The following is a 140,805-nucleotide window of genomic DNA, read 5'->3' on the forward strand; positions in this document are numbered from 1 at the left end:
AAACGCTTGGATTAGGGTTAAAAACTCGGATCCCGACCGCGAGTCGACTCCTGTAAGTCGCGAGTCGACTCGACCTCGAGTCGACTCCTCTAGTGCTGTCATTGACCTCGAGTCGACTCCCGACTATATGTGAGTCGACTCCCCCTATGCTGCAATCGACCACGAGTCGACTCCCGTCAATGTGCGAGTCGATTCCCCCGTATGAGTCGACTCTGAAACTTACTCGAGTCGTCTCGAACTCTGGCACGCACCTAAAAATCATGCTATCTTCGTACCAAAAGAGGGACAATCACTAAGTTATGATCTGATTTGATGATCATAGATGAGAAACTCTATTTTTAGCACAATCTAATCATCAAAATCAATGAACTAGAAGAGAACATCCCTAGGATGGATCAATCACTCCTAATCCTCTCCTTAGCACACTAAATCTCTCTTCACTCAAGGGTTTTGTGAAGATATCAGCTAATTGATCATCTGTGCAAACAAATTGAAGTGTCACATCACTATTCAGTACATGATCTCTTATGAAGTGATGTCTTATCTCAATATGTTTGGTTCTTGAATGCTGAATTGAATTTTTAGTTAGATTAATGGCAATTGTATTATCACAATTAATGGAAATTTTATCTTGTTTAATGCCATAATCTTTCAATTGTTGTTTGATCCACATGATTTGAGCACAACAACTCCCGGCAGCTACATACTCAGCTTCAGCAGTAGATAATGCAACCGAGTTTTGTTTCTTGCTAAACCATGAGATTAAGTTTTCTCCTAGGAATTGACATGACCCGCTGGTGCTTTTTCTATCAAGTTTACATCCAGCAAAGTCTGAATCTGTGTATCCTATTAAGTTCAGGCTAGATTCTTTAGAATACCATAGACCTATATTTTTTGTTCCTATTAGGTATTTAAAGATTCTCTTGACTGCAATTAGATGAGATTTCTTAGGATTAGACTGATATCTAGCACACATGCATACACTAAACATGATATCAGGTCTACTTGCAGTGAGATACAATAAAGATCCTATCATACCTCTATATAACTTTTGATCTACAGATTTACCTGATTCATCTTGGTCTAATTTGCATGATGAGCTCATGGGTGTGCTGATTGACTTGTTTCCCTCCATATCAAACTTCTTAAGCATCTCCTTGATGTATTTGGCTTGATTGATGAAAATGCCTTCTTTAGATTGTTTGATTTGAAGCCCGAGAAAATAGTTCAGCTCTCCCATCATGCTCATCTCAAACTCACTCTGCATCAAGTCAGCAAATTCCTCGCAGAGGCGATTGTTAGTAGCACCGAAAATAATATCATCAACATAAATCTGCACTAATAATATATCTTTGTTTTTCTTCTTTAGAAACAATGTTGTGTCTACATTTCCCCTAGAGAACTCATGTTCTAGTAAGAATTTGCTAAGCCTTTCATACCATGCTCTAGGTGCTTGTTTCAAACCATAAAGTGCTTTGTTCAGTTTATACACATGATTAGGGTATTGATGATTTTCAAAACCAGGAGGCTGTTCTACATACACCTCCTCATTAATATACCCATTTAAAAATGCACTTTTTACATCCATTTGAAATAATTTGAAATCCTTAGAGCATGCAAATGCTAATAATAATCTAATTGCCTCAAGTCTAGCTACAGGAGCAAAGGTTTCATCAAAATCTATACCTTCTTCTTGATTATATCCCTTTGCTACTAGTCTAGCCTTATTCCTTATTACAATTCCATTTTCATCAAGTTTGTTTTTATATATCCATTTGGTACCTATAATTGAATATTCAGAAGGTCGTTCAACTAGATTCCATACCTTGTTTCTAGTAAATTGGTTTAATTCCTCTTGCATTGCATTAATCCAATTTACATCTTTTTCAGCTTCTTCTATGTGTTTGGGCTCAAAATGTGAGACAAAAGCTAGATGATTATTTAAGTTCCTAAGGGAAGCTCTAGTCCTAACAGGTTGAGATGGATCATCTAAAATTAATTCCTTAGGATGCCCGTGAGCAAACCTCTAAGCCTTAGTCAGCCCATGATCCACCATAGCCTCTTGGCTTGATGATGCATTTCCAATTAATTTTTGTTCATCATCTTGTAATGTCATCTCATCAATCTTTTCTTCAAGAATTTCAGCATCATCATCAAGATTAACTCTCTTGCTAGAAGAGATATAACTAGAATCATCAAAAACAACATGTATGGATTCTTCTATAACTAGGGTTCTTTTATTAAAGACTCTATAGGCTTTACTAGTTGTAGAGTACCCCAAGAATATACCCTCATCAGATTTAGAGTCAAATTTTCCTAGATTATCTTTTCCATTATTATAAACAAAACACCTACATCCAAAGACATGAAAATAGTTCACTTTTGGTTTTCTGTTTTTCCAAAGTTCATAAGGTGTTTTCTTTATAATGGGTCTCAATAAAACTCTATTTAATATATGACATGAGGTATTGATGGCTTCTCCCCAAAAGTACTTAGGGAGGTTACTTTCACATAACATGGTTCTAGCCATTTCCTCTAGAGTTCTATTTTTCCTTTCCACAACTCCATTTTGTTGTGGTGTCCTAGGTGCAGAAAAATTATGAGTTATCCCCTTTTTACTACAAAACTCATCAAATAAATAATTTTCAAATTCGGTTCCATGGTCACTTCTAATAGCTATGACTGAAGTATCTCTAGCATTTGTTACTTCCTTATGAAATTTCTTAAAAACTGAAAATGCTTGATCCTTATGAGCTAAGAACATGACCCAAGTGTATCTAGAATAATCATCTACAATAACTAGATCATATTTATTTCCACCTAGACTTGTGGTTCTAGTTGGTCCGAATAGATCCATGTGTAGTAGTTCTAGAGGTCTAGAGGTAGAGACACAAGTTATAGATTTAAAGGAGTTCCTTGATTGTTTGCCAAATTGACATGCTTCACATATTTTATTCTTTTCAAACTTTAGTTTTGGCAAACCTATCATGGAATCTCTTTTAACTAGTTTTGATATTGTGTCCATGCTTGCATGACCTAACTTACGGTGCCATAACCAACTAGCATCATTATCCTTAGTTTCATTAACAACTAAACATGGGTTATGTTTGGCAAGATCCTCAAGGTCTACAACATACACATTCCCACGTCTTATTCCTTTAAAAACTAAACTATTGTCACTTGAGTTGGTTATGATGCATAGTGATGGTATGAACAAAACATCAAAACCTCTATCACACAATTGACTAATGCTAAGTAAATTATGCTTAAGACCATCAACATATCGAACATTATCAATAAAGGTTGAAGGGGTAATTTGTACTTTACCTATACCAATGATGTGACCTTGGTTATTGTCTCCAAACGTCACAGTACCTCCCTTCTTAGCTTCAAGGGTGAAGAATTGATCCTTGTCACCCGTCATGTGTCTTGAGCAGCCACTATCCAAGTACCAACAATTTTTGTTGTCCTTGGCTGCAAGACACTCCTACACAAGCAAATCATACAGTTTTAGGTACCCAAGTTTTCTTGGGTCCTTCATGGTTAGTAATGTTGGTTCCTTTTGGAACCCAAACTCTTTTAATTTTTCTTTTGGTTTTTCCTTTTCTATAATCACATACATTTGCTTTGTGTCCTAATGTTCCACAGCAAAAACATGTTATTTTCTTAGTTTTGTTTTCTCCTGCTTTAACAAAGAAATTACTAAGAAGTTTTTGCCTATTGTTAGGTTTATACCCTAAACCAGCTCTATTGAATACAGCTCGTTGACTATTAAGTATCATCTCTAATTTTTCTGAGCTATATGTAAATTGTTCTACAAAAGGCTTGTATTTTTCAAGTTCTAGTGTCAATTTTTGTTTTTCTGTTTTTAGATCATTTAGTTCTTTTGTGAGACTCTCATTTAAGATATGTTTATTGTTTTTAAGTTCTAATATTTCTTTGTTCAGCCTTTCATTATCTTTAGTTAAGGTATTATTCTTTTGTATCAAGATTTGGTTGCTTGTCTTAAGTTCTGCATTTTCTTTAATAAGAACATCTTTATCCTTAACTAATGTATCATACTTACGGAGATGAGTTTGGTTAGTTACTTTTAATTCTTTGTTTTTAAGGTTTATTGTCTTATATTCATCCATTAATTCATTGAAAGCATCATATAATTCATCGAAAGTAAAATCTAAATGTGTTCCGGATATTACCTCATTGTCGTTAGCCATAAAACAAATGTTGGCCTTTTCTTCTTGTTCCTCATCCGATGATGATGAAGATGTATCGGAGTCCGATAGGGTGGAGACGAGGACTTTCTTTTTCTTGTGCTTGCTCCCCTTCTTCAGCAAAGGACACTCAGCTCTGAAGTGCCCCGGCTTCTTACACTCATAACAACCGATCTCCTCATTTTCCCTTTTCTTACCTTTATCCTTGTAATAGGAACTTGAGGGGCCTCTCCTTTGATGTGAGGATTTCTTCCGGTTGATGAATCTTCTGAATTTTCTTACAAGGAGAGCCTCATCATCATCTCCCTCATTATCTTCCTCTTCACTGCTACTGCTGCAAGACAAGTCTTTGTTAGTAGAAACCGATTTCAATGCTATTACATTTTTCTTGTGAGAGGACTCCTCTTCATTGTGTTGTTTCATGGTGAGCTCGTGCGTCATTAGAGATCCAAGAAGCTCCTCAAGTGGAAGCTTGTTCAAGTCCTTGGCTTCTTGGATTGCTGTCACTTTGGCTTCCCAAGACCTTGGTAGACAGCGAAGAATCTTCCTGACAAGCTCACTGTTAGTATAATTTTTGCCAAGGCTTTTTAGGCCATTGACAATGTCAGTAAATCTAGTGAACATGCAAGTGATTGTTTCATTAGAATCCATCTTAAATAGTTCATACTTGTGAACCAATATATTTATTTTGGATTCTTTGACTTGATTCGTGCCCTCATGGGTCACTTCAAGTCTATCCCAAATCTCTTTTGCAGAATTGCAAGTAGAGACCCTACTGAATTCATTTCTATCCAATGCACAGTAAAGCACATTCATTGCTTTGGCATTGAGTTGTGCCTTCCTAAAGTCATTGTCATCCCAATCTTTTTCAAGTTTGGGTACAGTGACACCCTCTACATAGATGGACGGGATGTATGGTCCATTTAATATAATGGTCCACATCTCATAGTCTTGGGCTTGAATAAATATTCTCATCCTAGCCTTCCAATATGAGTAGTCGGATCCATTAAAGAATGGGGGTCTTTGGGTAGACTGGCCCTCAATGTGGGAAGATCCAAATGGGGTTGTCATTTTGATCTTTTACTCTTTGGGTAAAAGAGTTCCGGCTCTGATACCACTTGTTGCCCAGATAGACAACCCAAGAGGGGGGGGGTGAATTGGGTTTTAAAATAATTTTGACAATTAAATGGTTTGTGAGATACTAATTAATCCTTTTTGCAAGTTGATTAATTAGATGCTATGTGCAGTGAATGAAACGAAAGTAAGAGAGACAAATGCAATCACAAACACAATGATTTTATAGTGGTTCGGAGCTAACCCTTGCTCCTACGTCCACTCCCCAAGCCTCACTTGGGAATTCACTATAACCCCTCGGATTACAGCCGGTTGTTTTACAAGCTCACAACCCAACTTGTTGTTTTACGAGGTCACAACGAACTCGGTCGGTTTTTCCAGGCTCACCGACTAGAACCACCCCGATTGTTTTCCCGGGATCACAATCGAACCCTTACACCGTTGGTTTCAACCTAGGCTCACCAACAAACCTATATACCCTTGATTCAATCCCCTGATTGAATCAAGTAAGACCAAATGGAAAGAACAAAGACAAACAGAAAAATAGAGCTTCTAAAAAGCAGATATACAGCGATATAAATAAGAGAAAGTTAAGAGCCCTCAAACACGTTTGAGTTGGAGTAGAGAAGGGCTTCTTGAACTTTGGGTCTCCTCTTGAATGTCTGGAAGACTTGAAGGCAGGAGGAGACTTCTTTTTATGCTGGGAAGAGTTGGTTGAATGGAGTTAATGGCGCTCTTCCTTCTTTTCCGTTGAAAATCAGTTTGCAGATGAAGGATTCTTGTTTTCTTTGAGTGAAATGTTACTTCTCTACTTTGCTACAGTCCTCTATGGCTATTTAAGCCATTCCCCACGGAAACTAGCCGTTAGACTCACTTTACTAGCCGTTCTGCACACTCTGCACATCCTGACAATGTGTCCGTTGGGGTCGGAGTCGACTCGCGCGATCTGGAGTCGACTTGGCTGTAGCAGGAGTCGACTCATGCTTTTCTGGAGTCGGCTCGGCAACTGTTCCGGATTTGAATTAAAGTGAGCTTCTCGACTGGGAGTCGACTCGCCTTAACCCGGAGTCGACTCGCCAAAACCCGGAGCTGACCTGGCAATGTTGGAGTCGGCTCATCCCATGGAATCCATAGAGCTATTCTTCAACTTGGCTCACTCGAGTCGACTCGGAAATTCTGGGAGTCAACTCGGCGCTCAGAGCCCGAACTCCCGATCTTCTGTCTTTTGGCTCGTGCAGTCTTGGAGTCGACTCGAACTGTTCCGGAGTCGACTCGGCTCTCAGTATCCGAGAAACAGCTTTCTGTCTTTTTGGAGTAGCGCTGCCTTGGAGTCGACTCGAACTGTCTTGGAGTCGACTCGCGTCTCAGAGACAGCAATTCTGTCTTCTGTCTTTTTGGGGTCGCGCTGTCTCGGAGTCGACTCGGGCTTTGCGGGAGTCGACTCGGATCTCAGTGTCCGAAAACTGCTCTCTGACTTTTGCCTTGTATAGCACTGAGAGTCGACTCTCGCTTTCTTTGGAGTCGACCTGCCAACCATCGGAGTCGACTCGCGTTTCTCAGGAGTCGACTCGGCTCTCAGGGTCGAGAATTGCTCTCTGACTTTTTGTCTGTAACTCCCTGGAGTCGACTCATACTACTCAGGAGTCGACTCGGCAAACATCAGAGTCGACTCGCGCTCTTCAGGAGTCGACTCGCCGACAGGTTTTGAATTGAGTCTTTCTGTTCATCTGTCTGTTCTCAGTCGGAGTCGACTCATAACGTTCCGGAGTCGACTCGAGCCTGTGCCAGTGCTTCTGATACACCTGGAGTCGACTCGTAATATCCCGGAGTCGACTCGAGTCTCAGACTTTGGTTCAACTTGACTTCTTAACTTATCCAAAATATCTTGAACCAAGTCTAGACGCACTTAACCATAAATTTATAAGATTTTCACTGAAACACTAGATTGAATTCATTAGTAAACATAAGATATACTCAAATGCTTTGATCTCATCAAAATCAAATAGGGTTATGATCAATCACTCCACAATGATAATTAGTTTATTGAATATGATTGTTATATCTGTTTTATACTTAGTCAAACGGAGTAGGCATGTTTTATACTTAGCAAATCTTTTTTTATATATATGATGTATTAGTTTATGAAATTTGAAATAGGACTGTGTAAATTATGAATTTGTTTCATATGTATGTACTCTCAGCACGACTATAATCTGGCCTCATCAATGCGATTATTTGTTGGCTCTGTTGACCTGTAATTTAAAAAACTAGTTTCGATACCGAACCACTGGTGAATAGAATAGTGGTATTTGGAGTTTGGACATTGAACTATCGATGGTTAAGAATAGTGATATTTGACACTTTCTGCATTTTGATCTATGCTACTGGGTTACGTGACCATACCCTGATGTTGGGGTTTCTAGTATCAGTTTATAAAAATAATAGTAAACTTTAAAAGAGAATATGTATTATTTAAAAATTAATTTATTTCTAGTCAATATCTTATTCTTTAACTAATTATTTATTTGGCTTGCTTAGATCTTACTTTGGGGTATTATATAGCTTATTGGGCTAGTATAATTTATTATATTTTTTCTCTATTGTTTAGATCCAGATTCATCATTGCTTAGGACTTGAGAGAGCGCACTAAATTCTGAAGATATTCTCATGTTTTTTAGAATTCTAATCAGACTATTTAGACTAGTTAGAATATTTTATTTGATTTGAATAAATAATTAAGTATATGATAAGTTATATCACTTCAGAATAATTGGTCATAAAAATTATTTGTACAAAATTTTGATTAAACTAATTTTTAAGAATTATTATTTTGATATGATATATAGCCGACTATATATGCTTGTACGGTCGTCGTGCAACTGTTAAGCTTTGGCTCGGGGGCGCTGCCCCACCCGCTCTTTTCGGGGACGGAGCGAGGACGGGAACGGGCAGCACGCGCTTGACCTGAAGTCGAGAAGGCTAGATGAGTTGTGGCCGTTCGTAACAGCGGGCCGGGAGGATGGGGGGCGATGATCCGCGCATAAACCCGACGGCGGGGGGCCGCCGAGCCTGGCGGGACTGGGTGGCCGGGCAGGGAGGAGAGGGACGTGCTGAGGGACAAGGGGGAAGGAGTATCACGAGGCTTTGAAGATTAGTGGGTGGGGAGGGGAGATGGAGTTTTTTGAGGCGGGTAGCCATGTTTTTTTTCTCAACAAGCCAGGGTCTGACAAGGCTTTGGACCTGTTTTCTTTTTTGGAGCTGGTGGAGCGGCGGGTAGCCTTCATCAAGCGTGAGTAGGGGGTGGAATCCAGATGAAGACGACGAAAACTGTGTTTGTTATCTGAAAAAGAAGAAAACAGACACCCTCGGCTTGTTGAAAAAATAATGATTTACTGCCAAAAAATAAATAAAAAGTTTCTTATAAATATAAAAATTTTAGAAATATCGAAATTTTCTAAATATTTATCTGTATGTGAAAAAATAAAATCTTTTTAGATAATTTTTCATAGTGGCTCGACCTAGCTTGATTTAAAATCAAATTAATTTTAAATTTATTTTATTTTTTCTGATTCTCTGGTTATTATTTGAGATTCGCTTATATTTCTATGGATTCTTCTTTTAGTATAACCTCTCTTGTACGATTCTCTGGAGAGAAGGATGCCTTGTGATTTTTTCTGTACTCTCTTTAGTAGGCGTAGCTCACATTTTAGATTAATCATATTAAATCTTAGCGTATACCATGCTAACTTTATCTTCGATTATTTTTTATTATTTTATTTAGATATTCCTAAGATGGTAAAAATAACTCTGCGTCGTTGATTTCCAGACAAAAATCCAAGCACACTTAAATATGTTCTACAATTCTAAGGAGTCCAGGTAGGTTCTCATTATGCCCTTACTTCAACCTAGAATTCTCACATTCCCAATATAAGCAGTGTTGTTAGTTGAGGGTGGAACTTAAAAAAACAAAAAGCCCGAGATTATTTTTTTTTTGATTTATAGTTTTGGACCTGAGCTCTACTTGATAGCTGAACTAAAATTGAGCTCAAATTATCCCAAGTCAAGTAGGCAAACTTAGCCTGCTTACACCTCTAAATATTGCCACTAGAATATAATCCACATAATATTAGTATAAAACATGACACATCATTTAATAACTCCTGATTTAAATTAGGACTTATAATCTATAATCTAATCCTGTTGTAATCATCCCTTTGCAGTTTAGATATTTTAAATCATGATATAGCTATCACATGGCTCAATCAAATTTAGATGGCTTGCATTTTATATTGATAACTCAAAGAGCACCATTCATTGTATCATATCTGCATAGGCAGGAATAGTCTCATAGTTGGAACATAGTATTAAGTAAGGACGGCAAAGAAAAGGAATGATCATATTAATCTTTGCATGGGCTGGATTTGAGAAGGAATATTCAAAATTGGATAATAAAAGTTTTGACTGAGTTTTAAATAAGTCAAAAACTCCTTTTAATGAAAGATTGAATGACATGGCTTTGATTGAATGAATTCCATATGGTATATAAGATAACATGCTATGTATTTGGCGTATGCCATGTAAGTAGGGGTGCAAATGGGTCGGATTGGGTCGGGTCCTGGGTGACCCCGATCCGACCCGATTTTTTGTTCGGGTCCTAATTTTGGATCCAGACCCGATCCGGTTGAAGATCAGGTCGGGTCGGGTCGGATCCGAGTCGGGTTCGGATCGGGTCCGGATCCGAGTCGGGTCGGATTCGGGTCTGAATTGGATCCAATTTTTTTTATGCTTATGGGAAAGAATTTGGACAAATCTAATTTGGTCATATCATAATTATGAGGTGCTGGACTACTGGATGACCCATGACTTGAAAGACTTGCAGTTGACCTCCAGTCAGAACAGAGGGTACCCCTGACTTACTAAGTAAGTCGGTCTACAAGCCAAATTTCATATCACACTATTTTTTGTCCATATGACTGATTGGATGGAACTTGGTGTCTCCCAGCTCCCCTCTCACGAGGACTAAAAAAATCCCAGACCTTCTTCCAAAATCCAATTCCATTGCAGAAAACTGGCACATGGCATAGAAATAACCAGTGATTCTTAATACTAGCTTTTTATTTCATCTAGGAACCAAGTCAGGAATATGGATTGAAGACGTCTGACCGTATGTTAGGTCCGCTAACGATCAGGATTGTGCATGGTGTTTATTGCTGTGGCTCCACCGCTAACGCTGGCCAATTGCCAACGCCACGTGCCAGTCATGACCGAGCATGTCAACGAAGATACACCGTATCTGCATGTTTATTGTTCTAGAAGATTTCCCAAGATATCGCATGCCAAAGAGAGCATCGCTTGCCAAAAAAACATTGGATATCAAAATATTAATCGCCATGCATCCCCTCGTATCTGGCGACTTTATCGCCCATCTTATTTTTAGACAAGAGACTGATACTAATCCGCCAAGGGAAGTCCCATCCATCTCATCTCTCGCCCTCTTGCGGTCTCCACCGATCGAGATCTTCCAACCCAAGCAATGGATCCTAGCGGGGGCGAAATCGCAGTGGAAATCCTCCCCTTCATCCGAACCTACAAGGACGGCCGCGTCGAACGCCTTCTCCCCACCGACTTCGTACCTCCCTCACTCGATCCCACCAGCGGCCTCACCTCCAAGGACGTCATGATCGATCGCGAGACCAACGTATCCGCCCGCCTCTACCTCCCCGACCTCGCCTCCCTCCACCCTTCTCAGAAGCTCCCCATCCTCGTCTATTTCCACGGCGGCGGCTTCTGCATCGGGAGCCCCTTCTGGACCCAGTACCACAACCATCTTAACTCCCTCGTCGCCAGAGCCAATGTGGTCGCCGTGTCGGTCGACTACCGGCTGGCGCCGGAAAACCCCATCCCGGCGGCCTACGAGGACTCGTGGCGCGCGCTCCAATGGGTGGTGTCCCACTCAGAGGGGGCCGGGCCCGAGCCCTGGCTCGCCGAGCACGGGGACTTTTCGCGCGTGTTCTTGGCCGGCGACAGCGCCGGCGCCAACATCGTCCACAACATTGTGATGGGGGCGAAGGCGAGGATCGAGGGGGTGGTGCTGTTGCACCCGTTCTTCTGGGGATCGGAGCGGATGGGGTGCGAGAAGAACCGAGACGACAAGCCGTTGCTTGACCCGGTGACAACGGACCTTATGTGGTCGCTCGTGTGCCCGGGCGCGGCCGGGAGCGACGACCCGCGGTTGAACCCGATGGCGAAAGGGGCGCCGAGCCTGGCGGGGCTGGGATGCGGGCGGGTGCTGGTGGTCGTGGCGGAGAGGGATCTGTTGAGGGATAGGGGGAGAGCGTATTACGAGGCTTTGAAGGGGAGTGGGTGGGGAGGGATGGTGGAGCTGTTTGAGACGAAAGGCGAGGATCACGTCTTCCATCTGTTCGAGCCTGCGTGTGAGAAGGCTTTGGAGTTGTTCCAGCGTTTGGCTGGTTTCATCAGGGGTGAGTAGTGGAAGGTGCTGATATATGCTTGGATGATGATCAGTTAAAAGAGGTGCCTTCTGCAAGGAATAAAAGCAAATATCCTACGCTTATTTCTAATAAGTAATAACATGATCATCTCTTAATTATCTTTATTGCTTATTATTATATTAAATTTATTTCATATACTTTTTTATCTAAGTAGTTTTTAACCATTTATTTATTAATTTTGAGAGGGAGGGGCTGCTTTTCAATCATCTGGTTTAGATTTTTGAGAGTACAAATCCAAAAATAGAATATAGAAACTTTTATCGTCAAAAAGAGGGTTGTGACAACCAGAGAGAGAGAGTGAGAAAATTTTTTGGATAGGAATAGCTCATACCATGTCAGGCAAAAATTACCACCATATAAAATAATAAAAGAAAGCAAAGAAGCCGAATCTGGACGCCGCCCTTCGATGCTGGGTCAAGAGCCCTTCAAGCCCTCCGATGCCACATGATCTATCCTTATCTCGACGCAAATACCTTCTCCTACCGCTACCACCAACTCCTCGCCAACCCTGCGCTCAAAGCCACCTTTTTCGTCCTCTCCTGCTTCCTGCCACTCTACCTCGCCGAGATTAAGACCGCTCACGTCGACTCCGCCACAGGCCTCTGCCTCACATTCTCTGATCTCCACTGATCCAACCTCGCTGGCACCCTCCACCATGCCTCGGCATCCAGAAGAAGAGACTCCATAATCTACCCTGCTATCGTCCTCAGCTTCCTCACCGCAGGCACGGTCATCACCATTGCTAACCACCTTCACATCGCTGCCGAAGTCACCAGGCAAGCCCACGACTTCAGTGCCAAGCTCGCTATCGCCTCCCCAGGGGAGGGCCACAAGACCATCACCACCGACCTCCCCACCATAATTGTAATACCTGGGCCCAAAAATCAACTGGGCCCAATTACTTCTGTTTGCGCCCATATTTGAACATTGGGCCGTGACATCTAATAGGCTAATCGGGCCCATGGTTGGCAGCCCGTTTGATGGCTGCCACCTCCGGCTTTATGCATGGATTTGACTAGGGCCAGGTGGGGATCAGAGGAAGGCCCAGGTGTTAGGTACTTCACAGGGGAAAGCTGGGGGTGACACCTCACCCTAGCTAAAAGAGCCTTACCGCTCTCCTTCCTCCCCAAGGACTTTCTAGGACGATGGCTGAAACACCGGAGCAGGAGGCACCGCAGTTCATCCCCGGAAGCTAGGTAAGCCCCCCCTGCTTTCTCTCCCCCGGATTCATTCGGGACAACAAAGAAACAAAGAAAGAAGGGAGGAAGGGGACTGCTGGCAGGCCGAGGGCCACCGGCGACGGCCACCGGCTTCGGCCGCGATCCCCGTCGGCGCGGGCGTCGGCTGCTGGCAGGCCAAGGGCGCGGCCGTGGGCTCAGCCGCAGGCACGGCTGAGGACGCCGCGAGTCCGGCCGTGGCCCGGACCTCCCAAACTCCCCTTCTTCCTTCACAAGAGAAGAATAGAGAGAGGAAGAGAGACGGTTTGGGAGCGAGAGAGAGAGAATACGGGAGGTTGGTGAAGGGAGGTTGAAGAAAAGAAGAAGAATGAAAGAAAGAAAGGAAGAAGAAAAAGAAGAGAGGAAGAGGGGACTCATCCTCGTCGTCGTGTGCGGCGGCCGCCGGCTTCGGCCGCGAGCACCGTCGTCACAGGCTCGGCCGGGGACGCCGCGGGGCCTGGCCGCGGACGCCGCCGGTCATGGCCCGGCCCCCTTCCGCTCGCCGTCCCCCTTTTCCGCTCGCCGTCCTTCCTTCGTCGGAGAAGAGAGGAAGGGGAGATCGGGATGAAAGAGAAGAAGGGAGGAGAAGAAGCTTCGGGAAGGAGAAGAAAAGAAAAAAAAAAGAGAAGAGAAGAAAAGGAAAGGAAAAGGGAAAGAAAAAGAAAAAGAAAAGAAAAAAGAAGGAAAAGAAAAGAAAAAAAAAATAAAATGGGTTTAGCCAAATTTGACTAACCCAAGCCCAATTAGACTGGGCTAAGTCTAAATCCGAGCTCAATCAGATTGGGCTAAGTTTGGACGAGCCTAAACTATAAATTGGGTTAAATCCGAGCTAATTTAAGTTAAATTGAAATGGATCCGAACCCAATTAAGCTGAGTTGGTCTCAGCAGACCTAATTGATTGTGAATCAGGCCCAATTCAAGCCCAATTCAACTGACAGAAGGTCGAATTGACCTTGGGCTAATCCTGACTCAGGCCCAAATGAGCCACATTGACCAAATCAGAAGGCCCAATTGGCTGGACCCAATTATAAACGAGGCCCAATCCTTTAATTAAAAACCCAATCAACCCATGTGGACCCAATCTGGTTTTAAATCGAATCCCAAAGGCTTCAAATTGGACTTGGGCTAAATCCTTGGATGGGATCCAAGCAAGTAAGTTCATAGTATGATGAACTAAAAAATTTTATAATAAATGAATGGGGAATAATGAAATCTCTATGATGTTGTTTTAGGTGATTAAGGATTTGTCACCCGAACTTGAGAAATTTGGAAAGCGAATTGAGGTAAGTAATCTACTTTAATCTTATTACGGATCATATGAGTACCATGTTTGTTAAGTTTTTAAAGTGTTATTCATGCATGATATGTTATGATGGATAAGTAACTTGCCTGATTTCATAAACTATGGCCATGTATGCACCATGATTATGCTGATATTTTAATCATGCATGCAAGTTAGTATAACGAAATACTATCTAGACAAGAGGCACTATAATGGGCTCAAAGATGCTACTGATTGAATGCAACTGTGCTGGCCTTGCTAGTGGCCGAGAATGACTAAGCTGGCCTTGCTAGTGGCCGATAATGACTAAGCTGGCCCCGCTAGTGGCCGAATGGACTTCGCAGTAGCATCCGAGAGAATGGACCACGGCATGCCGGGGGCACGATTTCATGTGCATGTTTTATGAAAATTCTGTTTGACTGAAAATACTGCTTTGTTTTCCCAGCATACATATTTTGCCATGATAAATTGTGAGTTAATATGCATGTCAGCTTCTCAAACCCTGCATAAACATAGTTATCATTATGTTTGATCCGGTAAGATTAGGTATGATTACTTACTGAGCTGTGTAGCTCATATCCATTATTTACATTTTTTTTCAGATCCTCACCATTGAAAGCTGCCAGAGACACTTTAATTTTGTATCGGGGCTTCTTTCTTTTGGGGTAAAGCAAGTATACTTTTGTGTACATAAACTACATAGAAGCTCTATATTTGGGTACTGACCAGCATGTTGTACTAAGAATGCTTTCATATGAAAAGATTTGGTTGGTTTGACTACCCTGTTACCCATGTATGAGGCTGCGTGCTATTGTGGGCGGTAGTCGGCAATAGCACGGCCGTATCACGGATCCGGATCCGGGGCGTGACATTCTTATGGTATCAGAGCAATAGGTTAATCATGAGTAAAAATTTCAAATTTTAATAAGGGCAGGGGTAGTTAAATCTCATTTAGTGAAATTCCGTATAATTGAAAAGAAAGAAAAGATTTTATTGGTTGCATCATCGGTCAGTCACGAAAATTGCTTGACATAAATATTTTGATAGATGACAATGAGCAACAAAAAGAAAGAAGTTAAGGCTAATACAAAATCATTCTCGGGGCATGATTATGACAGGTATGGTATTAGAATTCAAAATTTAAGACTACTAAGAATTTTGGTGTTTTGAATCAGAATGCTAGCAAGCCATGCCAAAATAAGAATAAATTATTTTGGAGATTTCTCGATGGAATAATTTGTATTTTGGATTATGATTAAATTAGATTTTGACTGATATTAAGTGGAGTACGAGCCATGGAATGTTAAAGTACATTGTGATTATTTGTGTATCAGTATATAGGTGATTTTGAAAGTTTAACTTGATACTGGGTACTGTGGATAATACTTCTAGTTTGAAGTTAATTATTTTGACGGCAAGATAGGGTTCATTCATAAGTTGTTTAAGGTTTGGACAAGGAAAGGTTTTATATTCTTCGAGAATGAAATTTGTATAATAATTATGCATGGAACTATTATATAAAAAGAAAGTAAATTTGAGAATGAGATTTAAGAGTTCTCCTTTGTTTACTTGGAATGTAAAATATTAGATCTTTTCAAATTACAATGCAAGATTGGTATTTTGATTGGAAGTCATTTAGTAAATTCTGAGATAATTTCCAATCTTGAAGAATATTTTTGGCTCATTTTATACGAATGAAGTTGCTGAAAATGTAAAATTTGTTTAAAGCATTGTCACCTATTTAGGGGGATCTTATGTTGGGATACCCTTTCTTTGCTCGTTCATGAAAAGGTAAAAGAAGTTCTAGCTAAGTAACATTCGATCAAGATGGAGGAAAGATTTGAAGTGCAAATACACATGAGGGATTAAATAGTTCTATTGGTAAACAAATAGTATGGCGATCAAAAGTTATTAATGAATTCAAAAACAAAAAATGATGTTTTGAATCAGAGTGCGCAACGAAAACATAGTGGGCAGAATTAGTTCTCTAAGTTGGTCTGAAGTATTATTCCATTGATTCGGAAAGTTGTAATAATAAAAGATTTGATCTGTTTTCTTGTGTAGTAGAATTTTTCTTGATAAATAAAAAGAAGAATGTTTGGATTTTTGGATATCACTGTGCTTATCTTAGGTTCTTCAATTTTATGTCGTGCCAAGAAATTCTTAGCATCTTTTGACATGAATTTATGGATCATCGATTTTGATCTTGGATCTAGAATATGTTGGTATGGACCTCCTCCCTCCTAAATTCGAAGCTTGAATTTTTAAATTAATATCCATCCTTTATCCGATTGAAAGAAATTGAGGAAGTCAATTGACTTTGATGAATATCTATCAAGGGTGGATTGAAGTTGTTTATGATCTAATCTTGTGATAGATCGGATAATCGAGAGCAGTTGATATCTTGACAAAAAAAAAATCGATGTTCTTATTCAAAATTGAGATGTAGATTTTTGTGTATAAATTTAGATCACCTATCAAAAGAAACAAATCTGAAAATGTTAGACCTTATTCTTTTGATAAGATCTAATGATGAAACTGTATTGATGAATATAATTATTGAAAAATTTGAATTAGAATTCTAATGGAGAAAAGTGTTGTTGATTCTCTGAATAATCTGGAGATAGCTATATAATTTCACTAGTGAGTTTTTCTATTGTTGGCAATTTCTGGGAGATTTTGAGCATCTTAAATTTAGTATTAACGGATTGATGGTTCCTTGATTGGGCTTAGACCTGGAATGGCCCCTACACCTAGCTATGACATTTTCAATCTATCTCTTCGAAAAGGGTTTGAGGTTTTGCTAGGATAAAGGTTGATCATTAAATTGTAGGCAAGGTTAAGAGAAGAAAAAGGATAATAGATTATGAAAAGTATTTGATGCTAATGGTCTCACCTATTTCTGTTAAGCCGATTACGATCTTTGTGTAGATTTAATCGAGAGCAATTAATTTCTTGGGCCAAGGATTATAGCATTTAAAATCTAAAGTGGGAAGATTAGTCTTCTTTTGGAAGAGATCAAAAGAACTCCTATATCATATATGGAAGTTTTGAGATGCCATGATTTTGCCAAAATCTTATGAGCAAGCATTTTAAGAGGGAGACTAACTGAGATCTCGAGGATGACTCGATGTTGAATACTTTTAAAGCCTGAACCTTAAGGTATGACTAATTTTGAGGACGAAATTTATTTAAGGAGGGAAGAATGTAATACCTGGGCCCAAAAATCAACTGGGCCCAATTACTTCTTTTTGCGCCCATATTTGAACATTGGGCCATGACATCTAATAGGCTAATCGGGCCCATGGTTGTCAGCCCGTTTGATGGCTGCCACCTCCTGCTTTATGCATGGATTTGACTAGGGCCAGGTGGGGATCAGAGGAAGGCTCAGGTGTTAGGTCCTTCACAGGGGAAAGCTGGGGGTGACACCTCACCCTAGCTAAAAGAGCCTTACCGCTCTCCTTCCTCCCCAAGGACTTTCTAGGACGATGGCTGAAATACCGGAGCAGGAGGCACCGCAGTTCATCCCCGGAAGCTAGGTAAGCCCCCTGCCTTCTCTCCCCCGGATTCATTCGGGACAACAAAGAAACAAAGAAAGAAGGGAGGAAGGGGACTGCTGGCAGGCCGAGGGCCACCGGCTTCGGCCGCGATCCCCGTCGGTGCGGGCGTCGGCTGCTGGCAGGCCAAGGGCGCGGCCGTGGGCTCAGCCGCAGGCACGGCTGAGGACGCCGCGAGTCCGGCCGTGGCCCAGACCTCCCAAACTCCCCTTCTTCCTTCACAAGAGAAGAATAGAGAGAGGAAGAGAGAGGGTTTGGGAGCGAGAGAGAGAATATGGGAGGTTGGTGAAGGGAGGTTGAAGAAAAGAAGAAGAATGAAAGAAAGAAAGGAAGAAGAAAAAGAAGAGAGGAAGAGGGGACTCATCCTCGTCGTCGTGTGCGGCGGCCGCCGGCTTCGGCCGCGAGCATCGTCGTCACAGGCTCGGCCGGGGACGCCACGGGGCCTGGCCGCGGACGCCGCCGGTCATGGCCCGGCCCCCTTCCGCTCGCCGTCCCCCTTTCCGCTCGCCGTCCTCCCTTTGTCGGAGAAGAGAGGAAGGAGGGATCGGGATGAAAGAGAAGAAGGGAGGAGAAGAAGCTTCGGGAAGGAGAAGAAAAGAAAAAAAAAAAGAGAAGAGAAGAAAAGGAAAGTAAAAGGGAAAGAAAAAGAAAAAGAAAAGAAAAAGAAGGAAAAGAGAAGAAAAAAAAATGAAATGGGTTTAGCCAAATTTGACTAACCCAAGCCCAATTAGACTGGGCTAAGTCTAAATCCGAGCTCAATTAGATTGGGCTAAGTTTGGACGAGCCTAAACTATAAATTGGGTTAAATAAATCCGAGCTAATTTAAGTTAAATTGAAATGGGTCCGAACCCAATTAAGCTGAGTTGGTCTCAGCAGACCTAATTGATTGTGAATCAGGCCCAATTCAAGCCCAATTCAACTGACAGAAGGTCGAATTGACCTTGGGCTAATCCTGACTCAGGCCCAAATGAGCCATATTGACCAAATCAGAGGGCCCAATTGGCTGGACCCAATTATAAACGAGGCCCAATCCTTTAATTAAAAATCCAATCAACCCATGTGGACCCAATCTGGTTTTAAATTGAACCCCAAAGGCTTCAAATTGGACTTGGGCTAAATCCTTGGATGGGATCCAAGCAAGTAAGTTCATAGTATGATGAACTAAGAAATTTTATAATAAATGAATGGGGAATAATGAAATCTCTATGATGTTGTTTTGGGTGATTAAGGATTTGTCACCCGAACTTGAGAAATTTGGAAAGCGAATTGAGGTACGTAATCTACTTTAATCTTATTACGGATCATATGAGTACTATGTTTGTTAAGTTTTTAAAGTGTTATTCATGCATGATATGTTATGATGGATAAGTAACTTGCCTGATCTCATAAACTATGGCCATGTATGCACCATGATTATGCTGATATTTTAATCATGCATGCAAGTTAGTATGACGAAATACTATCTAGCCAAGAGGCACTATAATGGGCTCAAAGATGCTACTGATCGAATGCAACTGAGCTGGCCTTGCTAGTGGCCGAGAATGACTAAGCTGGCCTTGCTAGTGGCCGATAATGACTAAGCTGGCCCCGCTAGTGGCCGAATGGACTTCGCAGTAGCATCCGAGAGAATGGACCACGGCATGCCGAGGGCACGGTTTCATGTGCATGTTTTATGAAAATTCTGTTTGACTGAAAATACTGCTTTGTTTTTCCAGCATACATATTTTGCCATGATAAATTGTGAGATAATATGCATGTCAGCTTCTCAAACCCTGCATAAACATAGTTATCATTATGTTTGATCCGGTAAGATTAGGTATGATTACTTACTGAGCTGTGTAGCTCATATCCGTTATTTATATTTTTTTTTCAGATCCTCACCACTGAAAGCTGCCAGAGACACTTTAATTTTGTATCAGGGCTTCTTTCTTTTGGAATAAAGCAAGTATACTTTTGTGTACATAAACTACATAGAAGCTCTATATTTGGGTACTGACCAGCATGTTGTACTAAGAATGCTTTCATATGAAAAGATTTGGTTGGTTTGACTACCCTGTTACCCATGTATGAGGCTGCGTGCTATTGTGGGCGGTAGTCGGCAATAGCACGGCCGTGTCACGGATCCGGATCCGGGACGTGACAATAATCACCACCCGCTCAGTGTGGGACGAGTCTGGCATGGGCTAGCTGCTATTGGTAGAGGAGCTGATGGAGTGCTTCTTTTAACCACATCGCCAAACCTTGATTTTATTCTTTTTAGAAAATACTACAATATCCCTCATTATGTTCTAAAAATAATTAAAAAAAATTAAAAAAAGAAGTAAAGAGATAAAAATCAAATAAACTAAAAATAAATAAAAGGATATATCATAATATATAGTCATGGGTAGATATCCTTGAACCTATGGTTAAACAAAATCAAAAGCAAATGAGAGGCTATGACCATCAATATAATTTTTTTTACCAAGATCACTACCGAGAAAAGTGATATTAACATTCATTTGATGTATATCCTTATTATGTATAGAGGCTATGACCATCATTGTTCTTATTAGAGTTAGTCTTGTTGTAGGTGAATACACATTAAAGTAATCAAGCGCTTCATTTTGACTATATCCTTTGTCCATCCATCTGGCCTCATATTTATCTATAATACTGTCAAGCTTCAATTTCTTTTCTTATTACCCACTTATAGCCTATGGTTTTAGTATAAGAAGGAACAATGAATTAATAGCCACTTAAGACCCACTTGAGTTACCATTGAAAAACAATGAATTTATTTGTTGTGGTATTGGTGAAGAAATAAGCAAGGTGTACCAAAAATGCTATCATAAGGACCGTGTCTTCCCCACTAGGATTGTAGTCTCAAATTTGTAGATGAATATTTGGAAAACCAACCTTCGGAACACAATGCCTGACTAATCTGTTTTCTTTAAATCTACATACTTCGAGAAAAATGAACTAAGTTAACCCTTTATAGCTAAAAGAATACAAGAAAACCATTACAAGACATGAAAGAATGGATTCTATCCTCTTTTCTTATTTTATCAAATTTAGATGACATCTCAAAGGTTATTATTTAAGAGACATGCATGTTTTTTAAATAAATTAGAATTCTTCATAATTGTTGAGTATTGAAGTGCAGTGGCTTAAAACGATTTGATAACCACCAACAAAAACGAGCGATATTTACTGGCAACAGAGTCTTCTTTCTGTTTTTGTTTCTTATTTTTTCCCCTGATCCGTGCTCGTTTTGTTCGATGAGCTAAAGCCGTCCTTGAAATGTGCAAACACCAGAAAGTGGCGGACGCAAGGAACGACGCTGGAGTCTAAATTTGCGGGACCAATCTTAATTTATTTCCCCTAGTCCAACGATGGATAGCAAGAAACACTGAACCGAATAAAGTTGTTCTGGTAAATTTGTGGAAGGTAAGGTGTTCTTTCAAAGATAGAGGCAGTTTGATCTTATTGGGTGTACCCGTTTTCGTCGGATATGATACTTTCGTATTAGCAAAAAAAAAAAAAAAAAAAAAAAAAAAAAAACTTGGCGACTCATATATAGATATAAATAACCCATCGAAGGAGGAGATTCCAACTAGACCCATCTTCTTGTTTCTTCCTAGCTCCCATCCCAACCCAAACCCAAACCCTTCAAACTCGATGGATACCAGCAAGGAAATCGCTGTCCAGCAAGGAGGAGATTGTAATCTGTTATTTGTAGGTGAATACTTGGAAAACCTACCTTCGTAATAGAATGCCTGACTGTAATTTTTTTTTCTTTAAATCTACGTACTTAGAGAAAAATGAACCTATTTAACCCTTTATAGCTAAAAGAATACAAGAAAAGCATCACAAGACATGAAAGAATGGATTCTATTCTCTTTTCTTATTTTATCAGATTTAGATGACATCTCAAAGGTTATTATTTAAGAGACATGTATTTTAAATAAATTAGAATTTTTTATAGTTGTGGAGTATTGAAGTGCAGTGGCTTAAAACGATTTGATAACCACCCAATATAACTACCGACAGCAACCGCCCCATCTCGCCAAAAGAACCCCCCAAGAAAATTAACGAGCGGTATTCACTGCTCTCTATTACCCTCGCAAGAAGTGTTGGTATATTTTATATCATTTATGAAGTTTACGTATTTAATGGTTCATGTATTTGGGGAGATAAAAGGGTTTAGGGAGATGAAAGGTTTATGTATCTAGGGAGATGAAGGGTTCATGCATTTAGAGAGATGAAGGGTTTATGTATTTGAGGAAATGAAGAGTTCACGAGGAGATGAATGAAAATTACTCTCAGTTCCGAACTATATAAATCCTTCCCCCCCCCCCCCCCCCTCATTCCAAATATATATGATATCATTTTATTTTACTTACAAAAATACTTTGAGAGAGTTCTTGGCAAAGAAGAGTGTTTATTTAGTAGAGCTTTGGGCTTGACTACTTGTGCAACAAGTCATAATATTTTCTATTGTACCGGATTTTAGGCTTTGCCAATCATAGAGAATTTGAATCTTTTTAAAAAGAGTAAGATTTCCGTACAATCTTCTTAAAGAGAGTAAGACTTCCGTGCAATCTTCTTAAAGAGAGTAAGATTTACGTGCCTCAGTATAATTGGTCTCGTCTTCCCAGTATTTCCCCAACAAGAAGTCTTTCTCTCTGTTGTTGTCTCTTATTTCCTATTTTTTTCCGCCGATCGCTGCTTGTTTTGAGCCATAGCCGTCGTTGAAATGTGCAGACACCAGAACGTTGTGCACGCAAGGAAGGACGCTAGAGTCTAAATTTGTGGGACCAACCTTAATTTCCCCCAGCCCGACGGCAAAACACTGACAATGGTCGAGAACGATGGATGATAAGGAACACTGGAGCGGACGAGGATTTTTGTGGTTGGTGAGGTGTTCTTTTGAGGCGGTTCACACCAAGACAATAGCTCTTTTGTAAGGTTGTGGGGGAGGAGGGATTCGAACCTCCGACACCGTGGTTCGTAGCCACGTGCTCTAATCCTCTGAACTACAGACCCTACTCCATCTCTTGTCAAGATGGATATTCCATAATAATTGCACATGATAACTCTCTGATCCGTCTACTGTTAACAGATTGGTATTGCTTAGTAATAATATTCCACTTATAATCCTGTGGAAGTATCGACGTAATTTCATAGAGTCATTCGGTCTGAATGCTACATGAAGAACAAAAGCTAGATGATGGAACGGGGAGACCTAGGGTGTAGAAGATCATAACATGAGTGATTCGGCAGATTTTGATTCCTATATATCCACTCATGTGGTACTTTATCATATGATTCATATAAGATCCATCTATCTAGATATCATCATATACATCTAGAAAGCCGTATGCTTTGGAAGAAGCTCATCCTCTTTATGATAAATTATCCGCTTGCCCCGAAATGACCCGCCTGATTAGGGAAATCCCAATTCAGTGGGCCTTTCGATACAATCAAATAGATTGCCACAAGGGCGCCATATTTTAGGAGCCCAAACTATGTGATTGAATAAATCCTCCTCTATCTGTTGCGGGTCGACGGCTCCTTCCCCTTCTTCAAACTCTGATTCGTATTTTTCATATAGAAATCTCTGATCAACGATAGAACAAGATCTATTTTGCATCATATCTAACTGATTTCTTGGTTCAGACTGAAGAGGTAATGTTATATGTTTTTTTTACCGACGCACAAAAAAAAAATATTTTGTTACAAATGAACAAGATATTGAGGAATTGTTCATATGTAAGATCATAATTATTGATACGGGTCTTTTCCACATAAAAAGGGAATCTTTTGTTACAATAGAACCAGAAGTGATGTGGATCATTCAGGAATCGAAGTCGATTTGCTTTATAAAAAAAAGATATCAATATAATTTTGTATTTTTTTATCTTCCTGTAAATCTCTGGAATAATTTTTTGTTTGTGCGAACCAAAAGGATCGGTGACTTTGGGTTGTACCAACTACCAAGTCTGAAACCAAGTGGATTTATTTTTTGGAATCAAAAAGAAAAAAAACATTGGTTCGATCCTTTTAATTTCAGGCGACTCATTGATATAAATAACCGATCGAAGGAGAAGAATCCAACTATGTTTCTTCGTAGCTAACTAGCTACCATCCCTACCCAAACCCAAACCCTTCAAACTCGATGGATCCCAACAAGGAAATCGCTGTCGAGCTCCTCCCCCTCCTTCGAACCTACAAGGACGGCCGCATCGAACGCCTCTTCGGCACCGACTTAGTCCCACCCTCCCTCGACCCTTCCACCGGCGTCACCTCCGAAGACGTCGTCATCGACCCCGACACGAACCTATCCGCCCGTCTCTTCCTCCCCGACCTCTCCTCCCTCGGCCCTTCCCAGAAGCTCCCCGTCCTCGTTTACTACCATGGCGGCGGCTTCTGCTCCCTAAGCCCCTTCTCGGCCCTCTACCACAACTTCGTCAACTCCCTCGTGGTCGAAGCCAAGGTGATCGCCGTGTCGGTGGACTACCGTCTGGCGCCGGACCACCCGCTACCGGCGGCCTACGAGGACGCGGCGCGCGCGCTCCAGTGGGTGGCGTCCCACGCCGAGGGGCCTGGGCCCGTGCCCTGGCTCGCCGAGCGGGTGGAATTCTCGCGCGTGTTCTTGGGCGGCGACAGCGCCGGCGCGAACATTGCTCACAACATGGCGATGCGGGCGGAGGCGAAGATCGAAGGATTGGTGCTGATACACCCGCACTTCTGGGGGTCGGATCGGATGGGCTGCGAGAAGGACCGGGTTGACAAGCCGTTTCTGGAGGCGGAGATGCTCGACCGGCTGTGGCCTTTCGCGTGGGGGAGCGCGGTGGAGAGCGACGACCCGCAGATAAACCCAATGGCGGAGGGAGCGCCGAGCCTGGCGGGGCTGGGGTGTGGGAGGGTGCTGGTGGTCACGGCGGAGAGGGATGTGCTGAGGGACAGGGGAAGGGCGTATTGCAAGGCGTTGAGGGGGAGTGGGTGGAGAGGGGTGGTGGAGCTGCTGGAGACCGAGGCGGAGGACCACGTGTTTCATCTGCTCAATCCTGGTTGCGACAAGGCGCTGGAGATGATGACGCGGTTGGCCGGTTTCCTTCGTGGGTAGCGGGTTGGCGACGATACGAATACGATCATAAATGGGCTCGGGCTAGGTTCTGGGCCTCGGCTCGAGAAAGTTCGTTTCATGCCCAAGTAAGCAACAGGTATCGAACCCAAGATGTTGTAATGGTTGTGTATAACCAAATAAGAAGAATTTGGTTCAATCGTCGTTGCCTTATAGGCTGTTATTACTCAAAGTCATGATAATTAGATGTCTACCAATTTTTGGGATGCATCATCTGCAAAATCAAACTCATAACCATCAATTACTATGGATGAAAAATGAAAAAATGTTGGGGTGAAAAGCTATGAAAAATAAAAGGAAACATTTTAATTGTGAATTTTCTCTTGCAAAACAACTCTTCCAAAAAATGATACAGGAACAAGACAGATGTACATGCAGGCATTGGTAGAATACCACCAAATGGGAAATATTATTTGTTACGGGGGAACTTAGCCACCATGCCCCACGTGACCGGCACGCGCGCCCAGGAAGACTACGGCAGCCCCTTGATCCAGCAATCCGACCCCGAGTCGGACATCTTCGGCTCCGCAGCCCGACCCCGAGTCGGCTGCCCCTTGATCCAGCAATTCGACCCCGAGTCGGACATCTTCGCCTCCGCAGCCCGACCCCGAGTCGGCTGCCCTTTGATCCAGCAATCCGACCCCGAGTCGGATATCCTCGGCTCCGCAGCCCGACCCCGAGTCGGCTGCCCTTTGATCCAGCGCTCCGACCCCGAGTCGGACGTCCTCGGCTCCGCAGCCCGACCCCGAGTCGGCTGCCCTTTGATCCAGCGCTCCGACCCCGAGTCGGACGTCCTCGGCTCCGCAGCCCGACCCCGAGTCGGCTGCCCTTTGATCCAGCAATCCGACCCCGAGTCGGATATCCTCGGCTCCGCAGCCCGACCCCGAGTCGGCTGCCCTTTGATCCAGCGCTCCGACCCCGAGTCGGACGTCCTCGGCTCCGCAGCCCGACCCCGAGTCGGCTGCCCTTTGATCCAGCGCTCCGACCCCGAGTCGGACGTCCTCGGCTCCGCAGCCCGACCCCGAGTCGGCTGCCCTTTGATCCAGCAATCCGACCCCGAGTCGGATATCCTCGGCTCCGCAGCCCGACCCCGAGTCGGCTGCCCTTTGATCCAGCAATCCGACCCCGAGTCGGATATCCTCGGCTCCGCAGCCCGACCCCGAGTCGGCTGCCCCTTGATCCAGCGCTCCGACCCCGAGTCGGAGATCTCTTGATAACGACAGGCTATTCCCCAGAGGCACGCCGCGGCCTCCTGCTCCACTACTCCCTGCAACGGCTGTATCCGATGCTGCTCCACGATCTCCTGCATCAGCCGTACAAAGCGGAGCCCCACTATGCCCTGACGTGGCCGTACCCGGTGCTGCTCCACGACGCCCTGTAACGGCCATGTCAGTGGCCACACCATCGTGCCCCACGATAACGAACCCCCCTGAGAGACCCCCCAGCCAGGTATATATGCGGCTGGGGGGAGAAAGGGGGGAGGTGAGCAATATCTCCCAGAGCACTCTCTTACTTGCGATTATCACCTCTCCTCCTCCTCCAATCTCCTCTGACTTGACCGTCGGAGGGCCATCACCACCCTGGTGGTGGTGCAAGGCTTGTTTGCAGGTTTCTTGGCGGAAGGTGGAGCGCAACCAACACCAACCAAGACAACTCAGACGGAATTCCGTTCACACCGCAGTGCCAATCGTTCACGGTTTGGACCACCAGCAACAGTTGGCGCTAGAGGAAGGGACGAATCTTAGAACGATCGTAATGGCACGGCGAGGTGGTCGTGGAGCTTCCAATGCTTCCGGTCGCGGAGCCTCTCGCGCCTCCGGCCGGGAGGCTGCTGCGTCCCCAACGCACTCTCAGCAGCACTCCACCGCCCCTTCTCCCATTCAGACGGTCGAAGCTGCCCAGTTCGACCAGCTAGCCCAGCAGGTTCGCACCCTCGCGGAGGCAGTGCAGAATCTGCAGGGCGTGATCTCTCGGGTGCCGCAACGGGCTCAGGAGCCGCTGCCCCCCGAGCACTCGCCTCTTCCTCACAACCCGCGCTCCTTCCTCTCCCATGGAGAGGAGCGCCGGCGCGAGGAGGATTCTCGAGTGCGGTCCATTCTGCCAGGACCTTCTCATCGGAGCTGTGCGGGGTACGAGAGGCGGACCCGGGCGCGTTCTCAGACACCCCAGTCCTCGAGGGGCCCGCACTCCAGTCGGTCCCCCTCGCGCCGCTCCTTGTCCCCCACCCACCGGTCGCGCTCCCTGGACCGGCGGGTGGACGATCTCCACAGACAACTCCAGGTCCTGAAGGGTCACTCCAAAGATCCCTTCGCTGACTTGGAGATCTCCTCCCAGCCGGCGTTTGCCTCGAGGATCCTGCGGACCCCGAACCCGCCGGGGTTCAAAATGCCGGCGATCGAACCCTACGACGGGGCGGCGGACCCGCGGGACCACGTGGAGAGTTTCAGGACTCTTATGCTCCTCCATGGAGCATCGGATCCGCTCCTCTGCAAGGCCTTCCCGGCGACCCTCCGTGGCCCGGCAAGGGCATGGTTCGCCGGCCTGGAGGCTAACTCCATCCAGTCCTTCGACCAGTTCACCCGCTTCTTCATCAGCCATTTCGCCGTCAGTAGCAGGCGGCGACTGGTCTCCGACTCCCTCTTTGATGTCCGGCAAAACGAGGGAGAAAGCCTGCGGGATTATCTCACCCGCTTCAACAAGGCTACACTGGAGGTCCGGAACCTGAGCCAGGAAGTGGCTCTCTCAGCCCTGAAGCGTGGCTTCCGGAAGGGCAGACTCACCTTCTCCCTGGACAAACGCCTGCCGCGGAGCTTCCCGGAGCTGTTATCTCGGGCAAACCAGTATGCAGACGCCGAGGAGGCAGCCTCCCACCGGAACAAGGAGGCCGCCGAGGCCCCTCTAAAGCCCGGGAAGAAAAGGCGAAAAGAGGCACCCCAGAGGAGGAGCCCGACGCCTCAACGCCGGCGCAGAAGCCCGTCACCAGCAAGAAACCACGGCGCCACACGCCCTCGTTCTCCGCACCGACGCTTCAACCGGTATACCCCACTCCTGGCCCCCCGGGCCCAGATCCTCATGGAGGTCAAGGGGCGGGAGGACCTCCCGGTCCCGAGGCAGATGAAGAAGATCCCTGGGAGGAGGCCTTCTCGGGCGTACTGTGAGTACCACCGAGACCACGGCCACGATACCGAAGACTGCTTCCAGCTTCGGGACGAGATCGAGGCTCTCATTCGCCGAGGGCGTCTCGGTCGATATATAAACGACCGACGTCCCCCGGCAGACCCGCGTCCGGCCGACCCGGCCCCTCAGGAGCCTCGGGAGCAGAATCGACCCGTTGCGGGAGTGATCCACACCATCACTGGGGGCTGCTCTCGGCCCGTGAGGAACGCAGGGGGCTCGGCGGAAGCATCAGGAGTGGCCGTCGCGAAGAGGCAGCGGGTCGGAAATGTAATCACTTTTTGTGATGAAGATGTAAAGGGGGTTCAGACTCCCCACGATGACGCCATGGTGATCTCTCTCACTATGGCGAACTATGATGTAAGGCGTGTTCTTGTGGATAGTGGAAGCTCGGCTCCGGTTAGTGGAATTCCTCCGAGCCAATGCTGATGTGTTTGCCTGGTCGGCGGCCGATGTACCTGAGATCGACCCGGAGGTCATTTCTCACGCCCTCAACGTCGACCCGACCCACCGACCAGTAAAGCAAAAGAAGAGACACTGTGCCCCGGATCGGATCCGGGTGGTCGACCAGGAGGTAGACAAACTCTTGGAGGCAGGTTTCATAAGGAAAGTGAGCTACCCCGAGTGGCTGGCAAACGTCGTACTTGTCCGGAAGGCGAGCGGGAAGTGGAGGATGTGCGTCGACTACACCGACCTGAACAAGGCGTGCCCCAAGGATAGCTTTCCGCTCCCGCGAATAGACCAACTGGTCGACGCGACTTCCGGATATCAGCTGCTGTCTTTCATGGACGCCTTCTCCGGCTACAACCAAATAATGATGGCTCCACAGGACGAGGAGAAAACGGCCTTCATAACAGACAGGGGGTTGTACTGTTACAAGGTAATGCCCTTCGGTCTGAAGAACGCTGGCGCTACTTACCAGCGCCTCGTCAATAAAATCTTCAAGGAGCAGATCGGCCGGAACATGGAGGTGTACGTGGACGATATGCTGGTAAAGAGCCGCCATGCGGATCAGCACATTGCGGATCTGGAGGAGACCTTCGCCACCTTGCGGAAGTTTCGTATGAAGCTAAACCCAGCGAAGTGCGCCTTTGGTGCTTCGGCCGGGAGGTTCCTCGGCTTCATTGTCAACCAGCGGGGGATCGAGGCCAACCCGGACAAAATCAAGGCCATCCAAGATATGTCCCCTCCGACCAAAGTGAAGGAGGTTCAGGAGCTCGCTGGGAGGGTCGCCGCGCTCGGACGATTTGTGGCAAAATCGGCCGAACGCTGCCAACCGTTCTTCAAGGTGTTGAAGCGCCCGAAAGACTTCCTCTGGACGGCTGAATGTCAAGTGGCGTTCGACCAGCTCAAGGAGTACATAGCGTCTCCTCCCCTGCTGTCCAAGCCGCAAGAGGGGGAGATGCTCTACCTTTACCTGGCGGTCTCCCCAACCGCATCAGCGCAGTACTGGTTCGGAAAGAGGCAAAACTTCAGAAGCCCGTGTACTACACCAGCCGAGTCCTCCGGGATGCCGAGACGCGGTACACGAAGGCTGAAAAGATCGCCTTCGCGCTGCTGACTGCGACCAGGAGGCTTCGCCCCTATTTCCAGGCTCATTCTGTCACCCTTTTGACCGATCAACCACTGCGGCAGATCCTCAGCAATCCTGAGAATGCGGGACGGCTGGTGAAGTGGACAGTAGAACTTGGTGAGTTCGACATCCGCTACCAGCCCCGGCCCGCCATCAAGGCCCAGGTGCTCGCGGACTTTCTCGCTGAGTGCACTGTGCAGGAGGCGGAACCTAGGCCGCCGGAAACACCCAGCCTCGACCTCCCGATCTGGACGCTCCACATTGACGGGTCGTCGAACCCTGAAGGTGGAGGGGCTGGGCTGGTCCTTACCAATCCCGATGGAGTGATAGCCGAGTATGCCTTGAGGTTCGGATTTCCAGTGACCAACAATGAGGCGGAGTACGAGGCCCTAGTCACGGGACTCAAACTCGCCAAGGAGCTCGGCATCCGGCGTCTGAAGGTCTTCACCGACTCCCAGCTGGTGGTCGGGCAGGTTCGAGGAGAGTTCGAGGCACGGAGCCCGACCATGCAGAGCTACGTCCGGAAGGTGCAAGCACTCATTCCCGACCTCGGCAGTATTGACATTCAGCAGGTCCCAAGGAGCGAAAATGCTAGGGCCGACAGGTTGTCCCGCTTGGTGGGCGCTGAGGCACACAACCTGTCAAGGGCGATATACCTGGAGACCCTAGATGCCCCGAGTATCGGCGAGGCTGAAGCGGTGATGGCAATTGATCCGGAACCATCTTGGATGGACCCGCTTGTAGCTTACCTCGCCGAAGGGATCCTCCCCGAAGATGAAGATCAAGCTCGGCGACTTGTTATGAAGTCCGCCCACTACGTACTCTACGAAGGGAGGCTGTATCGGACCTCGTTCACCGCCCCCCTCTTAAGGTGCCTCCGCCCTTCGGAAGCGGCTTACGCCCTCGGCGAAGTCCACGAAGGCATCTGCGGATCGCACCTGGGGGCTAGGTCCCTGGCACATAAGATCATGAGGCAAGGCTACTATTGGCCGACCTTATTGGAAGACTCAAAGGATCACGTACGGAAATGCGACGCCTGCCAGCGCCACGCCAACATCCAGAGAGTCCCCTCTGTTCCCTTGGCGCCAATCACCGCCCCCTGGCCCTTTGCACAGTGGGGAATGGATATCCTCGGACCATTCCCCATCGCTTCGGCCCAGCGGAAATTTTTGATTGTCGCCATCGACTACTTCACCAAGTGGGTGGAGGCAGAGCCACTGGCCACCATCACGGAGGCGCAAGTCCGGAAGTTCGTAAAGAAGAACATCATTGTCTGATTTGGGGTACCTCGGGTCCTCATCTCGGATAACGGTCGACAGTTTGATAACAAGCATTTCCGAGACTTCTGCGAGGAGTTCGGGATCGAACATCGGTTCACGTCCGTGTCGCATCCCCAAACCAACGGCGAGGCCGAGGTCACAAATCGGACAATCCTCCAAGGTATCAAAGCGCGGATCGGACGGACGGGGCAAGCTTGGGTCGAGGAACTCGAGAATGTCCTTTGGGCGTATCGGACCACGCATCGGACTCCTACCGGGGAGACGCCTTTCAGCCTAACCTATGGCACGGAAGCCGTTGTCCCCGTAGAGCTCGGACTTCCCTCACCTCGGGTAGCCGCACACCGATCCGAGGCCAACTCGGAGCAACTCCGAGGGAACCTGGATCTCTTGGAAGAAGCAAGGGAAATGGCGCAGGTTCGGATGGCAATGTATCAGCGGAGGGTGGCCCGATATTACAACTCCAAAGTCCGACCGAAGCTTTTCAGAATTGGAGATCTGGTGCTGAGGCGAGCTAAGGCATCTCAACCTACGGAAGGTGGGAAGCTAGCGCCGAATTGGGAAGGCCCGTATAAAGTTCGTTGGGTAAACCGACCTGGCTCCTACCAGTTGGAAGCCCTAGATGGCCGAGAAATTCCAAGGGGCTGGAATTCCGCTAACCTGCGGATGTATTACCAGTAGAACAACAAGGCCAGAAAGACAATTTGAAAAGGTGCAACACTTTTCATTTCAATAATTTCTGGTTACAATGGCGTGCTCGTGTGATTACAAGGAATTCCCAGAGGGGAATTAGGGAGTAAAGAAAGCAAAGAAGAGGTGGAGAATCCGTGGAGCTGAGGACCGAGGATCCCAAACCCTCAACCCAAAGCAGCTGCAATCCCACCGGAAGTGGGTGCTTCTAACCGGAGGCGCCATCCAGCACCTCACCAAAAAAAAAACGAGGAGCCGCCGCAGAAGAAGCTCCCGCTGCCCCCAGGGGAACGCCGCCTCCAAAGGATATTCCCATCCTCCCCAGTGGTAGGAAAGAGAAGGAATACGAGGGGGAAGAGCATATGGAGGCGCGGTCCCGGACTGAGCGTCTGGTGCAGAGCTCGATCGGGAGGCTGAACTTCAAGGAGGGGAGATGTGATCCCGGATGAAACGCCTAGAGCGGAGTTCCGCCGGGAAGACCCTCCTTGTTGATCCCAGATGAAACGGCTAGTTGGCTGAAGTCGCAAGGGGAGCGTCCCCCCTTTCCTTCAACAGGAGTCTCTCAGTCATATGCCAAGGAGGAGGTCCGCGATCCATGGCAACCTGAACAGCTCCGGCTTGGCAAACTCCATCGTACCTGCACCTGTATTTATAGCCAAACTGCGGCCCCCTGGTCGTTCCGATGCGGGTGGCTCCAATAAATGCAGGCGCATTGAAACCGGAGCCGTTCCGGCTCCCGAGGCGTATCTCCCCGCGATTTCCTAAGCGTCATTCTCCTTAAACCGCATTCTTTGTGCAGGACAATCCGGGTGTCATGTACCCCTAGGTCCACATATCTCCGCTCGCGCCCAGGCCGTATCCTCCTCGAAGAACCCGCGTATCGCGGCCGCTCAACTAACACTCCTCGCAAGCAGCAGCTGGCGATCCGATTTCCCAGGTAACGCATTAATTAGCGTTTAATGCCCTTCTCGTGTTCCCCCAGGCAACGCTTAGAGAAAAGGAGAAACATGATCGCGGCTGGCCACGGAGAAACCCCGTCAGGCAGCGAGCGACAAGCGCACGACCAGCGAGCGGAATTTCCCGAGGCTCGGCCCTCGGATGCCTGGCTAGCCCGATGATCATCCCGGGAGCAGACTAGCCGGAAGCCCCGACCGGTCGCCTCGGCTTGCGCCAGCCTTGGTCGACCAACGAGTGGAATGTCCCGAGGCTCGGCCCTCGGATGCCTGGCTAGCCCGATGATCATCCCGGGAGCAGACTAGCCGGAAGCCCCGACCGGTCGCCTCGGCTTGCGCCAGCCTTGGCCGACCAACGAGTGGAATGTCCCGAGGCTCGGCCCTCGGATGCCTGGCTAGCCCGATGATCATCCCGGGAGCAGACTAGCCGGAAGCCCCGACCGGTCGCCTCGGCTTGCGCCAGCCTTGGCCGACCAACGAGCGGAATTTCCTGAGGCTTGACAACCCTCGGATGCCTGGCTAGCCCGATGATCATCCCGGAAGCAGACTAGCCGGAAGCCCCGACCGGTCGCCTCGGCTTGCGCCAGCCTTGGCCGACCAACGAGCGGAATGACCCGAGGCTCGGCCCTCGGATGCCAGGCTAACCCGATGATCATCCCGGGAGCAGACTAGCCTGAAGCCCCGACCGGTCGCCTCGGCTCGCGCCAGCCTTGGCCGACCAACGAGTGGAATTTCCTGAGGCTTGACAACCCTCGGATGCCAGGCTAACCCGACGATCATCCCGGGAGCAGACTAGCCTGAAGTCCCGACCGGTCGCCTCGGCTTGCGCCAGCCTTGGCCGACCAACGAGCGGAATTTCCTGAGGCTTGACGGCCCTCGGATGCCTGGCTAGCCCGATGATCATCCCGGGAGCAGACTAGCCGGAAGCCCCGACCGGTCGCCTCGGCTTGCGCCAGCCTTGGCCGACCAACGAGTGGAAGGTCCCGAGGCTCGGCCCTCGGATGCCAGGCTAATCCGATGACCATCCCGGGAGCAGACTAGCCTGAAGCCCCGACCAGTTGCCTCGGCATGCGCCAGCCTTGGTCGACCAACGAGTGGAATTTCCTGAGGCCTAACCCTCGGATGCCTGGCTTGGCGCCGGAAGAATTTCCTGAGGCCTAACCCTCGGATGCCTGGCTTAGCGCCGGAAGAATTCCCCGAGGCCTAACCCTCGGATGCCTGGCTTAGCGCCGGAAGAATTTCCTGAGGCCCAACCCTCGGATGCCTGGCTTAGCGCCGGAAGAGTTTCCTGAGGCCTAACCCTCGGATGCCTGGCTTAGCGCCGGAAGAATTTCCTGAGGCCTAACCCTCGGATGCCTGGCTTAGCGCCGGAAGAGTTTCCTGAGGCCTAACCCTCGGATGCCTGGCTTAGCGCCGGAAGAATTTCCCGAGGCCTAACCCTCGGATGCCTGGCTTAGCGCCGGAAGAATTTCCCGAGGCCCAACCCTCGGATGCCTGGCTTAGCGCCGGAAGAGTTTCCTGAGGCCTAACCCTCGGATGCCTGGCCTAGCGCCGGAAGAATTTCGGGAGCCAGGAGTCAGCAAGACGCTACCGAGAGTTAAAAGAAAAAGAAGGACGAAGGCGAGATGAAGAAACATTCGACTTGCATTAATTTTCATTGTTTCAAGGCCGAGGCCCATACAATTTGGCAAAACCCCGGTATACAAAAAAAAAGAGAGAAGACAACGAAAGGTACAAGAGGTCAGCTTGGAGGAACTCCCGGGTCGGGAACGTCGGGCTCGTCCGCAGGAGGTAGGGAAGCAGCAGGAGAACCAGCAGGCAATGGCGCCGGAGAGGAGTCGAGAAGGGAAATCTCGCTCAGGTCAACTTCGGGGTACTTAGCCGATACCCTTGCCAGGCCCTCCTCGAAGCCTAAGATAAAGGCTTCGGCCCCCGCGTCCGACGCGTCACGGACAAACTCGTCGGACTGACGATAGGTCTGTACTGCCTCCGACATATCATGAGCGAACTCGGCGGACTGGCGATAAGCCTCGACCGCCTGACGCCCGATTTCCGCACTCCTCTCGGCCAGCGCCGCCTCTGCCCGCTCCATAATCTGGGCTTTCGCCTCCAAGACCTTCGCCACAATCCGGCCTTCCGCCTCGGTGGAGACCCTCAGCAGCTCAGCCCGAGCCTCCTTGTGCTTCGCTTCGGCAGCAATGCGAGCAGCCTCAGCCTCCGTCAGGCGCGAATGAAGCTCCTGATCGCTCGCACGGGACTTCTCCAAGGCCGACTCCAATTCGCCCAGCTTAGCTTCAAGAGACCGTATTCGGTTGCGGGCGTCGTCGGCTGACCGCTGGGCCTTCTCCCACCTCTCCCGGTAGTCGGCAGCCTTCCGGGACTGCTTCTCGGCCCGCTCATCCGCCTTCTTGACCTCGCCCTCGAGACCCGAGGCAACCTTGAGCTGCTCCTGAGCCTCCAACAGTTGCTTCTCGAGGGCAGCAAAGCCGAGTGCCCGCTCTTCGGCCTCCCGGAGCCTCGCCTCGAAGTCCCCGGTCGTCCTGCCTGCCACAGCCTGGCCTCCCTTTTCCACTGCTTTCAGCCGGTCCTCGGCCTTCGCCAGAAGCCCCGCCTGTTCCTTGTAGCACTCCTCCAGACGGATCATGTACTGGGCGAGCTAAGAAATAGGAAAAATAAGGGACTCAGGCGGAGAACAACAGAGCCAATAAATGGTGAAAAGCGGCCAGAAGAACACTCACCGACATGAGACAGACACAGCTGGCAGCCCCAACGTCAGAGACCTCCAACTCCCGGACCCGCCGACGGTCCTTCTCCAGCAGCACTGTTTCGATGAGATTTCGGGCGCCATCGGTAGTGAAGGCAGACCCCGATTTCTCCCCAGAGCCGGACGGTGGTTCTGCAGCCTTACCCCTATCCATCACCTGGGGAAGAGTCCGGCCGATCGCGCTCGGGGCGGGGGTCACCCCAGGAATTGATAGGGTCCCGCTCGGTCGGGGCCTCGGCGCGTCCCTCCTCGAGTCATCAGGAGCCGACCGAGTCGAAGGCCGGGTCGGGGACCGATCACGCCCGACCCGTCCGTCTCGGGCAGGCTCGGATGATACCTCCGGAGTAGCGGCAATCTTACCACCGGAGGGCTGATACAGCGTCAGCTGCCGGTCCGTGCCCACGACGTCTCCCTGATCGGTGGGCCCGGACTCGTCGGTCGGCGTCGGAGGCACCTCCTTACGGGACTTCTTCGCCGGTGGGGCCCCGCTCGGAAGAGCTCGTTTCCTCCTCTGGGCTGCTTCCAGCAGGGACGCCCTACCAACAGCCTTTGTCTTCACCGACCGCATGACGTCGTCGATCTCTGCAAAAAGGACGGGATAGTCGGAGACGGAGAAACCAAAGGAAAGAACGGGACGAAAGAAGGGAAAAAGTCAAGAAAGAATCGGTGGCGGACTCACGGTCGGTGGGGACCGAGCTCAGACCGACATTCACCAAAGTATCCTCGGAAATAAGGCGGGCCACCGGGGGGAGCTGGCCCTCGGCAACCAACCCCTTCAAGGCGGCCAAGCCATCGGACTCCTCCCTTGACAGTCTCGATAGGCCGATCGGAGACTTCATCGGGGTCTCCCAGGTCGCCCTGATTTCCCAAGAGGGATCTGCATCAACAAAAAAGAAGCGCTCCTTCCATTTGTGAATGGAGGTAGGAGCCTCCTTGACAAGGCCGCATCCTCGCCGCGCTGCGAAGCACCACCACCCTTTGTCCTGGGGGTGGCCGCTCAGGCTGTAGAACTCCCAAAAAACATTCAGGGTGGCGGGGATCTCGTGCATACGGCAGAGAACCTGGAAGACCGTCAGGGCCCGCCACGAGTTCGGCACCAGTTGCGTCGGTGCCACTCTTAAACTCCGTAGCACCTGCATGACCAAGTCCGAAGGGGGAAAGCGGAACCCGGCCTGGAGAATGCCCTCATTGATGGCGATCTTCCCTGGAGGAGGATGGGACATCCTCTCCTCAGGCCCCGGGAGCGTGGCGTTGCAGGCCTCGGGAAGGTGGTACCGAGCCACGAGTCTGTCTAAGTCTGTGGCGACCAGCTCCGACTTAATTTGGTCTGCTCTCACTTCGCCCATTCCTAATGGCCAATAAACCTACGGTCAGGACGGGGACAGGAAGGGGGGAAAGACCGGAGCGACTGGAGTACACTAGTATAAGAGGGGAAAGTATGGAGAGCCCTAAGTAGAAGAATGGGGAAAACTCACCGGAAAAGAGGTAAGAACGGCTCCGAGAGCGCCAAAGGAGAAACAAGTGAACAGTCCGACGGCAGCAACAGCAGCGCAAAGGGGAAACTTGAAAATATCTGTAAAGAAGAAGACGGACGGGGAAAGGCCCCCGATTAAATGGGCGGAAAGGCCAGTGACGCCTCGATGACGCCAGAGGACGCCTGGCTGCCGAAGGGTCGCTCGCGCCCCAAAGGCGAATCGACACCATTAAGGAAGGATGTCCGCCGAAATCCTCAGACTGCCAGGTCAGCAATAACCGCCATACGCCATAAAAAGGGCGGGGAGCTCGAAGCGCGCGCGCCTCTCCGAGGAACGGCGGCAATCCCGAAACATCACTCCCTTCACCTGTTCCCCTTCTGGTTCCAGGCTCGGAAGTGGGGGGCTACTGTTACGGGGGAAATAAGCCGCCATGCCCCACGTGACCGGCACGCGCGCCCAGGAAGACTACGGCTGCCCTTTGATCCAGCAATCCGACCCCGAGTCGGATATCCTCGGCTCCGCAGCCCGACCCCGAGTCGGCTGCCCTTTGATCCAGCAATCCGACCCCGAGTCGGATATCCTCGGCTCCGCAGCCCGACCCCGAGTCGGCTGCCCTTTGATCCAGCAATCCGACCCCGAGTCGGATATCCTCGGCTCCGCAGCCCGACCCCGAGTCGGCTGCCCTTTGATCCAGCGCTCCGACCCCGAGTCGGACGTCCTCGGCTCCGCAGCCCGACCCCGAGTCGGCTGCCCTTTGATCCAGCGCTCCGACCCCGAGTCGGACGTCCTCGGCTCCGCAGCCCGACCCCGAGTCGGCTGCCCTTTGATCCAGCAATCCGACCCCGAGTCGGATATCCTCGGCTCCGCAGCCCGACCCCGAGTCGGCTGCCCTTTGATCCAGCGCTCCGACCCCGAGTCGGACGTCCTCGGCTCCGCAGCCCGACCCCGAGTCGGCTGCCCTTTGATCCAGCGCTCCGACCCCGAGTCGGACGTCCTCGGCTCCGCAGCCCGACCCCGAGTCGGCTGCCCTTTGATCCAGCAATCCGACCCCGAGTCGGATATCCTCGGCTCCGCAGCCCGACCCCGAGTCGGCTGCCCTTTGATCCAGCAATCCGACCCCGAGTCGGATATCCTCGGCTCCGCAGCCCGACCCCGAGTCGGCTGCCCCTTGATCCAGCGCTCCGACCCCGAGTCGGAGATCTCTTGATAACGACAGGCTATTCCCCAGAGGCACGCCGCGGCCTCCTGCTCCACTACTCCCTGCAACGGCTGTATCCGATGCTGCTCCACGATCTCCTGCATCAGCCGTACAAAGCGGAGCCCCACTATGCCCTGATGTGGCCGTACCCGGTGCTGCTCCACGACGCCCTGTAACGGCCATGTCAGTGGCCACACCATCGTGCCCCACGATAACGAACCCCCCTGAGAGACCCCCCAGCCAGGTATATATGCGGCTGGGGGGAGAAAGGGGGGAGGTGAGCAATATCTCCCAGAGCACTCTCTTACTTGCGATTATCACCTCTCCTCCTCCTCCAATCTCCTCTGACTTGACCGTCGGAGGGCCATCACCACCCTGGTGGTGGTGCAAGGCTTGTTTGCAGGTTTCTTGGCGGAAGGTGGAGCGCAACCAACACCAACCAAGACAACTCAGACGGAACCCCGTTCACACCGCAGTGCCAATCGTTCACGGTTTGGACCACCAGCAACACTAATAAACCCAAATAATATAAAATCATTTCAAAATAAAATCAAACTGGCTGGACCATCCTCTTGTGGCGACAGTAGACCTAAATGACGGGTGATCTGGCACTGGTGTCCGCGTCAACTCTCTCTGGGTGGAAAGAAATCGACCTCGATGAACGCGGCTCGGTGTAGCTCTGGTAGTACTCCAATAGGTTCGGATCAAGCGGCTGAAGCTCCTCGCGTGTAAGCCAAGTAGAATCGAACGCTCCTGACCAACGAACCAAGAAGCACTGGATACCTCCATCACTAGTAAAAATTGGCTCCACGGAGGGCGACGATCAGAGTGTGGCAAGCCGGCTCGCCAAATGGCGCGAATCTAGTCTGATCACAGCAACTCGGCCGGTCTGACTGGCCTGCGAACTAGAAAGAGGCGAAGAAACAGGCCTGGAGGCTGTAGGCCTGCAGATGAAGTGTTTTGGGAACTCTGTGGGCTGGTGTGACAATGGATATGTCGGGTCTACAGGCTATAGGAGGGAGGAAAGGGCTGGATGGCTAGTGCAGTTGGGCTTGTGGATTGGGCTTGGAAGTGGGCGGGCCTGATGACCTGGGCCCGTAAGAAGCAAGGAAGGGTTGGCGGGGGGAAGAATCTGCTGTGGTGTGAAGAGGGTTTCGATGCCGAAACCCTTGAGCAAGCAAGGAGGGAAGGGAGGGGCGATTGGGGAAGACGAAGGAGGGTGGACGACGACGTGGAAGATGGGTTGTGTGCGGCGGAAGTGGAAGATGAAGGGGGCGGGGCACACCGATGGAAACGGCGATGGTGGTATGCGATGGGGACGAAACCGTGGAGAGGAGAGGGAAGAGGGTTTGGGGGAACGGCACCGTGAAGAGCGATCGAGGTGCTCGCTCACGGGATGTCTGGGATCGAGGGAAGGAGGGGCTCGGCGGCGGCCTGATGAGTAACAGGGGGGAGGTGGTGGTGCGCGGTGGGTCGTCACTGAACCCTTGAAGAGAGAGGGGGCCAGGGGGGAGGTGACGGCTTGGTGCAGCAGCGAAGGTGGAGGCAAAGGCACGGGCGAAGGTGGCAGCGGTGCTAGGCCAAGAAACAGCGGTGAAGGCAGAGATCGGCATGGGGAGGTAGCAGTGGATGGCGACGGCGGCGGGTGGGGCGACACTGTGGGCGGTCACAGAGGGGAGGCAGGAGACGGCGAGGTGGAAGCGGTGACGGTCGAAGTGGCGCTACGAGGGCGGCGGCGATGGTGAAGGAAGGGAGGCCGCAGATAGAGGGAGAAGATGAATAGGTACACTTTTTTTTTCTTTTTTTCTTTTTTCCTTTTCTTTTCTTTTTTTGAATCTGATATGATTCGGATTATCGGGCTCGACCCGCTCCGATAACCCACAATCGGTCCACGTGCGTGACTTAAGGGTCACGTGCACTTTCTTTTTTGTTTTCAACCCGACTGGATTCAGGTTAGCAGGGAATCCGCTCTGGTAACCTACTTCTGGTCCGGCTCCTTCGTGGGGCTTTGAGGGGAAGGGTTTGCAGGTTGTTACCTATTTTCGTGGATCGTGGAGCGTGGTAGCGGCCAGGCAAAGGATCGAGGGAGGCGACCAGAGGTGGTGTTGGAGTTCTTCCTCGACTCCGGATGAAAGGCGACGGCAACGCGGGGTAGCAGGGCGGCGTCGGGTCACTCGGGATCGGGCATGCTCTGCTTCTCATGTCTGCTCGCCAACTTGTCTTCCTCATGCGCCGTCGGATGAAGGGGAACACATAGGGGAGAGGGGTTTGTGTTTTTGGTTTGAAAGATGAGCAGGGATCCATTTCTTGGCTTGGAGAGAAGATACCTCAAAGACAACGTCCTTCGCGTCTCCCCAAGGAGGAGTCTGACCGAGGTCTGGATCTCGCATGAAGTTTGAACCCCCACGTGAAGGGTAAGACCCACGATAGTCGAAGATCTGGGGACTGGAGTAACAGCGGCCACAAAATTGGGGAGCTTTGGCGACGGAGGCAAATTTCTTGGCTTTGATACCAAAGCTGATGCAGGACAGCGGAAAAAAGAGGGAGAAAGAGAGAAGAAGGAGAGGAGAGGGAAGAGAAAAGGAAGAAGAGAAGAGGAAAAAGAGGGGGAAAGAACTAGGCTTCACACCTAGCCCTAGCTCAAGGCTTTACACCAAGGCTAAAGAAGAGAATCAAAAATCTTTATTCATCATAACATAATCCTAAACGATGTACGGTCCCCATATTTATAAACCCAAAAAATGCAAAAGACCTCCTAAAAGAAACTAGCCTCACAAAAGACCTTCAAAATAAGCCCTAAAAGCTATCAAATAACAAAATACCCTAATAAGCCTAAATAACATAAAATCACTCCAAAATAAAATTAATTTGGCTGGACCATCCTCTTGTGGCGACTGTAGACTCGAATGGCGGATGATCTGGTACTGGCGTCCGCACCAACTCTCTTCGGGTGGGAAGAAGTTGACCTCGACAAACGCGGCTCAATATAGCTCTGGTAGTACTCCAATAGGTTTGGGTCAAGCGATTGAAGCTCCTCTCGTGTGAGCTAAGTAGAATCGGACGCTCCTCGTGGACGAACCAAGAAGCACGAGATATCTCCATCACTGGTAAAAACTGGCCCGGCAAAGGGTGACGATCAGAGTGCGGCAAGCCAGCTCGCCAAATAGCTCGAATCTAGTCTGATCACAGCAACTCGGCCGGTCTGACTAGCCTGCAAACTAGAAAGAGGCGAAGAAACATGCCTGGAGGTTGTGGGCCTGCAGATGAAGTATTTTGGGGCTCTATGGGCCAATGTGATGGTTTATCTGTCGGGCCCGCGGACTGCAGGAGGGAGGAAAGGACTGGATGACTAGTGCAGTTGGGCTTGTGGATTGGGCTTGGAAGTGGGCGGGCCTGATGACCTGGCCCATAAGAAGTGGAAGATGAAGGGGGCGGGGCGCACCGATGGAAACGGCGATGGTGGTATGCGGTGGGGACGAAACCGTGGAGAGGAAAGGGAAGAGGGTTTGAGGGAACGACACCGTGAAGAGCGGTCGAGGTGCTCGCTCACGGGATGTCGGGGACCGAGGGGCGGAGGGGCTCGGCGGCGGCCTGATGAATAACAGGGGGGAGGTGGTGGTGCACGGTGGGTCGTCACCGAACCCTTGAAGAGAGAGGGGGCTGGGGGAAAACGGAGGCGACGGCCAGGTGCAGCGGCGAAGGTGGAGGCGGCGGCGGTGCTAGGCCGAGAAACGGCGGTGAAGGCAGAGATCGGCGAGGGGAGGTAGCAGTGGATGGCGATGGCGGCGGGTGGGGCGGCGCTGCAGGCGGTCGCAGAGGGGAGGCGGGAGACGGCAAGGCGGAAGCGGTGACGGGCGGAGCGGCGCTACGAGGGCGGCGGTGACGGCGAAAGAGGGGAGGCTGCAGACAGAGGGAGAAGATGAACGTACACACTTTTTTTTTTTTTTTTTTGGGATTTGATAGGATTCGAGTTATCGAGCTCGACCCACTCCGATAACCCGCAACCGGTTCACGTGCGTGACTTAACGGTCACATGCACTTTTTTTTTCTTTCTTTCTTTTTTTCCAACTTGACTGGATTCGGGTTAGCGGGGAATCTGCTCCGATAACCCGCTTCTGATCCGGCTCCTTCATGGGTTTTGCGGGGAAGGGTTTGCAAGTTGTTATCTGTTTCCATGGATCGCATAGCGTGGTAATGGCCGGGCAAAGGATTGTAGGTGGAAATGGGACGGCCGTGGTCAAGGGAGGCGACCGAAGGTGGTGTTGGAGTTCTTCCTCGACTCCGAATGATGGGTGATGGCATTGCGGGGCAGGAGGGTGGCATCGGGTCACTCGAGATCGGGCGTGCTCCGCTTCTCATGTCTGCTCGCCAGCTTGTCTTCGTCATGCGCCGTCGGATGAAGGGGAACACACAGGGGAAAAGGGTTTGGGTTTTTGGTTTGAAAGATGAGCAGGGACCATTTCTTGGCTTGAAGAGAAGATACCTCGAAGATAGCATCCTTCGCGTCTCCCCCAAAAAGAAGGAGTCTGACCAAGGTCTGGATCTCGCGTGAAGTTTGAACCCCCACGTGAAGGGCAAGACCCACGACAGTCGAAGATTTGGGGACTGGAGAAACAATGGCCACAATATCGGAAAGCTTTGGTGACGGAGGCAAAGCTCTTGGTTTTGATACCAAAGCTGATGCAGGACAGCAAGGGGAAAAGAGGGAGAAAGAGAGAGGAAGAAGAGAAGAGGAAGAAGAGAGGAAGAGAAGTAGGCTTCGCACCTAGCCCTAGCTCAAGGCTTCACACCAAGGCTAAAGAAGAAAATCACAAATCTTTATTCATCATAGCATAACCCTAAATGATGTATAGTTTACATATTTATAGACCCAGAAAATGCAAAAATCCCCCTAAAAGAAACTAGTCTCACAAAAGATCCTCAAAATAAGTCCTAAAGGCTGTCAAATAACAAAATACCCTAATAAGCCCGAATAACATAACATCACTCCAAAATAAAATCGAACTGGCTGGACCATCCTCTTGTGGTGACTATAGACCCGTATGGCGGGTGATCTGGCACTGGTGTCCGCACCATATCCTGTTCTACATTTCTTCGCATGTTTCGAGCATCGCCACCATAAAACCGTCGGAACCAACTGTCTTCGGCTGAGCTCCAGTGGCTACCACCACCCTTGGTAAACCCTTCACCTCCTCCATGTGGTTATCTAGCGAGCAAACCCTAAACCGAGCCCCATTCCTCTATTTTTGGGCCAAAACGAGACTTTCTTCTCGATCTTGCTACCTCCGCTGGCTGCCGTTGCAGTCGTTGCTGTCTTCACTGCCGACTCCACCGTGACTGACCGCCAGATATCTGCCACCCACTGTCGGACATTTTTCTCTCCTTTTCCCTCTCCTCTCTTCCTTCTTTTCTCACTCTTCCTTCTCGTCTTCTTTTTCTTAGTTCTCATTTTTCTTCCCATTTTTAGTTTTATTTATTTATTTATTAATCCCTATGTATATAAATTTTGTTCTTTCCTAGTTGTTAATTTCTCTTCCTGACACATGGGCTAGATATAGTGATGATTTATGCCACTATGACAGACCAAACCCAGACCCCTGATTGAACATGGATTTAGACTGTCTCTTTTATAACATTATCAAAATCAAACCCAAAATCAATTAATCTAATCTGATTTGTCCCGGCTGAACATTATGAAATTTTCTCTAGATGATCATGATCTAAGATTGCTTACGCCTCAATCTGAATGAGGAAATGTTGCTTCTAATATCTTAGGTTTGATATAGCTATTTGTCTACCTATCTTTCCTGTATTCATCTTATGATCAATCAGTACTTTTCAGTATCTGCACTGGAAATTGATTACAGAACCACTAATGGAGTTGAATTTGGTGAGACTAAACCATACAGATTAATATGCTTTTTGGGAAGGATACCTCCTAGGACTAGATTGCATATGCAAGAATCAAAAAAGGTACAACAAGAGATGGTTCATTTGTTGGACATATTTTTATGTTGGAAAAATGTCACTTTGATGATTTTTAGCCTTATACTTTTGCATGATGTCTTGGAATAACAAGGATTAAGCAAACTCCTTTATTGTTTGACACATGGCCCATTTGCTTTTGTTAATTTAGACTAGTTAACAATTTAATAGTATCTCAAATACTAATTCATGACTAGTAGGCCCTTCTCTTTCCCAAGTTGGATCGACTAGGAGTTCATCACCTATGCTGGGTTTAGCGTTCATCAAGGTTTCTCAAAACTTGATGTGATGCTTTGATCCATGGACTCGACCCCACAGAGAGGATAAATCTTGCTAATTAAGCTATTCTTTTGAGATTATTATTATGTAATGATACTAAGGAGATTATTGAAATGGATTTGTAGTTGATTGTTTCTGAATGACACTTTGGACATTCTTTAAAGAAGTTGAGTGAAATCTATTTTTGGTAACTTGACTGTGGACTAATGGTGGTGGATCCCATGAGTGGTAATGTGGATGTCTGGAAGTTGTTCGATTGTAATCCCTTCATCTTGCAAAAATGTGATAGTTATTTGTGATATCAGCAGGCTGGATTCAATTAGAGTGGCATGCATCCCCTTTTCCTTTTTTGATGCACTCTCAAACTGAACTTTGACAAATGGCCTTTTTGGTTCTCTGGACCCTATAGAATGGTTGGGGTGGTAACCGTCCATGATGACATGATACTCTTGGCAAGGTAGCTTGCATTCCATGCCATCAAGCCAATGTTTCATGATCTCTCTGGCAATCCAGTCTTCTTGCATAGGATGGTATTTTCACAGGAACTAGTGTGGAGGCTGTAACACTGATATTAGTTGCTGGATTGAATTGCTAAAATGGGAGAAAAACCCACTATATAATGTTGGTTCCTATTCAGTGTAGTAGAGCTCTTAGATTTTGCCTAATGATGGTGTGTTTGATGTTGAGCTTTATCTTCTCGTATTATGTATGCTTTTAAGTCTTGTTATTTTGGGTTTGTTGTAAAGGTTTCATAACATTATATTGAAGATTTTCTTTTATAGGGTGCAATTTTTGCATACTGAAATATTTAGCTTGACTTTTCTGAAATATATGCAAATCATTTTCCTCTCTTTATGTGTGGATCACATCCTTTCTGAGCATTAACCTGGATTGCTAAAGTTTTTCTTCCTCTGTCCCCCCATCTCCCCACCCCCACCCCCCACCCCCCAACAAAAAAAAAAACACAAAAATATAGGCATTGGTCCATATGGTTGTGCAATCAAATTTTAGAACTCCTGAAAGAATATGTAATTAACTGTATGATTGTTCCGTATTGTTCCTTGTATTTCAGCCCCGGGTATTAAGCTTGGCATTAAGAAAGCTTGTTGGTTGTTGCCTACTGTAATTTCCAGGACATGATTTCATTTGAAAAAAAGGGTTTTCAGTTGCAGAATTTAGGCATATTCAGATATCTAATTTAGGCATTTGTCTGTTGTTTATTGATCTGTTGGGGCAATTTATAATTACTTCCGAGGACTAGCTTAACTTGTATTCTCTGTTTTTCTGTCTGTGATAATTTGATATTCTGTTGTTCGAGCCATTGTTTCTTTCTTTCCATTATTCAAAAAGGAAAGCTGAAAGTAGTTGGACTATTTTTTTACAACATAGGACTTTATTCAAAAAGTTAATAGCTACAAATGATGAAATGAACAATCAATAATAACAACCTGTGGATGGGCAAAACGCATTAAACGGTTAAATGTAGTAGCACCTCCCCAGACTGCCTATGAACTGGTGCCAAGTATGTCCCAGGAGGACACCATCGGACAAAACTCTCTGTCCAACTCAAAAGTTTGATTAGCAATTTTGCATCTTAAAAAACTAAATGAATTATTTTTTAATAAATTTTTAAAGTATTTTGCACTTATTAAAAAATTATTTTTTTATTATTTTTTAAAAAAAGCCTCTTTTGGTGAGTCGAATCTTAGGCCCCTAAATGCATTGGACCGCCCCTGACATATATAAATTCAAATTTCAAATACGTATAATTGTTTTGTATATTAAAATATATAATGCAATAAAATATATTGGGATGGAGGAGAAATTTGTATCTTGCTAGCCCGTTATACCAATCTAGAAAATTTATTTTTGTTGTTTTCCTCCAATATCCCATTTACTCTATAATTGTAAGAAAATGGTACTATAATTATTTTACTCTTTTGTTTTCAGTAGTATCAGCTAAGATTGTTAGGCACCATATTTATGCAGGTTCTTTAAGCTTGGGGGTCTTAAAAATAAATTCATATGACTATAGGCTGGGGCTGACACTTAATTATTCATTGGGTGTGTTCTTATACTCAAAATCGGCATGAATGAGGCTCTCACGTTCCCACATGGCAACTCATCCATTAATGAGACGGTTGACCCAAATGTCAGGCTCTCAGGTCCGATTCGATTGAAAATCGGATCGAGTTGGATCCATACCTATAATTTTTGGCCCAATAAACTATTCGAATCAGATTGGACTAGTCTGAGTCGGATCGGATCGGTGTGGATTAGATATTACCATTTTTTTTTTGGAAAGAATTTGGGTAAATCTAATTTGGTCATATCATAATTATGAGGTGCTGGGTGACCACCTCCAGTCAGAACAGATGACCCATGGCTTCTGCCGGTCTATAAGCCAAATTTCATATCACAGTATTTTTTATCTATATGACTGATTGGACGGGACTTGGTGTCTCCCTGCTCCCCTCTTAGGACTCAGGAGGACAAAAAAATCCCATTGCAGAAATCCAATTCTATTGCAGAAAACTGGCACATGACCCATATTTAGTTCAGTGTTCCCTCACTTGGTGTCTTCTTCTTCTTCTTCTGGCACAAGAACATATCTGAGATATCTCCCATGCATTAAAGAAACCATCTTGGGTCTGCTTCTCTGGCTTTCTTGCTGCTATACCTGTCCCGAGTTAAACCAAAAACTTGAGAGCTCGGCGTTTGGGTTTCCTTCTGTTTTGCTCTGTCGTTTGAAGCCAAATCGATAGCTCATTCTCTTCTCCAACTTCTCTTCCAAACCTCGTCGACAGGATGATCACAGCTGCCGATCTCTACCACGTCCTCACGGCGGTAGTCCCGCTCTACGTCGCCATGTTCCTGGCCTATGGCTCTGTCAAATGGTGGAGGATATTCAGCCCCGACCAGTGCTCCGGCATCAACCGCTTCGTCGCGCTCTTCGCCGTCCCCCTCCTCTCATTCCATTTCATCTCCACCAACAACCCATACGCCATGAACCACCGCTTCATCGCTGGTCACGGTCGACCCGACTCGGAGGACGGCGAAGAGAGGATGACGAATGGCGATAGGGATTCGGGAGAAGAAAAACCCAGCGCTGTGATTTCAATTTATACCGCTCCATTTCGGGTTCGGGTCGGTTCGGGTCGGAATCGGGTCCAGATTTAGTAAACCCGAAATAGACCCAAAAAAAAAAAAAATAATGAGTCGGGTCGGGTCGGGTCCAGATTCAATAAAACTAGACCCGACTCAAAAAATGGTCCGGTCCAATTTTAGAACCCAATCCGGATCCGCAAATCTTACAATTCGGATCGCGGTCTATGCGGGTCGGATCGGGTCGGGTCACGGGTCGACCCGACCCATTTGCAGTCTTAATTAACAGCGTAAAAGCTGCGGGCGTGAGAGGGAGAGCGACAGCTCGGGAAGCAATGGCGGCGTCTTTGTTCCGGCGAGCTTCCTCCCACCTGGCGCTTCTTCCTCGTCCTTTCCTTCCCTCCGTCTCTCTCGAGAATCCCTTCGCCCAGGCCCCTCCTGCAGCGGCTCCCTCCCTTCCCCACTTCTCCTTCGGCGCCTCCATGGAGCTCATGGCCGTCCCCAAGAAAAAGGTATGCCCTGCTATACTTCTTGTGCTTTGGGTTCCCTTCTAATTATCCTTCTCCCCTGAAGTGCTGCTTTGTATAATATTGGAATTGAATGGATTGTTGTCTTTTTGTTGATCTCGTATACCACCTTGCCTTCCAGGTATTTGTTGAATTGCTTTGCGCCAACATAAGCTATGGACACTGCTATTATTTCATAGGTTTCAAGAATTACTAGGCTGGGGATTTTAACAACTTGGGCATGCAAGTACTAGAGCTCCCAGCTTATTGATGATAAAACCTGTAGTGAATTGTTCTCCGACAAATTGTAAACTCTAGTATTCTCTTAAAATTGTAGCTTTTGCTGTATGTCTGTAGCTACTATTAGTATACTCTGTACTCCTTTACTTCTACCTGTTTTGTTTTGCCTATTGCTGCATGCCTGAATAAATTATTTATTTGTTGCTCAACTTCTGATTTTTATTTATCGAATTACTTTTATAGTTTAGTCGTTATATCTTGAATTTTGGTTGTACTTCTTCCTTTTAGTATAGGATATTGGCTGTCTTTCTGCATGGGTGTTCGCTAGTAACTTGCATGCCTTTTTCCAGCAACAGTGCAGGTTTCTGGAATTCTTGTGCATATGAAAGAATTTGTAGAATGACCAGAGATTGATAACAAAGAATATTATATTGCAGGTTTCCCGCCATAAGAAGGGATTAAGGAATGGACCGAAGGCTCTGAAACCTGTTCCGGTTATTGTCCGATGCAAGTAAGAGTTCTGCTTCTCTATATTCTGTGACCTACCTTATACAGAACATGGTTCAATCATTTTGATTTGAACTGCACCTCCAACTTTGCAATAGTAAATCCTATCCATGGTAACATATACGGTTAAGAATTCCATCTTTAATTGGAACAAAGGATGCTCAAATTTTGTTTTCACAAGTTCTAAGGTGATCTGTAGTTGTATTTTTACTAACGATTTTTCAAGTTTTCAACCATTCTGGGAACATTACTGATTGAAAGTTGCACAGACCATTTACAATTTTACATTGTATTTTTTCTAGTGCTTTTAAGAACTAACATTCTCGTGCTACATTGTATCTTAGATTGTCACTAAATGATGTGTCATATTTTTACGTGTTTGCTAGTATATTTTATCTGACTTATCTCAGTTTTCTATTTTTAATGTTTTTTCTTGTAATTTAATTATATTGGTATTATTTGTATCTTAAATATTCTGTGAGACTGAGACCATAGAAATTGTTACTATAACTATCCAAGTCTCAATCTGAGTTTGGATTGAAACTGAATTTCTGGACTATAACCCACATTATGATATTTGAATTTAAATTATTGGATGATAAAGCCTTTTTGTTTAAGAAGTGCTTAATTCTGTTGGAAAAATGTGTTGAGCCTTACTTTTGAGTGTCATATAACCAAGTATCTAAGTACCGCTTACCATCCTGTGGTGGCCTTATTATGCCAACTTTGAGTACCAACATGCAATGATACACAACACATTTAGAAAACAGAAAATGACATATTATTGTACAACATTTGAGCATTTCCCTCTTTTTAATCTAGGCCATTTTTATTTCAATCTATTACATGGAAGACCTCTTTTAAATACACTGTCATTATTGCAACCCATCTGCATTAACCTAAGACCTCGCTCCGGAAGGTATTATTTGGATTTCTTGGCCCTACATAGGTATCCAAAAGCTTAACAATGTGTAACTTATGTGGGATTAAATATATGTTTGCAAGGGTCTCTTGCATACTCCCCCATTGAAGCCTTTACGTCCTCTCTAGGTTAAGAGTCCAAATTCTATCAATTCAAATCAGAATACAATGATTGGCCCGTGATCAACATCAAATGGGCCCATACTGTAATATCCCCTAGTCCACATGGGTTAGGGACCGGTTTACTCTGATACCATTTGTAATAATACAGAATTTCACTGAAAAAAGGCTAACTAAAAAGTATTATTTGGGTTTCTTGTTCCTGTATAAGTACCCAAGATCTCTCCAGTGTATAACTAATAAGAGACTAAATACACACCTGCACGAGTTCTTACACCATCTTGACAAACTTGTCCTCTAGGCCATTTTTATTGTATTCTAGTACAAAGAAGACTTGTTTTGAATATGCTATCATTATTTAGGTCCATCTTAACAAACATATTGTCCTAGTTCATATTTCTGGGCAAAATGCTTGTTGCTTATGGGCCCTAGATATGTTGGAAGTCATATTGAAGGACGTCACTATAGAAACTAATAGTAACAACTATGCAGGATCCAAAAAGAGTGACAAACATAGAAAAACTCAAACTAATGCGAGAATGTCTTTGGAGATGTATATGTTCTCCGCCATTGGTGCCTGTCAAAAAATAAGCATGCATGTTTCTTGTAGATCCTGATTTTGGAAAACCCACATCTACTAGGTTCTCAGGCAAGGTAAAACATAAAACCACCATGTATGAACAGAAAAAGAGAAAAAAAATGGATGCAAGGAAAAGAAAACCCATCACTTCATTAAAGAATACAAACATATGAGAATGTGCCATATGTATCAAAAAAGAGAGAGATTGAATGCAAGGAAGTCATGCTTCTTGGAAGATGTTAAGGTAAAGAAAAAAAGAAAAGAAAGAAGAAAACCAAAACATTGTTTTTCCTTTCTGAATCTAGGTTTAACTCTTTATTTGACGTTGTAGTGGCTGACAACTGATTGGTGGAACTTCAGAATATGAAACATGTAAAGATCTGAGCAAAGAGAAGGCACCTCCATGCTGCCCCAAACAAAAAAGACACGTTTTTGGGACTACCGGGCTTAAGTAACATATTTGGGTTGTGTTGCAGTACGGGTGACTTCTTACTGATATAAAATAATATACAGAGCATATATGACATGTCAGGACCTTCTGTGCAGAGAGGTATGTGGAAGCCCACTATATTCCAGGTCCACATATCACAACTCCTTTTTATGGACAATATGAAAATATCTGATTGTCTACACAAGCTCTGAATGTCTAAGAAATGCTTGGTAAAGAAATAAAAACCCAGTGTTACTCTGCAAATGCTAAAGAAACCTAAAGCCTGCAATTGATAGGATAGATCACGTTGGATTTGTGAGTTCTTTCATTTATACTATAAGAACATTATATAATTTAGGCCCTATTTGGGGGAGCTGTTGGCAGTAAAGCTGTTGGAAGTAGAGCTGTCTGAAGTAGAACTTTTATAAAAGGCTATTTGCTATTTGGTAACTATATTTCTAAAGTGTTGTGGTACTTTAACATGTGTTTGGTAAATAAATTGAGAAAGTGTTTTTGTATGACAAAATTACCATAAAGGACATTGCATAGTATTATACAACAGAGCATAATAAAACATAACATATATTAATACATAAATATACGATATAGTATAATATTACTGTAATGTAAAATAATATTATTATAATATAGTAATATGACATTGTATAGCATAGCATAATAGTAATATAATTATTAGAGTAAATTAATTTTTCATAATATAACATAATATTAAATTATTTAACATAACATATTAATGTATTATGCTATAATGTAATATATATTATATTTATAGTATAATGCAATAATAAAGGTATAAAATATTATAATTATTAGTATAAATTAATTTTTCATAATATAACATAATATTAAATTATTTAAATAAAATATTGATATATTATGATATAATGTAATATAATATAATATTTATAGTATAATACAATAATAAAGGTATAAAATATTATAATTATTAGTATAAATTAATTTTTCATAATATAACATAATATTAAATTATTTAACATAACATATTAATGTATTATGATATAATGTAATATAATATTATATTTGTAGTATAATACAACAATAAATGTATAAAATATTATAATTATTAGTATAAGTTAATTTTTCACCCTTCTAATGACCATTTATCTCTTTAACAGATTATCTGTTTAATTTGTTATTTATTATTTATTTATGCATTTATTTATTTATTATTTTATTCATTGAAATATATTTATTTATTATTTTATTTACTTATTCATTCATTCATTCTGGTAGAGCAGAGGACTGAAAATCCTCGTGTCACCAGTTCAAATCTGGTTCCTGGCTCACATCTTTCTTCTTCTTCATCGGAGGATTCTGTGTCACTCCTGAGGTTTAGCCTTGACCGGACGACTTCTTTTTAAATTTGTTTCATTTCATTTATATAAATATTTATTTAGACATTTATTTATTTATTTATTTATTCTTTTCTTTTCTTTTCTTCTCTTTTTGTTTTCCTTTTCTTCTTTTTTTTCCTTTTCTTTTTCTTTTCTTTTTTTTTCTCTTTTTCTCCTTCCTTCCTCTCCCCCCTTCTCCTTTCTTCTCCTCCCGCGCAGCTGGCGGCGCCGAAAGGGGGCCAGGCCGCGGCGGCCGTGGGACGGGGCCAGGCCATGGCCGGCGGCGCCTGCGGCAATCTCGGCGGCCGCGGCTGACCCTCTGCGAAGTGTTCTCGACGGCGCCGACAAGGAGCCGGGCCGTGGTGGACGTAGGAGGGGGGCAGGTCATGGCCGGCGGCGGCCACAGAAAGCGGGAGGGCGCCTCCTTCTTCTTCCTCTTCTTCGGCACCTCCCCACTGTGGGGGCGGAGACATCCGCGGCGACCGACCTCCTTCTTTGGCACCTTCCCATCCGTGACGGGGACATCGTGGCCGACAGCGGCCGCGGAAAGGGGGAGACCGAGACCCTTCTTCCTCTTCTTCGGTACCTCCCCACCGTGGGGGCGGGAGCATGGGGGGCGGCAGCAGGGAAGAGGGAGGGGGTGGGTGGGAGACGAGCAGACGGTGAGATGAGCATTTTGGGTAGTTTTTTTTTTAAATGGAGGTATTTTTGGTCAAAAATAGAGCTCCAAAACAGCGTTTTCGGAAAGCTCCAAAATGGAGCTTCTGCCAAAAAGCTGTTTTCAGCTTTCCGAAAAAGCTGAAACAGCTTTCCGAAATTTTTACCAAACATCATTTTTTATCTAAAAGTGCTTTTGGAGGGCTTCAAAAGCTCCCCTAAACGGAGCCTTAGATCCTAGTTATATCACTAGTCACTTTATATTCATAATTATTGATGTTTTGATTTTCTGCAAGACATACTCAGATATAAATTTATGTTTTCTATTTTTTTAAAAAAAAATTGGCCGTGTTTTCGGAGCGATCATGCTCAGTGTGCCTCCAATATTTTCTACTTCAATCAAGGCGGTTTTAGACTATTACATCTTGTGAAGCCTAAGAAGTCATTTCATGACTTTTAAATGCCATAGAGACTCCTTAACTCACTTTCACATCAAATACTTTGACTTGAGAACTAAGACTTCATATATGTGGTCACCTGAAACTCAGATATGATGATTAGACCACCAAACTAGAAATTCCTCTCTTTTCTATCTTGTGGATTGGATCATTTCTTAAGGGTGCCACTATGTGCTATATACAGGACCTTCATTTTAAAGAATCCCTGTCTTGATGTATCGGCACTCTGTATTTAAAACCACTATTCTCTAAAAGTAAGGGAACTAGAATGGAGGAAGACTTCCATAGTACTCTGGAGGTCATCTAGGAAAGACCGAGGGACCTAACTGACCAATGGGGCCAATAGGACAGAGCAGTGGTTCAAATGAGATACCAGCAGTGTTCTGCAACAGTAGAAACTGAAGCAAAAAAGCAGTTGAATCTGGTGAGAATTCTGCAGGCAAACCGGAGAGAAACAGAATCCATATATGTGAATGTAACAGTTTCAGCAAAGTTGTTAACTTTTATAGAGTTTTTCATCTTTATTAAACTAACAAGTCTTACATCTAACTGCCACAAGTTATTATGGATGATGTTTATACATATTCTAGATCTTCTTGGACAGTGGTTGAAATTATCCTTTGTTAATTAACTGGTGCTGAATTGGATTATGAAGTTTATTTTATGTACCTTACAGGAGTTGCGGTCGAGTTAAGCTGCCTCACTTCTACTGCTGCAGTGGGGAGAGAGGGAGCAGTGGTCCCTCCAGTTGATAAAACAATTCTTCGTAATGATAAAAAGTAGCATGCTCGATGAAATCTGAGAATTTTGACATTATCAAAACTAATATTGGAAATTTATTTTCTTGTAGCAGACAGGATATGGATGGAAGGCTTGGCATGTTACCAATAGTCCTCTTAAGCACAACTCTGCTTCAGGTTCAGAGTTGCTTCCATTAGTCATATGGATGTTCATGTGCAAATTTCTGAATTTCCATATGAAGGGAAGATGCTCACAGTCTCTGGCATGTTTATTATTAGTGATCATGTTTTGTGTTTCAATTTCATTTCCTGCTGTACTTGGTATAGGAATGGATGGCTGTTTATCTTTGTTGTCCTCAACTTTGCTTTTCTGTTGATTATTGATATCCTGGACTGTTATGACCTCCTGTTCTTTTTTCCATGGCTAAGCAACTTCTAGTTAGATGTCTTGTGAAAGAAAGGATGTAGTTCCATTCATTCAACACATGGGTAACTGTATGATCTCATGGAGCAAAGATGACCTCCGTGCTATGTGTTGCATGGTGAAGTGATCTTCCAATTCTGGCAGCAAAGACAACTGTTACCATTGTATACTAATAATCGGATTAAGTTGTGTTTGCAATTAAGTGAAAGCTGAATAAAGATTGATTGGGAGGTAGCCCACAAGAAGTAGATGTATTGTTTAAGAGGTTTCTGGAGAGAATGCTTGAGGCTTTTAGCTGAATCAAGATTTAGGATGTCAGTTTTTTAAGTAGCTTGGGATATGGGACCATGCTTGAGAGACAGTAGTTATAATTCTAAACGAGCTTATACAAATTAAATGCACTTTAAAAATTAGGGGTTTTTTATATTTAAAATATAACAGCAAAAGTTTTTTTGAAACATGATTCCATCAATCAAAGGATTGCAGTCGATATTCCTTGGGCCCCTCTCATCTTTGTTATTAGCAGAAAGAAAAAATTAATAGAGCTAAACCTGCTGGATCGAATCCCTTTTCAAATGATGTCAGCTACTAGATTTCAGATTCATACTCAGGTTCCTTCGCTTTTGTTTCTTGGAAGACTACTTTGTTCTTGTTCCTAAAGTGAGCAATCCCTCAAAGGTCTCGCACTTCAGGCCTAAAAGCCTGATTTCTACGCTGTATAAACTTATTGCGAAGATTATTGTCAGCATATTGAAACCTTATCTGCCTATTACTATTGCCCCAGAGCAAACAGATTTTGTTGCATCACGATCTATTTTTGATCATATTTAACTGGCACAGGAAGTTATTCGCACTCTGGAAACTCTCTCCTTCAAATGCTCTTATGGCCTTCAAGCTAGATACGGAGAGGGATTACAATCGTATGAGATGAGATTTTACAGAGGATGCCATGCATCATTTTGGTTTTCATTGAAATGGATTATATGGATTGAAGGGTGTTTTTTTCCTACCTTAATAGTGTGATGGTTAATACTTTAACATTTGGTATGTAGGTAATAATTGTTGATAATTGATAAATAGTTAGTGAACTGCTAAATAAAAAACACTTCATACCCATGATTACAAGCTTTAACCTCAAGCAAAACAAAGCTTCTAAGCTTGCTCACAAGTGACAGATTTTCTGCAGAATTATATTGTACTACAAATTCATCTATAATATTTTTATCTTTCTATTACTTCTTCTGGCATTTAAAATTTTTAATATAATTACTGAACTAATTGTTGTGCACTGCATGGCTTTAGAACTTTCCAATGCTAGCCTTTATTCCACAATCACTACAGCGAGCATACTGAATATTCACCTTCAGTTTTTTTTTCCCCTTTCTGGTAAGGTTAAGCCTGTGCTCTTGACAAAGTACCAAAGCAAAAGGTAACCATTTCATAGAGAGAGTCTCGTTATGAAAGGACTTTGTGAAGCATGCTGACCCACTGCATGTAAAATTTCAAGAGTGGCTGTTGACCAATTGCTGCATGATGACCAATCCCATTTTACCTTTTTGTGCTATAAATTCTATATAACTAGCTAAGCAGATTATCCTATTACCTGTTCATTAGTTTCAATCAGAGCCTCATTTTTATTCTCATTTGAATTGAAATTGCATTTTATGTACTTTATTTTTGTTTTAATGATTTTTTAGGACCTTATTGTCCAATAGTTTACTCAGGATTTAGCATTTAATTTTGTCTTGGTCAAATCAATTAAAACTTGGTTAGTGTTGAAGCTATCACGTTTGTGAACTGTTTAGTGTTGAAGCTATCACGTTTGTGAACTGTTTTTGTCATCCGGACTTGGTCTCTGTTCATATTTAGCCCAAATTCGGAGACTGTCAAGCAAGCAAAAAGTCGATATATTTTGAATCCGATTTATAGACTCAATGGATCTCATGAAAAATCTTTTACTTGAACATGGAGCTGGAACTAATCCAATCATTGGATCAATAGGGTCTGGATTAAAATATACGCCGAAATCATCTAATGTATTCAAGTTCCGGCTAAGAGGAATCGAAAACTCAATCTAATAAGACAACATTTAACTCCAACCTAAGTCGGGGCTTATCCAGCTTGACCCAATCCTAACCAGAATCCATAATTTCTAATCAGGAAGGCTTTCTTGAGCTCCAATACAACCTAAGGAGGCGTTTGGTATGAGGTGATCGTCCCAGGATCAAGGATGATGTGGGTGGAGGTAATGAGATCACCGCGTTTGATTGCACCATGGTGATCCTATATGGCGGTGATCCTAAGTCACCTCCATTCCTCAAATCACCGCCCAACTCGGTGATGGGATACCCATCCTTGAGGTCGTGAATTCAAAGATCACCCCATGACAGTGATCTTGGATTGAAAATTAAAGACAAAAATACCTCTTAATTTAGCAGAAAAATATCAATATACTATCAATATATTATGTCAATATTATATATATAATATAATATAATATAATATAATATTATGTTGATATTATATATTATATTAATGATATATATTTATATTATAATATATTCCTAATCATATTATTATCCTATTATTATTGAAGAATAATTTTAAATTATAGTTGAAATATATTATTATATTTTATATTTATATAATGAAAATATTTAATATATTACTCCTATTTACCTTATTTTCCTAATCAAAATAATTATTAGTATAAAAAAATCTATTGTAAGTATAAATAAAAATATTAATTCTATAATGAAAAATAACATATTTTTGTAAGATTAATAATTTATAGGAGTAATAAATATATTTTTATAGAACATATTAATAATTAATATATTGATAAATATATTAATATTTTATTATAATATATTTTATATGATTAATAAATATATAATAAGGGTTACTAAAAGTAGAATATGTGACAAAATTATGGAGCTATTATAAGAATTAGCATATTGACTTACATTTTTTATTTATGAGAATTAAAAATATATAAAAAATCCATCTAAGATATATCAAGGATATTTGTGGTATTATATAGTCGGTGATCTTGGATCCTCGTACTATACCAAACAAGTTACTCATGGATATCCAGAGATTTTTAATCACTGGACCATAGCCTACTAAACACATTGATCTTAGATCACTGGGGATTAAATCATCTAGTATTCGAATCACTGGAGATCTTAAATCACCGTGGTGATCCTATTGGGGTTACCAAACGCCCCCTAACTACAATCACAGCACTGTTAATAATCCGAAATAAAGCCCGCCAATCCGTTGAACACAGCCCAAGCCCAAGCACAGCTTGGATCAGGCGAGTTCTAGCTGACCCAGCCCACCGTGCATGGGTTCGCGTCGCAGGAGCCAGCGGCGTATTTCTTTTCCGCATCTCCTCCCCGATATCCTCCGCCCCATGCCCACACGTTCTCAGCGGCGTCGCATCTCCTCTCCGATCTCCTCCGCCCCATATCCACCGCCTCCCGATTCCATCCGACCACAGGAGTGGAGAAGGAGAAAAGAAAAGAAAGGAGAGCGTCCAATCTTTTTCTTTTTGTCCTTCTGTGAATCAGGACGAGATGGGGCTGGGAATTAGAGGAGGAGGAGGATCGGCGGGTCTCCGCTTGGCGCTGGCCCTGGCGGTGGCCTCTCTTTTCGCCTTTCCCACCGGATCCCTCCGCTTCGACTTCCAATCGGGCAAACCCAAGTGCATCTCCGAGGACATCAAGCTCCACGCCATGGCCGTCGGCAAGTACAACATCGTCAACCCCGACGACTCCAGCCCCCTTCCCGACTCCCACCGCGTCACCGTCCGGGTATAATAACTAACCCTAGTTCCCATCTTTCCTCAATCCCAGATCCTATATTCTATTATGATCCGACCTATTTTCCCCGTTTTAATTCTATTATGTTTTTTATTATTTGGAATTTATTCAGATTTCGTCGCCCCATGGGAATAGCATCCACTCCGCGGATAAAGTGGAGGCTGGGAATTTTGCTTTCACTGCGATGGAGGCTGGGGATTACTTGGCGTGTTTTTGGACGCCCGACCACAAGCCGCCGACCACGGTGACGCTCGAGTTCGACTTGAGGACGGGCGTTGCCGCCAAAGACTGGACAAGTATTGCTAGGAAGGGGCACCTTGATGTAAGCAACTCATTTGATGTTTTGACAATTTTATCGGCTGGAATTATATGATTTGCCAATGATTATGTATTCTCTTGGATATATGTATTGCTTTATAATCTGTTATCTGACAAAAATGTTCATGGTTGGAATTTAGTTATTAGTTGCGGGATCTTGTCATGCTATTGAATAGTTATTTTAAATTAAGATACCCCCTCATCTGCACACACGTCCGTGATTGCAAGCGTGTGCGCACACACCCACATACACAAAAGAGCATAGAAAACGACAATGTCTTAAATAGACGGAGAAGAAGATAGAAGTCACCTGATTTCCTCCTCTAGTTCAGTGAAGCTGTTTTAATATTATGCTGGCATGTAACTATGGTGTACAGTGTGATACGCTGATAATGGATTGTGCCACAATCAAAGAAGTGTGATGAGATGATGCCAGTTTGGCTTCCCATTCCTTGCCCTTGTTGTTTACCGAGGGATGTTGTTAGTGGTTTGGATCTTTATCCATATTATTTCCATAGGAAGTATAATGTGGAAAATTCCATAGTTATTTGGAGTACTCATATAGGCCTATATGGTTTTATGTCTTTGATCCATGTATGCCTTTGTTTTATCATGGTAAATCCACAGTTTCTTTTTCTGTGGTTCTGTGTGCTAGCTAGCTACTGCTGATAAGTGTCAAAATTATAAGATGAACATATCATTGAAGTCAAAATGGATTATTTTAATGGGCCAATGATGGTCAGAATTAGGTTAGGTAGCATTGTAAGCTTAGTCATTGGGATGGTGATATTGCAAGATTTCTTGCATATGAATCTTAGATAAATGATAAGTATTTTGGAGTCCTCATCTATTTTCATTTTCTTGGAAGACTTTTTACAGGCAAAACTCATGTTCTATTTTGACAATGAAGTTTCTTTTAGTAGATGAATATGATCTCTTAAATCATCTAGAAAAACATGGTTGTTTGGCATGATCATAGAAGATGTCTTCCTTGACTGCCTAGACAATCTATCTAGAAGGGGCTGCTAGGCATTTGCCTTAACTTTATATTGTGGATGCTTTTCATATTATTGGTACCATCTACCTTTATAGTAGTTGGGGTGAAAATTTGTTTGACAAACTCTAGTTTTATGTCTGGTTCTATTCCATGTAGAGCATGCTGATTTCTTGTAGGGATTGAAATCAACATGAGAATAGTTTTCAAGCAAATCCATTTCCCTAATGAACTTGTTCTAACAAACTTGGAGAGGGTGGGGTGATGTTTGAATTAGAGCGTGATGGATTGGTCTAACATAATTCAACTTAAATTTGACCTATTGTCATAAAATTTAGATTTGAATTTGCCCAATTTAATTCACCATTGTAATTAGCTGAGTTCGTCAAGTGTGATGACCTTTAATCTACAAGATAAGATCTACGATAGGTGGAGAGCTGAAATAAATCTTAGATCTCAAAAGTTCTATGAAATCCAAATTTATTATTTAAGCAAAAAATAAAGTAGTGGAATAAGTTTGTTCTCTTAGAGGTGTAGATATACATGATCTTAGGTGAAATAGAGAATAGAAGAGAGAGACAAAGAAGAGATAGCTAGGAAGAAAGTAACAATAATATTCATTGTTATCACTAAAAGTGGTTGTATTCTCTTCTTATTGCCTTTTTAACCTATAACATAATGAGACTTACTAAATAGCAAGGGCTCAAGTTCCGGCAGGTTGTCCTGTGGACACTAGGATGATGGGGTACCATTCTGTGTGACTATCCTGCCAAATTCCATTCAGCAAATCTTATCTTAGGACATCCTATTCTCCAGATATTTGGACAGGGCAGAACGGTGGCTCATCCTATTCCATGGAAAAATTGAGACAGTCCTATCCTACAAGATTTAAAATCTTGCTAAATTGAACTCTTCAGCTAACTAAGATGCTTCAAGATTATTCTCTCTAAGAAAAATAAAGAAAAAAGAAATGGATAAGACTTATAAATATTTCTTGACAAAATGTAGGACTTGTTAGAGTAGCAAATTCATATCTCTATGAGACCCCACATAGGAAAATATCAAAATCTATTCAAAACACAAAAGCAAGCAAAGGGCACCTAATAGATTTCCTATATTCAAGCAGGCGAGCAAAGACCCTATACAGTTATGTAGCTGCTGAATTCTTTGAAGCAAATTAGTTTTTAAAGTCCCCATCCAACAATTAATTGGCTAATAGTCCTTAACCCTATCTCTAGTTTATTAGATGAAGATAAAGCAATAAAAAAATGGCATTAGTCTCTACTCAAGCAAAAGATTTATGGTAAAAGTTTCTAAAAATATGTTTATATTTACGAAGTCTTTGATAAAAAAGCCAAATGTCTCCATATATCAAATTGAACTTTATGTACCAATTTTTTTCCTCTAGGGTCTTGTTAAATTTGCCTTCAATTCAAATCCAGAGTTCCAATATAAATAATGTTTGGTTTCTAATTCCTTTATTCTACGAATATCATATTAAAGTGATCTACAAATTTCAAATAAAACTTCTCTCTCCTTGTTTTAGGTAGCATCAGCTTTTACTCCCCTTTGATTGATAGCACCTCTTTCTTTCATTATTTAACTTGGAGAAAATGAGACTTATAGAGGCTGCTGCATCATTTACAAAAATGCTGCCAATAGTTGCGTACATTGACATTGCACTTATTCCTTTTGTACAAAAGGAAACATGGTTTAACTACATCATTTATCTAAAATAAAGAATATGCAAAGAGGTTATGACATAGGATGGTGCAAAGGATTTTTGAAATAGCAATTTTTGGAAGCTAGTATTGCTTTCATGTTAGGAAGGGCATCATGGAGGGTTATTTTCATGTTCTAGCAATTACTAAACAGTTAAGGATAAGGTGGAAATAAAAGCATGATATCATATTGACTGGTTGAAGTATATGATAGTGTCATTTAAGATATGTCTAAGCAAAAAGACAGTTTCGTATCATGTGGCATTACCAGTAACTTCTAATATGCAGCAGGCTACCCTAAGGTTTAGTGATGCAGCAAGCATGGAATTTTAGCAAGAACAGAAGACATTATATTAAAGAGGGCGTAAAACTAAATTAGGAAATAGGAATGAAATGATTCTGGGTTCAAGAGCTCAAGGAATTCTCGGATCTATATTATTTTCGTAAGACGGCAACAAAAGTGCTTACAAAGGCTCTTAATAGACCTTTTATATCAGGTCTCTAATAACCCTAGCGTCACAACCCTTCATTACATAAGTTTTTATTATCCTATATAAAAGGTCTATTAAGAGTCTTTGTAAGTTCTTTTTTTGCCTTCTAATGAAAATAATACAGATCTAAGAATTCCTTGGGATCTTGAACCTAGATTCCTTTCATTCCTAATTCAGTTTTATGCTTTCTTTGCTGTAATTTCTCTTGTTCTTGCTAGAATTCCATTCTTGCTAGGTCAAATTGGTATCAAAGCCAAGGCTTGATGTGAAAGAGGTAGAGGTGGTCGAGGAAATCAGGGACAATAAAGAGATATGGCTGAGATGAGACATATGATTGAAGATTTGTTGCGGACTGTGCAAGCCCTTCAATGAGGAGAAGGTGTAAAAGCCAGTATATAGACTCCGGAAGGTGACCATGAACCCTTAGACATATTGGAAGATAGCACCATGGATGAAGATTTAGAAGAAGAGGAAAATCCCTTCCGTGATACTGGACCTACTATCAAGCAATACAAGGTAGATGTGAGGAGAGGTTAGTACGTGCACTTGCTTTGAATGGAGGAGTCAATTTAGAAGTTTCTGGTTATACTGGAAAAATGCACCAGGGGCATTTTGGACTAGGAAGCTAGCTTAGAGACTTATTTTGGGTGGAAACCCATGGCTGAAGATTAAAAAGTGTTGTCTATGAAGCTTGAATTGAAGGGTGCTACACTTCAGTGGTAGAAGAGGGTTGAAGAACAACGTGCCAAACAAGGAAGGCCAAAAAGTTCGCACATGGGAATGCAAGAAATCGAAGCTGCATAATTTTTGCCAGCTAATTACATGGAGTTGTATGAGCAATTCCACTCATTAAAACGAAGAGGCATGACCGTTGAGGAAATGCACTTTCAAATTCAACAATCTCTCTATTTGGGTTGGTTTAAACGAGTCTGAAGAGCAAGTAACATCTCATTATCTTGCTAGATTAAATAAATCCGTTAGAGATGAGATGGTAGTGGTTTGTTTGTTCAACCTAGAGGATGCTCGACAATATACCTTAATGGTAGAAAGGCGAGTATGGCATACAGAGATGGCCTTTGTTGGAAAGGATTGAGGGTGCAATACAGAGGAATTCAAGTTTTGTAAAGACTGTTTTAGAGACAAAAAACTCCACAGATGGGCAAAAAGTTGTTGTATCGAGCCAAAAGGGTAGCAGGTATGTTGCTAACGTTGACTAGGGTGAGAAGGGAAAAGAAATAGCGAAATACGGCGCACAAAACACTTTTGGTTCAAGTTTCACCAAGACAAATAGCAAGTTGCAATTATGTTATTTCTCTAGTCAGGAGAAAAAGACCCACTTCCTATGCATGCCCATAGAGAAGGGTGAACTTGGTAGAATTTGAGGAGGAAGAAGCAGCTTTTCCGCATCTAATTTTTAATGAGTACCATTATGAAGTAGATGATGTTGACATTTATCCGGTAGAAGGCAAAAATCTTTGATAGTGCGTCGTATGATGGTATTGCCTAGAGATGAGAAAGAAGATTGGAGAAGGCATGATATTTTTCGCACTCTTGTTCTTTATGGTAGCAAGGCATGCAATGTCATTCTTGATTAAGGTAATAGTGAGAACCTTGTTATAAAAGATGTTATGGAAAAGTTGAATGCTGCCTGCCTATTTGAAAAGTATTCCAACCCCTACAAGATTGCATGATTTGGAAAGGAAATGAGATACCAGTTACTCCCTAAATGCTTAGTTAAATTCACAATGGGTGGCAATATTGAAGATGAGGTTATGTGCGACATAGTGCCTATGGATGCATGTTGCGTTTTGTTGGCCAGGGCATGGTCGTATGATAAGGATATGATCCATTATGGTCGACTCAACATTTATTTATTTTGCAGAGGAAAATAAGAACTATATTTTGCATCCTCTTAGGGAAGAAGTCTCTAATACCCCTAAGGGTAGCAAGGTTAGTGGAGTTTTGACTACTGAGAAGTTTGAAGTTGCAAGCAAAGAATAGGAAATTATATATGCACTAGTTGGTAAAAGTCTAGAAGATGAGCAGCCTTTAGAATTTGGTGATTATGCATCGGAAATTCAGCAGCTATTGGGGGACTTAAGGGAGCTAATTGGTAACGATTTGCCTACAGGGTTGCCACCATTAAGGAGTATCCAACATGGCATTGATTTGATCCTGGGGGAGAAAAGCTTTACCAAACCTGCAGCTTATAGAATACCACCGCTACAGCATGCTGAAATCCAAAAGCAAGTAGAGGACTTAATTGCAAGGGGTTGGTGAGTGAATGCAAGAATCCTTGTGCTGTTCCAACCTTGCTTACATCCAAAAAGGATGGCTCATGGAGAATATGTGTGGACAACCATGCCATAAACAAATTAACATCAAGTATCAATTTCCTATATGTTGGTTTGAAGACAAGCTTGATAAATTTGTTGGGTCCAAGGTATTCTCTAAAATAGATTTGAGGAGTGGGAATCATCAAATTAGAATGAGGAGTGGCGATGAATGAAAAACTGCCTTCAAAACATAGGATGGACTTTATGAATAGCTGGTGATGCAGTCTGAATTGTGAAATACACCCATCACCTTTATGCAAGTTAAGATAGAGGTACTTAAACCTTTCTCAGGATCATTTGTAGCTGTGTACTTTGATGGCATATTCATTTATAGTTCAGCATTTGATTCATTTACGCCAAGTTATGGAGGTTCTTTACAAGGAGCAGCTCTATATCAATTTGAAGAAATGCTCTTTCTTGTTCGATGAGGTGGTGTTTCTTAGCTTCATTTTGTCAGCAGATAGCTTGAAACTGGATCCTGAGAAAGCGTGAGCTATAAAAGAGTGGCCTACGCCACAATCCAAGGGAGATGTTTATGGTTTCCATGGGCTGGCATCTTTTTTACAGGAGGTTTATAAGGAATTTCATCAGTTGTTATGCTATTTATCATAGAGTAGATTGACCTCTTGCAAAATCCCTTGTGTAACATCACATGTTTACAAGCCATGCCCTTGTGTTATTACTTATTTCTAGTTCAACAGAACAAAGTATCAAGAGATTGAGAAGCTAAAGTAGAACACTTATAATATGATGGTTACAACCATTAAACTAATGACAAAAAAAGTGAACTAGAACTTATCTTTGGTCTGTTCATGGCTGTGCCAAAGACCTTGGGTCATATGATTTTGCTGCTGGTAGGTTATGAGGTATATTGGTCTCCATGAAATGGTTAATTGGATAAAAATAAAAGATTACTTCCAACACTTCGAGTTTTATTTGGGATACACATAAGTTAAGATGCCCACTTTATCTATCTCTTTTGATTAGTTTATTTAAATAATGGTGCTTACTAAGCTCAAGTGGATTTTTTGTTTAAAGAGTTCCGAAGAGTTTGGATAGTATAAAGAGAAGGAGAAGAGAAGGTATTAATATTGTACTGATATAGAAGTCCATGATATGGTACTTCAATTTGGAGTGTGTGATCCAGATTTGACACACCAAATGATGGGCTTAGCTTATGAATCAATTAATACATATTTAGCTTAATTCTCACTTAAGGGAGATAGGTTAAAGAAAATGAGCATGTTTATTGTTCTTTATCATCCAATTATAAGGGAAAGAAATAAGAGGTGATTATGAATTGGAAGAGGAGAAATGTCCCACAGTGGAGTTAAAGAATTGGAGAGTCAGAAAAAATGTGGAGGAATTCCTCATTTTTAGTTGTACAAAGTTACAAGAGATGTCCTCTTTGCTGAAAGCTGCTCAATCTTTTTACATTACCTTTTCAATATTTATGCTCTATGGCCTACAGTATCTTTGATGGGAGAAGGCTTTGTTGATGATGATGACATAAAGTTGTTGAATTGATTTTGTGAAAGGTAATATGTTTGATGAAGTTGAACATTTATCTCAATTCTTTTACATTACCTTTTCAATAATTTTGCTCTATTGGCCTACCACATTTTTGATGGGAGATGGCTTTGTTGATGATGATGACAATAAATTTGTTTGAGTTGATTTTGTGAAAGGTAAGTTGTTTGATGAAGTTGGACATTTATCAATCCTTAACCAAGAAAATGAGCATGCAAAATGATCTTTTTAAATTCTTTATCCTAGATGCCATATGGTGTTCAAATCATCATACAATTTCATCTTTTCTCATATTCCTGAGAAGGGGCTGGGCCATAGAAGTTGCTCTTTCCTTGTTATTCTGTATCTGTCAGCATTTTGGTCCTGATATGTTACATGATGTGAACAACATAAAAATATTGTCATTCATTTTTATGTGGATGAAAATTTTTGGTTTCCCCCCTCCTTAACTTTCCATATCTCTAATCGTCAGGTACTTGAATTCCTTAAGCTTCTTGAACAATGAATGCTTTCTTTCAAAACATGGTTTTTCATTTATGAGTTTTGTCTGTTTGACCTTTACCTGGAAGATGGTTTACAGGATGTAAAAACTGCCTCTTGTCCCTGGAAGAGAAAACTATTTCTTTATTGTGCAACGGGGAAAGCCTAATCCATAGATTCAGTTTGTTGCAAGCTGGCACCGGAATTTGCTCTAATCTGTCTGTGTTATGATTTCTTTTGTAGCGCGTAGAGCTGGAGTTGTTGCAACTGAGGGATACTGTTCAGTCGATCCATGATGATATGTTCTATCTTCGTTTAAGGTAATACATATGATATTTAAACATCTCTTCAATTTGAGAAAAAGATTCTTTATTAGAGTGAAAATTTTACAAAGCTAACTGAAGCAAATGGGGGGCTATTATCAAGTCTATGCAGGACAGATCTGAGTCAGTGCAGATTATCTGTCCAGATGTGAACCAGGATGTTCTGTTGAATTTTTATGAATCAACCCTAAAACTACCCTTCCCTCTTATTTTGTCTCTAAGAGAATGGTGGTCTATGGTGAATGGTTCCTTTCTTTTTTGATTTCAGAAGTAATTATCTCTTGATTTCGAAAGTAATTATCTCTTGCGAGCAGCTTTCAATCTGTTACATTATATAAAGTTTGGCTAATTAATTCCGACTTTAAAATGCTAAAGGAACTGAAAAGTTTTGTTGGTTTCATCATCTTTAGACCACTTTCCCACTAGGTTGCGAAGCCTTCATCAAATATTGAGTAGCCTTGCTTGTCATTAGCATGCATTGAATTTTTGTTTCCTGATAATGTTTCAGTGAGGAAGCAATGCAGGGAATGAACAGAACGACAAATTCTAGGATGGCATGGCTAAGTTTTCTTTCACTTGCTGTATGTTTATCAGTGGCGGGCTTGCAGTTATGGCATCTAAAGACCTTCTTTGAGAGAAAGAAGCTGCTTTAATCCTATTTTGATCACATTATGTACCAATTCATCATTGTTGTATCAGGTTGGGAGAAACTCCTGAAGGAATTTGTCTTTTTAAAAGTGGGCCTGAGAACTGCATGCATTTAACTTGCCGCATGTAGTCTTACTTATTTGGACTGAAAGATATATTCAATCGAACCTTGGTTGCTAACTTTGCTGACTTAGCATGCCTTCCGTTAACATCTGATCTACTTTCACTTGTGTCATGCAGCCTGTTCACATTTTCCAATTAATTACAGGAAATGCAAGAAGATGAGGCCTTGTAAGTGATCGAGTGCCTGATTTCGGGCATGTGTTGTTTTATGAGTTAGGACAGCAGATGAGAGAAACGTGTAATGGTTTTTGTTTCTTGGAAACCTTTCTAGCTTTACTCCTCTAGTTCCATCCACAGTAACTTCTGATGTGATCACATAAAAAACATACTCGGAGGGTTTCCCCGATGGTGACTAGAGACCCATAATTATGGTTTCAAAATTAAGAACATTTGTTGTTGTAACAAGCAGATAATTGGTGTGTTTCATATAATTGGCTGCTGTTATAATTGCCCTCAAGCCAACCATGAGTTGATTCTTAAGACAACATCCTTGTTGGTTAAATCCTTTTCTTTGTATGTCCCAATCTTTTTGTTTCTCCAGCATGTTCCAATTCCTCAAGCTGTTTCTGGACCTCTTTTTTTTTTTTTTTTTTCTTCCTACCAGAAAAAAAACAAGGATAAAAGAGGTTCAGGAACAGGGGTGGAGCTGTTCAGCTTTGAAGTTTAAGCTAAGAACTTTCCAGTTTATAACCAGGCAGGTGGAACCACTAACATAAGTTGAATAATTTCATTACCTGCAGTGTGTGTCAGGGTATGGTGCATTCAAGCACAAAAAATTGTGCATGGTTGGATCAAAACCTTAAGATATTCTTGCAACTATGATACTGTGAAAGCCTTAAAAACTAGCATAGGAGCCTGACTTCAAGGGCCTCATGCACCATGCACATGAAAGCCACATTTGCATTTCAATTTTTTTCTTTATTTTGGAGTCTCGGTTGCAATTTTTTGTCCTTTCTTTCCTTGTGTTCATCTTATCGATCCTTCATTTTAAACATGCTCAACAGACTGCTGTTGTTCCATGCTCTTGATTTTGCATTCTCACATGGTGCCATTTCTTTTTTTTGGTTAAAATGCCTAGTCCAGAGTCAAAATAATCTCAATGCTTGTCGAGGGCAACAAAATTGATCTTCACCGTACAACATCATAGTAATATAATTTATATAACTTAGGGCCTGTGCGTTATTTTTGTTGATTTTGTGTTTTCATTACTCTACCAATTTAGCGAAATATCATACACTGCTTGGTGGTGTTTAAGATAGTGTTTGTGCAAAATTTCTATTATTCCTGATATGTCTATACTTTTTATTGAAAGCCCTAAAAAATTTTATAATTTTTTTTTAAAAAAATAAAAAGTTTCATCGTACATGCGCTCAGCCCAATTCATTTATTTTTTGGATTTTTGGAACTGAAAAATAGTAACAAGCAGCCCCACGATCTATTCTTTTTTAAAAAAAAGGAAAAAAAATATTGTCCTGTTTGGAACCACATTCGTCCCCAAACACATGAATATATCTTTCAATAAATTTATTACTTGAACTAGTAGCATTATATTTTAGCACAGGCTACTTCAGTAATTAAGAAAATCCCTTATTTTAGCCATTTTGAAGGCCATCTTGTTATATTCATGCAACCGGACAATTCATGTGATTCTTAAAGAATTTAACATGGCTCAAACTAATCAATGTACAGGACGGAAAAATTATTAAAACCTTTTCTAAACTAGCACTTCCTCAACAATATTCATAACTCTACTTCATTTCTAGGAATGTAGGATGGTGGCATCTCTTCATCCTAACAAATGTCAAACGAACAAGGCTAAAACTCAAGAAGAGAACATGCGTATGGTCCAGCCACAAAGATTGCGCGATACTGAAGCAAAAGTTGTACCTCTTCAACTTTTTTTAGCTTTCCATCCAAATCCATGATCACTGCAAGGCGAATCTCTCTCTCTCTCTCTCTCTCTCTCTCTCTCTCTCTCTCTATTTGTTGTGGAGGATGGAGTCGGCTCGGCATTCAAGTGAGGACTCGGCCAGTGGCATAGATTCGCTATGATTCAAGGACGTCGTGAAGCCGCGGCAAAAGTTTCCACTTCGTATTCTCATCAACCCATCTTTATCTTTAGCACCAGCGACAAAGAGAATCTGTCAGTGGGAGAGAGAAATGGCGGTGGAATTTAATCACAAGTGAAACAGAAAACTCCGACCGAGAACAACGGACGAGCGCAACAAACCAACGAGAGAGAAAGAAGAAGCGGCGGCGATGTCGCGTCGGGTGCTGAGGGTGGCGGCGGACGGGCGCGGGGACTTCCGAACCGTCCAGGAGGCGATCGATGCAGTGCCGCAGTCGAACCGGGTGCGGACGGTGATCCAGGTGGCGCCGGGGTTCTACCGGGAGGCGGTGTACGTGCCCAAGACCAAGAACCTCATCACCCTCGCCGCCTCCCAGCCCGAGACCACCATCCTCTCCTGGGACAACACCGCCACCCGCATCAACCACCACCAGGTCTAACCTCTTACCACCATCTGTTTATTTCCATCCGAAAAATTCTCTGGGCTTCGGATCGCCAACCATTAGCCTACCTTCTTCTCTTAGTCATCTCGTGTGATCGGCACGGGGACCTTCGGATGTGGGAGCACCATTGTCGAAGGAGAAGACTTCATTGCCGAGAATATCACCTTCGAGAATTCTGCCCCCCAGGTACCAACCGCTGCCCCCTTTTGCTCCCTGGCCTCGGCTTGTCTTCTTGAATTGTACTCACCGGCATCGCGTGCTGATACTCCTACGCAGGGTTCGGGGCAGGCCGTCGCGATCCGAGTGACAGCGGACCGGTGTGCCTTTTATAATTGCAGGTTTCTTGGATGGCAGGTACTGTTCTTCCCTCTTCTTAGACAGCTTGGACCTGTTTCCTACTCTGTTTATTGCATAAAAATTGCCAGAAGTATATCACATGTGCACATCTAATTGCAATCACCTGGAATTGGGGACACCGATCTTGCTTGACTCGTCCCGACATCTAGCGAAATAGACAAATGTGCAACTTATGTCTTGCTTAGGGTTTGATATTGCTTGTGTAGATGTTTGTTGACGAGGGGCATTGAGGTTTGGATCTCATCCGGGATTTCGATTTTAATTTAATTGAAGGGGGCTCTCTTTCTCTTGGTTTCTTCTATTAGTGGAGATTAGTTATATTGAATGAACTTTGAGAAAAAAAAAATTGTGATATAATCATCCAGCTGCTCCTTTGGAGGCATCACTTGTGGTAACTTATCCATTTGAAATGCCTAACTGCTCGTTCAAACAAGTGACAGTTATACAACTTTATTTAACTAATGTTAATTAATATTATGCTAGAAAGTATTGCTAAAAAGTTTGATGCAAAATGAGCAAGTGGGTTGAACAATTTGAGGGCTAATTTTAATAATTTCTTGGTAGAATTATGATTTCTAGTCAAGTTATAGTAAGTGGTTTGATTTGTGAGCAATGGAGATATTTGTTCTACCTAAGCTTTTGATCTTGCAAAATTTTCTAGGTTTTTTTTAAGCAGTCTAAATTAAATTTCATGATTTTTTTCTTTTCTCCAGATCTATCGTTTGATCTTGCATTTGATCATTTGAGTGTTGAAGATTCTCTTCAGTTTGATTTGGAGTGTTGATTTGCCTATATCTACCTTTATCACCTTTACTTAGATGTCATCACTTGCAGTTTGTCCTATATCCTCTTTGCATTGGCAGGATCTGTGCGGAGTGATTTCAAAATCGCAGTTTTCACCTTTTTTTTCTTTAAAAAAGAGGTAATCCTCTCTTGTTTGATGTCTCATTTTATGAAATGAAACGAAAACACAAAGCACTACTATTACAACTAAAGATTAAAAGTTTTTGAGTCTCTGCCCCTCCTTTTTCTTCATATAGACAACTAAATATCCCTTTAACCACAATAAGACTATGTTTTGCTTACCAAGGAGTGAAGGAAAAAATAAGGTTTTATTTAGGTGCTAAGAAAGTGAGACAAAAAAAATTTGCTAGATAGAAAGATGGAATTTGATTCAACATGAAAAAGAAAAAAAAATCTTTTATTAGCCTTCAAATTTATAGGGCCTGAATTAAGGTTCTTGTAAAAAAGTTCCTGAAAACAAATGATAGGAAATTGTATCGATTAACTGATTTATATCAGTCTAATGAGTATTGATTTTCTAAATTAATCTAGGATTAAGTAATGGGTTTTAGAACATGAATGAGGGATAGAAACTATGGTCTAAAGTCTGCTAGGACCTGACTGGAGAAAAAAGAAATTGGACAAGGGAATATTAATTCGAAATTTGAGAGATGACTGAATCTCAAAGTCTCTTCTTACCTTATTTATTTAAAGAGATTGATGCAGTGAATGGTACACTAATTCTAAATTAGTCTAGGATTAAATAATGAATGTGGGTGAGGGATAGAAACTATCGTCTGACTGGTAAAAGAAAAAAACTGGACAAGGGAAATATTAATTGGAAATCTGAGAGATGGCTGAATCTCAGAAACCTACGTAAGTTTTTCTCTCCAAGATGACCTTGTTTCTTTGAAGAGATTGGTGCACTCAATGATAAATTTCTCTCCAAGCTGACCTTGTTTCTTTGAAGAGATTGGTGCACTAAATAATAAACTAAGTATGCATAGGATTCATAAATTAGGAAAAGGGGAAATGAAAACATACATGCCATACAGCCATACTTTCCAGAATTTTAAAAGGCAGTTATGGTATGGGGGCGGTCAAGGGACCACATAGTGTATTTGCTGTTTGTGGTGCATATGCAGTTATTATTTTAACTATTTAAAACAAATGTAATATATTAAATACAACAGCAACAACAACATTGACAGTAATATTTTTTGGATGGCAATTTGTGCTTATTGCTTAGTACCTAATGCTTAATAGCAATAATTATAAAATAATTAATATTTTAACATCACTAATACTTGTACCAGGCATCAAAGCTAACTCTTAGCTTGAACCCGCTTCCGCTGCAGACTAAGCTATATATGTGGCTTCAAAATGCTAAGAAGGCTCATATATTAGTTGTACAATACTAAGCACGTGATATATTTGGCCGCACAATGCTAAGTAGACTGCCTTTTTGATTTATTTGCAGTATGAACCTATATAGCAACCTTATATAGGCAATCCAGTATTTGGTCCTGATGGCTAGAATAGAAAAACTATTAACGAATCATTTCAAAGCAAATGAAACCACTGACAGTTGCTACAAGTCGTCAGTACGGAGGAAGTGAGTATGTTTTGGACCTCTTTCATCTTTGAACAAATAGTAACATTTCCTCTACATGAACAAAACCACATAATACCTGGGTTCTTCTATATGCTGGACATATTGGTGCCAAACATGCATCAATTCTTGTATGGCTGCCTATTCTTTTACTATTCTTGCAAATGAAGAATTCTCATTTATAGAAAACATATCAAAGTATAATGACTTATGATCTTTTGCTACTTCTGACTGAAACATCATAAAGAAAATTAAGATTTAATAAGGATATCATATATATATATATATGTGTGTGTGTATATATATATATATATATATATATATATATACACATATATATATATATATTTATTTATTTATTTATTTATTTTAAAATAAATGACTTTGATCCAGGGATTATCATGTTTAGATAGATGAACAATATCGATAAGACAACCTTTTTTTGAATTGGTTAAATACATTATTTTTGATGTATGCAGTGATAAGATTTATAAATTATATGGGATTTTGTTCTTCAAAGGACTTACATGATCTGATTGTTTAGATTGGGGTTTGTTGGACTCTCTCCTATAAGTTGAATAATCCATGCTAGACCCATGTCAGTCATATAAAGATACAACACTTTCCAGACTTTTAGATTCTGACAGTAGATTTTAAAGATTTGCGGTAAGTTAAACTCTTCTAGCAATGAGTCTGATCCACCACAATAATGTTAGTGATGGGCCTTTGTTGATTCTAGATCTTGGTTAATGGTGAAGATCTAATGATTTTTATTGAAATTTTCGACTCTCCTATAAGCCGAATAATCCATGCTAGACCCATATTAATTCATTATACTGAATCAGTTATCCAAAAAATAGAGATAGGTGAAGACATTTTTAATTGTATCACATTGGGTGCATGAGGTAATTTTGTGGTGCTATACTTTCACCAAACTCCAAGTTGTGCAGATCCCTTGGTCAAAAGATCAGTGCAGTTTTAGAAGCTGAATAGCAACTAGGGGAAATCATCTCTTTTTTGTTGGATAAATAATCATAAGAAAAGTAGTTGATTAGGCCTGAGCTTCTTGTATCTTTAGTAGTAAAGATCTTGCCATAAAAAGGAAAAAGGGAAAAAGCAGGATATTTTATTTATTTGTGACTTTGCTGGGGAAATTGTTGCTCATGCAATGTCACTGAAATACTCAGTAAAGAGTGTTGGAAGACAATTTTGAGTTGGGATGGATCTGAGTCCTGAGTTAAGATGGGTAGAGATTTTCAAGCTATTGAGCTTGAACTTTTATAAATGAGAATGCATTTCAATATCTATTTTATTCTCTGTGCTTCTAAGATGAACACTGGTACTCATACCAAATTCTGTGATCTTACCTCTTTGTCTAATACTTCAAGTATACCGGAAGCTTAGAGGGCTGCTATGTGCTTGCCTAAACTTGAACTGTAACCGGATAGATAGTTATTGTTACTTGCCATCTGGCTTTCTAGGTTTCACAGCAAGCCCTTCTTGTACTTAGTCTCCTTGGTTAGAAGAGGGTTGACTAGTTTGACAATCAGTCACAAAGATCTACATGATTACGTGGATTCTTCTGAACTTAGAATCACGCTCCTGGGTAACTTTGAATTGATGGGTCCAATTTGAGGGGAATGAGCGATGGCTTGATCATGGAGAAAAGACTGGAATTGCTGTTGCCATTCCAGCTTGGTATAAATCAAACTGGGTACCTTGTTTCAAAATATATGTGGTTTCACTGAGTCATTGCTGAATCAAAATTTAGAAGCATATGAATGACCTACGATTAGCATATGGGATATAAGATGAGCATAAGAGTACAAGTGCCAAGGTCTGATACATACCATGATAAGTTGATATTCTGGGGACTTGTAAGGCCTTTGCTTGATCAAAGGGTACTTGCAATGCTGAAGGCCAGTGCTCAAACTCTTTATTCTTTCTTCACACCTAATGAGAAAAACTGATAGAATAATTGCTTTGGGCATGATGATAAGTGATTGGAGTTTGTGATATTTTTTCTTGGTTCTTAAAGATTGAGAGGAAAAATTTCATGAATCACTTGAGAATTTAGGTTAGTCAGCGGGTTTTTATTCTTGCTGCTCTTTCTTATATTAGACTTGGGATAAAAAGAAGAAAAAATGGTTTCCAGCATTTCATTGTTAATAAGTTCGACACTATCCTTACTCAACTGATATCAGTGCCAGACATGTGCAGATGCATGTGATACTTTGAATTGATTATTTTGTGGTTAAGAATAAATGCATAATTCTTTTAATTATGCTATATGCACTTTCTTGTTTATTCAATTCCACCTGTCGGGAATAGGTCTCTTGAACATTATTTTGGAGAGCAATGGAATTGCATCTCATAAGATAGAAGTGTATAAATTAGTTCCTTGCCATTTAATAAAATAATAGTGTTTTTAAGCACAGTGTCACCAGCAACACAGTGCCTTTTGTGTATACATGTGTCCTTTATCTCTTTCTTAATTTTAGCATATGATATTCTAACAATTAGCCAAATTATTTCTTTGTGGTACTTTGAGTTCTTTCTTTATTTGAAAGCATAAGATTTGAATCTCATCTTGGTCTCCAAAATGGAAACAGCATTACATGTTTAATTGATCGTTGATGTTAACAATGCTATTAAGCTTTTTATTGACTATATACTTTGTTTGAATTTTTATATATATTTCTTCAAAATGCAGGATACCTTGTATTTGCATTATGGAAAACAATATCTGAGAGATTGTTATATTGAAGGAAGCGTGGACTTCATCTTTGGGAATGCTACTGCCCTGCTGGAACATTGTCATATCCATTGCAAGTCTGCAGGATTTATAACTGCTCAAAGTAGAAAATCTTCCCAAGAACCAACTGGCTATGTGTTTTTAAGGTTTGTTGCTTTCCTTCTTTTCCCAGAGATTGTATTACATTATGCATTAGGATTAGTAGTTTTGACTCATTAGTTTTTTTGGTTGATAAGATATAGGAGCATTGAATGTATGCTTAATTTAATAAGTTTTTCTATAAGTGCAAATGTGCTTTTAAAATCATCAAGAAGTTTTTTCACTTTCTTACAGGCCTCAGATTTGGCTTTAAAGTTCAAACTATTCTTATTGAAACTAAAGTTTGTCGTTTCTATAAACCCTACATGATCTCTTCATGACTGCCTATCAGCAGTTCACAGGTTATTTCCAATTAACCGACAGTATTCAGGTCACTTTAAGCTGAATGGCATCCATAAAATGTTTTAGGTTTAAGGGTTTTTGATATTCATTGGTAGCTTAGACTCTGTGCTCTTGTTTTTGATACAACATTGTTCCATGAAAGCCCTTCTTGCTGTTCTGCAGCTTCCACTAATCAGCACCCTTAACATGTGTCAAAGAGGCTTGATAGATTATTCGAGTAGACTTGCAGTGACAGTGGATGTATGACTTAATAGGAATGGTTGGCTAAAGGTCTATATGTCAGATTTATCCATCTAGCGAGTTTGTGTACTTCTATTTTTTTTATCTTGGCCGAGATCTCAGCCAAGATATCAGTTTGTATCAGTATCAGGTACTCGCCAATAGCTATTCTAATATACTGGCCTGCATTATTTCAGCTGACATAGACTAATTCATCTCATACATTTGTTGAGAAATCTAGTGGGGATTCCACCCCCTGGATTCAAACCCAGGACCTCTCCCATGTAGAGAGGGATGCCAACCAGCTCCATTTGCCAATATATATCGAGATATAAGCTGATACAATATCAATATTGCTACCAGAGTTGGGCATGAGCGATGAACATGAGAGGTATTATGTATGGTTATCATCTTGCAATCTAAGTTTATTATTTATGTGATTTAATAAATTGGCATCAAATTTTGAGAGCTGCACATATATTCTGGCTTTAACTGAAAGTAACAATTGAACATAACCCATTTATCGGGGTTATGTAGTTCTCTGTTGATTACTTGATTTATGAAGTTATACTTGGTTAATACTTCTACATCTTATAATTAATATATTTACACTGGACTTATTATTTTGTTGAATTTTATGCCTGTTTAGGTTGATTAACATGTGCATGTTGAATGCGTTTTTTCTCACAGTTAAATACAAAGCAGGAATTCTTCGGATCTAAAGGATCGTGTAATTTATTTTTTTCCAGTTGATGTTTCTCTTTTGCTGCATAAGTGTTATTATGTCTATTTTGTGGTACTCACAATCAAACCGTGCAGATGTATTATTACTGGGACTGGCAGCAGTTCATATTCATATCTTGGGCGGCCATGGGGTCCTTTCGGAAGAGTTGTTTTAGCATACACATGGATAGATTGCTGTATTAAACCTGTAGGGTGGCATAACTGGGACAAGCCTGAGAATGAGAGAAATGCCTGTTTTTATGAGTACAGGTATGTACTTCTGAGAGTATTGGGAATGGGCTTCCTACAATTCTATTTTAGCAAGTTTCAATGATAATTCTGGTGTTTCCTCAAAAAAATTATAGTCTTGATGTGGTTATTTAGGGTTCCAGCTATATATTTGTTGCAACTTTGGCATTGCTCATTCTTATAGGTGCTAGAATGAACATCTCAGAACCAACAACTAGTTGAATAAACTTCTTTGGTTGACTGCCAGATTAGACAGTTTTAAAGCACCGCATCAACAGTTAAGCATGATTTTTCGAAAAGGCAGTATGTTTGTTTCCTGGGGGAACAATCATTATCAGTAGTGGTTTCTTTCTGTTAGTTCTTTTGCACAGTTGCCTTACCATGAAATGCTCGGTTGCTGAAGGTAGCGGTTTTCTTATGTTCCTTCTCTAAACTTGTCCACAGATGCTTTGGGCCTGGATGCTGCCTTTCGAACCGAGTTACATGGGCTAGAGAATTGCTTGATGAGGAAGCTGAACAGTTTCTCCTGCACTCATTTATTGACCCAGATCCGGAGAGGCCTTGGCTTGTACAGAGAATGGCAGTCAAATTACCAATATCTGCATGAGGTTATGTAAGATTCCGTAGAAGATGTGCCCTGGTTGATACGTCCACGTATGATATTTAGTCCTGTTTAACTAGTCAGATCGGGTGGAACAAACATATGCTTATTTTACTTGGAAATAGTAATTATGATTAATGTTAACCTTTTTATTACGGTGTTCAACTGGTTGAACCCATACTCTTATTTAAATATGAATAGAGGGCATGACTGGATGATTTATAATATATTCTCTTGAGCAGAATAAAATTGGCGGCAAACATATTCAGGTTGAGGCAAGCTTTCCTTGGGAAGCCCTTGATCATGCATTGTGCACTCCTGGAATAGTTTGTTGATAATTTTCATTGCTGTTGTTAGAGTCAACGACCTTCCTTGTGCCCTGATTAAGTTGAAGGTGTCATGGCACCTGGTCTAGCTTAAGTGTATTAAAATATTCCAGACGGTCAATTGCATCGACCTGGCCTTGAATAATAGAAAACCCAGTCCTCAAGCAAGCAAGCTAGCTAGCTAGCTGATCTGGGAAGCCAAACCTCTTTTCTGAAGTATTTAGAAAGCCTGGGATTTACTAGGAAGCATTCTTTGTTCTTGGAAAATATTGTTTGCTGCAGCTTTTTGGTTAACAAAATATTGCTCTCTGCCACAAACTCAATGCACTGAAAATCTCTAGGATTTTAAAATGGGAAATATCCGTCTGTGGTCCTCTCTTCACCATGATTTCTGCTAGATGCCTCAACTAAAAGCTTGTTTTAGGCATTTAGTTTCAGTGCTGATTTTGATCTTTATACAAGCTTTATTGAAGCAAGATTTCATTAGAAATCATATCGAGACAGTTTCTATGCTTTTTTCCCCTTTCCTATGCACTTGCACTTTAAAACCAAATTGGCGGCCCGAAGTATTTCTGCCGGCAATCTAGAGTTGCGGGTGGCGGAGTGTTCTGGTCTGGTGCAGAGGATTCAGAGCAGACTGGAGGGTTGGAGGGCATCTTCACTTTCCATGATGGGTAGATTGACGCCGATTAGGTCAATGCTAGCTTCCATGCCTGTCCACTTCATGGCCAACACAGTAATTCCGAAAACAGTGCTAATGAGGATTGAGCGGCTACTTCGGAGCTTCCTGTGGGGGTCGTATGGAGGGGGTCACGGGATGCATCTAGTGGCATGGGAGAGTGTCTGCCTACCAGTGAGTGAGGGTGGCCTCGGAGTCTCGTTTCTGGTGGAGCGACGTGAGGCGCTGATTGCCCGACATGCAGCTCGATTCACGCTGGAGCCACAGGGTCTCTGGAGTCAGACCATGGCTACCAGATATGGTCGTACTGGCACTGCAGGGGCGATTCGCAGTGGGCGTCGCTGTTTATTCATGTGGCGAGAGATTGCCAGATATCTTCCCATGGTCGAGGAGAACACTAGATGGTTGATAGGCAATGGGCAGAGTATTGATGTGGTTGGTGACCCATGGGTGGGTGCCCTACCCTTGAGACTCTGGCCGACTATGGTTGACATTGAGGCAGTGGAGGGACTGCGGGTCTGTGACCTCCTTGTCCCGGGCGGGGTTGCCTGGGATGAGGTTAGGTTGGGTCACATGTTTGGGGCACACTTGGCTGAGAGGGTTAGGTCCCTTCCGATCCCGGGGTATGTGGGTCCGGATACCCGGGTGTGGAGCACGTCGTGCAGGACCGGAGTGAGGGTGGGGGACCTCTCCCGTGTGCTCCGGCCAGAGCATGAGCCAGGGCCGGAGTGTGCCTGGGTCTGGCGCCTAGGCCTCCATCCGAGGGTCGCACTGTTCTTATGGAAGGTCGCCTGGGTTCGGCTTCCGACAAGAGCAGTATTGAGCGAACGGGGTTTGAGGATGCCCCCAGAGTGCGGGGCATGCGGAGCTGATGAGTCGGTGGACCATGTACTGTTTCAGTGCATATGGGCGAGGGCGGCGTGGTGTGCGGCGGGGCTACCATGGGATGGTTGGACCCGTGGGGACCAGTTCTTACGAACTATCCGCTGGTGGTCGAGTAACCCATTGACTCGCCAAGAGGTGATTAGAGCGACCTGCACAGCATACCAGATATGGCTGGCCAGGAATGCTTGAACCTTTGGTGAGCAGAGCAAGTCGCCAAGGCTCGTGGCGGAGAGCGCCCGGGCGCAGGCGGCAAAGTTTAGTCATGCTTTCTCCTTAGATGGACTTTTGATAGCTCGGGATATCTGGGGTTCCCCTTCTGCCTCGGCAGTTTCTCACACGGTGTTTTTCACCTGGGAGCCCCCACCCCCAAGCTTCCTCAAAGTCAATTTTGATGGGTCCGTGCTGGATGGTGGCACGATAGGTGGAGCGGGTTTTGTTATTCGGGACCCGACCTCCAGGGTAGTGGCGGCAGGAGGCTGTCAGGTATTTGACTGTACGGTCCCTGGAGCGGAGCTGAGAGCTGCCTGGGCGGGTCTTCGACACGCTCAGCATGTGCTCTCAGCTAGATCAGTCATCTTGGAGGGTGACTCGGCTACGGTCATTAGTTGGATCCAGGGGGGTCTGAGAGCCGGTGCTGCCGACCATCCCTTGGTCCGCGATATCGGGTTGATGATGAGGGACGGAGGGGTGATCCAGGCGAAGCATGTGTTTAGAGAAGCCAACGGGGCTGCAGATTGGGTGGCCACGTATGTGGCTAACCATGCCGGTAGTACCTTATGGGCTGGGGACGGGGAGCTGCCTCGAGAGCTCCGGGATGTTTTGTTTTCCAATTTTTTTGGGTGCATCCGTACACGTGTTGTATAGATCACCCGGTTTAGCAAAAAAAAAAAAAAAAAAATCAATCTAGAGTTGCCAGTTGCTAGTTTTATCATATTCTTTACCAAAAAAAGCTAGGATTGTGTTATTTTACTTGAGAATGCTATTGTTTTGACGAAAGGGACCAGGACTAACGTGTTACCTGTATCATGGAGGATGTAAATTAGCTATAAAGACCGATGATAATGAGTATATGAAGTTACCGCTGGCCATGCAGGCAGGTGTGAATTTCAACACAAAGCCCGGTATCTTACCGTATGTACAACCACTGGAAACTAGCTTTCTTACTGGCCAGTGGCGCTACCCATCTCTTCTGGAGTGCTGACTTTCTACAGCTTCACAACTGGTTTAGTTGGAGGTTTGCAGTGACAATAGGAACAGTGAGCTGAATATGGCTTGACCTTTTTACACTAAAAAGAAAAGCCAACAATTGTATAGAATGATGCTGTGATAGAATTGTTACAATATCGAATTGTAGAAAGCTGAAAACATATTTACACAAAAATAAGCCTTATTATCGTAAAACGTCCCATTTACAGACCAGCACAGCATTGCAAGCAAACCAACATCTGTTTGGTAACATTTTCAAGATCTCAATGCACAAAAAGAATACCTTCCACAGAAGAGAACCTAGCAAATTTTACAGAGGAATCATAAGCACATTTGATGACCTGTTCACGGTTGTGTTGCACTGACAGATGATAGAGAGGGATGAGTGATGCTGATGCTCGGCTGACATCTGACAGCCAGAGTGCTTGCTGGGGCTTAATAGCTACCTTGATCTATTTTCGACAAGCATGCCATCCAAAAATAAGAAAGTGAAAATTGGAAAAAAGGAAAAAGCAGGGAAAGATGGGGACTAAACTCCACTTTTTTGCAAATGATGGCGCCCACAGCAGAGGTGTCTCATCAGCCACAATGCCAATTTCCATCAACAGACATTCTACGTCTGCTGCATAATCAATTGCAATACCACCAATCAAGGTAACATAACCAATGATGCACAAGAAAAAACATAATCTACAGGGTAAGAAGCTAAGTTACAAAATGTGCCAGTGATGCTCTTGCGGTAAGATCTCCTTGATTTTTTTGAGCCTCTTGAGTTTCTCTAGAAAAGAGGGCCTCTGGTTCATATCAGCAGACCAACACTGGCTTGTCAACCTACAGAATTCAATAACCCAAATCTTAAATGTCACATGATGCATTGAGAATATTAGCTGAGGAAAATGATCAAAGGTTAAGGGTTACAAAACCACCGCTGGAATAAAAAAATACAGTAACTAGTTGTTGAAGTATGAATGCTGTTCAGTAGCTAAATTTGTACATACTCTCTCAATTCTTGAACATATCCTTTTGTCGAAATGTTAGCCGGTGTCCGTCTGCCGCCTATTTTGCAGCTTCATATGGTTCATAGTTTGAGAATGGGGGATCTCCTTCAAGCATCTGCAGAAGCACAGATCTGTCAAAAAGCAAAGAGCCTAAATATTTCCCAATCAAGTGCTGTTTCAAAGGCAAATTACCTCATATAATATCATAGCAAAAGAGAAAACGTCGACTTTCTTGTCATATTTCCTGTGCTTGAATACTTCAGGAGCCATATATCGATCTTGGATTCTCAAAGAACAACATGAAAATCAGTCTCAAATTCATGATATTATTAAATCTGATAAAATGGGTCTAAAAACTTACAGCTTCCAGTTTCTCCAGTCATCTTGTACACATCATGAGAGTTCTGGACTCTTATCAGCTTACTTAGTCCAAAATCTCCAACCTTCAAATGGTCTGCATTGGAGTTCACCAAAAGGACATTCCTGAAATTAAACTAATTTAAATCAGCTCTATGCCCAATCAAAAGCATGTAAGAATCAGTGATTGAAGTAACCTCGGTTTTAAATCTTGATGAATTATAACAATTGGCTCACTATGAAGATATGCCATGCCCCTGTAAACACCCGAAGGTCAAATCAACAAGTCAACAATGATGCAAGTCAAACAAATGTATGAAAAGAAAAAATTGAAGTGGCAAGTTTTAGCGTTCAAGGATATGTCATCCACATAAGTAAAGGTGAGAATCATGTAAACAGTGTTTTTAGCAAGCAGAAGAGTGATGGCCCATGCAAGAAATCCATTAAAAAGAAATCACAAGATTGGTTTAGAAAATTAGGAGTGGGCACTACAATATCTGCTCATCAAACCAAAAAAAGAAAAAGAAAAAAGAAAACAAAATGAACTACAAAGCATAAATTGTTACAAAAGAATCCATGAAGCCTGGAATCCAAGGAAGCACAGATCCAAAAGCATTCTGATAGGAGATACATGCTTGGGATGGAGTTGAAGTTCTAACAAGCGGACAGGAATGAGCTCCAAAGACAAAAAGCAGACCAAGAACATCAGCAAGGTAGTCAATGCATGTTGGACAAAATGAGGCTTCCATCAAGACGAGCAAAAAGAAAAGAGAGGGGGAAAAAGGAAAAGTACGCAGATGACTTGACCAGAATCAGGAGTAGGTGCAAGTGCAGGGTTTAGGGAAGCGAATATTCAAAAAAACCTAGTATTAAAAAAATGTTTAGGTAGCGGGTTATATTTGAGTTATCAAGAAGTTACATAAGCAGGTACATTACCCTAAATAGAAGCTTCCTGCCACTTAGAACTAGTCAAAGGAAAAGACAATAACCATCACCTTGTGGATGCTGCCCAAGTCATAGAATGGCTGCTACGGTAAATAATGGGTCACACTTGCATGCAAGTCTATAGACAACTCCAAAGACAGGTCTAAAGCACAAAAAGCAAAGAGATATTTGTAAATTTGTAAAAGGGACACTGGTTAAGAATGGGACGAGAACTACTGTAGTGAAAAATGGACAAAAGGGAAGATATTAGCATGTGAGCTACATCTAAAATTTGGCCTGAAACATGAAAAAGAACTTAGGAGTTATGAGCTTCTAGGATTAATAATGTGTTGGATCAGGGTGGGTTTGATGATCTAGCATACATAGACTTGACCAGAACCCAACCTAACCTGCCAGAAGGTCAATATTGCTTGATTTATACCCAATGGCAACCCAGTCCTAGTGACCCATCGCAGCCAGTTTCGCCTAAATTATTAGAACACACGACCATGCATATGAGTCCTTAAATAAAAACAGAGAAGGTAGACGGCTATTTGAAGACCACCATCTCAGTAAGAAAACAACCATATTGGTCCTTAATCCACTAAAATACAGCTTCGAAATAAAAAGAAAAAGGTTATAATTAGTTAAGAAATATAATAAGGGCTGCCTCATCTCATGAAGGGGAGGGGGGGAAGTAGTTAAAAAAAGTGGAAGTATCACAAGTCATATCTTCACAAACCATATTTTAAGTAATCTCTATTTTCATGTCTAATACAAAGAGGAAAAATCCAATTTAATTCATTGGCATTTCCAAATTGCAGCCATGATGAGCTCACACACACACACACACACACAGAGAGAGAGAGAGAGAGAGTTGTGGCAGCCAAAAAAGAGTTTGGAAAATAAGGTTTCTTTCAATTATTTGTTATTCTCCTTTTACCCTTCCCCGGTCTTGGTCATTAATGTTTAAAGAGGAGATGTAGGAGTATGCATATGTATACCAACATACATTTAATTTAGAACTCTATAAAATAATAAACAAATAGTGGGATATATCAACATAATAGGCTGCTAGATCAACTATTCCACCTAATCTTCTATTCCTGTATCAAGAAAGTATCTTCATTGCATGATAATTGATGGTACAATTTGCAGTTTACCATTACCGATTAAACATAACATATAGTGGATTTGTCCTTTATATTTACCATTGCTTCTATCTTGTTAAAGGAGAATAGCACTTCTATTCATGCCTAAGAAAATAAAATCCTATTTACCTGGCAATATCTAGCGCAAAATTAACAGCGGTTAATGGACTAAGTGAGCCCTTTTCTTTCAAGAACTGGTGAAGATCACCCTGTAAAGAAATGTACATAAAGCATTGTTTCAGAAACAAGAGAACGTTACAAACTCTTAGCTCACCAAAAATTAGTTTTAGACAGATATTATCGTTCACACCCCTCATAGATACTCCGTTATTAGCATCAAAGGTTTCCTTTCAGTGACTGCTCCAAGGAACTGGACAATATTGGGATGGCGCAACTTCACTAGTAAATTAACCTTATGCCTGAAATCTTGGTTGCATCGTGAGAATGAGATACTGTTAAGATATGCTGTTTCTGCTGGGTTAATTTTTCTGCATGTGATATGATCCCACTGAGCAAGATAATAGATTTCTAGTGCTTTAGTTCCAGCACATCCTCATTCTTGGAAACAGGAAAAACAAAAGTTGCAGATTTGCAGTGATGCCCCTAAGGCAAAGTTTCTCGCATTAAGAATTTTTAAATATTTTATTTTATCATTTCAGAATACGCCTAACATTCAGATAAAATATAAAGAACCTGATAAATCTAGCTTGAAATTCCAGTTCAACTTTTACCCATTTACACTAGTTCAACTATTAGTGTTGCTTACATAGTTTTCTTTTTGATAAAATATAAAACAAAAAAGCCAAAGCCAATTCACTATAGCTGGTTATATCAGAATCTATAAGGACTTTTATATAATTATTTCCAGCATTACAAAGTTGAGATATGGGTAAATTGCAGAGGGGAAAATTCATAATGGAAAAGGATAGGAATAAATCATGAAAATGTTAGAGAAAAAATAAAAACAGAGAAATCGATGGATGCATATGAAAAAACTCCTGATAAAAGAATAATTTTAAAAGATTTTAAATCAATTCATAACTGCAAATTCATTTTTTTACTAATTAGTGAATAATTAAGGGGAAAAATTAACAAAAGATATGATATATCTTTTGGAGGGTTATGCAAGTACATTGAGGGTATATCATAGTTGTGATTTGTGAATCTTTTTTATTTCAATGTTTTGAAGTATAGTGTATAGACTATAGAGCATACTATTATCAAACATCAATTATACTAAGTTGAATAGTGATTCAAAAGTTGAGTATTTATATCCCAAATAAAATTCTGCATTTATGCATTTAAAAAAAGGGCCAAGAATCTATCATATCAAAATTGTGTATCAAAATATGAAAACGAAGAAATGTCTTACATCACCAATCTATCTTCTGATAGAGATAGAAGAATCCGTTTGACTGCCACTGGTGTTCTAAAATTTCACCAAATGAACCCTGCAATCATGAGCTATTATTACTAAAAGAAAACAAGGAGGAGCAATATAGTAAACATAGACTAAAAAATTACAAATAAAAGTCCCAAAAACTAATTTTGATTTGATATAATTCGAATGATATGTTGCTTAATAGATGTATCTTAAGAGAAAAAAAAGATTCATATTGGATCATATGCATCATATTTAGATATCATAATATGACAAAGTTCATTGAAGAAATAATTTTCTCGAAGAAAAGTTTAACCATTTGGAAGAAAAAGCAATCATCCAGCCAATTATTCAGCACAATCTTAAGATTAAAAGCAAGATCAACTCCAGCCAATAACCAACCTGCAATGAATAGGGAAAGTATAGTAATGCTATGAATGACCTAGTATCGAATACTGGTAATAATATCAGCAGAAGAACGTTACTTCCGGACATTCTAAGCTCCACAAATTTTTGTACATTCAAAACAAAAAAGGAATCGATTCCGTCGACTCCAAACTCCTCACATGACCATTGTTACCCATATACTACAAATTTTAGGCTAATTGCTCATGCTTTGGGACACACATTTGTTGACCAGTTATGATAAATCTTGTTGCTTTGGCATGAGAACATCTTGTGTCATTAGTACTTCACCTTTGCCATATCTGTCATCTCATGATTCTTTAGGACTGCAATAATTCGTGACTTATAAATCTCTAAGACCACTTTTTGAAAATGAACATTAGACTGTAAAGTGATGCAAATAAGGTTGGCCAACCTAAATGGAGCTTGAAGCTTATAGATAAATAGCAAATACCAATGGCTCATCCAAGGCAGGCAAATATCCAGTGTACGAGCAAATATTTCTTCTGACTTGCCACTTTATTTTGAGCCTCTTGCCATTTATGGACATAAAGGTGAGCAATAAATTTAATTGGACCTTCATCAGTTTACCCTTTATTCTTGCAACTTCTGTCATTGCTCTATTACACTAGTTTCGTACTCGATCTTCCTAATGACATCCACATTTGACAGTTGCTAAAGAACTAGAGGATTTCTTTCCATATCAAAATACCCAGGGTTTTGGATGGTCAACAAGAAGAACATTCAGATCATAACAACTGCATGGATTGGATTTTTGCAAGGTTGTGATTCAAAGAATGACCAAGTTGATATCAAGATCCAAATTTAGCCTGAGATTTGATGTTCCAAATGTAAATGAATAGCATTCATGACATCTCAAGGTTTTATACTAAGTATCTTCCTATGAACCTACAAGTCCAGCCCTGCAGTGATTAATGCATAATACTAAAGAAAATATGCATGGTGCATACAAGAATAAACTGACGCACTCATATTTATGTAATTGACATGAATTGAAATTTTAACAATTAAGCATTACAACAACTTTCGACAAATTTCCTAAATACATTCAAGTGAAAGAGGTAATATTCACCAGCAGTTTGTTTCTGGGTTGCTCCAAAAATTGCACTATTTCTTGCAGGACCAGAAAACCCATTAACAGGGGGCATTAGTGCAGCTTTTACCATGATCTCCATTCACCAAGATGGAGAATATTGATGGTGTTCTTCGTAAAATATTGCAATTTCGGGATGGGCAAAGATATCAATCTGTATTTGCAAAGACTAAGGCACCAATTAGTTCAGTTGGTAAAGTTATTCTACTATGGTATCCAATGACCTCAGTTCAACCCTACCTGCAGGAGGCTGGATGGACGTCGCCCCATCCCTTAGATACATACACACACACATGAATATGTTCTCACCTTGCTGGAACTTTGATGTCACACGTAATTAGAAGCTTCCTATAAATACATGCCCAGAAATTGAACACATGGTGAATCACAGGCTACAAGGTATAAGTAACTAGCACTCGATGAATATGCCATTAGTTACTGTGTCAATTTTTGATACATTGTGCTAAAACTGCCTGATAAACAACTATTTTCATTTATTAAGAAGACACCCAAAGTGGGAATTACATACCCCCTGAACATGAAATGTTCCCTAGTTTCTGAACAAACTGATCAGACAAAAGACCAAATTTAACAAAGCACCTTATATAACCATGAAGAGAGTTCACCGGCGCTGACCAACATTCCAGCCACGAGGCTGGCCGCCACCTGCACCACTACCACCACCTCCTTGTTGATCTTGCATCTTTGCAGCCTTTTCAGCTTTCATGTTTCGCACAATCTCAAGTATCTTGGGATTAAAGAAACGATCATGAACATATTTCTTCTCCTCTGCTTGTATCTCTTTGATGGCACTTGGGTATGGGTTTGGAGGTGGTGCCTTCCCCTGGAGGCGTGCAATTTGCTTCAACTCGGCATATGCCTTCTTCTTTCCTTTCTTCTCAGCACGATATTCCATCTAACAAAAAAGGAAAATTGTTAAGACAAGGATATGAAGATTCAGTGAAGTAAATCCAAGCAAAGTTCCTGGTTATAAGAGCTAATGGACTTGTAAAAATCGAAGGATATGGGGGTAGATCAATGTTTCAAATTTTGACCATGTGCACCTGAAGAAAAAAAAAATTATGAAGAATCAAAAGAAACGGGGATATACATCAGCTACAGCCATGGCCTCCTCTTCACAGACACCCTGTCCTTTTAGTTGCAGCACGCGCCAAGCAAAAACTCGTGCAGGAGGGGGATCAAATCCACTTATCCTGATGAAAATGAAAAATTCATTATTCTGACTTCCCAAGGCACCAAATTCACTCATGATACAATGTGAGCTAGGGAAAAAAATGGTCAAGACTAATAATTATTAATATGATTTTATTAGAATGCTACCAATTTAAAAAGGCAAAAACTGCGAAAGGCTGGTCCAACTAGATGAAGGATTTAAGTAAAGGCCTGTGCAAGAGATGACAAGGTTTATAACTTTAAGATTTCAGTTTCATCTCAACTGAAATGCGGCACCGATGAAAGTTTAACCAAGAATCTGAATGTCTTGGACGATGGAAAACAACCCGGAGATGAATTTATCAGTCAATATAGTATGTGATCCAACAATCAAATGAAGGCACTTGTACACAAATATTGATCAGCCATTATCTAGTGATATTTCAGTTTATCAACCAAGACATACAGGGCTACTTTTCTGAGCCAAGGTCTTGGGAGAGGTTAAAATCATAACAACATTGTAAGGAATGAATAGCATAATATTTTTTTAAAAACAAATATGATTGACATTATATTTTGTAATACCATAATTTGTAATGCATTTAAGACAGATATAGCATCCAATATAATTACATAATATAGCAGATTTGCTGAGATGTTACTGCCCACCTCCAAAGATACATTTAGATGTATTGCAAAACATGAAATTCTTGGATTTTACATAAGTTTTAAAATTGCATTTTCTGATTTTGTAATACCAGTTCTTTCCTTGTGCCATGAAATTTCATAAAATCCCTATAGGGTCATATACCTCTACAACACTTCACCATAAGGATATTGCCTCATTTCAGGCATGCGCTTATCTACAGGATAAGATGTGCCTTAGTAATATCTAAAGAATATGGAGATTTCCGCATTGGAAGAGAGCGAGGATCTCTGTCCCAAACAATTATGTGGATTCTGCAAAATTTTCTAGAGAATTCCACTTGAAGTCCCCTCTAACAAATATTAAGAAGATAATACCCTACCATAAGAAGGATAAATCAAATTCCTGATCAAAAGAAAGGTGAAAAGTAATTATTATCAAGCATATGCGCTGTAGACTAAAACCACTATATCCTGTCTCTGTGTCTATCAGTCTCTCATTCCTAAAGATTTGTATTACTCATGTTAATCATTACCTCTCATTGAATGGATTCACACTAGATAATTCTGTCTTGAAACAAATGTCTTATTCATATTTTTTGAGATATCACATTTTCTTCCTGTTGATAGGTAATGCTTCAGTAAATTTCTGAGAGGATACACCCTCTCTCACCTGCAATTACAGGAGACTCATCCTCCTCCAGGAAACAGTCCTTATTGCAACTCTTGTCAAGTAATTACTATGGTTAAATGTAAACATCATATATTTAAGAGAAAACTCCTGAGCTAAGATGAATGTTTTTCACTGCTTTCTTTTTGCAACATGGTGCTAGAAAAGGAACAAGATGTTGAATAATATTGAAGAACTCCGAAGATGAAAAGGTCATAATGTAGGACGACAAGCACTCCTAAAATGAATTGATTTGTAAGGTATTGCCATCCTTGAACAAGAAGGAAAACTATGATAACTACATGATGGAATGGGCACTAACAAATCAAACAAATGAACATGCCGATAAATTAATTTTCAAATATTCAGATCCTTTGAGGGAATGAAGTTCTCTGTTCCTCATTGTTTGGTTCAAGATAATCATCATGACTTCTATTAAAAAGAATCTCTGAATACCACATCACTAAGAGGATTGCCACGAGATAAAGTTAACTCTGAAAACAGGCACTCCAAATATGCTTCTAATGATTATTAACTCAAGGGTTGGTCTTTGCAAAGCATATTGTATCAACTTCATCCATGTAGAAATTTATACTCGTCAATTTTTCAAGAACAAGATCTTCCATGCCATCAATTCAATTGAAGACTTCTGAAAACATAAAATGCCTTGTAAATCTATAAAGAAACACCTTTCACCAAGACTATGTTTCGCCTAACAATTAAGAAACACAAAGTCAAATTATCCCACATTTAAAGTATATTTTGGGCAGTTACATATTGCCGAACATAGAGGCATATACAGAAGTATAACTAAAATTTTGGTAAGTAATGTTCTACAAATAAGGACAGTTGACAACCATACAAGAAATGTGGTGTTTAAGGATGCTTTTCTATCAATAAATTGTTGAAATAATCGAAATTCTTATATTTCTTGAATTACATCATGCAGGTATCTTCTTATGAGCATGTAAATTTTTGTCCAAATTTCTTATATTGTAGTATAGCTCCATCAATTCGAATATTTGTCATTCATTATGAATCAAATATATTTATCATGTTAAAACTTCCATGCATTATGACAAACATGACAAATAATAAGAACACACAAACAAGATGTTAAAAAAAAAACAGAGATGGCAATCGAGAACAATACTTTACGGCGTCGTGGTACAGAGAATCCGGATGTTTCTTGAAGAACCTCTTGACGTAAATATCCTCCGGCATCTCAATCTTCTTGATCTTTCCATCGGTACGAGGAAATGCCACGGGCGGTGCCCTGAGAGGCACAATCAAATGAAGGCATCCAATTTTTCCTGAGTGAAATAATTATAATAAACAAGGGGAAGGGGAAATTCGGAAAGGGAAAGGCTCGTACTGTTCCATGGCCTTGAGCCAAACAGGGGTGGGCTTGGCGAGACCCTTCACCAGCTTCCTAGTCCTCGTCAGCAGATCTCCTCTCATGTACGACATCTCTTCCTTCCGATTTCACTCGCCACCGCCGCTATGCGCAGTAAAAGTTTAGAATGAGCACCGAAGAGCAAGCAGACCGGGTATCGCCAAACCTAGACAAAACCTGCAACGTTTTTTTTATTGGGCTCATAGTTAATCCATCCTGAATTAGGTTTGGGTGCAGAACGGCAACCTGAACCATTTTTCCCCTTTTTTCTACAACAGAGGAATATAGGGTTTTTTTTTTGCTAAAATGGGAAATATAGGTTTTTTAAAAGTTAAAAGACACTCGCACAAAAGCCTTTAACACTTGATAAAATTTGATGATTTTTTTTTCTAATGAGATGTAGGAGGAGGTATAATATGTAAATTCCAAATATATCCTTGAAAATGCCATTCAATACAAGTTTTCTTAGTCCATTGTCCAACAGTTTTAACACTACGCCTCTTGTTTTGGAAGCAAAGAAGAGTTAATATATCATTCTGTGGTGCATACGCAGCATGCATGCAGCATGCATTAGTGTGTGCATTGTCGAAGAAGAGTTAAAAGTTTGAATAAATTTCGATGAATATTTTGCCAATCTTATTATGCCAATATTTTTCTTAGATTCCCATTTTGATGAATTTTCTTTTAACAATATGTTTCTCAATCCATTTCTTTGGTAGCAACAATGAATTTTAGTATAGTGGGAAGTTATCTCAAAGTTAAGACCTTCCATATCGAGCTTACAAAACTTTGACCTTGCTAAACCTAGAACACCCCAAAGTATGCTTGATCATTTTCTCGTGTTAAACCATTGGCTAGCTTGCTAGAATAACTTTCTCATTTTACAGCCAAAAAGGAAAAGTTCAAACGCTAGAGGATGTATTTTAATGTTTGTATAAATGGAGTAGATGCTTTAGCTCCAAACGAATGCATGAAAGGGTATGCTATATCTAATCAAAAACTAAAAAAAAAAGATATTCATAAAGTGGATAGGTGGATTGACATTCACATTTGAAAGCATGCCCTATTTGCTTTTTCTTGATTGTAGGTGGGTTTGATTAGAAGCAAGCATGCAAAAATCAAATATTAGAGAATGTCGGATGACCAATCATGGGTTTCAAGTTCTATTATAGTTACATATTGAAGATTCATTTTTGACAAGTATCATGCAATTTTCCTGATGCATTTGAGTAATAGGCTTACTTGGTGATAATCTCAGGGCAATTGCTATAACTTTTTCTAAGATGCATTTTAGGCCCACTTTAAAATGGAAAGTAAGTGTTCAACTTTAACCCAATAAAGTGCGTCAAAAACTGCTAGTTCAATTAGTTGGCACTTCTCTATTGAAGATTGATATAAAAAAAGAGGGAAGAGTGTTGGCGTATGGTAAATATATTTTCTTTTTTGGTGTAATGAATATCGCCCTTACATGAAATCATAAAATGCTTTAGTTGTTTCTCTTTTTGTTAATCATGAGAATCAGAATCCCTTTTGCTTGATAATCTACCACTTGAAGATTCTATGTTTACATTCTTCTTTTCATTCTCTTAGAGCCCTATATGTGCAATGAATATAACTTCCATTAATCATGGGAAAAAAGAATGATAAAAAGGGTGAAAACGGATTTCAAGCCAAAGAAATATATCACATATCAAAGAAAGAAGATAGTGTCACATGATGACTATGAAGGGGGACTTTAGAAAGAGTCCAAGAGGCTAGGTCCCATGATAGAGTTAAACAATGGAGCAGGGATCTGTCCTTAAAGTTCACTTTATAGTAGTAGAGATGTCTCAAGAAAGCCTTTTTTTATTTTTTACTCTTTTTTTTGGCTCCTTTGCTCCTTCCAATTATTTGGCATTAAGTTCTTCCTTTGAGGGCCATCTTTGAATTTTACACTTAATTTCTATTGATTGAAAATTTTATTCCCATCCTTTGATTTTGATGGTCATTTTACATGTAATCATTCTTTTTATCAAATAAAATATCTATTCACATGCTTTAAGAATCATTTTTTTACCTATTCATCCTTCTTATATCATGGTTTATTCTTTTTTTTCCTATTAAAACTACAATCACTAAGAACTCTTAATTGTGTATTTCTTAAGCTTTATACCTTTCCGTCCATGAATTACTCTATATGGTTTCCCATTTGAAGCAATCCAATTTATCAAACTCATGTTTATTGGAGAAACTAGAGACGCCCACAACTCAGAACATGGAGCTAGGATATAGGGTTGTTTAACACAGTGAGAAAGATAAGGTCAAATTAAGAATTGCCCAGCTCAAGGAAAGCTTGAATCAAGCTTATTTTGCAGCTAAACAAATCAAACATGAAGTCGAAATTAATTTCAAACTGAGATGAAAGCTAACACAGCTTGACCGGGTCTATTTGATAAGACTTGAACAGAAGCTTGATTCAAACTTAAATTGATTTCAACTCAATTTAGAATTATCAAACTGAACAATTAGACTCAAACTTTAAAATCAAACACATATTTGAGCTCGAAATAATAATAAGCAAATCACGCTTTATTTTTAGAGTCTAAGCTCAAAATTAATATCAAATTAAGCTCGATCAAGCTTGGCCCAATTACAATATCGAAAGGAACCTAGCTATCCAAGCTTCCACTGCATGGGCACGCGCCAGCCCTAGCTCATGCATTATTTAAGTCAGCTTGTACAAGTCGGAGCTAATTTAGCCAGTTAGGCTCCAGATCTGAAATAGTTATGCCAAAATGAGCTCAGTATCTGCTCCGGTTGATGCTGGGAAAAAAAAAGAAGTTTCCAGGTTTTTCGGGGACTGAAGCAAGAGCTGCACCCCCCCCCCCCCTTCTCTCTCAATAACAGAATCAAAATAGGGCTTCTCCAAAGTTTCTTTTTGGATCTCTCTGTTCTCGTCATGGCCGTCATCTCGGAATTCTAAGAAGAAGAAGAACAAAAGCCCTCTTCCTCTTCTTCCACCTTAGGCCTCGATGCTGACGAGGAGGTTATAAGCTCGATCCTCGAGAGGAAGGGACCCATGCCCTTCCTCGAGATGGCGATCAATCTTGTAAGGCGGCGCTCGGACCTCTTCAAAGATAGGGCGGCAGCGAGCAAAATAACGGCCATGGTGGCCACATCCAAAGAGAAGGTGGAGGCTGAGGAAAGGCTAAAGAAGAGGGCAGTAGAGGCGGAGAAGCGTTCCAAAGAGGCGGCGACAAAAGTTCCAGAGAAGAAGGCGGAGGTGGATGCTCCCAAGCAGCCGCACCAACCAGTCGAGGTTGGTGCATCCGACAAAGAACGGGTATTGGAAGCTGACAAGGCCAATGGAAAAGAGGGTCCAAAAAGTGAGCTTTCTGCATCCCTTCTTTCCCTTGTTTTCTTCTAACCCTAGATTAGCACATGATTCTTTACGGCTAACATGCTCTCCTTGACTTTTGATGTTTTTCCCCTTATCTTGATTTCGTTTATAACTTTGGCTAAGTGGATTGCATTAAATTTCAGAACATATTTGAATTAAATTATAGAGACATTGCATGCAATCTTTATTCTTAACTAATTTCTCTTCGTATAATTTGTATTGATTTTCTTGAAATTCTTGGTATTTTAGTGACTAGGAAATGAATTTTCAAATAATATAAGAATAAAAATACATCATGAAAGATGGAGGAAAAGAATATAAACAATGTCACATTTATTTTTAGTGTGATGCACTATATCATAAGGTTTCCATTGAAATCATTGATATATTCACTAAATAATTCTTCACTTAGTTATTGTTTATGTTTGTTCGGTTAACTTGATAGTTGCTTGGTGCTCATGAATCTGGCAGTGGATGAGCAAATTAAGATTCTTAGTGTACTTATTTCGAAGACTCGCATACTGTCGTTACACAGTTTTGGATGCCGTGCTTTTCTGTTATTTAGAGCAAGATCATCCACAGACATTATTAACCAAGCATGAATTACGAGACACATAAGAATATTCAAGAACTCAAACTATTTACTACTTTTATGCTTGTCTTACAGTTTCGGACTTATGCTATTGTGCTTCCTTGTCCATGTTCAGTCAAGCAGTTTAAAGTTTGGTCAGCTTATATACACTAGTTGACGCTGATTTCTAATCCTAGTTATACTCTATTTGATATAAAAATAGATTAAAGATCAAGGAGGCAAGGTCATGCAAGACAAGGTGTAACGAACAAAGAACTACAATTCAAATATTAGGTTGAGTTAGCTAAACAAGCATAGTGATATCAGCAAGTGAATAATGAAAAGTACAATTCTAAGAATAACCTTCTAAGTTCAAGCTAGCCACAACACATTTTTATTTTTTGGTAGAGAAGTGGCACAGGTTACAAGTTACATGATGTCCCAAAGTTTTGGACATTTCAATGTCAAAAACCCTAACACATGGGCACTTCTATACAAATATGTACAGATAAAGATGTCTGCACATGTCAAAATGCCTTGACTACTAAACCAAGATAACTGGTCAAAGATACTTTTTATTAAAAAATTATATTTATATTGTACTGCATTAGAAAGAAAAATATGCACGACACTTAACTAGAACTATATAGACACTTAGGACTCGTTTGGTTTGCGAGAAAAGAAGGGGAGAAAGTATAGTCAACGGAAAAATAAAGAAATGCCTCTTGTTTGATTGAAATTTTCAAAGGAGGAATATGGAAAAGTAGCATTTCCATAGAAATTAGATTTTTATGTTTCATGGAAAAGAAAAACCCATGGTGGATATGGAAAAGCTACTTTTCCACCGGTTGGGAATTGGGGTCTTTTTTCCAAAAGTATCCTTAAGCCATTAAAATCCATTGGTAAGGTATTTTTCTTTATTACGGATAAATAGGTATTTTATACAACTTTTATAGAAAAGTAGATGCTCAACCAAACATAAACCACTCTGCAATGTGCCACTTTTTCATGATCAACCAAATATGCCAAAACTATTTTTTCAGGCATCATATTTAGGCCTGTTAACGAGCCGAGCTGCTCGGGCTTGGCTCAGGCTGGGCCCGATAAAAGCTCGGCTCGAGCTCGGCTCATTAGTCAAACGAGCCCGAGCCCAAAATGAGGCCTGTTTAAACCCGAGCCCGAGCCCGAGTAGCTCACAAGCCCAAATGGAGCTTGTGACTTAACAGTGCCCGCCGGAACGTGCCACATGGAACAGTAAACATGGGTATCTTTTTTAAAGAGGAGAGCTACCAGTTAAATGTTCCTCGTGAATAACTTATTTAATGTAGATCCCGTGTTGAGATGTTGCCGGCTGGATGTTGAGATAAGAAAGGTTGCTTTGTAGCATCGATATGGGATAAGAAAAAATGGTAGAGATGACTGATTTAAGCTACGAGTTTGGAAGAGAGCTAATGCGGCTCTAGCACGGCTGAAAAAGGTGACACGTGGCGTGATTTGGTAGATGGACAGGTATTTACTGTAGGAGTTGATACAAGAGAGCCCCTGCAATAGCAATGAATTACGGGAACGCCACTACTTTTTGAATTAGGCATAGGCATGTTAACGAGCCGAGCCGAGCCCGAGCTCGAGCCTTTGCTTTGCCAAGCAACCCCAAGTTTGAGCCCAATAGCGAGCTCGGTACCAAGCCCGAGCCCGAGATTCTGTGAAACGAGCCGAGAGGCTCGAGCTCAGCTCAGCTTGTTAACAGGCCTAATCATATTCTCAAGCAGGGGCGGCCCAATGCGTTGGGGGGCATAAGGCGAACTCACTAAGGGAGGCCTTTTTTTAAAAAAAATGATGAAAAAAATAATAAGGATAAAATACTTTAAAAAATTATTTAAAAATAATTTGTCTAGCTTTTTGAGATGCAAAATTACTAATCAAACTTTTGTACTCAAGATTTATTAAAATACTATTTTCAATCGATAATATAGCTAATCTATTTAATCTTTCTTGTGACATAGTTGACCGCAAATAAAATTTTATCACTTCAATTTTGAAAAACTTCTTTCAGCAGAAGCAACTGTTATAGGTATTGTTAACAATATCCTATAAGCAGTGCATGCATATGATCAGAATTGCCTCACACTTAAGGGTTGATCTACATGAAATACATGCTACGTATGATGGTGGCCCAATAGTCAGGAAGACAGAACTTTTGTGGCGCTAAAGCATAGGTTACCATGGTGGCAAGGCCTTGGTTATCACAAGCTTGCTATCTTTCAAAGATGCATGTGCCTAACCTCATCAGTCCTAAAGAATATATTATTATAAGAATGATGGTAAAGTAACATTCCTTGAGCTCAAGATAATTACATGTTACCCAGAAATATTAAGTATCGGACCATCCTGAGTTAAGTCAATCGGGCTCTCTCATTATGCTTATAATTAGTTAAGCGCCATCTGACCACCAAATGCATAAAAAGATCAATTCAATCTTACAACTTGAAATTTAAATCCTTGGATTTGGAAAAGAGTTGTAGTTAATTTCGCTGTGAAAGTCAGAAAGTCAAGCGCTAGCCGCTAAACACGTAATCTACTGATGTTTAGGAAGGAAATATAAAAATTGTGAATGGAATTAATTACTATAGACTAATAGCAATTTTTATTCTGTAATTTTGTTATACATATGATATCTGTATCAAAAAGATAATAAAAAATGCATGGCACATTTACTGTTCAGCTGTTGTTTATTCTTGGCAGATGTGGTAGCAATAACTGAAATATGATTTAGAGCATGGTTGGAGCAGGGGAGATTGAATGATTCATAAGTGTGTGGCATTCAAGTAGAACATTCCTACTGTTGAGGATCGAATGAGTCATCTAAAAAAAGTAAAAAAAAAAGGTTTAAAACTCTGATGCTTAAGTACATAGACAAAAATAACCCACGCTTCTCTTCATGTGACATAATATTTAAAGTTTTAAACTATTAGAACTCTGATGCTTAAGTACATAGACAAAAATAACTCATGCCTTTCTTCATGTCACACAATATTTAAAGTTTTAAACCATTAGCTTTAAATGAATTCCTTTCCGACTGTAAGTCCTGGACTCCACAAACAAACCATTTCAAAAAACTAGCACAAACTGCAAAGATCTACTGTCATGTATACTCATGAAAAAAAATAGACAGAACAAAAGGCTAGCTACACCATTTAAATCAACATTTTCAAATTTCAGGTAAAGAAGAAGTAAACTTGTTATTTGGCAACAGATAGCCAATACCCATGAAAAAGCTAGTACTTTTTGGAGTCAATCGGCACCATAAGCATCATTTCATTACAAAAGGCATCAGATCAAGCCACATAAACGGAAAAGAGCCATTCAGCGAGGTTCCAGACATACCACATTCTCTGTGGATCCAATCGGAATTAAACAAAACATGAACAGGTACAGCAGACTCGTCGATTCACCCCATTGTGGAACACCCAAAACAGATCTTTTCCCCTTCTTTCACAGAAATTTCTTATAAAAATTAAAAAAAAAAAAATTTTAACACATACGACGCATCAAAACCCCCAAAGATTTAAACTTAAGAGAACAAAATGAGGAGCAGGAATGAAGCGAAAACCCAGGAACAAAATCCAGCAGCATTACCTTAAAAATCACACAGAATCAAAAGAAAACACCCCGAAAGATCCAAATCGAACATTCGAGAGAATCTGGATAGGAAAACAACCAGAAAAAAAAAAAGGTGTCTTGCTGTGATTTCCAACCATACCTCTCGGCCAAGACGATTAGAAGAGAAGAGAGACTCTTCTCCCTCCCTAGAGCGGATCGGAAGACTAGATAAGGAGAAGAAGAGAGAGAGAGAGAGTTATATCAAGGTCCAGGAAGGAAGACGACGGCGCCGCGATGGAGAAGAGTGGGTGTTTTTACTGTTTCACGACGAGGGTTTGCGTGTATCAGTGAAATAGCTCTACGCCTCTATGGACTGCAGTGGGCCTTTGTTTGGGCCGAGCTGGCGACCGCCTTGTGGAGAAAGAAATGGAATGAGGAAAAAAAGTTAAAAATTTTGATATTTGAAAGTTTTTTAATGGAAGAAAAAGAAAAAAAAAAAAAAATAGGAGAAAAAATTTTAGGCTCCAATTCTCTCTTTTTTTTTCCTCACATAAGTGGGAGGATTTGGAGAGAAAGGAATTGCAACTTAATAAATTTTTATAATACCTATTTTATCCTTAAATTAAAAAAATATCAAATTAAAAAGATAAATATATCATCGGATATCTTTTGTTTTAACTTTTCATATATCATCTCCGTCTCCATATACTCATTTATTGCACCTCTACGGAGCTCTATTTTTAAGGTTGGGTCGGGGTCACTCATGACCCGGTCCGACCCGATCAATTTGTACATCTATTTATAAGTATGCCTTTTTTTCCTGTATAAAAAAGATTTCCTGTTTGTAAAAATTACTATCTAAATATTATTACTATCCGAATTGATAATGTGAGCACGTGGTGGTACTAATGATTTTATTTCAAAAATAAGATTATTTAGACCTCTCAGAAATATGTTTTCGTTCTAGACTTGCATCTTTCCATAAGTGAAATTCGTGAGATCTTCATTTTTTAATAAATCCTGGGTGATCTTTGATCTCCTGTTTCATCAAAAAAGAAAAAGAAAAAAGAAATTCCTGAGATGCATGTCAGTTTGCTTCATCCATCTGGAGCCTAAATGTACTTCTAAAAATCAAATGTTTTCTCTGATTATGTTGGAAGAACAAATTAAACACCAGGAACATTCTTGAAAAGAAGATTCAGAAGACTGCTGGAGGTTGTGTTTTATGTCATCATGCTTAGGAATCAGTAGATCATTTATTTTCTACTTACCCATTTTTCTTTACTATTTGGAAAAGGATTTGTTGTTTCCTTGGAGTGCTTCACCCCTAAACATCCTTTGAATACATATATATGGATTGGAGATTCAGAAACTTCCCCAAAGCTTTCCAGCTTATTATTCCTATGCTGTTTTTGGCCATGATTTGGGCTTGTTGGAAGGAGAGAAATGCATGGATCTTTCTCAACGAACAATGCCAGTTAACAATACTCTACTATTTCATTGATAAAACTCATATTTCGTATTACTACAACAATAATCATATCAGTGCTTTATAAAGGGCGGAGTTCCGATTGCATATGAATGAAAACAAACAACATTTGATTGCATAATCAGATAAAAATTAATGATAAAAATGAATTTAAAGATCCAATTATAAAATCATGAAATAAAAAAAATTAGAACAAAATTCCTAAACAATCCGATTATAAAATCAAAAGAAAATCCAAAAAATCTTGAATATAAAGATCGAAGCAAGAGAAAAAGATCTCAAACCTGGCCTTGTTCTTGTCCTTGCCTGTTCCAAAATTCAAACGCCTTGTGAGTGCAGAGTAAGAAGTTTAGGAGGAGGAGGAAGTTGGCCAAGGAGAGGAGGCCAATGGAGTGGGGGAGGAGGAGAAGGAGATGTGGCGGAGGAGAGTGATTTAGGGTCGGTTGGCGGAGAAGAAGGGCTGAGGAGGGAGGGGGTCGGATTTTGTTTGGGGGAGGAATGGAGTCCTACGATGCTTATAAGTGTCGTCAAATTTTGGCTTCCACCGACGCTTATAAGCATCGGTGATTAACCCTTCCGACGCATATAAGCGTCGTTAATGAATGGCTTTCGGCGATGCTAAATAAAGCGTCGACGGAACCTATTTTTTCTGACGTTTTTTAAAAGCGTCGGCATTCTTTATCGCTGAAAAAAATTTGCCGACGCTTATATCTAGTGTCGGCAATAAAGAGCCGGCAAATATGATTTTTGTTGTAGTGACCGGATGGCGAAAGGGGCGCCAAGCCTAGCAGGACTGGGATGCGGGCGGGTGCTGGTGGTCGTGGCAGAGAGGGACCTGTTGAGGGATAGGGAGAGTGCATATTACGAGGCTCTAAAAGGGAGTGGGTGGGGAGGGATGGTGGAGCTGTTCGAGACGAAAGGCGAGGATCATGTCTTCCATCTGTACGAGCCTGCGTGTAAGAAGTCTTTGGAGTTGTTCCAGCGTTTGGCTGGTTTCATTGGGGGTGAGTAGTGGAAGGTGATGTGCTTGGATGATGATTAGTTAAAAGAGGTGCCTTCTGCAAGGAATAAAAACAAATATTCGACACTTATTTCTAATAAGTAAATACATGATCTTCTCATAATTATCTTCATTGCTTATTATTATATTAAATTTATTTCATGTAATTTTTTTATCTGAGTGTTTTTAACATTTGTCATTTTTTTCGGCCATTTATTTATTTATTAATTTTGAGAGGGAAGGGCTGCTTTTCAATCATCCTGGTTTAGATTTTTGAGAGTACAAATCCAAAAATAGAAGTTAGAAACTTTTTTTGTCAAACCCTTGGACTAGCCTGGTCCACTTGATCGGCCCAACCACATGCTTTGGGCCTCACGTGTGAGGGCACCAGGAAAAAGACTCATTGCTTTTATTTTATTATTTTATTAGGCGGCAACTTGGGCTAACATGATGTGATGTTGTTGGTCCGAGATTTACGGTTGAGCTGGTAGACCGGATGTGCCCAATATTTTCTCCACCGGAGGAGCGCTCTAGTTCAAGCTTTAAAGCTTGTTTTGACTCTATCACTCACTCTAACTCTTATAACCCAGCAAGTAAAATTAAGAAAAAGGTATGAGTTATTTTATTGTAATTAATTGGCTGTTTTGGTAAGTTAGTGGTTACACTAAATTAGTCATTTATTTATATGTGTCATCTAAAAATCACTATTTATATCCTCAACTCATCCCATTTTTGCATGGATATCTCTCCCATTAATTTTTGTATGAGGTGTAAATACGTTACCAATTTTAGCTAAAATAACTTTACCACCCATATAATGTCAATATCCTTGACAAAATTGTATAAAAATAGCTTCTTAAAACCTTAATCTTTTTAGGTGTGTTAGTGTTAAATGAAACTCAAAGTAGTTATTGGTTAATGCTGTCAGTCAAAAACTCTAACAAGAGAGGTGTCCATGTGAAAAATAGGATAACTTGATCTGTAGATATGCAAATAATAATTTCAAAATGTAAATGATTATTCAATTATGTAGCTCAGAAAATTCGTTTCTCATTCCTACAATGTATAAAAGTGTTAAAATTCCTCAATGTTTTTATTCAATTATGCTGCGGAATCATTTTTGACTCCCAGCATCTCAAGTAGATACCAGTTAGAACTAAAAGTGTTAAATCTCAATATTTTGAAAATGATGAAAAAAAGAGCCAATATTTTGGTTGGTTCAGTTTATCCTCTGATCCAATTCAACTGAAAAATATTGACATTAAGTCGTTCCATAAAATGTGTAGAGGCAACAATTCACATTGATGACGGCTAATTCTAAATTTTGTACAAAAATATGATAAGCATTGTATCCTTGGGCGATTATTTTAGCACTATCCAAATTTGCCTCTTTTCATCAAAGCTTGACTGAAAGTATGCACTGCATCATATGACTACCCACAGCAAGATATCATAATTGCAAATCCTTGAAATGTAATGTAATTTTGGAGGAAGTATGATTTATCTTATTGTAATGTGAACCGGTGAAATAAGTCGACATTCTTTTAAACTTGCGTTCCTTAAATCTCACAAAAATTATTTCTTTAATGGAAACCATCTGAGAACTTTGACATACTATAAGTGAAATATTTTCTCACCATAAATAAGTGAAATATTGAATCCATTTGGGGCCAAGAAAGTATATTACACTTTTTTGCTAATTATAAATTTAGAACTGGATAAGGTTCCATTAAAGACGTGCCAGTCAAGTACTTGGTTTTCAAGGCCGTATTCCGTTTCGTTTTGGCAAGATATCCCAAGCGGCTAAACCCCACATCCCATGCACTTCCCCTTTTATTTTTTCAGAAAAGAAAAAGGTGCTATCTACTGATACAAAACACTTTATGATATGGTACAAATTTTTGGCCAATGTCCAAAAGTATCATGCGTCGATGCATGAACCATTTTATTATCAGTTATAACTACAACTTTGATTAATTAGAATTGATGGATGCCGTCAAATTTTATTAAGGAAGACAAGAACTTCATATCATTCCATTTAGGACTCTGCTATATCGGGTATTCGATCCGATCTGATCTGAATAAGCGGGATTGTATCCAACATGCAGTGGATATGGATCATGGTAAAACTTGCTCCAAACATGATATATAACTTTTAAAAAATTTCTTCTTGAGACACACAAAAAAAAATTGATATTTGTAACTTTTTCTGGTCCAATCCATCCAACCCAACTTATTTCACTCTATCTATCATGCCCCGCCCCAATCTGAGGCAAGTAAGGGATGGATGATAGTATGCCCGACCTATATCCAACCTGTTGCTATCCCTAACTTCGTTCGAGATTATTTGAATTCCATCTTGTGCGTAATATAGAATTAGTTCCCTTTTTTTTGTGACGGCAAATTTATACAACCCAAGAGTAAGTACAGCAGCAGAATCCGCATACAGAAGATCATGAAGCTGTGCAGAGATTAGAGAGGTAGAATCCTTTATGTGTACCTTTGCCATGAAGTTGCAAAAATTGTCAATGTCATAGCAGGGACGACATCCACCTGCAATCTCAGCAGGTTTAAATTAGCGGCGGTCTTGATGGATTCTATGCAGTCCCTTCTTTTGAAGTACAACAATTTAAAATAAAAGTGCCGGCAAAAGGCCAACCGGCTTTAGCAACGAATTGACAATCTGATGTTCTTTCGGAAGGGGAGTTGTGGTTGTTGAGCGTTAAGTCCAGCATATTTATGTAAAAAATAGAAAAGAAAAAGAAACAAGAGTAAAAACTCAAAACTACATGTCATTCAAGCAGAAGGTAGCCTTGCGAGGAACTACTGAACTGAAGAGTGGACCCCCACCCTCTAGTTTTTTTAAATAAATTTCAACGGTAGTACCAAGAAAAATGGCCGCTGTGGCAACGGTTTCATCATTAGGGGATCAGCGGGCTAGGCTCGTAGCTGTCGGAGGTCGACGCATTTTCTATCAGTCTGTCGCAGGTGCCGAGATGCGTGGTGCCTAAGAGAGTATTTTTTATGCTAGACAGATGTTGGGGGCAGACCACATAATTGAAGGGAACTGTGCTATGGTGATTGACGGGATCTTGAGGCCCGGAAGTGCCGTCAGGGGAACGCATTTGCTTCACGATATTCACCTTTTGTTAGGCGAATGTGTTGTATTTCGGGCTACCCATATTTTCAGAGAGGCCAATAGTGCTGCAGATTGGGTGGCATCATATACGACTCATCACTCCGGAGATTTTATCTGGGAGACGCATGACTCCATTTTGTCTTTCTTGTATCCTCTTCTATTGTTTGACTCTTTGGGTTATGTTTACGCTAGGTATGGGTGAGACGCGGATGTACCAAAAAAAAAAAAAAAAAAAAGAGGAGAGTTAGTTCGAGGGGCTAAAGCCTGCATGTGAGGTGCCTTGCAACTGTGTACCAGAAATGTCTTGGGCTTTGGGATCTTCGTTGCAGCAAAACGAGCTTGGCAAACACAAGGAGCGCAAAGCAATTGCACGTAAATAATGCCTGTAGCCATCCAAGTTACTCATCAAAGACTTTTCTATCAAAGGCTCTGAAGTATGCATCATTCGATATAAACAGGACGGACGTCAGATAAACATCAAAGAGGAAGGGAATTAACCCAAGACATGACAGAGCGGCTCAGAGAACATAAAATGTTGCCCAGGAGACATCGAGTACAAGGTTACTCTCTGAGTATTGGATTAAAGCTAACCCAGAATTTGTGCAATCATCGATATCAAATTAATTTGAATGAATTAGAAACCTCCTTTGAAAACATGTTAGCATACGAGTGAATCAGCAAATGCTATGCGGGGGAGAAATTGGATGCAAGAGAAGGAAGCAACTCTTATGGTCTAGATTCCAGCATGTATTATTAAGAATTTAGTCTTATACAAATTATTGTGTCTGAGAAATTCTTATGGAGTCTATAAACAGAGCTTTGAAGCATTCATACAAACTATAGGATTATACAAGTTGGTGGTAGAGCAGATGGACATCTGGGCACACCAGCAGACTTCGTAAGTGTAGCGGACGCTATCAGGCTATGAAACAAATGAATAAACAAATGTATTTATGAATAAACAATGTAGAAGAGTCTGCATTGCAGTTTTACATAACAGGCTAAGAAAATATTTGTTGAATAACGGTCTCCGCATTCCCATTGTACTGCATGAGAAGATGGATGGCATCAGCCCTCGGCAACGCCAGGAATTCCTGTAACCGATTAGGTATAAGGTCGTGAGCCAAGAAACAGTATAGGCACGAACATCATAAAAAGAACATGAAAAGGTGAAGATATATGGCATTATCGAACAACAGTATACATCTTATCCGAGAATCAACATTGCCCCACTCTCTGGGACTATTTCTCCTGGACCCAAGGAAGGAGACAAGAAATAGGTCCATATGAAATTACCTGGGTTTTGCATAAATTATAAAGTTTTACTTCAACTGGTACACAGCACAGTAGGAACCAATAACAGAAGCCAGTAAATCTTGCTTTTACATGAATTCAAGCATACACATACATGTGGATGCATGTCTACCTAATAGAAATTCGTTCCACATAGAATGATCAACAACATGTTTTAGTTTCTAATAGAAAAACTACAACACTTAATGAATAAACAATGTCCTTGATTTCAAAGTATATCGGCAAGCAACTTGAAGACATCAAAGAACATTAGAAGGCAAGCCTTGCCACATAAACCCAGTGATAGGCACTGATGAATGCATAGGAGCATAAAATGATTGGAACAGGGATCTGAACATGAAGGTAAAGATGAGGTAAAACAAGGATAGGGTGAATCTTGAACAGCTATATCAAATCTTAAACATGGCAGATACAAAGGAAAAGAAAAAGTCTATGCAGTCTGAAAATGCAGCATAGTCAATAATTGGCCCTGCGAAGCAGTCCTGATTTGAAGGGTTAGAAAAGAGAAAGGTAAGGCCATTATAACCGAAAGATGCAAAACCAGTTTAAGAATTAGACAGACTGGAAGAATTGGCATCCTACAGAATCTAGAATTGGTTTTCCCCAGCAGTCAACAGAGGACTGGAGAACTGCCAAGGACAGAACACAACAGTCACCATACCATAACCAAAACCTGACCATGCTTGAATCAACAAGTGGTATCATGTCTTACAGATACATACAAGTTAATGTTATGGTAAAACTCACCATGACTTTAAGTATTGCATTTTCATCATAAACAGTTTCACTAGATGATACTTGAGGACTGCTACCGTCTTCTGGTATCTTGCTGCTTGAACATATGGTAACTTGAGAAGACCCGTTATTACAGTCATCTCCAAACGCCCTGGACATTGTATCACTATGCATGGAAGCCTCAACTTCTTTCAACTGATCTATTTTGAGGAGTTGTTCAAACCGGTCTTTGCACATCTGAAGCTTAAACCATTCAGTATGTGTATGAAGTGTTGTTCTCATTATCTTCATCAGCTGTGGTTCTTCAATGCCAAGCCTCCTACCCATCGCAACCTATACAAGAATAAAGAATGCATTAATTTGCAGCAATCTTTCAAATAAAAGAAAGAGCTAGAGTAATACTTTTTCCAGAACGAGTCTACTTGACCTAACAGGGTATGTGGCAGATGCTGATTTATTCTTCTTTAATATATATATATATATATATATATATATATATATATATATATATATATATATTATATATATATTTGACTATGACATTTCAAGCAGAGAATGAATGGAGGAGATACATGGGTCAGCTATGAGTGTTGGTCCGCCACATACCCCGCATACAATGTTGGTTAATATCCTCCAAGGAGGTGATAATTGTCAAAGCGAAATATGTCTACTAACCTTCAAAAATGAAAACAGCGTCCGACGTGATCATTTATGACACATTACTAGGAACAATTGAATATGAAACATCTCATTTTTACATAAGCATTATAAATTCGCTGGCTAATTTTTCAGAACTCAGAAAACTTACTTAACTTTGATCTACTGGAAGTGGAACAAGTTAAATCTTAAAATTTTGAAAGGTAAAATAAGTTCAAACCTAAAGCAACAAAGAATACCTCTGAAAACAAAAGCCAGTACCAACTCAATTTCCTTGAGCACTTGAGCTATTGCTCCAAGTCAAAGAAGACAATCCCATGAATTTTTATCACAGAATGTTTGAAATGCTAAGCTGCTAAACTTGATTAAATCACACCTTACTAACTGCATATATGGAAATCTAGAGCATACAATGCATGCAAATTTTAAGTACTTTAAGTTATACATTGGCCAAACTAATTATATAATCATTTGGCTATTTGGGTCTCGGAATCAAAATCCAAAGAAGAAATCAGTGTGACTAGCCCAAGCTCAACCTCCGAATAACACATATTCAGGAGAGCATGTCCCTGGGGTACAATAAGCTAGTCAAGCCACAACAACAATCTCCGTGGTCAATCTGACATGTTGCATTGGCATTATCACCCCAAAACCAGAATCCACTGTCTTCCAATAAAAAAAAATTAGGAGGTATCCAGGAAGTAGCTGAGCCAGTGTGTGTATAGCTTTAAAGAATAAATTATAAATCAAGTGCCTAACATGTACACTGACTACATTCAACAAATATTGATATTTGAGACGTCAGATATGACTGCAGCGAGCAACTTGAAGTATCCATATGTTGTAAGCTCACAAGAATCCTCCTTTTCCCTAACAAAAAACTCTAAAAGCACAAACTGTTGCAAGTCTAGTTGCAAAGACAGACTACAAAGACCCTGGAGAACACAGAATGAATTGATGTACATATTATCAGGTTTTCCAAAACAGAGAACTTACATAACTTGTATACCATACCATTCTCAAGGACAAAATTGTCATTTTAAACTGGAGGTCATGATAGCTTCAGCATGACTATTATTCTATTCAGAAAACAAACAACTGCTGAAAAAAATTCTGTAAAAATAGAGAACAGCAGACCTACACAGTCTTTTAATGATAATTCCATAGCCAGTGGACTGATGATAGCCACCTGAACTCTGTTGACTCTAACAACCTATCTAGTTCACAGGGTAAAGTTCAACAGAAGGTCTAAAATGGCCCTAGCAGAATTCTGCAATATGGTAACTCAAAATGACATCAGAAAGAAAAGGAAGTGGAAAAGCTTGTTCTGGTCTTTTCTCCCTCTTTTACAACCAACAGAATGAGAATCAGATGCTTATTCTGAAGCAACTTAATTGCATTAAAATGCTAGCATGACAAAAATCAAGGAACAGAAAGCAGACATCAGCTTTAGGTCAAACTAAGTAAATGTTTACCTGGAGGGAAGTTGCAAGGACAGGCAAGGGTATCCCTTTCGTAAGTGCATCTTCACTAGGCCTAAGCAAAGCCAACAAAGTTTCCTTTAGAGGCTTCAGCAAAGCTTGATTGCTTGCAGCCAGAGGGCCTAAATGACTGCAAGCAACTTTAAGAGCTGTAGCATGATCACCACCATTGACCAGTGTAAGAAATTCAATCTGACATCAGAATGGTGATAAGAATGTCAAGATCTCAAAAGTTGCTCATTTCACAATACGGCTACTATCAGAAATACTTTGTCCTAATGATTACCTGTTTCAGTTGAAATAGTAGAATAGGATTTTCAGTAAAAAAGTCAGGATCTATGGCATTTATTTCCTCAACAACTTTTGCAGCCATTCCTTTATTTGCTAATTCCCTCATCTCTAGGATAATCTCACACTTGTGATCCCCGATATTGTTGAAGCGCTCAAAGGAAGAATGAATTTTGGAGTCCTAGTCAACAGAAAATAATCATCACTACATGACAAATGTCCATAGATTACTCTGGTAATATCAAGCTTACCTGCTCTTCTCTAAGTGTCTCTTCACTGCTAGGAAGGGCTGGACACAAGGACTCTTGTTTATTAAACTCAGGAAAGAAGGCATCAAGTTCTAGCTTCTCAATCCGTCCTCTCCATCTCTTGCGTCTCCTTTGTCCAGTTGCATGATTTCTACTCCTCCGTAACCTTCTAGAAGAGGTTTCTTGATGGTTGACATCACTGGTGCTGCAATCTTCATTATTGTTAGTCACTTCATATGCGAATCTTGTGTCGTCGATTCCTTGCATGCTCGCAGCATCAGCATAAGTTTCTTGAGCACCTCCAGTGTCAGCATTGTTCACAGAAGTTTCTCCATCAGAGAGTCTACTAATTCCACATTCTATGCTAAGAGAAGAGCAATTTCTGGACGAACTATGTGCAAAATCTGGAAATTCAGTCAGTCAGACAACTGGTAAGACGATAGCACATAATTTGAAGCCATTGTGGCAACTAAACTTATGTTTACTATCTCAAGTTTAACCTGGTGAAGAATTAGGAGCACCATCAACAATTCCCCTGTATACACAATACTCATGAACCAGCTTATCAAGCATTGAGAGATCCAGTTTCATTCGGCAAAGTTCATTCTGTAAAACATCATTGGAAAAAGGATAAGCATATCAAGAAGGAAAAAACAGTTGGTTAACAGAACAGGAGAAGAAGAAATTGCACCACGGTAGCAAATTAACTAAATCCTCATTGGTTGTCAAAATCTGAATGAAGCAGAACTACAATATTTCAAGCTATAATATGGTCAACACGAATCAAAACGCATGCCAAATATGATATAGAGGCCTGTCAAACATGACAGATCCACAAAATTCAATGACGTACCGACACAATAGAAGAGACAGCGGAGAAGGAGAACAAGGAAGGAAAAGAGAGAGAGCGGGGAGGGAAGGAGAGGGAAAGGAAGGAAGAGAGGCCGGCTGAGGCCAACCGGCGGAAGCTGGGGAACCTTCGCGCGGAGGAGGCGAAGGCCGAAGAGACGTGGAGAACGAAATAGGGGACCGGAGGTGGAGTCCCGCCTCCGTGTCTCCCCGGCCTCCTCCTCCTCCACGCGGAGGCTCCCTGACCTCCGTTGGCCAACCTCTCTCTCTCTCTCTCTCTCTCTCTCTCTCTCTCTCTTTCTTCTCCTTCTCCCCCTCCAGCGACGACATCTCGGTTTCAATGCCGGAACTATCCCGGTCCGCTGCTAGTATGGCCTGGGACGGCCCGAACTGCATGGTTTGAGACCGTTCCCTAGACCCTGATGTAAGGGTTTGGCAAAGATTCATCTATTGTAAAAACTAGTTAATGGCCAATGACAACATGAAGTAAAATATCAAACTACCTCATCAGTAGGCATGTGTAAAAAAACCAACTAAACTGCGAACCTGAATTGAAACAGTCACTTCAGTTCTATTTAAGACAGTTTTATTCTATAGTTGATTCAGTTTGAAAGATTTTCAAACTGAAAAATTGGTTTGTTTTGTATTAGATCTTAAAAAACCAACCCAAACAGAAAAATGGACCTATATATATTTAAAATGTTATTAGGTGAGAACACCAAGTGAATTATATAAAAGTGTAAGCCCATAAACCTAGTTTACTTGTTTTAATATTGGGCCCATACAAGTGTAAGCCCAAACAAAATTATAACAGTGTTATGAAAATTGACAATATATGGTTCAAGTTACATTCTAACCCAGTCCAACCAGAACTGAAAATGGATCTCCTCGACCTGATAAACTGAACTGAACCCAACCGAATTTCTCCGTTTGGTTTTAGGTGGTTTCTATAACCGTAGTTCGGTTAAGGTTTCAGTTTTAAGAAACTAATTCAAATTGGTTTGATTTCAATTCTACCCCTAAGCTAAACAGATCTGACCTGCGCACATCCTACTCATCAGTGTCCAATTAAAATGGTTTAGTTAATACAGATTGAAAGGAGGGGAAAAATCATTATAATCTTTAAGAGTTCATAAGACCTATCAAGTAATCCCAGAAGGTACAAAAATTTCCATAAATGATTAAAATTGGACAATTTTCAAAGTGGCTTCATGTCGCCATCTCTTGCCTCTACTTGGAGAACATTCAATGCTCTCTACAGCCTGCAATTATGTATGAATTCTCGGAAGCTCACTTAAATTGTTGAATAATGGGACAACAGCTCTAGTGAAACTTCGGTACTAATACCACCCTACAAGGGTGTGGCTAATAAACAAGCACCACATTCTATAGCCACATGACATTGGTAAAACATCCTTAAACCATTATAACGGTCTCTTCCAAATGCCCAAAAACCAGTATGTACTGTTCTAATGGAAATAACAGCATGTATTCTCTTTTTTAACCCTCATTGACATTTTCTGGAATATAACATTTGTTGATATAACAGCCTATCCTAATTCAATATTTTTTAAGTGGAATCATTATATGAATATAATAAAATACTACTTTAATTAGATGAACAGTGAAAAGGTCAAAAAACCATTGGCATTTTTGTTACGTATTGACTGCTGTAACATTATAAAGGAGGTTATCCAAGGCTTTGCACCAGCTGCATATGTTTCCATAATGAAAGTCCTCTTGAAGACCAAGAAGCATTTTCTATAGACACACATCAAATGGTTTCGACATAGCGTGTCATGTTGTTTTATGCCATCGCTGACACACATCTCCACCGTCTCTAAAAGACTAGAACATGTCATAAAGAAACTCCTAAAGGGACTTTGAATCTTTGACCAAAAAACTACAATTTATGAGCATTTTGAGAGTTTCCCTTTTTTGCTAAATACTCGCATCTCAGTTAATCTCTCTCTCACGCGCGCGCGCGCACGTGCGTGCGCACTCATGAGCACATACACATGCATCCTGTCTCCTACAGAGATCCAAGAGAAGTGCAGCAACCAGAAAGCCAGAGTTTCCTAGTAAATCTAACTTTAAAAAAAAAAAGAAGAACACAACTGCATATCTTATTTGTTCCAGGTGGGGTAGATTGTGGGGTGAGTTGTGGAAGCTATCGCACAATGGCAAAGCCAAGATTTGTTCAAGAGAGGGAAAAATTTAAGTATCCGCCAATGCGATAGAAATTTCCAAATACCAAGAGTGAACAATTATATGCATAATCAACGCTAAATTGGCAAGTATAATTTGGGGGAAAAAATCCAAATAAACAAGTGTTGTTTGCATTAATAGGAAATAGATCAGCACAAAGGTTTCAAATACAGAGTGATATATACATTTTTTTTTTTTTTTTTGGGGGGTGGGGGGGGTGGGGGGTGGGGGGGATAAGCTAACTTGGGTAGTGTTGAAATCTGTAATTAAACAAAACATAAGCATATTAAGAATGTCAGTTAATAAATCTACAATAATCACATACATACGAAAAAAAGTAGCAAAAATCCCTAAAAAGAAGAGAAACAAGAGAATAATATGATCTATCAGAGAAGAGATTAGTGGATCTCAGATTTAATAATTTGTTTAAGCACGTATTTAAAAAAATAATAGGCGGGGGAAAGCACCCTTGGAAGTTAGCATAAATTGCTAGACCATCAAAGTTTCCCAACACCTGATGCTGGTGTCAAATTTTCTTCGGCAAATCAAAGAGCTACTTAGCTTCTATAACCAGGATTCAAGGGATCCAGTTAGCCTAGTATGGAAATTCGACAATGATGGATCTTTAGATATCATGGCTTGTCCGTTAAGCCAATTCATATGTTTCCTGGAAACATTTCCAAATATGATTATCGAGACTTAAAACTACCCAAACCGGCTCCTATACCGAGCATACAGACTCAGTGACAGGGTGACACCGGTATGGGGCCCGATACCAAAATGGCTTAACTTGCTTATATGATACCTGACCTGACCCATCGCCATCCCTACTTTTTCATTTAGTAAAATCTTACAATGGACCAACAATTCTCTCTTCCACTATGATCTCGCAATGGTAACCACCGTAGGTTCCTCCAGACTCAAATATAGGTGTTGGGCAAAGTTTGAAATGGTTAATGATATCGAGTGCAAAAATATGTGACACACAAAGCAAATAAATATGAAAACAAATCAAGAGTCATGCCTAATTCTGAACAAATGATCATAAACGACAAACTTCAGGAAACAAAAATGGGTTTGTCATGTACATTAGAAAGCATGTATATCAAGAATCTTACCCATATTTATATGTGATACTTCAACAATATAGATCGAACAGAGGCAGCTTTTATATTTTCTTCCTAAATTAAATAATTCAAGAGGGAAGCTCCAGTTGAAGGAATTTTTTTGAGTCCTTCCTCACAACATTGACTAAGTTTTCTTTTGCCTCCTCCATGCTTCCACATATCCAAGCCCCCTTCCATCTGCTTATCACGATATGCATTTGAATAGAAGCAGATTCATTTAGTCTTCCATTATTCTATCAACTCTTAAGCACCATTGGTTCGCTTTAAATTCGATCCTTACCAAATTTACCACACATCCATGTTAGTGCTTGTAAGTTGTAACATCTACTGCCACCTTTACTATTAAGTCCTAGTACTAGAACTTGTATTAATACGTTGCCAATAGGGATCTATACAGTATGGTAATTCACTTTAATGACACATGGAATGCTATTAGCATCAGCACATCACATCCACCATGTGTCGATATGCGGATTACTAGCCCCCTACATCATAGTAGTGACAAACTAGGTCGGTATAGTACACCCATACTGGCCAATATGGGTCGATAGTTGAAACCTTATTTGCTACTAAATAGCATATATTCTAGGCAATTCAATAGCGTCAAAATTGTCATCATCTTTAAAACCCAATCAACAGTCACAGTTCCAAGTCCAGATTATACGTTCAACTTCATAAGACTAGCACCAAATGTGCATTAATTTTTTATTCCTCCATTTCATGGATCTTATTGAAAAATATCCTATAGGATAATTCTTGACCTTCAGGCTGTGTTTGGATGCCAAATAGCAAACCATCCCCAAAAAGATTTACCCATAGGCATCCACCCCCCTACCCGGCTAACCAGCGAATAAACTTATCCACTGTTTGATTGGTGCTCTCATGGTTAGTGGAATAAGTTCTGAAAAAAGTGAAAAAGTAAAGAGAGAGATTTCTGGGAGGTTAACTCTATTTCACCCTCCCCACTAAAATAAACTTACTCAAGTTAAGAACCTTTTTGGGCCTTTGACAATTTGACCAAATAAGTTTATCCATCACTTTTTGGATGGTGTTTCACTGGTTGTTCAGATAACTTTAACTTATCCATCCTTTAGCCAGCAAACAAACACGGCCTTTGTGGTAAGGTCGGTTCATTTCAAGTTGATAGCCTCAAAAGATGGACCTATAAGTAATTCTTGGACAGGATACAAACTTTGAGCCCTTATGATCAGGCTTCTTTGTTGAGTTGAATCTCTGGTTACCTTCAATCCAGATACTTCCATCAAGATTAGAATTCAATATAGTAAAAAAACGCATAACTAATGGACAAATGAATTCACAAATACTATGATGGAGTTTCCTGTAACAAAAAAAGTGAGTCTCAAAAAGATCCCAAGAGGCATCATTAGTTAAAAAATTCTTATGTTCCATCTGCAAATGCTCAAAGAGTGAACTATACATTAATGCTCCTAATTCGATACATTATATAGAAATTGTGCACCCTTTTATATATTTTTGGCACTGCAACTCAATTTTAAACTCCTTGTTGGAGAAAATACACTAAGTGATGATTGGCTTCCAAAATAAGATTTGACACGTGGAAGGCATAATAGACAAAAGAGAAACATACATCAAAAACTCAAGGCAGGTAAATCCAAACAACATACATGCTTGTCAAAGAAGAACCACTTGCCATATTTCCCTGTATTTTGTGCTAGTGATGTAGATAGATATAACCACTTGTCAGTATGCATATTGTCATCTCTCCTTGAACGACAGCTCCTCAAGTTCTTACATGAATGACTACTTCATGATTCTAGACTAACAATAAAGATTCAAACTTAGTTGATAACATATTCAATCAGCTTTCACTATATGGTTCAATGACAAAATAAGGATCAATGAAATAGGACGCTGACAACGATATTCGTCAGCCATTCTAAGTTGGCCCGAAATATTTGTCTAGATTTGATTATCAAGCAACCATAACTTACAAAATCTAGAGATTTTGATAGCTTTCAAGTGAGATCTAACAACATAAACAATAAGAGATTGAAAACAACTAATTTATAGATACAAAGAAAAAAATGATCTGCTCTGCTTATGTGAGAACTGGCCTCTTGGGCCCTTTCTGGATTAAAGTTGTCGGGCCCAACCGACTTCAGTTCAGGACTTCAAAAAAAAAAAAAAGAAGAAGAGCAATTAGAAACAGGGGATCACGATCCCCCGCCTGATCGCCCGCTGTTGGGGAGAACCACGTGGAGCCATGGCCGGTAAGGCCTCCGCATGGCTGGTGCGAATGGCCGTCGGCTGTTGGGATCGCTCAACCACCGCCGAGCTCGTGATAGTTGCAAACAACTATCGAGTTTATCCTCTTTCAAAAGCCTTATAAATCCCCCTCATCTCTTGTGATTGATCCACCGTCGGGCATCCCTTCCCTCTTCCTCACCTCTGGCAGCTATTGTGTTGCCGAATCCGAGCTCTGCCACCCCCAAAATTTCCTCCAATTCCTTCTAGACCACCGATGGTCTTGTTTTTCTTCTCCTCCTTATTTCAAGTGCCGCCGCCGCTAGCCAGCCGAACCGGCTACCCTCGACTGAGATCCACCATCTCCGCCGACATCGGTGAGCTCCCCTTCCCCCAATTCTTTTGTTCCTAGACAAACCAAGCCTGTTCCTCTGTTCCGAGCCAAGTCCTTGGCTTCTTCCTTCTCATCGGTCACCGCAGCAGCCGTTGGCTGCTGTCGGCTGGCTCTTGACCAGACGTCGACCCCCGCCACCAAGGCCCAGCCATCGTCAGACCTTCTTCCCTCTTCTTTTCTCTTTCCTCTCCTCTTCCCTCTCTTCCTTCCCTTCTTCTTCTTCTTCTTAGTTCTCTTTTTCTTCTCATTCTTAGTTTCCTTTATTTATTTATTTATTAATCTCTATAAACATATAGATTTTGCTGTTCTTCCCTAGTTTCTAATTTCTCTCCTTAGCCTATGGGCCAGATATAGTGATGACTTATGCCACTATGATGGACCAAACCTAGACCTCTAACTTAACCCGAGCTGAGATTCTCTCTCCTCTCCCTCTTTCTCTCTCTAGACAGGCTCAAGGATCTTAGTGTAAACCTTGCTTTGCTTGTTGCTCGGATCCAAGTTGACCTCTCTTTGGAAGGCCCTGAACCGCCCCGACACCCAAACGGTAAACCGACCCATTACTTCGGCCCCAGTCGGATCTTTTTGAAATTTGACTGCTATTGATCTTCACTTGATCAGTTTAGTTTGCCTTGTTCAGACTGACCTAAGTAGTCATGCACTGCCACCTGACCGATCTGATTTGGGCATGAGATTGTATCTTCAACAGTATTTTAATTTTGACTTTGCTTGACTTTTAAGATATTGATTAAAAATTAATTATATTTTAATGATATTAAAGCAAGCGAAACCTAACCTATCTAATTGGATTAGAATTTTGAAGTGATAAATAAATTTATTCTTCAAAAAAAAATATGTATTCTTCAAGAACTGATTTATTTTTCAGTCAATATCTTGCTCTTTAACTAATTATTTCGCATGCTCAGCCCCCCACTTTGGAGTGTTATGTTGCTTACTGGGCTAGTGTAGCTCGTTATCATACTTTCTCTATTTTTCAGATCCAAATGCATGATCACTCGGAACTTGGAGAAGTGCCCTAGATCTTCTAAAGATACTTTTAGTTATTGAAGTTCTAGTCAGACTATTTAAACTAGTTAAAATATTTTATTTAAATTAAGTGAATTGTTAGCATAGGTTGATTTATGTCACTTTGGAACCACTGTAAGAATTATTTAAATAAGTTCTTAATTAAATAAATTTTCAAGAATTATTATTGTTTTGATATGATCTATAGCCTTGCATGCGTGTATGGTCCACCATACAGATATGCAGTGTTTGTTACACTCTAGGTTCAGGGCATGACAGCTTATGCACTACACACATGTGCTTTAAGGTGCTATTGAATTATGCCATGCAATGACATTATCTTGAATGCCCAAACTATAAAAAGAGGTGTGGTATGGTGATATATTCAACTGAAAACTAAGGATCATATTTCAGTCTAAACCAGGCAAAACAGGTAAAGCTGATAAAAGTGAACCAGTAAATATGTCTAAGGTTGATATAGCAATGGATATTTGAATAATTGTTGCAAGCACGTCATTTGGTTTATTGAAGATTACTTTCCTTAAGTATGCAGTAACTTCTGCCTAAAATAGAATTCTCATATCACTACAGGATAACAAAAATTACATAGCCATCTGAATATGTAAAATAAATATGCACATACAAAAATAAATAGATATAATATATATGTATATATATATATAGTTTAACACTGCACATAGCTTATGTTTTTATAATCTTTTAAAAAAATAAAACCTGAAATGCTTGATTTAAATCGCCCTTGGCAAATCTCAAGCTATCAACTGCTCCTTGTCTTGTTAGCTCCACAGCATGTGCAAGAGCTTGAATATCAACCTGAAATTTGAATGTAAGTACAAAGACTTCTCTGGACAACCTAATGTAGATAAATACATAGCCAGGGAAGAAACTTACTTCATCAAAAGGAGGTGCTTCATACAAACTCTCCTGAGGAGTTGCAGGTGGGTCCCGTTCCTCAAACAGCAACCTTTCAGTGAGATCTGATATACGGGATAAAATGCCTTGACGAAAGCAAAATACTTTGTGAATGCTGCATATTAATGGGTGATGAGAGACAGCTGCTGGAGTTTGACAAAGTTCCCAGAATACATATACAAATTTATATCAAAATTGAAGATTAAAAAGCTGACACATACCTTATTAAGTATCTCAAGGTCATTGAAAAAATGGGATCATAAGCATGTAAATGAGCTCTTAATATTGAAGATAATAGTCCAGCTAGATCAAATCTCCTCCTTTCAGACCACTGGTACACATAAAAAGTCAAATTTTTTGGACATGAATAACTACTGACAAACTGCCTCACAATTCAAATCATGTTAAATTTAAAATAGAGCTCACATGGCACAGAACGATACAAATCAGCTAGCCCACTCGGGACAGGCCAAGTCTGGGGTCACATTATTGGGTCTTTCAAGAACAACCAGAATCAAACTGAATATGGCCATTTTTTGATCCTGTGATAAACTTACAATTTGTTAACGTACCAACTAGCCTATGGTCCGACGCAAGTGCAAGTCCACATCAACAGAAAAGATTAAGATAATGTATGGTAGGCGGAATAAATTTTGAAGGCTTGGATGGATAGACTTATACCACCTAACAGAGGCTTTTTGGCATTTTGTTGGAGGGATAAGTGCAAAGGATAAGTGAGAGATTAGTGCTCTGAATTTTGTGATAGATTTGGATTTCATCACCAAGAAAAATTTTTTTCCTACTTGTTTGATAAGAATAAAGAGTGCACAGGAGCAAAAAGGTAGTTAGAGGGGATAAGTTTCCTTATTCCATGGTGTAACTCTATCCTATTTTGGTGGAAAAGAGTTACACCGTCTGGGACCACTTATAACCCCAAATGGTATAACTCTTGTTACTTGGTCACTTTTTATTGTTTCGCAGCATAACACAGAATAAGGGCCTAATTCCACATTATTCCTAAGTTATATTGCCTACCAAACATGCCCTAAAAGCTTTTTTGGCTGGTGAATTTTTTGAGAAATACGGTGTTAATATGCCACTGCTAAGGTTTGAACCCTAAAACTCTCTGAAGAGCAAACCCCTAAGAGAGGGTGCCAACCGTTGGACCCAATGCCAATTGGCATTTGACAAGTAAAATTAAACAATTCTCTAGGTCCTTGCTACAAAAGTCTTGGAGCTCGGCTACACTAGTCTATTGGCTCAAATTTGATTGGTGAACTTAAACGAGAGGTTGGGAAATCTGGGACATGCTAAGCTATAAACATCTGCTAGTCAGATCCACACCATGGCCAAGCATCAAAGCAGCAGCACTAATGTGCACATTTGGAAATCACAGTACTTGGGCTTACAACTTTATGGCTCCATGAATTATCCTTGGATAGTCAAGCTTATAAGGAGAAATAAAAAATATAACACTTTGGATCAGTTAAAACCCCCAAAAGGCATAATGGTAACTAGTAATAACAAGTTGTACTTGCACAGACCTAGGTCCAGCAGAGTCCTAGGCAACAAAACTAACACCAAATTTGTAAGAAGTTTGCTAACATAATACATTCTTAAAGATCATAAAAAAATGAGGCCCACCAATAATTAAGGACTATAAAGAATTTAATACTTATCCTAAATGGCTATGTTATTAATTTTTCTTCAAGTAGTTCAATCACCAGACCATTAGTTCACCTATTTGGCTGATATGGTTATCAAAAGAAAATGAGAATACACAAGATGTTATGCTGTACAATCATGCAGACATGCATGTATGTACGTAGGTATGTCCAAGTGAGAAACAATGCGAGGTTTCCTTAACTATATACATGTTAACATAGAAACATATATGGTCCGATCCACCTTCATTACAGTCGACTTAATATAAGATATATTTGTATTACCTCATTTGCAACAGGAGAGGTTTGATCTTCTTTTTCAAATATTAAGGCCAAGAGGACATGCTTGAACTCCTCGTAAGCTTCCTTCAGAACAAATAAAACATGTCAGAACTCAAAAAGGAAAAAGTTAATTGTATTTATTATTTATAAATACAAGAAAATAATTTTTTACAGTACAGAATGACTTGTATTTAGTTTAAAAGGAAATGCATGCATGAACTGTTTCTGCGCAAGTACAGAACATGAACCCCTAAATCCATGAAGTGCTCGATGTAATCCATATACTGTCAAAAAGCCAGTGCATCCATAACATGAATCTAATAATAGAGAAAGCTCGCTGCCAGCATTCCTTTTTACAATTTGTTGCCCTACCATGACCGGTGCTGGCCTTACTCTGACAATTATGAATCCGATGCTACCAAAGGAAGAATGTGATTTATTTGATGCCAGACTCCCATGTGTCATATCAGTGTCAATCTAAATTGAAGTCCTTTTCTGACACCTATCAGGAAGCATCCAGCTATCCAGCAAACTAACCTCTCACATCACATAGGCATTTGCTTGATGAGAATTGGCTACGAGCTGGGCAAGGTAATCTATCCAGCTGTCATTTTAGTGACAGCACCAAACAAAACCATTTCCAGTGTCCAATCCATCCAGTGCAAGGTCATGAAGCGTTTCAATTACTCTATCATCCGCTGCTTATTTGGGCAAGCATCTAACGCCAAATCATGCACAATCTCTTGTTCCCCTCTCCTCCCCTCCCCCCACCCGGGAACCAAAAAACCCAAAAAAAGAAAGAAGCACCAACCCCTTCTCCCTAGAAAATAATACCATCTCTATTCGCACAAAAATTTTCATCTAAAAGCCCTACATTATATTCTTCACCCATTTCCTCACACACCCAGCCACCCATTCTTAAGCCCTAGATTCCCAAATTAAACAAAATAGGGGAAAAGCAGATTCTTTTATGGAAAAAAAAAATCGATTGTAATCAGAAAAATGCAAAAGAAGGAAGCTAGTTACCGGGTAAGCATCCAGGGCGCACGGAGCAAGAGCAACCCGCAGGCACTCAATGGCCAAATCTCGATCTTTCTCCGTCCCTCTCCTCAAAAGCTCGATAAATTTCTAAAAGAAAAAACAAACCTAATCACAATTAATAAACACAGAAAGACCTAAGAAACAAATAAAAGATTGGGAACTAAAACCAAATTTGCCTGCTTCTGCAACCGGAAGAGAATCCGGTGGTCATCGAGGACCGCCGGGACGTGAAGCCGCAACTGGTCGATGGCTCCATCTACGTCGCCCGTCTCGATGCACCGCCGGATCTGACGGATGATAAGGCGCGATCGATATGAAGACGAAGAGGAGGAAGAGGAGGAAGGAGAAGAGGATGGCGAAGTTGAAGGAGAAGAGTCCTCCAGTAGGTGCTCGGACTTGGCGAACTCTAGGACGAGGGAGTCCAGCGCTTCCCAATTCACCGGCGTCGATTCCATTCGTTCGTCTTTCTTCCTTTTTCTTCTCCCCAAGGTCGAGAGGGAGGGGATGGAGGAGAGCTTAGATTTATTTGGTGCGGTGCGAGTGCTTTACACGGAATTAGGAGAGAGAGAGAGAGAGAGAGAGTCTAGGCTACATGGGAGGCTATTTATGGTGCCGTATCCCGTATATGGAGGGGGGCTTCGTATTTGGGTTCGGACAGGAGAGTCGGTGCTGGGCCGACTGAGGCCGTCCAAGTGCGTCTTTTTGGTCTGGAGTGGAGCCCGCTCTGGGGAATAACTTGAGTCGGGTGGAGCGGGTTTGGTGGTGGAGTTCTCTAGAGAGATTCTTTTGACGGCGCCACGAGCGCTCACCTTCTCCAGAGGATTTGTGGATTCTTAAGATTGATGGAGTTTGACAGCGAAATCCCTGGTATACGGGATGTCGTGGGGTATCTCGGGCTGTAGGGCCAGCTGGTCCCATCCCAATCTTAGGGGGGTGTTCTTGCAAAACTTGCTCTCTCCGCCGAATGTACACATAAACTGATAGAAGTATGTATGCATTTATGGAAAATCCAACCTGAACCACAAACAGCCAATAATGCTCGTGCCAGAAAAATATAGATTTCTAGATAAGTTTTTTAACCCCCCAAAGAACTGGCCCTTAGTGTCAGAGATGTAATTCATGAAGGACATTTTATAGTCTAGAGAGTTTCAATGTGATGAATTTCTTGGCAATAGAGGGCTTCTTTAATAAAAACGTGAAGAAATGATATTAATCATAGAATAAAACCATGAGATTAAAGTATCACGAACAATAAAGAAGCAAAAGCAATGACAAATTTTAGATGCTTAGAAAGTGCATAACACAATGATTTAAAATGAGATAAAGTACCAACTTCAATCCTATGGTTATAGAGTATGTATTTTCTTTAGAGCTATTGATCTATAAAAATTTTGTTTCTTAGAAGAAAAAAAAATTGTATATATTTAATCATTACCATTCTATTTTGTTCGTATAAAGGGATCATTCATTAAGGCCTTCAGTACTATGAGAATGATTTATTCTAATGCTATTGTTTTCAATATTTAGTGGGAGAAAAATATTTTGTACGTCACTTTGTTCTGAATAAATAAACCCAGACCAACTTTTTTAAAAGTCGTCACGAGAAATAAAATCCATCTAATAAATAAAATAAAGCTACAATCGGTTTCTCCTTGTTAAAGAATTTTATTTGAGTTAAAACAGTCACATGCTATTTGATCAAGAAAACTATACAAATCAAATGAAAATAACTTTTCGATTCTATGTTTCTATGTGGTTTTTGAATACATTTGATTAAAATCTAACTTTTTAGCTTTCTTTAAACTTATTAAGCTAAATAATTTGCAGGGCACTTGAAAGAAGAGTCAACAACAAAGAATTTTTGGAGATTTCTTTAGACAGGAAGATCTATATATTTCCGTATTTATTCGGCTTTAATCAAGATAAGGCTATGGGATTGCTTGATTAAAAGAAATGTATATCTTTTCAAATAGATTCATTCCAATAATCGAATTAAAACCATTATAAAAGTATGTAAGATTGCATAAATTCTATTCTAGCACTAACCAGAAATTTGTAAGAAAAATCTCAACCTTTCAACTTGGTTACTAATGGATGAGAGTAACCCACCCACCCCACTGGTTGTCAAAAGACCATGGCATTTTTAGTAGTTTTCTCTAGTGTGAGGTCCGAAGCCTCCTTTATCTGAAATAGAAAATAGTCAAAATATACGAACAAAAGAAGAAAAAGGAAATAATAAATAACAAGCTCATTATCTTGACATTATAAATACCCCCTCCCCAGCATTCCAATGCTGCATTCCCTCTATGGCTCTTGGTCAAGTGAGAGCGAGAGAAAAGGCTGAGGCAAAGCAAGCGAGAACTATAAGCAATGCAGAAGGCTCTCAAAACTCCTGATAAATCTCTAGCCATTCAATCTAGCCACCCTACCAGCAGTCAAGGAATCATGATATTTTTATAGTTTTCTTCATAGCATATGCTTATTGCATGTCTATTCTAAAAAGGCTAGTAATTTCCTAGACTGTTCTTTTTTTTTTGAGTGTGTGTAGATGTGTGACAATGTCAAAGGCATTCTTTACCCGAACTAGAAAGACTTAGGATCCCCAAATATACGAAAAAGTTAAATATATGGAAATACTCAAATGTACTCAAATATTCAAAAGAAAATACTTAAATATGAAAAAAAAAAAACAAAAGGAGAAAAAGGAATTAACAAATAATAATAAACTTATAACCTCAAAAACAATGAAAATAAACTTGTTATTTTGACAGTATAAATATCCCCTTCCCCTGCGTTCGAGCGCAGCGTTCTGGCTCTTGGCCAGGTGAGAGCCAGAGAAAGGGTGAGGGGGAGGGAGGAAAGGCGGAGGCGAAGGGGGCGAGGGCGACGATCAGCGAGGAGGAGCTGAGGGAAGGCAATGTTGATCCTGGATTACGTTCAGGTGGCCATGGCGATGATCGTCGGGACCAAGAATTGGAAACGCCGCCTTGACGTTGTCGTTATCGATGGCCTCTTCCTCGGCATGTCGTCACACAGGCGAGCAGGAGGCGCCAGAGGCGCCGTGTTTTGAACTCCCGAAACAGTGGTCGCCGTGACCAGCCCTCAAGGTCCAGCTTCAGCGGCTTGGGACCGAGAAACAGCAGGTCAAGAAACACTTCCCATCTCTCTGCCTCTTTTTTCTAAAGATATTCTGGATGCTTCTATAAATACGGGTTGCAAGCGGAACCATGCATTCAGAATTCGTTAATTCAATTTATTTATGGGGATGATTTTATTGCTCTCCAGATGTTTGATAGAATGCCTCAGCGGGATGTTGTCTCCAAATTCAGTCATTGTTGGTTTTTTGAATTTTGGGATCCATAGAAGAGGCAGAGCAGATGTTCGATGAAATGCCGGATAGAAATGTGTTGTCTTGGAATTGTTTTGGAGATTGCACGGGGGATTGTTTGATCAGGGCCTTGAAAGAATTTTATCATGTGCAACACCATGATTGGCCGGTATTGTACTTGTGGTTCAATGGAGAAAGCTTGCTTATTATTTGCATCGGTGAGATGCTCACGAGGAAGATCGAACCCTACACATTTGTTTCATGTCCTTGCAACAAGGTGAATGGATCGGCAGCCCAATCCATTTGGGGGCCTATGATAAACTCACTGAGGGAGACTTTTTTTTAAATAATAATGATAATAATAATAAATTTTTAATAAGTGTAAAATACTTTAAAATTTTATTTAAAATAATCCGTCTAGTTTTTTGATATGCAAAATTGCTAATCAAACTTTTGTACTCAAGGTTCATTAAAATACTATTTTCAATCGATAATATAGCTAATCCATTTAATCTTTCTTGTGACATAGTTGACCGCAAATAAGATTTTATCAACTTTAATTTTGAAAAACTTCTTTCAGCAGAAGCAACTGTTACAGGTATTGCTAACAATATCCTGTAAGCAATGCATGCATTTGGAAAAGAATCTGTTTTTTTAATAAAACTTAAAGTATCAATAGGGGTACTAGTTTCTATTTGTAAATTTTTTTTTAAAACGTTTAATTCCATAGATCAAGATCATCAATATCAGAATATTCACCATGCTTTAAAAAGTTTTTAAGATTAAGACAACATTTTTTCAAATTTTCTTCATTCAAAGATTTTAACTTTCTAAAATTAAACAAAAAACCAAAAACATTTTCGGTGAATTGTTCAAACTTATTTTGAATTGAAAAAATAGCTTGATCTACTATATATAAAAAGTAATCAATTCTAAAAGATTCTTCAGCTGATCTTGTTGTCTCATCATCAGTATTTTTATTAAATTATTTTTTTTCTACGGATCACACGTTTTTCACGAAATGTAGGTTCTATTTTCATTTCATTTGAAATTTTTTTAGATGAATTTAAAGCATTCATGAATCCATTTTTCCTATAATTTTTCAAATAAGAAAAAAAAATATAATTAATCTGTAGCAACATCAATATTCATGTCTTCATATTGTAAGTTCTTACTAATTGAGTTAACAGCAAACAATATATCGTACCAAATATTCAAATTTAAAAAACAGAAAGAAATAACATATGGTTTACTGGTTTAGGCTGATATAATCAACTACAAGTGGCCCTACAGCAGAACCGATTTTCATAGGTATTTCATCAAATATCTTTCTTGTCCAGTGTCCATCGAGAGAGACAGACTTACAACTCAAGTGCAGCGGACTGACGACCTGACGTGAAGAAGATAGGGTCACAGACGTGAGTCAGGAGACGGCCGGACAGGAGCTGGGAGGGAGGCGAGGAGGTCGCGGGATGCCGGGGAGGTGGAGGAGATGACCTTGCCGGCTCTATGGCGCGGCGAAGAGAATTTTAAACTTTAAAGGCTTAAGCTGGTGAAGCCGAAGTTGCAAACTTGCAGGCAGTCGGGAGGGAGGCGAGGAGGTCGCAGCCTCGCAGGATGCCGGGGAGGCGGAGGAGACAACCTCGCCGGCTCGCTCGCGTGGCGAGGAGGATTTTAAACTTTAAAGGCTTGGGCCGATGAAGCCGAAGTTGCAGACTTGCAGCATGTAGAACAGTAGAAGAGGAGGTCAGCTACAGAAGAGAATTGAGGAGTGGAGAAGGACGATAAGGATTTTAAAGAAAGGGATGATGGGCGATGGCCGATGGGATTGGGACGGGAGTCACAGGACGGCGTCACGGTGACTCACCCTCGCCGTTGGCTCTTGCGGCCCTGTCTCTACCGGTCTACCCCTACGGACACTGTACTAGGAGTGGGAGCTAGGAGGCTAGGAGTCGCGGTCTGGCGGGGGCCTTCCTTCGGGGCCTTGGGCGACTGCCTAGGTCGCCTAAGGCTTGGGCCGCCCCTGAATGAATCCATAGTTATGTTAATAGGAAGGGGATTAGATTGGATGCTGTGTTAGGAGCTGCACGCTTGTGGACATGTATGCAAAGTGTGGGGGAATGGAGAGGCTCGTGTCGTGTTTAATAGCATGGTAGGGATGATTCAATGAGGATGATGTCAAAGGCTAAGGTTGGTGATGCAGCAATTAGAGATGAGCTCAAAGATGTTCTTGTGAGAGAAATGGAGGATTTGGGCATACGTTAGAAGGGGAGGTAGAGCAATGAAGCAAACAAAGAAGGGACAGTAGGCAATGATGAGCAAGTAGATAGTAGCACGCAACCAACCATGAAGATTATTCATGAGAGAGAAGGGGGGAGTCATGAGTGGTTGACGCAGCAAGGGATGGGTGCTACTGAATTTTTGTGGATGATGACTGAAATTGGTTGGGCTCAAAGCTAATTTGAATTAGAACGTGGAAGAAAGGAATTAGGGCCTGCGGTTTAGATCTGAAACTTAGGGACTTAGGTGTTAAGGGATTTAGGACTTGAGCGTGATGGAAGTTAGCGGATGGAAGAAGAAACAATGGAATATGCTATGGTTTTGATAGTAACAAGATAACTATGGCCTATGGGATGAATAGAAGAGTCTCATCTCTATCTTAAACCCAAAAATTTTTCGGTGTCTCACCGAGAAAGAAAGGAACCTTTAGAGTTTCACCAAAGGAGAAAGGAGAAGCCTCTCGCCTCTAGATCATAAGAGCAACTGAAAACCAAAATTAATTCTGCCTTTATTTTTTAACGTCCACTCTTGAAATAGATGAGGCGTTGGAACAAAATAGGAAAGTCATTATATGACTCAAACTCAGATTTAGACTTATGACTAAATTTAAATAGTAGGGACTCAATAGGACTCCTAACCAAAGTAGGATTTGACCAAGTCAAAAGACTCCATACGCCAAGAAAAATCTTCAAGGATTCTTCATGCCTAAAGACAACATCTAATTTCCTTCCTTCACAGTTGACTTTTTCATGCGATGAGGGTTATTTCTCCCCTTCACGTGATGAGAATCCTTCTCTAAGTAGAACTCCTCAAAGGGGCGCCAAATCATGGAGATGATGATCCCTAAAAATCAGCAAGGATAGATCATCACACGTGAAGATTTTCTAGTGAAAGGACTCTTCCTTGCAGCATGAATCTCTATTCTACGCCTCTTAATCTTCAGCCAACTGGTTGTCACAAGGCACTTAATGATAAGGACTCAATCCTAACTTATATAATTCAGCAATTACAAACCAATTTAAGGACCCAATGCAAACAAGCTAGCCAACAAAAACATAAATGAATCCAAACTACATGCGCACACTACACTAGAATGGACTCAATCAACAAACACAAATCAGCAAATTACAAATCCGAATTAAGAACTCAATGTAACTAGGTGCTGAAAATATTGGACCCGTTGTGATTCAGGCATACCCAAGCAACGATCCAAATAAGATGCACATTTAGGATGACTCAGGCTCCTGCATTAGTTGAAGGATAATCATGAGAGAGAAGGGGGAAGGGATGAGTGATGGATGACAACTCGAGCAGCATGCAGGTGACTTGTCTCTAAATTCATCATCCTGCTTACCCTCCTACTCTTGCTTCTTTACTTCAACTTGTCTCACAATTCATCAAAAGTTGAGGCTTGACTTAGACTCCCCCTAAAAAAAAATCCCAGTTTTGAAAATTATGCCAGCAGAGCGATATCATCTGGGAAGAGACTGGATTTGTGTCATCCTTATTAATTTTGCTGCTTTTCTGCTCCTTGGCCTCAGAAACTTTCTTTTTCCTCTGTGCGTGCAACACAGTCAGGGCCGGCTCGGGCCTTAGACGACTGAAGCGGTCGCCTAAGGCCCCTGTTGCTGGAAATTGGACCCGGGGGCCGCCGTGAAGCCGGGGAAGGAGGAGCTCCGCTGCTGTAGGAGGCGGGCGGCGGTGCGCCGGCTGGCTGCGTCCTCTGCCGCGGGGGGTGTGCAAGTCCTGCAAGGAAAATCGGTGGCCGGGCTCCCCGGCGCCGGCCCTCCGATGCCTAAGTCAGAGGGGGGCTTAACTTTGAAGAAGAGAGAGGGATTGTATGTGGAAGCCCGAAATAATCCCCTTAGGAGGAAGAGGCCCCCCCCCCTCTTAGAGGGAGAAGCTCCCTTTATATAGGGAGAGCGGCCGGATTACCTGTGATGTGACTGGGCGAATTAATGGGTTACCGTCACTATCAGGGAGCTGTCACGATTGGTCGGACCCGTTGGGGTGGTTGAACCGCCGGCCGTGGTGGGCCTGGGGTCCGTAGATGACAAGTGCATTGATTGCTGAGTGAACCGGTGGTCAGAAAGAGCCGTGCGCTTTGATGGTTCAGTGATCCGGAGATCATCTTGAGCCGTGTTCATTTAATGACTGAGTGCATTGGAGGCCTGAGGGGGTCTCATGCATTAATGATAAGGTGTGCCGAATGCCTGCGAAGATCTTGTGCCTTAATGACTTGGGGATGGTGGCAGATTGAAGTGGAGTCATATATTTAGTTGTCAGATCCCTTGGAGGGTTAGGCGGAGATTGGATATTTGGCTAAGGCATGGGCTCGGCGGGGTTGCCTTTCTGGTCGGCGCTCTCTGGTCTCGGCCTTCTGTGCTCGGCCTTCTGTGCTCGGCAGCCTTTTGTGCTCGGCAGCCTGCTGTGCTCGGCAGCCTGCTGTGATCGGCAGCCTGCTGTGCTCGGCTCGCTGTGCTCGGCTCGCGGTGTTTGGCTCGGCCTATGAGCTCGATCACTTAGAAGAGCCCGATCACTTGATGAGCTTCGAAAGCCGAAGAGCCCGATCACTTGGATGAGCTCGATCTTGCTGACGGATTTGGGTGCTATAATTGCATTTGTGGGGTGGTCCATTTTACCACCAACACTACCCCCGACTTCCGAGTTCGAGCTGCTTTTTGGCTCGGACGAAGGAAGTAGTCCAGTCGTCGATCATCCTGTAATATAGCCAAATATATATAAAGATGTACGTGCCAAGTAGGGTGTACCTTTTCATGCAGTTGGAGTTAAGTGCTCCAGGTTGACTCAGCGGCCTTCTTTGGCTTGTCGCAGGAGGCGTCGAATGGCGTTGAAAGGCGTCGAATGGCGTTGAATGTCGTCGAATGGCGTCGAAGTGCCGTCGAATGGCGTCGAAGTGCCGTCGAATGGCGTCGAATGGCGTCGAATGGCGTCGAATGTCGTCGAATGGCGTCGAATGGGCGTCGAATGGCGTCGAATGTCGTCGAATGGCGTCGAATGGCGTCGAATGTCGTCGAATGGCGTCGAATGGCGTCGAATGGCGTCGAATGTCGTCGAATGGCGTCGAATGGCGTCGAATGTCGTCGAATGGCGTCGAATCGGCGTCGAATGGCGTCGAATCGGCGTCGAATGGCGTCGAATGGCGTCGAATCGGCGTCTCGAGCCTAGCTAGAGCATCATTGGAGACGCATACAGGAGACGGACCTCGTCCGTTGGCGATCGTGCGCCCTATTCGGGGTGACGTTGGTCGTTTTTTGGATTCTCCGACCTAGAAATAGATAAAATATTGAAATTATTTGGAGCCAAAGTGGCGTCCTGTACCTTTTGGAGATATTTTGATGGCTTCCGAGCTTCGAAGTCCCTTAGGACTTAGCTTGGCACTAGCTTTCTTTGGCTCGATTTTCTGGGGGAGGTGTTCTGCATTCGGGCTTCGGAGCTTGGCAGCCTTCTGAACTCGGCGGCCTTTGGTGCTCGGCCTTCTGAGCTCGGCGGCCTTCGGAGCTCGGCCTTCTGAGCTCGGCGGCCTTCGGAGCTCGGCCTTCTGAGCTCGGCGGCCTTCTGAGCTCGGCAGCCTTCTGGACCATGAAAGGATTTAGCTTCATAGTACTTTCTTGGGGTAGAATCTCCTATGAATCTAGCCAGAGGAGCGCTCATCCTTTGGAAGGCATACAAAATAAGGTATCAGCCGAGCTTTCATGATGTACTAAAATCTTTTTTTTTTAAAACCTTGCAATGATGAGGGAAATAGCTACAGCGTCGTCATAAAGAGGGCTCAACACCCTTTTGGTCTTCATCAGAAAAGGAGATGGTGACTTTCACAGAGCACGGATGCTTTGAGGAAGCTCTTTTTTCCGAGCTCGGAGCTTCTGGTACCTCTAGTTGCCCGCCCTCTGATGGTATTGATGATGCCCGTGAGAGGTCAGTGGTCATTCTGCTCCTTATGCGGCACTGAATTTTGTTCCTCGGGCTCTCTCCTGTAGGTATGATCACGGACAAAATAACTCAACCGACCTCGGCGGACAAGTGCCTCGATCTCATCACGAAGCTCGTAGCAATCCTCTATATCATGGCCGCGATCTCGGTGGAAGCGGCAGTACTTTTTTGAGTGCTTCCGCGACTCTGTCGGACGCATTCTCAATGGAGGTCGGAGGTAGCCCCGACCCTCAATCTCCATGAGGATTTCTGCTCGGGTGGATGTGAGAGGAGTGTACGTCTGAAATTTTTGGAGGGGAGACCCCGGGCGAGCTAGGCTCTTGGGCCAAGGAGGCTCTTTCTCATGCCAGGGGAATCTGCTACTTGGTTGGGAGTGCTCCTGGTGCTTCTTCTGCATCTTGGCAGGTCGTTCGGCTTCCTCCCGCCGAGAGGCCATGGCTTCCTCAGCCTTGGCGTACTTGCGAGCTCGGGTCAACATTTCGGTGAGGTCCGCAGGGAAGTTCTTCTCGATAGAGAAGAGGAACCTGTAAGACCGGGCTCCAGTCTTTAGTGCCGACATGGCGATTGACTGGTCCAGCTCCCGGACTTCCCATGTTGCGGCAGTAAACCGATCCAAGTACTCCTTGAAGGACTCTCCCTCCTCTTGTTTGATGTCAAGGAGGGAGTCCGACGTCCGCCGCTGGGGCTGGCTAGCGGCAAAATTACTGGCAAACTGCCTGCCGAGCTGCTCAAAGGAGGAGACAGTACTCGGCTTCAACCCGGTGAACCAAAGCCGGGCCGGTCCTCGGAGCGTTGCTGGAAAGGCTTTGCACATCATGGCCTCTGAGGCTCCTTGTAGGGCCATTAAGGCCCGATAACTTTCCAGGTGGTCAAGGGGGTCGGCCCTGCCGTTGTAAGGCTCCACCTGGGGCATCTTGAACCGTGGTGGGACCGGTTCATCTTCGATCTCCGGGGAGAAGAGAGACTTCGTAGTGAACTCGAAGTCGTTATCACGTCCTGATTTTCTCCCGTGGAGTGCCTGAATTTGGCGCTCCAGCTTTTCGACCTTCTTGTCGAGTTCATCATTCTGGGGGATCGCTGCAGCGGTCCGTTCGGGTGCAGGTTGCCCTGGAACCGACTCATCTTCTGAAGGCCGTGGCCAGCCTCCGTGATCTCTGACTGGGTGCTCTCTCCAGAGGGAGGCCTGGACTTGAGAGTCCTGACCTCGAAGAGGAAGCCCGCTTGTAGGGGGCTCCGGTTGAACTGGAGCCGGGGGAGGCGGTGCTGCTGGGATGCCCCTGGGTTGCAAGCTTTGGACGGCGGTAGCCAACGCCTGCACTTGCTGCACCAGGGCATCAAATTGCTCCGGCCGAACCTGAGGGGTTGACTCGGCCGGAGGTGGTGAGTTCCGGACGGAATGCTCAGGACTGGGTGGAAGACGTCGAGAGGCGTTGGAAACCCCTTTGCTTCTTAGCTTCATGGCAGCGAACTCGGGCCCTTCCTCTAGCGCCAACTGTTGCTGGAAATTGGACCCGGGGGCCGCCGTGAAGCCGGGGAAGGAGGAGCTCCGCTGCTGTAGGAGGCGGGCGGCGGTGCGCCGGCTGGCTGCGTCCTCTGCCGCGGTGGGTGTGCAAGTCCTGCAAGGAAAACCGGTGGCCGGGCTCCCCGGCGCCGGCCCTCCGATGCCTAAGTCAGAGGGGGGCTTAACTTTGAAGAAAAGAGAGGGATTGTATGTGGAAGCCCGAAATAATCCCCTTGGGAGGAAGAGGCCCCCCCCCTCTTAGAGGGAGAAGCTCCCCTTATATAGGGAGAGCGGCCGGATTACCTGTGATGTGACTGGGCGAATTAATGGGTTACCGTCACTATCAGGGAGCTGTCACGATTGGTCGGACCCGTTGGGGTGGTTGAACCGCCGACCGTGGTGGGCCTGGGGTCCGTAGATGACAAGTGCATTGATTGCTGAGTGAACCGGTGGTCAGAAAGAGCCGTGCGCTTTGATGGTTCAGTGATCCGGAGATCATCTTGAGCCGTGTTCATTTAATGACTGAGTGCATTGGAGGCCTGAGGGGGTCTCATGCATTAATGATAAGGTGTGCCGAATGCCTGCGAAGATCTTGTGCCTTAATGACTTGGGGATGGTGGCAGATTGAAGTGGAGTCATATATTTAGTTGTCAGATCCCTTGGAGGGTTAGGCGGAGATTGGATATTTGGCTAAGGCATGGGCTCGGCGGGGTTGCCTTTCTGGTCGGCGCTCTCTGGTCTCGGCCTTCTGTGCTCGGCCTTCTGTGCTCGGCAGCCTTTTGTGCTCGGCAGCCTGCTGTGCTCGGCTCGCTGTGCTCGGCTCGCGGTGCTTGGCTCGGCCTATGAGCTCGATCACTTAGAAGAGCCCGATCACTTGATGAGCTTCGAAAGCCGAAGAGCCCGATCACTTGGATGAGCTCGATCTTGCTGACGGATTTGGGTGCTATAATTGCATTTGTGGGGTGGTCCATTTTACCACCAACAACCCCCGACCCACAGAAGGCCCCCGCAGTTTTTTTTTATTTATTTAATCCATAGCTTTCAGCCTTTCGGAAAGGCCCTTTCCCATCCGATAGCTGGAGTCGTAGGCTTGTAGCTGGGCACTGGGCAGTGGGCGACGGCTACCAGTACCGGGCTGCTACGCCGCTACAGTGCATCTGGCATCCCCTTCTCCCAATCTCCCGTTCTCCGGTTCTCGACAGACTCGGCTGCTCGGTTCTCAGTGCCCCGAAGTCCTCTCCAGGCTCCACCGCAGCACCGCTCCATCTCTCCTCGTCGTCCTCGGCTCCTCTGTGGCTCCGAGCCTTCGAGCCTCCGGCCTCCTCGGCTAGTCGGCTCCGCTCTAAAGTCCACTACTCCACCGTCTTCGGTTCTCCTCCTCCGGCTCCAAGAAGGCAGAACCCGGCGAGTGGCGAGCCACCGGCCGGATCTCCTCTCCAGCTCTTGGACCGCCTGCCGGATCTCCTCTCCTGGCTGACGTCGCCATCCTCGGCTCCTCCCGTCCTCCAACCTCTGGGCTCCGGCCGACAGAAGACCCGGCGAGTGGCGAGCCGCCGACCGGATCTCCTCTGAGAGGAGTCCTCTCCAGCTCTCCTCGCCATCCTCGGCTCCTCTGACCTCCGGGCTCCGCCGCTCCGGCCTCCTCGGCACTCGGCAGCTCGGCTCACTCCAAAGTCCACCGTCCTCCGTTGGATCGTGAGCATCCCTCAGTTCCCACTGAATCACTGATCCAAGGGAGTGGTGACCGGTGAGACACTAGAATTAATTTTTTTTGGGTCCACCGTCCATTTAATTTTTATTAAGTTGATTAGAGACACTAGAATTGATTTTTTTTTGTCCAAATGTAGGTTAGTTGTGACTTCGGTGGTTCGGCCTCTTTTCGCCGTCGAGTTCGGCACTATTCGGCATCTTCTCGACACAATTAAGTTCGGCACTACTTGTCGGGACCCGAGTTTGTTTTTCTTGACACAATCAAGTTTTATCATTTTTTATTTTTTTATATTTTGATTTTTTTTGGTGTTTTTTTAATTGCTTAGTTTGATAATATTATTTATAGATTAAAATGTCTAATAGAAAATATGACTGTGAGTATGAAAAACTCAAAAAAAAAAAAAAATCGATAAACTCATTCAATCTCAAAAAGGAGCTCTAGATAGATTTGTTGTTATATGGATTAAATGGATTAGCTATATTATCGATTGAAAATAGTATTTTAATGGATCTTGAGTATAAAAGTTTAATTAGTAATTTTTCCTCTCAAAAAGCTAGATGAATTATTTTTAAATAAAAATTTTAAAATATTTTTTATACGTATTAAAAAAAATTTATTATTTAAATAATAATAAAAAAGGTTCGAGCCGCTAAATGTATTGGGCCGGAAACCTTGCAAGTAGAGGTTTGTGGCATGGACCGGCTCATCCTCGATCTGGCGGGAGAAGGGGGACTTGGTGGTGAATTTAAAATCCCCCTCGTGTCTTGCCTTCTTACTGTGGAGCGCTTCGATCTGGCGCTTCAAGTGCTCGACTTTCCTGTCGAGCTCCCCAACCCGTGGAATCGTCACCGTGGTTTGCTCCGGCTCGCGGTGATCTGGGGCTGATTCGGCTTCAGAGGGTTGGGGTCTTCTGTTGAGTCCTTCCCCCGGCAGCTCTCTCTGGGGGGAGGCCCGCCCTTCGTTGTTGGCCCTGGAGGAGCCATGAAGGTTCTGGCCTGGGAGAATCGGGCCGTTGGGAGGAAACTCCGGCAAGACCTGGGCCTGCGGGGGGAGCGTTGGTAAGGCTTCCTCGCGCCGCAGGCCTTGAACGGCAGCGGCCAGGGCCTGGACTTGCTGCACCAGAGCATTGAATTGCTCCGGCTGGACCTGAGGAACCGGGTCAGCCGGAGTAGGCGAATTCTGGACGGAGTGTCCAGGACTCTGTGGGGGACGCCGGGAGATATTGGAGACTCCCTTACTTCTCAACTTCATGATCGCGACTCGGGCCCTTCCTCTAGCGCCAACTGTTGCTGGAAATTGGACCCGGGGGCGGTCGTCGGTCGAGGAGGGGGAGCGGCAGGTGGACACAGGGGAGTGGCGGTCCGTCGGCGGGCGGCGTCCTCCGTCGGGGTGCCTGCAGAAAAGCCGGTGGCCGGGTTTTCCGGCGCCGGCCCTCCGATGCTTAAGTCAAAGGAGGGCAATCTGTGTTTAAAGGAGAAAGAGGAGAACAGTATTTTTAGAGTTTTCTGTGTCCAACCCCCCTTTGAGAAGCAAGGGTTCCCTTTTATAGGGGGGTCGGTTTACCTGTGATGTGATGGGGCGAGACCGTTGTACGGCTCGGCATGTTGCTTGGACTGGCACACGATCGGGTGAATCATTGCATTGATGTCGGAGGTAAGGCCGAGATCAGAGACTTATCGCGGTTGACTGGACTCCGCTGAGCTGATTTGCCGTGGAGAGCCGTGGGTCCGTAGATAATAGGAGCCATGCGCATTAATTGTTGAGTAAGCCGGAGGTGCGCATTAATTGTTGAGTAAGCCGGAGATTCGCATTAATTGTTGAGTAGGCCGGAGATTCGCATTAATTGTTGAGTAGGCCGGAGATTCGCATTAATTGTTGAGTGAACCGGGGGTTTGCAGAGGTCATGCGTAATAAATGCTGGGGTGCAGGATATGGCCCTCGGCCGGACCTCGGAGGGGTACGGCCGTAGTAGGTGGTCGACAAGGACAGACCTCTGGGGTCGGGAATTCTCTAGGTCAGAGATTCTGAGGTCGGACGCCGACCTCAGTCGTCCAAGGTCGGCGGCTATGCGGCCTTTTAGAGGCGGGGTTACTATATTGCTGGAGGGGAAAACCGTATTCCCCCAACATCATCAATCAACGGTTAGTTACTTGATTGAATCTTCCACTGTCACCACTGTCACAACTGCCACAAACGTAGAGTATTATTATTAGTGTCCATGCCATGATTTATTTTAATTACTTTGTGAAATGAATGGATGGCATAGAAATCTAGAGGAAGAGGATGCATGCTTTTCTGGGTGGATTGCCATGTATAGAAATTCCCATTGATATTTAACCAAATATGATTAAATAACACTACCAAATCGTTTCACATTCAAATTCCATCCAAACCCAATCACATTATTTCACTCCTTTTGTTATACGTTTTGGCATGCCCCATATTTGACGGCCGAAGCTACCGAGTTCTCATCTCCTCAAATTTGGTGGGACCAAGAGCTATGTATCCAACGGCTGTTGAACGAGGATGATGGAGATGAGGGTTGTTAATCCCAAGGGTTGTCAATTGATGGAAATTCTATACCTTACCTTTTGGTGGAGTCCATCCTAGTCCAGCCATCCCATGCACCACCATCAACCTATAACTTTCTTAGCACAGAAGACTGGGCTTTTCCTGGAGACTAAAAAGAGCCACAGGCGAAGTACCCATCTCCTTTCGGATGGAGTTGCAAGGCCTTTCTTTTTTTTCTTTTTTTTTTCTTTTTTTTTATTTTTTTTATTTTTGGTAAAACGGTCACTCACGTTAATCTAGCGTGAGTGCAATCAATAGAGTCAAGATATTATACGTGGCATAAAGATGACCTCTGCGGAATGATGGGCAGCAAAGGAAGCAACCCAATCAGCCATCCTATTCACCTTCCGGTATATATGAGCAACCTGAAACGAGTTACAGTCTCTCACCATCTGTCGTATATCGCTAAGAAGAGAATGGTCGTCTATATGTTGCAAGGCCTCTTTGCATGCCAAGGCTGTGTAAGAAAACTTGGACCGGTCATTAGCTTTGGCTATTCGACCTTCTTTTCCGCGCCCTACTGCACAGGCTTGACTCCATGCGCTCTCTGTCCAAAGTTCCCTTTATGCCGGGAAGGATCCCGTCTCTGTGTTCTTTCTTTCCACGTAAAAATTTCAGATCACCAATCGTGATGATGGGTGGTCTTTTGTTCAGGATTGACCTTTTTCGTTAGATGGCCCTCGAGCCAGGCAGGGTCCACCACTTTCCGGGCAGGTCAAGGTGGTGAGACCCTGTGTCTGTACTTGGGTTCGTCGTCAGAGTTGCAGACCAGTTGAATGAGGGTTGGCAGAACTTCAGAATGCTGTATGCAACCAATCCATGTTGGCTTTTGCACTTAATGTGTAAAGGGCTAAAACCTGGCCTTCTCTTTAGCAATGTGGTATCTCCAAGAGGAAATCAAGTTGATTTTTATATGAACCGATCAAAGTCCATAGCTAGTTTTGTTCTGCCTCACAATATTGCTACTGCCGAAACATTGGTTTGATTCTTGAGGACTTCAGCTCTCGCTTCAATCCTCGCGTACATAAATCCTTGGTTTGGCAAGTAGTGGCTTGGTTCGCTCGAAGGCTTAGGCTCCAAGCATAAGGTATTGGGTAGTGGGTGAGGAAAACCCTCTACCCGGCTGCGTAGAGGGTGACAAATAGCCTCTCCTAGTTACTCCCAAAAAAACTCTAACTATATCACTATCCAAATCAATGGGATATGGGTCTTTTGGTGCTCTCGTGCTTGAAATTTAGAATACAAATTGATGAGGTCGGAGGGTATCCCTTGAGCCCTAGAGCTCAGTTTTCACCGGTCTCAGACAGCGGAAGCGACTGCTTCTCCTCGGAGGTATTGTCCGCTTTGAGGGGGTGTCATAGTCTCTTCCCAACGCACGGTTTTGCCCCACAAAAAGCACCTCTGAAGAGAAAGGAGTAGCCTCCCTCCATTTAAGGATCATGCCTTTCCGCTATCTAGTCGATGTGGGACTAAGTTCGGACCCTTTATTCCCACAACACAAAACATGCCCTTGCTTCGATATTAAAGTTCATACCATGCTTAAGAGAAAAATAATTTTTTTCTTTTTAAAAAAAAAATTACTTAGCAATAGATCTAACACACTCTCTTACAATTTCTGTCAATATTTGTTCTTTCTTGGGTCAATTGAAGAATAGGTAGTAGAGAGCAAATTCAGTATATATAGGCAATGTGATAGTTAAATCAATAAAGGGAAGTATCCAAATAATACACAGTCTTGCTTTGCGTCTTATAGGTGTTCATTGATCTTCCTTTTGTTATGGATCCACTCTTCAAATAAAAAAAGTCATATTTTCTCTATTAATATTCATGAAATAATTACTTTTATATAAAATCAAAGAAAAGGGATAAGGAAAAAGAAGAAGAATTATATAAAAAAATATTGTCATCCATCTATTTAATTTTTCTATTTTATATATGGACTACAGATGGATCATTTCATCATGTCTATTTTTTTTTTCTTTTTCTTTTCCTTTTGAGATTGGGATGTATCTATGTCTTGCCTTCCCTATTGGGGTTTTAAACCATCGTTTTTTTATTAAAAGAGTATTTAGAGTTGAATTTTCTTTAGGCATAATACCTCTAAAGAGACTCAAAACCCTTGACCCTGCAAAGCATGGGAGTGCTAAGATACCACTCAATTCGCATTGCGTATAAAAAATAGTTTAAAGTGGGTTACCAAGGATCGATTGTGTAGATAGTTTTATGTAGGCATTATAGCATTCTAATGATAGCCCAATTCGATGTGCATGGTGTAGCCTCCAACAAATGGTCAACTGTAATTTCTGTAACTTCTTGCAATACTTTGGGTGCATGCTGCAAGATATTCTAATAATAGTAGAGTTTGAGAGATGGTAGCTTTGTCAATAACCCTCTAGTAAGGAGATGTACCATTGGTGTAAAAGTAGGACATGGATTGATATTCGTTCATTATTTTTAGTTGAACTAATCCTTCAAGTGTTGTCATAGCAAGTGGATATTTAGCATAAGGTTGTAAATATCAATAGATCTTTTATATACTTTTAAAAGGCGCTATGCACCAGATATGTAGGACCTTTGGTGACAATGAAAACTAAACCATGATAAGATTTTGGATGCTCATCAAACAAGATTGGTATAATAGAATTTCGATCTGAAAGCTTTCGCATGGCACGAGCAAAAGGGAACTTAAAAAACACCATAATTTGTTTTATTAATATAATATTATTAGAAAGGATAAAAACACCTTTTTTATATGAGCACTTATTATTTTATCCTTTTGTGTATTGAGGGCGATTGAGTTTTTTTTTTTTTAAATAATTGAGTAAAAGGGTGGCAACTGTTGATCTGACTCGACCTTTTTCTATTTGGGTTGAGTATGCATCAAGGGTTTGCTTGCTTAGGATCGGGTATGGGTCAAATTATCTAACTCAAACTCTAAATTGACCGAGTGAAGCTCAAAAATTTGACCTGCTTGGATCATGAGGATGGAGTTCTATTTGGGTTAAAATTATTTAGCTTTGATCGAGTCATGATTGTAGATAAAAACTTTTGAGTAATTAGTTTTTTCTTAGATTTGACAGGTTAGCATAGAGAATTGAGTCTTACAAAAAAGACTTGGCTATGGCCAAATGGGTGATCTGAAATGATCCATGAGTATGGGTTAAGATGTCTTGACCCAATTTCAGGTCGAGTTGGATATGGGTCACGATTCTGTATGTTGTTATCCTTGCTTAACTTGATTTGACCTAACTCATTACCCCCCATGTAATCTAGCATGGCTAGATGTGCAAATGAGGTCGCAAGCCTATCTAGGCTCCTTAGCAACAGCAGGCATTCTCATTTTTCATGAATTTGTCCTAATTGATTATATCCATTGATGAAGTTTTAAAGATGAAAATAAGATGCCATCAAGAGTATTTGGAATATTTGTATCTTTTGGAGTGGAAGGTGAAATATCAATAGTATTTGGATTCAAATTTAAAGGAAAGTATCTCACAACAATAAAGTTCAATCCATCAACGAAATCATGCCCATCAAATGAAACACTCCTTCCTCTTAAATCGGTAGCATGTCATGCTTGTTGATTATCAGAGTAATATAGCTTATATGATTAATTGATCAAACAAAAGAAATATGCTTCATCTATGCTCCAATGTACAACAAACTCAGTAGTAACATTGAGTTAACTTGTTGGTTGGTAGTCACCAATGATCACTTTCCTCTGCATATTCTAATAAAAATTGATGTAGGAAGTGTATAAAATATTGTATATTTTTGAATCTATAATTTTATCTTCAACCATTCAAACTTCAGGAGCCTACTAGCAACATTAAGTCACCGTCTACATGAGATGCCCCTATTTTGGCAAAAAGGCAACTTGTAATCTCTCTCTCTCTTCCCAAGACAACGAGTTTAATCATTCAATTCATCCATGAAAAGAACTTAAAATAAAAAGCCGCCTCAGCTTAGCAGCTTTGCGTGGGGCAGCGTGTCATTCATGGCCTCGTAACGTGCCAAATCGTACGTGTAAACGCATTCAATACGAATCTTCCCTGCCCTGGCCGCTTCCTCATCAGTCCCCAACGTCCCTCATCGTACGGCCCTCGACGATCCCGACGCAGTCAGTCTGGACGGTCACAGTGGCTAGCCTCCAACCCTCCGTAAATTAAGATGGAAACAAACGGGGGCACCACTGGACCGTCCACTGGCTGAGATCCGTGGGCTCCAGCCCTCTGATCCCTGGTCCCCTCCGTGCGATAGCCCACGGGGTGCACCCAACCACCACCGTCGCATCAAGCCCTTTTTTTTCATCAAATAATAATTTCCCAAGAAAAATAAAGAAGATTCTCCACCATGATTACTACGTCACCCTCCATGCACCTGCCCTACTTATTCTCCTTCCCTGGTTTCAGTGTTCCACAAACGGGTACAGCATAATTTTTATGCGTACGATCCCACTGGTTTGGCAACCTTCGACCCTGTCGGTACACGTTTGCGCTCTGATCTTCTTCGTGCTTACCTGATCTCAAACATTGGTTTGATCACCGAACGCTTTTCGTCGTCATCCGAGACCCACGATACAACAAGTTGTTATAACGGCCATCGGCGTTAATGGTGCTCCGGCGACGCACTATATTCTGTTTAGGAAAGCTATTAACAGTAAAGCTATCTAAAATAGAATTTTTATAAAAAAATATTTCTTATTTGATAACTAGCATTTTAACTTGTGTTTGGTAAACAAACTGTAAAAGTACTTTTATGTGGCAAAATGATCATAAAGGATATTACTTGTATTAGACAATAGAGCATAATAAAATATAATATATATTAATGCATAAATATATGATATAGTATAATCTTAATGTAATGTAATATATTATTATGATAATATGGTACTATAATATTATATACTATAAAATAATAATTTAATATAATATTAAATTATTTAACATAACATATCAATGTATTATGATATAATATAATATAATATTATATTTATAGAATAATACAATAATAAATATATAAAATATTATAATTATTAGTGTA

General features: G+C 42.1%; 6 protein-coding genes, 1 long non-coding RNA gene and 2 pseudogenes across 11 annotated transcripts; 6 read left to right on the forward strand and 3 right to left on the reverse strand.

Moving 5' to 3' along the window:
• Positions 1-10,654: 10,654 nt before the first annotated feature.
• LOC103718280 (putative carboxylesterase 2) lies at positions 10,655-12,080 on the forward strand. The gene has a single exon (XM_008807021.5). It carries the CDS (start codon positions 10,819-10,821, stop codon positions 11,773-11,775), a length of 957 nt encoding a protein of 318 aa, XP_008805243.2. The 5' UTR covers positions 10,655-10,818; the 3' UTR covers positions 11,776-12,080.
• An 11,827-nt stretch (positions 12,081-23,907) lies between these two features.
• On the forward strand, positions 23,908-25,173 carry LOC103718281 (putative carboxylesterase 2 pseudogene; annotated as a pseudogene). Its single transcript, XR_015987166.2, has one exon. The product of XR_015987166.2 is annotated as a putative carboxylesterase 2 pseudogene (transcript).
• Positions 25,174-47,599: 22,426 nt separating this feature from the next.
• On the forward strand, positions 47,600-54,390 carry LOC103718282 (uncharacterized). 2 transcript variants are annotated; one of them, XM_088721898.2, is made up of 4 exons: positions 47,600-47,967; positions 48,639-48,712; positions 53,927-54,016; positions 54,104-54,390. In XM_088721898.2, exons 1-3 carry the CDS (start codon positions 47,683-47,685, stop codon positions 54,000-54,002), a joined length of 435 nt encoding a protein of 144 aa, XP_088578024.1. In that variant the 5' UTR covers positions 47,600-47,682; the 3' UTR covers positions 54,003-54,016; positions 54,104-54,390. The 2 variants fall into 2 exon arrangements, with proteins under 2 accessions (XP_088578024.1, XP_008805245.3); XM_008807023.6 differs by having other exon boundaries at positions 47,631-47,967; positions 53,927-54,390.
• Positions 54,391-57,781: 3,391 nt separating this feature from the next.
• Positions 57,782-67,291, forward strand: LOC103718306 (transmembrane emp24 domain-containing protein p24delta7-like). The gene is made up of 4 exons (XM_039128577.3): positions 57,782-58,232; positions 58,354-58,563; positions 66,355-66,431; positions 66,943-67,291. Exons 1-4 carry the CDS (start codon positions 57,996-57,998, stop codon positions 67,085-67,087), a joined length of 669 nt encoding a protein of 222 aa, XP_038984505.3. The 5' UTR covers positions 57,782-57,995; the 3' UTR covers positions 67,088-67,291.
• PME31 (pectin methylesterase 31) lies at positions 66,355-77,683 on the forward strand. The gene is made up of 7 exons (XM_088721896.2): positions 66,355-66,431; positions 68,977-69,707; positions 69,798-69,902; positions 69,993-70,070; positions 75,182-75,369; positions 76,703-76,876; positions 77,300-77,683. The coding sequence occupies exons 2-7, from the start codon at positions 69,465-69,467 to the stop codon at positions 77,460-77,462; spliced, it is 951 nt and encodes a 316-aa protein (XP_088578022.1). The 5' UTR covers positions 66,355-66,431; positions 68,977-69,464; the 3' UTR covers positions 77,463-77,683.
• Positions 77,684-80,715: 3,032 nt separating this feature from the next.
• LOC103718307 (serine/threonine-protein kinase VIK-like) lies at positions 80,716-87,622 on the reverse strand (annotated as a pseudogene). Its single transcript, XR_015987167.2, has 9 exons — positions 87,483-87,622; positions 86,862-87,230; positions 84,112-85,433; positions 82,105-82,164; positions 81,912-82,033; positions 81,743-81,828; positions 81,551-81,665; positions 81,267-81,383; positions 80,716-81,174 (listed from the first exon to the last, which is right to left on the reverse strand). The product of XR_015987167.2 is annotated as a serine/threonine-protein kinase VIK-like (transcript).
• Positions 87,357-98,644, reverse strand: LOC103718284 (uncharacterized). Of its 2 annotated transcripts, none has more exons than XM_039128581.3 (5): positions 98,477-98,644; positions 90,746-90,871; positions 90,524-90,646; positions 87,994-88,096; positions 87,357-87,798 (listed from the first exon to the last, which is right to left on the reverse strand). In XM_039128581.3, exons 2-5 carry the CDS (start codon positions 90,838-90,840, stop codon positions 87,505-87,507), a joined length of 615 nt encoding a protein of 204 aa, XP_038984509.3. In that variant the 5' UTR covers positions 90,841-90,871; positions 98,477-98,644; the 3' UTR covers positions 87,357-87,504. The 2 variants fall into 2 exon arrangements, with proteins under 2 accessions (XP_038984509.3, XP_038984507.3); XM_039128579.3 differs by having other exon boundaries at positions 90,746-90,943.
• A 6,029-nt stretch (positions 98,645-104,673) lies between these two features.
• Positions 104,674-121,006, reverse strand: LOC103718286 (Ran-binding protein in the microtubule-organising centre protein). The gene is made up of 12 exons (XM_008807027.6): positions 120,591-121,006; positions 120,400-120,501; positions 119,377-119,457; positions 117,649-117,758; positions 117,407-117,542; positions 117,230-117,328; positions 109,168-109,273; positions 108,671-109,071; positions 108,418-108,600; positions 108,126-108,323; positions 106,006-106,326; positions 104,674-105,038 (listed from the first exon to the last, which is right to left on the reverse strand). The coding sequence occupies exons 1-12, from the start codon at positions 120,867-120,869 to the stop codon at positions 104,946-104,948; spliced, it is 2,109 nt and encodes a 702-aa protein (XP_008805249.3). The 5' UTR covers positions 120,870-121,006; the 3' UTR covers positions 104,674-104,945.
• Positions 121,007-123,185: 2,179 nt separating this feature from the next.
• On the forward strand, positions 123,186-124,828 carry LOC103718287 (uncharacterized). Its single transcript, XR_605800.5, has 2 exons — positions 123,186-123,557; positions 123,700-124,828. It is a non-coding gene; the product is annotated as an uncharacterized LOC103718287 (long non-coding RNA).
• Positions 124,829-140,805: the final 15,977 nt, after the last annotated feature.

This window comes from Phoenix dactylifera, chromosome 5 (genome assembly GCF_051530095.1).
Source record: "Phoenix dactylifera cultivar Ajwa chromosome 5, Ajwa_hap1_PhDact_Kaust_v1.1, whole genome shotgun sequence".
Classification (NCBI taxonomy): Eukaryota; Viridiplantae; Streptophyta; class Magnoliopsida; order Arecales; family Arecaceae; genus Phoenix; species Phoenix dactylifera.

Coding starts and splice junctions, on each gene's coding strand:
- LOC103718280 (XM_008807021.5), top strand. CDS start 10,819: ATGGATCCTAGCGGGGGCGAAATCGCAGTGGAAATCCTCCCCTTCATC.
- LOC103718282 (XM_088721898.2), top strand. CDS start 47,683: ATGCGGGTCGGATCGGGTCGGGTCACGGGTCGACCCGACCCATTTGCA. Junction 47,968..48,638: donor TGGCCGTCCCCAAGAAAAAG/GTATGCCCTGCT, acceptor ATTATATTGCAG/GTTTCCCGCCATAAGAAGGG. Junction 48,713..53,926: donor CCGGTTATTGTCCGATGCAA/GTAAGAGTTCTG, acceptor TGTACCTTACAG/GAGTTGCGGTCGAGTTAAGC.
- LOC103718306 (XM_039128577.3), top strand. CDS start 57,996: ATGGGGCTGGGAATTAGAGGAGGAGGAGGATCGGCGGGTCTCCGCTTG. Junction 58,233..58,353: donor CCCACCGCGTCACCGTCCGG/GTATAATAACTA, acceptor GAATTTATTCAG/ATTTCGTCGCCCCATGGGAA. Junction 58,564..66,354: donor CTAGGAAGGGGCACCTTGAT/GTAAGCAACTCA, acceptor TTTCTTTTGTAG/CGCGTAGAGCTGGAGTTGTT.
- PME31 (XM_088721896.2), top strand. CDS start 69,465: ATGTCGCGTCGGGTGCTGAGGGTGGCGGCGGACGGGCGCGGGGACTTC. Junction 69,903..69,992: donor TCGAGAATTCTGCCCCCCAG/GTACCAACCGCT, acceptor ACTCCTACGCAG/GGTTCGGGGCAGGCCGTCGC. Junction 75,370..76,702: donor ACTGGCTATGTGTTTTTAAG/GTTTGTTGCTTT, acceptor CAAACCGTGCAG/ATGTATTATTACTGGGACTG.
- LOC103718284 (XM_039128581.3), bottom strand. CDS start 90,840: ATGTCGTACATGAGAGGAGATCTGCTGACGAGGACTAGGAAGCTGGTG. Junction 90,647..90,745: donor TGGCTCAAGGCCATGGAACA/GTACGAGCCTTT, acceptor TGTGCCTCTCAG/GGCACCGCCCGTGGCATTTC. Junction 88,097..90,523: donor CTGTACCACGACGCCGTAAA/GTATTGTTCTCG, acceptor CATTTTCATCAG/GATAAGTGGATTTGATCCCC.
- LOC103718286 (XM_008807027.6), bottom strand. CDS start 120,869: ATGGAATCGACGCCGGTGAATTGGGAAGCGCTGGACTCCCTCGTCCTA. Junction 109,274..117,229: donor ATTTAAATCAAGCATTTCAG/GTTTTATTTTTT, acceptor GATGTTTTACAG/AATGAACTTTGCCGAATGAA. Junction 108,601..108,670: donor AGACACTTAGAGAAGAGCAG/GTAAGCTTGATA, acceptor TCTGTTGACTAG/GACTCCAAAATTCATTCTTC.